A 144,179-nucleotide genomic window follows, 5' to 3' on the forward strand; every position below is an offset into this window, starting at 1 on the left:
AGAATTAATTAAGAATGTCACACAAAATCGGGAATTTTTCCCGAGGCATGAGCATATAAATCGAGGCCTAAGAGCCCCAAGCAAGCTCTCGGCCAGCTGGGTTGCTCACACAACCCACATGAGGCTGTCGAGGCTGCTGGGCGCCTCGAGTGGTGTGTGCGTGCGAGGTGTGCGCATGGGCAGCAGGCTGTGCGTGCGTGTGTGCGAGGGAGGTATGCGGCTGCTGCTCGCTGCCAGCTGCATGGTGCGCCAGCCAGCAACAAGCAGCAGCAGCATGGTGTTATGCGCTGTGCGTGCTACTATGCTTGGCTGGCCATGGCTGGTGCGAGCAGGAGCTCGTGCGTGGCTTGGTACGGCAGTGGTGTGCGAGGGATGTGCTGCGAGCTTGCAGCATGGTGCGCATAGCTAGAAAGCTTGTGCGGCCTCGTGGCTTGTGTTCTTGCACGCCCCGTAGAAGAGTCGACGCGTATGCGGTATTCTAAGCTATGGGTGTGACGCTTAGCATGAGTCACGGCTATGCGCAACTCCCCTTAATTAGCGCATATACCCCGGTTTTAAGGCAATGTTATTTTGCATTTTAGTCATTTATTTATTTTAATTAATCTTGTGTATTTTAATTAAAATTTTGGAGGCTAGGCCTCGGTTTTGAGCGGCGTTGGCAAAATTTAATTTTGGCAAATTTTGGGCTTATTTAATTGGATTAATTAAGTTGGATGCGGAATTTAGTGGGAGCTTCAAATGTTAATTGCGCTTATTTACATAATCGTTTAAAACAACTTTGACTAGTTTTAATTAGGCGTGTTAATTGGATTAACCACCTAGATTAGTTACTAGATATCGCGTGTTTATGCATTGTTACTTGTTTTATCGTTGTAAAATGCATGGGCCATTCACAAATAGTGAATGGATGAATGTAATATATGTTCTCTCACAGGTTTAATAAAATGACAACTAGTGGGGCCCGATTAGGATAGAAAATACGGACTGCGATTCGTGATGTATTTTTGTAAATCTAAATACGGTCTGCGTACCGTTGAGTATTTTTTGTACCTTAATATTTAGATTAGTCCTAATCGTAGATACTAGTAGTTGCATAATTTTGGTCAAGTCTTGAAGATGGAGGTTCTTGAAAGACAAAGCCATGAAGTTGCAAAAGAAGACCTTTTGAAGACTTGAAGAATTCAAGGGGTCATGCTAGTTGCCAAATATGCATCAAATGCTTATGCTTTACATATTTATCATCATTTATATGAATTATATGTTAGATGCATGTTTAGGATTTCGAATGTTGTGATGATTAATTAAGTTCACTTAAATCAACCAACATAGAAACTCTAGGTCCCTAAAATATTGAGTAAAATTGTCATTCCAAAACAACACTTATTGACCTATTGAGGGTAGTGATGGGCTACGCCAAAGCGAGGCATCACTACTACTCCCTAGACTCATAAGGCATACCGGGTATGCAAGTTGGTTTTGGTTATACTGAACGATATGAGTGATGGAGTCCTAACATGTCGTGGCAAAGTGAATAAATTGTTGAGAGAGCATTAGATGCGACGATTTATTCAACCAAGAGTGGCTTGGAGCCATTAGCAAAGCGTTGCTTACCTTGGGAGATTGAGTGCTAAGACAAGCCAAAGCATGCTTAGTCATTTTTTGTTTCCTTGGATCTTGGAATCGACTTATTTTCACAAAAAATAGGGACAATTTTATGTGTAAATAAGACGTTAAATAAGTTTGAAATATGCATGAATTAAATTCAATCTTATTTAAGTATTATGAATGGTTTTTCATTAAAATTCTTTCAATTGTAGAATCATGTCAACTATCAACAACAATTTAATAATCCCAGATCTTCCCGAGAAGTTACCATTTAGCTTGAATTTGGTGAACTTCAAGGAATGGGAGAAAGAACTCCGTATGACCCTCCGCAATTGCTACCTAGAGCATATTTTGGACACACCCATCCCGAGTTTCTACTCAAAAGGGGTTATGAGCGATGAGGCTCATGAGGAGTGGAGTTATGATTGCAAGAGAGTCTCGCGACTCATGGCAAACTCTATTCCGGAATAGTGGAAGAAGAAATTCTCCAACTATATTCTGGATGTACTCCTCAAGGCTCTAGAAGATGTGGTCAATCTGAGGGTCACAAAGAGCGACAGGGGCAACTATGATGGACTTGTGGAGGAAGTGACTAGGTCACTGTCTAACATGAGGATCAAGCCACCGCAAGATGGTTGTCTCAGCAAAGAGAGGCAAGAAGTATGGGCTAGGGTCTATAGTGCAAGACTTAGACCTGGGATTCCGCTTCAAGCCCATGTGCAAAAGATGACAAGGTTATTTAACCATCTGGAACTAATTGGTAGGCCGGTGGAGGATGAGCAAGCGGCTCATATGCTTTTAAGCTCACTCCACTCGGGGTACATTGCAATTAAGATGCAACTTACCAACAATCGGGATAAACTATCCTACAAGGAAGTTGTCCAAGAGCTCCAGAAAACCTATTCTTGCAAAGTGGCTAAGGTTGCTCTAAGGCCCAAGAAAAAGGAGTTCAAGAACAAGGCTAAGATGCGCTGCTTCTATTGTAGTAAGCAAGGTCACTACAAAAAAGAATGTAGTGAGTATCTGGAAGATGAGGCAAGAGGAAAAGCAGCCTCAATCTCAGGTATCATCTTAACACTTGAATTCAAGCAATTTATAAGGTATTAGATACCGGAAAATTGACTCACTTTATGCTCCTGTTTCAGGAACAAAGTGAGCAGTGCTTTCTCAAGTGGACATGAGTACACAAGTGGAAGATGAAGATAATCTATCTAAAGAAAGCTTGTAAACTCATGTGTTTTGTCTAAATTCTAAAACTTGTTGAGTTTTATCTACCATACTTTGATCTCATGACGTTGGACGTCATTTTAACCTTGATCACAAGACTTTTGTTTCATGTCTTGTTCATATTTATGGAAATGACACTTTTTGTGTGTTTAGACAAAATCGTTTATTATGATACCAAAAAAGCTAAGACCATGGAGTCAAATCAAACTTACTTGTGGCATTGTCGTCTTGGCCACATTAACATCAAATGCATCAAGAAGCTTATACAAGAAGGCGTTCTTGACTCTTTTGATTTCGAATCTTTTGAGAATTGCGAAGGATGTTTATTAGGCAAGATGATTAAGCAGCCATTCTCCAAGTTGGGAGAAAGGGCCAGTGACTTATTAGGCCTAATACATACCGATGTATGTGGACCAATGAGCTCCGCCACAAGAAATGGACATCGATATTTCATCACCTTCATAGAAGATTATAGTAGATATGGCTATGTCTACCTCATGTCGCATAAATCTGAATCGTTTGACAAGTTCAAAGAATTTCAGAGTGAAGTGGAAAATCAGCTTGGCAAGAAAATCAAAGCCCTTCGATTGGATCGAGGTGGTGAATACTTGAGCCAAGAATTCGATGACCATCTGAAAGATCATGGCATACTTTCAGAACTGACACCGCCGGGAACTCCACAATGGAACGGAGTATTCGAACGGAGAAATCGAACCCTGTTAGACATGGTACGATCAACCATGGGTCTTAGTGATCTTCCTATCTCTTTCTGGGGACACGCACTTTTAACTGCGGCACTAACACTGAACCGTGCTCCATCGAAAGCTGTTGAAAAGACTCCATACGAGTTATGGACAAAGAAACCTCCTAGGTTGTCTTTTCTAAAGATATGGGGATGCGAAGCATATGTCAAGAAATTGGTTTCTGACAAAGTTCATCCCAAATCTGATAAGGTTTACTTTGTGGGCTACCCAAAAGAAACCAAAGGGTATTACTTCTACAACAAATCGGAGAACAAAGTGTTTGTTGCTCGCGATGGTGTCTTTTTGGAGAAGGAACACCTTTCCAAAATGACAAGTGGGAGGAAAATCGAACTTGACGAAGTTCGTGAGGATGAGCAACAAAATCAGAATGACAGTCAAAGTGCTCAAACAGCATCTGTTGACAAAAGTCAAAATATGCAAAGTCGAACCGACAATGCAAATGCTCAGTCCATTACCCTACGTAGGTCTCAAAGGCCGAGATCTCAACCTGATAGATATCTTGGTTTAGTATTAACCGAGAATCCGGCAACCTACAAGCAAACGATGGCAAGCACCGATTCTACTAAATGGCAAGAGGCCATGAGATCTGAAATGGATTCCATGTTTGAAAATCAAGTCTGGGACTTGGTTGACTTACCCGAAGGTTACACACCTATCGAATGTAAGTGGATTTTCAAGTTCAAAACCGACAAAGATGGGAATGTATTCATTTACAAAGCTAGATTGGTAGCAAAAGGTTATAGACAAGTTCATGGTATTGATTACGATGAAACCTTTTCTCCAGTCGCAATGCTTAAATCCGTTCGGATCCTCCTAGCGATTGCTGCATATTACAACTATGAAATATGGTAGATGGACGTCAAAACCGCCTTCCTAAATGGTATTTTGGAAGAAACTGTGTATATGACACAACCTGAAGGTTTTGTCGACCAAAACAACGCTGGAAAGGTATGCAAGCTTAAGAAGTCCATTTATGGATTAAAGCAAGCAATCAGAAGTTGGAATCTGCGATTCGATGAAGCCATCAGTAAGTTTAGTTTTATCAAGAATCCAGATGAATCTTGTGTTTACAAGAAGGTCAGTGGGACTGACATCGCCTTCCTAGTTTTATATGTCGATGACATATTTCTCATTGGGAACAGTATTCCGTTACTAGAGTCAATAAAGGCTTGGCTCGGAAATTTTTTTTCAATGAAAGACTTGGGAGAGGCTCAGTACATACTAGGCATCAAGATCTATAAGGATAGATCGAAAAGGATGATAGGATTGAGTCAAAGTACTTATATTGATAAGGTACTAACTCAATTCGGCATGGAAGGAGCCAAGAGAGGCCACCTACCCATGTCGCATGGCATAACCCTAAGCAAGAATCAGTGTCCAAAGACACCTGATGAGCGAGAAAGGATGAATTAGATTCCATATGCTTCGCTTATTGGATCGATCATGTATGCCATGATATGTACTAGGCCAGATGTATCGTATGCCTTGAGCGCTACGAGCCGATACCAATCAGACCCAGGAGAGGCGCATTGGACTGCGGCCAAGAATATCCTTAAGTACCTGAAAAGGAACAAGGATAAATTCCTGGTCTATGGTGGCATAGATGAATTAGTTGTTGAGGGTTATACCAACGCAAGCTTCCAGACAGACAGAGACGAATTCAAGTCCCAGTCCGGGTATATATTCTGTCTCAATGGAGGAGCGTTTAGTTGGAAGAGTGCTAAGCAAAGCACAACTGCAGATTCTACAATTGAAGCCGAATACTTGGCAGCATCTGAGGCAGCTAAGGAGGCAGTTTGGATTCGTAAGTTCATTGGTGAACTTGGTGTTGTACCCTCCATTGAGGGACCAATATACCTCTATTGTGACAACAATAGAGCTATTGCTCAGGTTAGAGAGCCAAGAGAACATCAGAAGGTCAAACATGTCAAGCGGCGGTTTCACATGATTCGAGAATGGAAATCAGAAGGTGAAATCAGAATTTGTAAAGTTGGAACGAATGACAATTTAGCCGATCCACTGACTAAACCTTTGCCTCAAGTGAAGCACATTAAGCACGTTGAGGCAATGGGAATCAGGCACATTGGAGATTGGCTTTGATTTCCTTATTTTAGTGTTTTAATTAATTTTGGACAATTTTAATGTAAAGCACTATGATGAACCATTCAGTTTTGGAGTAATTAAATTTTTCATGCGATTTAAATCACTCCATTGGCTATTTAATTGTGGTTTAGAATAATATAATGAGTCCATTCAATTCTTGGAATATTCAAAATAGGGTATCAAGACCAGTCTTGGTAAGGAAACACCTATTAAGTGAAGATTGAATATTATAACCGAAAATTATCCCTAATCGAGGTCATTTAAATGATGGACGATTAATGACCATTTGAGATTAGTGTGTAGTTTGATTTATAGCACCATTTCTTGTGCTATAAGGACATGATCGTCATAAATCATTTGCACAGGTATTGGTTTAGAACCATACTGGATTGACCTATGAGAATACTTTAAGAGATTAAAAACGTCATGAGTATACTTCTCATTATTGCTATCGGAACCTTTTTCCTCGACCATGAGTATTGTGAGCTTTCTTGTTTGAGTACTAGTCCGCTTTGATGATTGTCAAACGTCTGCCGTAATAGGGGATTATAACGGCATCACTCGGGCGGCTAGGTCCTCTCAGTAAGAGAAGCTACATTACAAGACTGGAAATGTCCTCCTATTAAATATAGGGAAAGATGTCTTTGTTGTTTACAAGGCCTCTCGTAGAGCGAGACTATAAAATGCATGGCCGTGCTCGGATGGATTTTAGAAATCATCTGTTTATTGACAGTCGGACTCGGAATTGAGAAACACTTCTGGACGTAATAAGGATGACAAATTAATCTTACCTTATAGTTCATGAAGAGGCATTAAGCGACATAGGAAAAGGGCTATACACTAAAAGCACACTTGTCCGGAAGGACAAGTGGGAGATTGAAAGGAATAGTGTCCTTCGAACAAGTGTATTATTCCGATAGAGGGTTCGAAATTATTAGAAAGCTAGTTTTTCAGTGAGGTCAAGTGATCGGAATGCCTGGGTGGAGGCCGCTTCCGATCAGTAATATTAATGCATAATTAATATTACAGCTTAATCTTGACTGAACCCTTCGGGTCACACCCAAGCAACTAATGAGCCGAAGCGACGAATTAATTAGGAATTAATTAATAAGTCGACCGAGTAATTAATATTTAGACATCGGAAATTCGAGCTTGGAGCGTCGAAACCGAGCGTCGGAAGTCGAGTCGAAAATAGTAAAAGACGAGACGTGAAAATAATAATAAATCAACAAAGACCGAAATACCCCCAGCATCGGAATGCCCCGAGCAAACCGGGTGCTAGGGGCATATGGCCTAGCATGGTGGCTAGCATGCGCACCAATGTTAGGATCGCATGCTGGGCGCTGCCTTGTGCGTGCATTGGCTAGCAGCCATGCCGCAACAGCTATCACGCTAGGCGCGCCAGCCTGCAGCAGCTAGCAGCAGCATGGCTGGGCCATTGCGTGCTGCCTAGCAAGCTGGGCTTCGGCCTAGCAGCCCGCAAGCAATGCGTGGCTTGCTAGGCCGTGGCAGCTGGTAGCCCGCACCAATGTGCGAGGCATGCTGGCAGGCAGCAGCTAGCAGCCTGCACATTGTGCGTGGCGTGCTGGCAGCTAGCCTCGGCCAAGCAGCCCGCACTTGGTGCGTGGGCCTGTTGAGCCGTAGCACATGGAAGCCCACCTTGGGTGCCTTGGTGCCCAAGTGTGGGTGCCACATGGCGCAAAATAAATGGGAGTTGGGGCATTGAGGTGGCCGGTTTTAGGAGAGGGAGTGGGGAGCAAGTTTGGTCCCCCCTCTTCCAAATGGTCCTCACCTAACCTCTCATATGAGCTTGCCACTTGTTGATTTATTACTAGTTTGATTATTAATTTTATTTTAGCTTTAAAATAAAATGGGAAAAATCAAATTCTCACACATTGATGGGAGAGCTTTTCACACTCATGATTTTCCCTATAAATACCCAAGTTGGGGTATTGGAAAAATCACTTGAGTAAGAGTTGAAAAAGGCATCACTAGTAGTGAAAACCTTTGAACTCAAGAGTTGAAAAAGGCATCACCTTTGTGAAAACCTTTGAACTCAATTACTCGGGTTTCGGTCGGGCCTTGCTAACTCCAAGGCATTGGACTTAGTCGGTGTTCGAGTTGTGGGCGGACTTCCGTTAGAGGTCGTCGTATTTTCGAGGCTAGCTTTCGAAGTAAGAGCCCCTCGAGGTCGGGCGAAACACGCGTCAAAGGTATAATTATTATCTTAATCTTGTCATTAAGTTAATTATATTTATGGTTTTATTTATTGAGAGTGCGGTCTTGGTTTTGGGTTTGTTTCCGCTGTGAGTCGGACTCACCAAACCCCAACAATTAATCACAAAAATAGTAAAATTGGAATAGAATTATACATACAAACTATATATTCGATTCTCCCATCAACCCCATTATTAGTAATCAAGAACACAAAGATTTTCCTCAAAAAAAAAGAAACACATAATTATATTGAAAATTTTAGACAAAATTTAAATATCAAAATAAATTTATTAAAAATATAAAAAATAAAAGGGAAGGAAAATTACAACTAACCTTGAAAAAAATCAGAGAGATTGGAGTGAAAAAGGATTAATCTGATCATAATGACAAATTGGGGGGGGGGGGGGAAAGCAAATTGACAATCTATTTTTTGTTCAAAATATGAGGAAGAAGGAAAAACTAAAGGTCAAATAAAAAATAAAAAATAAAAAATAAAAACTGAATGACATGAAAATAATGATGGACAATCAAAGGAAAAAGAAATTAAAGATAAAAAGTAAAAAAGAAAAAAAAAACAAAGTAACGTTTCAGTTACACCAAAAAAAAAAAGGTGAAATGGGGACATGTGGCAAATTGTTTGTAATCGTTTCTGTTATTAAATATTAGTATTGATTAGCAAAAAAAAAAAAAAAAAAATAACGTAAGTGTCTCGTTTTGCGTAATAAAAATATATCGATTTATGGACAACTTTTTTTTGCGGTAAAAACGAGGTATTTACGTTAATTTTTTTGCCAATTTCAAGCTCATTTTGGATCCTTAAGAACTAAAATGACAGCTAAAACCTTAACTGAACATTTTATGACACGCAAACCGATGAAAAAATTAAATTAGGTTGCAATTTTCAATTTATAACAACTTTTGGGTTACAATTTGCATTTTTATTTAAATAGTTGCAATTTGCAAAACTAAATTTAAAATGGCTGAAATTTGCAAATTTTCTTAAAAATAATACTCCCTCCGTGTTTTTTTAAGTGTTACAGTTTGACTGGCACATAGTTTTAGACAATTTAATTGACTTAAATAAAATAAGAGGTAAGTGGGGTAGTTGGAGTATTAAAAATTGTAAAAGAAAGATAGTGTGGTTAATAGTTTATTGAAAAGTAATGAATGTGAGACGAAAGATAAAATAAAAAAAAATAGTAGTGGGTTTGGGTGTGTGCAAATTCTCAAATGAACCTGGTTCACACTAATTTATTGTGGACTACTAACATTAGAGACTATATGATTGTTTTATTAATAAAAAAAAAGGTCACTATATTAAAATAAAAGTTATTATGTTGAAATAAAAGTTAGTGTGACATTATAAAAGTTATAGGTTAATTTTTATAATGAAATTTTTAATATAATGGTTAATATGAATAATAAAGATCACTATGTTAAAATTAGTTCACTATTTAACATAATGTTGTACTTTAAGTTCATAATAACATTAAGGGTCACACAAGTTTTAAAAAATGTTACTATATTAAAAATAAGGTTACTGTAATAAAATTAAGGGTCACTATGTTAAATATAATGTCAGTTACGTGTGTATAAACCTTAGATCCACAATAATATTATTGTGGACCAGGCCCACGCAAGATTCTGGACCATCAGAGGAGAGAAATATAATGTTTTATTGTAGCTTTTTGCCAAAAAAATAAGTATAACACTTATTAAAACATGACTAAATTTAATAAGTGTAACGCTTATTAAAACCCGGAGGGAATATTCATAGTAGAGTAATTAGAAAATGCACCATACAAAAATCATATTTTGAGAGCAAATTATAAATACAGGTACTCTGCACTTCTGTAGTCTGGTTATGGTAATTGGTAAACACTCTCCAGACAAAGTGAAAGAAAAGGCAAAGACTTTTTTTTAATCATAGTATTAAAATTATAATATTAAAATAAAATTAAGCTTTAACTTTAATTTCCTTGCTTCGAGTTTCACGGCCAACAACAACATACAGGAAATAAAGAAAGAAGAGCTTAAGCTTTTGTTGGTTTCTGATTAATGGAGGGTCCTTAGTTTCTCTCTTTCTCTCTCCTCTCCAAACACTTTCATCTCTTCTAACTTTACTGTTTACTCAATTTTCTCCGCATACACTATTTTGCAACAACAAATCTAACTAGTCCAATACTCTTTTCTTCCAGTAAGTGTTTATTATTTATTTATTTATTTTTTTTTTTATGGGGTGACTTTCTTTGTTTTTGTTGAGATCTGGTGTTACCAAACACCAAAATATTGTTCTAGTTGTTTTTTTTATAGTGTTAATATTTTGTGTTTTACTTGTATTTTGATTTTTTTTTTTTTGAAAGATACTTGTATTTTTATTTAAATGAACTACATTTACGGGTTTGAAATTGTCTTTTTGTGAGACCAAATTGCATTTTTTGCTCTTCACTTTACTTTTAATGACTTCAAAAGGTGTTAAATTAGTCAAATTTTATTTACCCAACTTCTAAAATTTCATTTTTTTTTTTGGTTGAATTTCAAGGTCTTTTAGCTTTTGAGTTGAAATACCCGCATGCAGTAGTTATTTATTTATTTTTTGCAAGAAATTTTTTGTTTGAAAATCTTGTTAGAATTTAATTGCACTAACTTTAGAGATGAGTTTTTCAATTTTATTTCTGTAAAGGTTTTTTTTTTTTCACCTTGTTATTGTGTGTGTGTGTGGTAACTGACCCGTAAAACGGGTGGTAATTTGGTATTTTCAGATTTGTTAAATATTACTTGCTATTCTATTTAATTTTTGAGAATTTAGAGTAGTCGTACTATTTTGCTGGTTGGTTTAGAAGAACTTATTGCATGAAATTTGTACAATTATTGCTGAAATTTTTTTTTTTAAAAAAAATGGAGATAGTACTCCGTATTACGAGTAGATTATAAGGTGAAAGTTAAATTATAGAGTTTGATTTGATAATTTATTGTGGATTTGTGCAGGTTTTTGGAGTTAGATCAGTTGGGGTAAGAAAAAGGTAGGTGATATAAGAGGAACATTTAAATCTGATGTCTCCCCCATTGATGGGTGTTGAGGGGGGAGGGCAAAGCAATGATCATACATTGGCATTGGTGCCTTCTCCGACGAGTGTCGAATCAGGACTGAAAGAGCATAACTATTTCGGGTTGTCGGACTGTTCCTCTGTCGACAGCTCCAATGTATCGAGTTTGTCTGACGATAACAAGGACAGCCTCAACTTTAAGGCTACTGAGCTAAGGCTTGGACTTCCCGGCTCTCAGTCACCGGATAGAGACTCCAGTATCTGCCTTTCGAGTGTCGACGAAAAGCCGTTGTTTCCTTTGACTCCTTTCATGGATGGGATCTCCTCATCTTCGCAAAAGTCTGCTGTGTCTGGCAGTAAAAGAGGCTTTTCTGATACTCAAGCTAATTGGACATTTAAGTCACAAGGCCATGATTCTGATGCTCCTAAACCTAAGCTTCCGACTAATGATGTCATGAATACACAAGCCCCTGCCCCTTCTAAGAGTGCAGCCCCTCCCAAGGCTGTGGGGGAACTGCCGCGTTCTAGCAGTGGTAATACTGCACCTGCTCCTAAGTAAGTGGTGGAGGTCTTGGATTTGCAAGTTTATGGATCTAGGAGTGATTACTCAATGCTTACTTAAAGCTCTTGTTGCATCATTGACAGGGCACAGGTTGTTGGTTGGCCTCCTATTAGATCATTCCGAAAAAATACGTTGGCCACCACTTCTAAGAACACTGATCCGCTTTTTGTCAAGGTTAGCATGGATGGTGCTCCCTATTTAAGGAAGGTTGATCTCAGAACTTATACCACTTATCAACAACTTTCCTCTGGCCTTGAGAACATGTTTAGCTGCTTCACACTAGGTTAGTATCTGTTACTTGTAACTATGAGTTTTATACCTTTGCTACCACAATTTAAAATTGCCTGTGAATTAGATTGTTTACAACATTCATTGTTTCGTTATTATAAAGAAGATTTGTCGGATTTCAAATGTTTTCAGGTCAATGTGGATCAAACATGACAGAAACTAAATTGAGGGATCTCCTGCATGGATCAGAATATGTTCTCACCTACGAGGACAAGGATGGTGACTGGATGCTTGTTGGAGATGTCCCATGGGAGTAAGTTTCTTTATTTGAATTGTCCCTATATACACTAATCATAACGGCATCCCAGCCATCTAAACTGAATGATTTGCTGCTAGATGAGAAGAATGTAACTTGATGATTATACTAGGGACTCAAATATTCACTGAATGGATTATATATTTACAACTTCAAACTGCTTATATAATTATTAATTAAGACCAAGTTTCAGAATTTCTGATGTTTGGTTGTAGACTTATCATTTGTTATACTCGAGTCTTGAATTTTTGTTGCTATTCCCGTGTTTGATGTGTATTGGTTACTGTAAATGGATTTGTTGATGTAGATATGTGGGCATGGTATAAGATACAATGAAAATCTGTAAAAATCCTGGCGTGTTTATGAATGATACCCAACCAGTTTGACGCTTGTGAAGCTTGAGTTACATTTAGAGTTTGAATCCTGCTTAATCAAGTGAATCTCGAGGTCTAGCTTTAACACTCAATGGGTACAGCAATTGCAGATCTGTGCCGAGTCCCTTCTGTAACATGTGACACTGTACTAGAATTTATTGATCTGATTACATGTTAAATGCATACCCCCAGAATCTGCATTCAAGATAGGTTTTTGATATGGAGTTTTATTTTTTTTTGACAAAGAGTTGCATGTTTCATAACCAATCGAATGACTATAATGTCTAGTATTACATCAAGGTGGCTGCATTATGACTTATGAGGCTTGTTTGGATGGAGAGCCCAAATAAAATACATAATTATTCCTCGTCCTTTCATTTGCTTTTGGGGCATAGGAGGAGTTTCATCTTACCCTGTAGGATAATATTTGAATGCTTTCCTGCTATGTTGCTTAGGAACTTCATAAAGATTGTGTTTGGCTGTTTCTAAATCATATCATTTGAGAAATCGAAAACATCCCTTCTAGCTTATTGACGTACATAAGTTTTTTTTCCCTTTTTGTTGGACATCTAGCTCTCAAATTTCTACACTCTAAGTTACCATCTTTGTCAGTCGTGTGTGTTATGTACGCCTTTTATCATATTGCTAATATTGGTACCCTTTTTCTAGTCATTCCCTTAACATCATGATTTCCTATGTTTTTATAATTTGCCTTTATGCGTTTCAATCACATATCATAGATTTTTACCAATTTCAATCTCAGGGTAACATGGCCTCCATATGACAGGAGACCTTCCAGAGATACGTGACTAGTCAGGGATTTCATATTTTATACTATCCATTACCCGAATAACTTGAATTGCTATTAAAAGGATCATGTCCTTTCTTTTTTCCATGTTTTAAGGAGGATGATCAGGTTACATGCATGCATGTTTTCTATGTCACTTCTTTCACCAACTATCCTTTTGGGGATACATTTCAAATATGCACTGGTTGAGGTGGAGGGGCTTTAATGGTAGCGCAGGTTTCTAACCATTATGAGGAAGAGAGTGAATGAATGTTGAGTATAATTGAACCTGCTAGCTGCATCTCTGCTCAAAGTTGATTGCCTAGACCATATTTAGGTTGTATATAATTGTTAAATAAGCTTCCTTACGGCCCACTCTATAGAGTTAACAGTAAGGTGAATACATACATTCATAGTCATTCTCAAGCATGTAAATAAAATATGCATGTAAATAAAATATGCATGTACATACGGATGTGAGACTGGAAGGTAGTGGAAACTAATTGAACTGTTTATTGGCAGAGGACAGGCGACATCTTGGTGGCAAGCTCTAATTCATTTCTGTTTTCGTTGGAGATAATGTGGAGAACAATGAATTTACTTTTGTATTTCCACTTTGTTGTCTATTATATACTCCCTTTGTCCCAAAGTAATCTATGCATTTTTCTTATTTGTAATATCTCAAATTAAAACTTTACACTATCTTTTAAAGTGAGATTTAACAGTGTAAATATCGTATCGTACTTGTACTATTGTTCTCCACCGCGTCAACCCTTTTTCACTTTCCATCCAAACATTTCTCTTACCTTTTTTTCCTCTATCTAATTTTCTCTTTATTAAACTACTTGTATTCTCTTAATTACTCGGCCAAACCAACATATGAAGATGTCTTGGGAGACAATAATGCATTTCCTGTCATGTCTGCACTCAATGCAGTGTGCATTTTACGTGGTCCTCAAATTTATATATCTTTAAAACTTCTGTTGAGTTTATATGTTCATGAAGTAACCTGAATTCATGTTCTTTTGTGACTTGTGCTGCTGTGATTTCCATTGCTTTAGTCGATTACGGTGCTATGTCTGTGCTAACTGATGTAAAAAAGTTCTTCTCATCAACATTAAGTGTTTTGAGCTTTTATTTTTATAGAAACTGTGCACACCTTACTGTTACTTGTTCTATTTGCAGAATGTTCACTGAAACTTGCAAGAGGTTGAAGATTATGAAGGGTTCCGATGCAATTGGATTAGGTGCGTATGTTCTGTCATAATCAGTACGAATTTACAATGTCAGAAAAGTTTGTCATATATCCTAAAGTAATAATGGTTTATAATTGGAATTTTAACATCCCCACCCTTAAGTGATGGGGAGGAAATAAAATTACACGTCTATTACATTATTTTTTTTGACACCAACACGTCTATAACATTTAGATTGTTCTTGTAAATTTATGTCAGGTTTATAATTATGAATGGTTGAGAGTGACAAAAATAATTTTAAGTGAATTAGTATTTAGATTAGGCCCTGTTAATTTCACCTTATTTTTATTTAACTGAAATTATTTTTACTGAATTGAAATTATTTTCATTAAATAAAAATTAATTTTACTAAACTTTTATTATTTTTACTGATTTCCTTTTGTATTTCTTCTATACAATTACGAATTTTTACAAATTTTTATTGAATTGAAATTATTTTTACTAAATGGAACTTATTTTTACTAAATTGAACTTAGTTTTACTGAATATTACTCTCAATCGAACATACCAAAAGCCCATTCTTAATAGTAGTTTTGTATTCAACCGCTTACGGTGAATAATGTATGTTCACTAAGGTATTGCTCTCTTTACCTAGCTTATTAGACGTGAACTTGGGTTATCTAAACTTATTAGTGATGAACTTATATTATCTAATCTTGTAAGTCATAAATCTATCTTGTATGAACTTATTAGCCATAAACTTATCTTATCTGAACTCTTTAGTCCTAAACTTATTTTTTATGAACTTATTAAATGTGAAATGGATAAAAATAAGGTGGGGAGTGTAGAGCCTTGTAATTAGTACTCCCTTGTTTATTTGAACTTATTACGCCCTAATTTATATTATTTGATGTTTTGAACTGATATGAACCTATTAGACCTACTATAAGGTGAGGGATAGAGCTTGAAATGTAAAGTTGTCCGCCTTGCAAGTAATTGTGCCACGGCCATTGCCATGGCCATGGGAATGTTGCTCTTATGTCTACAACTTACTGAAAATTAAGTTCCATTGCTCATTTGTGAATAATTACTGGTACCTACGTTTTTAACAAAATGATGTTTGTGCTGGGATGGGGAAAGAAAATTAAGGAAAAATTGGGGTCTTCATGGTAAGTTGGCAATACATCAGAAAAGGTTTCTGTACCATTGTTGATTATGTTGCAGTTTATAGATGTCCTAGTTGTGTGTTACGTGGACAGTTGGACTATTCATTTCTTTTTAAGTATCTAACGTACATCAATAGTTGATCACTTGATCCTTGGTTTTGACATAGCTCACTAATTGTTCTTCTTAAACATGTTTGAGGTTGATACCTTTATCCTGAGATGTGTTCAACACTTGTAGTCAAGTTTGAGTTATCTGGTGTGTAAGTGCTAAGTGGGAACGGGAACTAGGCAATTTCAGATTCTGGTGCATATAAGAAAAAAGGATAAGACATTTGTATCTCATTGGTTCTCCAATGATACGAGTTTCACATGCTTGTCTTGTGTAATTTTCAGCTCCAAGGGCCATGGAGAAATCTAAGGTACGGAACTAATGACACAGCAGCAGATGCCTCCCTGGAAATATTTCAATGTCGAATTTCAACATAGATGATAATGGCAGCCGGCTGGTTATTTCATTCAGAATAGCGTCTATGTGGTTTGTACTTTCGTGCATCAAGTGCATGGTATCTAATCATATTATCTTAGTGTTTCTGTTTAAAAGCTTATGGTCTACCTTTGAACTTGTGTTAAACTTCGTCAAGACAGCCTGGTCATTCTGTTTTCAAGCTGAGTGTATGTTAAGAGGGACCTTTAGTTGATTGTGTGTTTGACATATTTACCATATTGGGTCTGCAATTATTACACGTATTGTCAATTGTGATTATGAAATTGTTTAGTAGTGCATTCTTATCAAACTTTTCCGATAGATCTACAATCAGGCGTGGTAGTATAAACTGCATGTGTTCTATCTCTAGTTCACTGCACCTTCCTTTTGCATGTTTTGCCTTGTGCATCAATATCTGTTTGGTCTTGGGAATGTATGAAGTCAAGGAAATGCCCCATTTCGTAGGTGGTAATATATGATGGTAGTGACAATGGCTTTACATCTAGTAGTTGAATGCGATGTGCATTTCTAATATGAACTGATAGTTGTGGACTTGTGGTAGTACTTTATAAACTTATCCTGCTATTGTAGTACATAAGTACATTAGGTGGTTGCGGTGTCATGATGGAATTGGTAATACTAGTGGTATTTCATCGAATGATTTTAGGGGCTTGTGATGGTCAAGATTAGCAAAATTTTGCGGATTCTTAGTGATCCCAGTGAGCCCGTGGTTTTAGAATAGCTATGCCTTGCATCATATGTTAGGAAATAAGGGTGTAATTGTGTTTGATTAATGCGGAACAAATCAATGAAAAATAAGAACGAGAAAAACAATAAAAAAGATAAACAAAGAATACAAGGATTTACATGGTTCGGCCAAATTAGACCTACATCCACGGGTGGGGGAGTCGAGAGCTTCTTCACTATAATGGAGAAAGAATGAGAGAATAATACAAGGAGTCCTAAATCTAATGGCTCAAAAGGTATATTCTAATTGATCAACTAAAGGGTCTTTTTATAACACAAGGAAACCCTAACAAAAATCCTAAATTGTTCCTCAAGTATACTCAAATATCTGTCATAGAAAAGATATAATTTTAGTAAATTATCCCAAAAATAATTAAGCTGAAATCGGACCCAAAAATTGAAACTTCGACTAGCCACGGGCGTGCCTCTTTTAGCCACGGGCGTGCCTTGTCGTGTATTTCGTCGGCATATTTCCAGCAGCATCAGTTCTTCATAAAACGGGCATAACTTTCTCGTTTCTTATCGGAATTGGGCATATGACCTATCGTTGGAAAACTCTTGAACCAAGATATCACTTTCAACTTGACTCACCTCAAAATCACTTGTAGTTTGAGAGATATCTGTGTTCGAAGTCAGTCCAACTAGATTTCGGGTCACAATTTAACATCATATGTGGCTGACAATAGTTAATAATTAATACAAATATGTCTTTGTACGGGCTAATCCAAAGTAAAGTTGTCAAATAGAGCCTTTAATTTTTTTGGGTAGGTAAGATGGAGGGCCCTACTAGGCTGGAACTCCTCACGGATCAACCCAACCCAGGTTAGCGAGGCTAGACAATTTGGGAGAGTGGGGGGAAGGTAAGGGAATCTCATCCCCAAATTTTTACTTGTGGAGATTGAACCTCTGAAGGTGTTTTCCTTTCCACTAAACCAACCTAGTTTGGTTTTCAAATAGAGCAATTGATGTACTTAAGTAAACTTGGTTTTCCTAATACTGTAGACTAGGGGTGATTATTGGATATGATAATCCGGTGGATATAGCTAGAGTTAGGGTCGATATAAAAGGACTTTTATTGGACAAAACATGGATTTTTCTTTGTTATGGCGAGTGGAATAATTTTGTCTCTTTTCTTCTTGCTCGTTTACAACTAAAATGGACTATATGTAATCCATTTCATCTTTTCATATTCAACCTACTAAAAAAACGTCTTGAATTTATCTTATCTTTTGGCGCTAAACTAATTATACTTAAAGCTTATAGAATTTGAACTATGAGCCTCAAACCTATATTATTTGAACTTATCAAAATTTTCTTGAGATGAAATAAGTGAAAATAACGTGTGGAGGGCCGAACTACGTTGAGGTGGTTTGAATCTCTTAGCAAGGATTATGCTATGCTCTCTAAAGTCGGGTACACTCATTGAATGATTCCAACTTTTGGGAAAAATTTAAGCTAAATGATTCCATGATCTTAAATTCTTAATCCAAAAGGATGATGTTTACAACCATATTGATTTAACCACTAAAAAGATACAAGTGCTATATGTTGACATACAACATCCATTCATGGATACATCATGATTAGAAAATACAAATTTAAAATCTCTATTTGGGCTCTGTCCCATTTAGTTTGGGAAAACTTTCTGCTATATGTCTATCTATATCATGTATACATAGAAATTAGTTTTTTAAAGGGGCTAGCCCCGAAAAAAAAAAAACACACACACACACAAACTAAGCAAAAATTAAGGGGTACAAAACGTGACAAAGCTACACCAACAATGTCATCATGTAAGATACGTCCTAAGACTATAGGAGGAAATTGAATCAACTCAATCTTGTTGTTTGGATGACACCTTGGTTTGCAAGCCAATTCGCGGCACGATTTGCTTCGTGATACACATTAGATTTCCACTTGCCAATTATTCTCCTCGATCAGCTGCTTGCATCTCTTGATGATGTGATAGCCTTGACTTCTTGGAAAACCTGTATTATTAACTAATTAATGAAAATTAACTAATGTTTTATAATTTGTGAAAAAAAATACGGAGTATAAGTATAATGTTTGTAAGACTACAAAGTTTCATTTATGAAAAAGGCTAGTATGACTTTTTTTTTGGAGGAAGGCTAGACACAATTAATGATAATTTATATAATAGTTCATGTTCAGAATTATTAGCCACCATATTTCTAGTTTCTTAGCTTTGGAGTAGTCTATTCTCCAAATTTATTCACTATAATAATATCTTTTGTCGATGTTTTTGCAAGGGTAAAATAATACTCCCTCTATGTTTTAAAAGTGTTACACTTTGACATTTTTTACTATTCACATAATGGTATTGACTTAATTATTTTACTAATTTAAATAAAACATATGTTATTGTTTAATATATTGTTGGATTCGTCATAATGTATACTTTCATAGTATCAACTTTTTAAAAAATTTTACTTATATATAATTAGATAAATTAATGGTCAAAGTAGTGTCTCGTCATGCGTGTTTGATCAAACCGTAACACTTAAAAAAACACGGAGGGAGTAAGAGCAACAAATGCCTATACACATTATGAAAGTGCATATTAGTGGTTTTTTTTTTAACATCATATATTTGTTGAAAGTAAGGCTCTCGCACTACTATACTAATGCTTATTATCTCATCAAAAGGTTATATTCTCTGAGATCCCTTGATATAATAGTTACAGAACTACTCCAACCGTTTTATGATATAATTCTTACTTTGCAAATTTAACGGGCATTATTAAAAGTATACGTAGTAGTATTTTTGAATTAGCAATTAATGTTGCACCAATATTGAGACAAATTTAGATAGAGAGGAAAAAAGTCAAACAGTCTGCAAACACAATCGAATCTACCTAGACAAATTTAACGGGCAAAGTATGATCTTCTTCTTCTCACATTACTAAGTTTAAGGGTTTGGTGTTTAGATCTTGGCAAGGGTACTCGGGAGAGGGTAATGAATTCATGGGCTAGTACATAGGGATAGTAATGGGTCCTAGACTTGACCCAAACCTGGTTAGATACTTGGACCTGATCCATTGTTTGGGATCTGAATCTAAAAAATATAGACCCCATGGATTTGGGTCCATGGCACATTGTAGCCCGTGGCTAGCCTACACACAATCGTGCCCCACATTAGAGCCTGTTTGCAGCCTCACGCGTCACGCCTCTGACTTGAGCTCAACCCAAGAGATGGGTTTTGTGCGTTGCCATGCGGCTCATTCCATACGGCTATGCGAGTTGTGTTGGTGATGCTCTTGGACTTGGCGCATCTAAGCCTAATACAAGTGCATTGATCTAAATGATTAAGGATTTTATACATAGAGGATGTATTGCTACTCCTATAAGGCTATAACCATACTAATATAGGGTGCTAAGATTAGAGGCTAAAATTAAAATCTACACTAAATTAAAGGCTAAGAGAAAGCTAGAGTAATTCTGTGTTTGATGCTTGTTCCATTATACTCCCTCCGATATTATTGCCTTTAAGTCAATCTGTACCACGCTTTTTTTAGAATATTTACAAATAAAGTCGAATATGAAAAAGGTCATATAAATAGGTCTTAAAAAACTAAGTGTTTGTTTGCCAATTCGCTTAAGGTGACCATACTGTCATTAATGTGGTATAATCATACAAGTTTGAGTAATGATTTTCTTTTTAAAAAAAAATAAATAAAACTCTAATTTGCGGCCGGGACTAACAAACTAACATATCTTTCCAACATAATTCTGCTTGCATGGTTATAATAAATTGCTACAATACTACTATTGGGATATATTTTAGGAATGATAATATTGTGAAAGATATCTTAGAATATATTGTGATTATCCTAGGTTATTTGGCTTTGCCCTCCAAGTATATATATATATATATATAGGGTCGGGATCCGGTGAGAACCACCCTTTATGTGAGAACCCACACCTTATGTGAGGACAAATCTAATCGCTGAGATTATAAGCCTGCCTAACAAACTAACCTTCAGCCTCTACTTTATCTCTCTCCTCTATTCTGTCTGCAAATCAAAGCTCATCAATGGCGATTCACTGAGTATGCTCTTCTTTCGGCAAATTTCAACAGTTTCTTTTTGCAAATTTCAACGGTTGCAATTTCATCCATCATTGAGGTTTGTTCGTACTTTTAATTTTGAATTGCATGTTAATCTGAATGTTAAAAATATTTTGATTTTACATCTTTGAAAATTTTGGAATTGCATGTTAATTTTCGAATTGAATTACATGTTAATTTTCGAATTACATTAATCGAATTGAATGTTTAATTGCATCAATTATTTGATTGAATTGAATCAATTATTTAGGTTTGATTAATTTGATAGAGATTTTAATAATATCAGATTAAACTTGATAGTGATTGTAATGACGTCATATTAAACTTATGATAAAAAAATGTTCTGAAATTTCCAATTGAATGCTCTTATTATGTTGTTAGTAGGTTTTTATTTTCAATTGAATGCTGTTATTATGTTCTTATTTTCAATCAAATTTAAAATGAGCAAATAAATTAAAATGAGCAAACCTAAATATGTATAATAGAACATTTAAAATGAGGTAACTACAATTAAAATGAGCAAACCTGAATATGTATAATAGAACATTTAAAATGAGGTAACTACAATTAATATGAGCAAATATTAATGACATTCATAAGTAATTCAAGGATCTATAAGTACTCAGTGTTTCGGGTAAAAACACTCAGTATACAGAATTGTGTATGTATGTGTGTGTGTGTGTGTGTGTGTGTGTGAGTGTGTGTGTGAGTGTGAGTGAGTGTAACAGTGTGTCTGTGTGTGAGTGTGAGTGTGAGTGAGTGTAAGAGTTTATGTATGTGGGCATTGAATTGCATGTTCATTTGGCAAATGAGCAAACCTATCCCCCCTGCCCCCTCCTCTTTCTGCTTGCAATTCTGATTTCAAAAACTGATTTCAGTTCTAATTATAGATTCTGAAATTATTGTGTGTGTGTGTGTATGTGTGTGTGTGTTTGTGTGTGTGTGTAAGTGTGTATCTATGTCTGTGTGTGTGTAAGTTTGTTTAAGAATCTGATTTCACTTCTAATTATTGAGAGTGTATGTGTGTGTGTGTGTGTGTGTGTGTGTGTGTGTGTTTAAGTGTGTTTAAGGAGGTGCATATTCACAAATGATGAGCAACAACGAACAAGTTGAGAGTCAATCAAGTACCATCACAAATGTGCCAACTACTCCTACAATAGTAGTTTCTCCTAAAGTAGCACCTTTGATCACACCTGGAGGAACAAAAGAATGACATCCAATATGCCCCAATGAGTTGAAACCAGCTATAGGGATGAAGTTTAATAATCTCGAAGAGGGCTTTGAATTTTATAAAGGATATGCATTTGCTTCTGGTTTCAATACAAGGAAGTCTACAACTAAAAGACAAAGAAGAAGCAAAGAATTGAAATATCAGTATATCTTGTGCAATAAGGAAGGATACAAAGAGAAAAGAAAGACTACTGTAGAAAAAGATTTAAATAACAAGGAAGGGGAAAAAAATGAAGAAAAAGCTTCAATCAAAAGGAAGAGACTCGTTACTCGTGTTGGGTGCAAGGCACATATTGTCCTAAAGCATTGTGATGATAACACATTCATAGTGACACAATTTCATGAGGGACATACTCATGCACTTTATACACCTAGCTGCAATCTATTCCAAAAAGAAGGAAGGAAAAAGAACATTTTACACAAAAAAAATAATTGTGAATAATTCTAAGGTAACACTTTCAAATTCTCTTATGTTTCATGAATTCTATGTATGTTCTAATAAAAGTTGTTTGCTCATTTGACAAATGAGCAAATAATTTTTTGCTCATTTGCCAAATGAGCAATGAATTCTTTCATGAATTCTCTTATGTTTCAAATTCTCTTATGTCTCATGAATTCTCTGTATGTTCTAATAAAAGCTGTTTGCTCATTTGACAAATGGGCAAATAATTTTTTTCTCATTTCACAAATGAGCATTGAATTGTTTGCTCATTTTAAAAATGAGCATTGAATTAATTGCTCACGTGACAAACTATTTTGTTCTTTAAATAGGTGAATATTGGTCCCGTTACAACTTTTCGAATGATGAAGGAAATTGTTGGAGGATATGAAAACATTGGTGCATCTAAGGAAGATTTCAAAAAATTTCATAGAGATTTAAAAGCATACATTCAAGGAAGCGATGCTCAAATGTTCGTGGATAACTTTACCAACAAAAAGCTAATGTGGAGCGCTTTTTTCTTTGATTTTGAGATGGATGAAGGTTATTGCCTTTGTAGAGCATTGTGGGCAGACCCCCTTTGTAAAAAGAGTTATGCTTTATTTGGTGATACGGTATCCTTTGATACCACATACCAAACCAATAGGTAATTCATTTATGTGTTATTACTAGCTATGGCTTAAATTAATGACTTTGTTTTAAATAAAATTAGTTTAATTGCTCATTACTTCTATGTGAAAATTGAATATCCCCATAAGTCTAATATTCTTTGATAAGAGTATGTATATGGGCATTGAATTGCATGTTCATTTGACAAATGAGCATTGAATTATTTGCTTATTTGACAAATGAGCATTGAATTGTTTGCTCATTTCACAAATGAGCATTGAGTTATTTTCTCATATGACAAATGAGCATTCAATTATTTGCACATTTGACAAAAGAGAAAAGAATTGTTTGCTTATTTCACAAATAAGCATTGAGTTATTTGCTCATTTGACAAATGAGCAATCGATTATTTGATAATTTTTCAAATGAGTATTAAATTATTTGCTCATTTAAACTTTATTTTGTATGTGTAAACAGGTACAACATGGTGTTTACTCCATTTACAGGGGTTGACCATCATAAGAATTGCATTAATTTTGCTGTTGGTTTCATAGCAAAGGAAGATATCGTGTCATTTGAATGGCTGTTCAGATCATTCCTCAAGGCAATGGGTGGGAATGAACCTAATTGTATGATCACAGATCAGGATCCAGCAATGAAAATTGATGTTAGAAGTGTGTTTAAGAAGACTGAACATCGGTTCTGTATGTGGCACATAATGAAAAAGTTTCCAGATAAGGTGGAGAAATCAATCATGCAAGAAGAAACTGGTTTCCTAAAAAAATTATGTGCTTGCGTTTGGCACCTTGAAATTGAACCCGCTGAGTTTGAAGAAAGGTGGAACAAGGTGATGATTGAATACCACTTGGAACAACATGAGTGGTTAGGTTATATGTACAAGATAAGAGACAAGTGGATTCCGGCCTATTTCAGAGATGTGTTCCTTGGAGGAATAATGCGTACAACATCAAGATCCGAAAGTGAAAACAACTTTTTCTGCTCCTTTATCAATCCTCATATGTCACTTGTTGAGTTTTACTTGAGATATGAAGCTGCAATTGATGCCTAGAGACACACTCAAGGTCAGAATGATAATGATTCAAAGCACAAATATCCTGAGTGCAAAACACCACTAGGGATAGAAAAGCATGCCTTACATTTATATACTAACTCTGTCTTTTATGAATTTCAATACGAGGTTGAAATTGCTTGTTTTTCTTGTGGTGTTGATGAATTGAAGAAAGAAAATGAATTGGAAGTTGCAACAGTAAGTGAAGGAAATCGGACTAGAACATTTTATGTTGTGTTTAATCCAACTAACTATGACACCACATGTTCTTGCAAGCTATTTTATAGGAAAGGAATTCCATGTAGACATATGATTTGGGTTTGGAAAGCAAAAAGGTTTGAAACCATTCCTGAGCAGTATATGCTACACAGGTGGACTACTATGGCATTAAAGAAACCAATTTTTGACTTGGGAGGAAACCTGTTGGAGCAATGTGCTAATATAATAGACAAGAAAAAATTGTTAAATGATTTATGGTCAGAGATACACACTTGTGTAAGTTTGGCAGAAGGCAAAGATGAAGATATTCAAGACCTTGTGATAAATCTTCAAGGAATAAGAAAGGATTTGGAAGCAAAGAGGATTGCAAGAAATAATGAAACAACAGCTGGAAGTGCAAAAAACAAAGAGCAAGACATTGAGCTATTGATTGGAGCTAGTGTGCCAACTGAAATAATTGTCAAACCTCCAAAAGTTTCAAAGAATAAAGGGACTGGAGTTCATGTATCAAATGAAGAGACTTCAAAAAAGAAAGCGACTGAGATTGATGTGTCAAATGTTGAAACAAGAGGTAGAAGTGCAAAAAGGCTTAAGGGAGAAAAAGAAAAGGCTGTAGAACAAAACCAAAAAAAGAAGAGATTATGTAGAGGTTGTGGTGAATTGAGTCATCATGATATTAGAAATTTTCCAAAAAAAGTGTAATGGTACTTTTATATACATATAAGATTTTGTTGAATTTTTATATTTAATAATATATTATTAATTTTGTACTAATCATAGTTTAATGCTTTGCAAATATTGTTGAATTGAAAATAGAACATATTCAAATGAGTGACTAAATATTTGTTCATTTCTCAAATGAGCAATAATTCCTTGCTCATTTATCAAATGAACAAATAGTTAACTACTCATTTTGTCAAATGAGCAAATAATTATTTGCTCATTTGGCAAGTGAGCAAATTAGCTATTATATGAACTTGGAACAATTGCACTCCTGTTTCATCTCCCAGTCCAAAATCAGCTCTATTCAGGTCAAATGAGCAAACATATCTTTTCTCAATCATCAAATGAGCAAGTAATTCCTTGCTCATTTAGCAAATAATCAAAAAGGTAAATGCTCATTTCTTAAATGAGCAAAAATAGTTGCTCATTTGTGAAATGAGCAAACATTTCTTTGAACATTTATCAAATGAGCAAGAATTCATTGATCTATCATTTAATGAGCATACATCTGTTTGCTCATTTAACAAATGAATGAATATTTCAAATGAACACTGGTTGTATATAACAAGGTATGTGAAGTAAAAACAAATAAAAGATCGAATTATAATTCAAATATAATCATCACTATAATAAAAAAAAGGGCAGGCTTCTGTTGGTAAAATCTGTTTATAAATGAGTTTTACATCATTCAAAGACTACTTAAAAGTAGATAAAATCTTAATTTACACAATTCCCTAAACAAAAAAAAAACAAATCATCACTACTAACTATTTAATTCCCTAACATTCAGCTTTCTTCAGTCTTTTGCTCTTTCTTCCTTGAACTTTTTCTTCTTCAGGCTCTTCTTTTTCAGCATTTTCTTCTTTGTTAGCAACATAAACTTTACTTTGCTTTTTCTTCTTCTGGGGAATTTCTTTAACAGATTGAATAGTGTTCACTTCACTTGTAATTATTCCCAGGGTGTACTTTTCACGAAGTTTAGCCAAGATTATCAGCTGCAAAACAAATAACATAATCAAACCCTATACAATTAAGAAGATTTCAATAACATAAGCAAACATTTATTTCAATTAACTTTTATAAGACAGTAACTGAAAGGATTAAGGGCTCAAACTAATTTCAATTAACCCACAACAATGAGCAATAGTGTATTTTTTTAGGCTTGCATTTTGAAAGTTCAGCAATGAAAAGGATGATTTCCTGTTTGCTTTGTATCGTTTATCATGCTTTATTGCAGGCCAAGCTAACCATTGGTAATATCCAGGAATTTTCATGTTTTCTCTACACAACAAATGGGCTCAGAGCAATTTGGTTTATGATCTAAGATGGAATAAATGCTCACTAAAAATGCTTTCTCTTGACCTTGCAGGTCCAACAGAAACTTAATGAGTCGGAGTACAAAGATTTTGTTGGTTATTTGAAGGCACTGAAGTCAAAAACTATGAAAATAGGTTCTGTTTTGCAATCTATTGCAAAACTGTTTTCTGGGCAAGAAAAACTTCTCCAGAAACTATAGTGCAAAGGAGTTCAAGTTTTTCTACAAAAGTGCATGCCCAAACCATTAATGTCACTAACAAACAACACCCTCGAGCAATAAAGCATCAAGTTTTCCATAATTCAGATGTAAATCATCATTCTTTGATGAGCCAAACCATATACAGTAGCAGAAATATGAACCCGTTAAGTATTTAAAATCAATCAAGTTGCGTAATTGCGTAGTAACCAGTAAAAGTAACACCACAAGTTGCAGTTGTAACTTGTAAGGCAATGGCCTAAGGTATTGCTAGATTAATGGACCATAGAGCTCAAAATTAAAGTAAATATTTAATAGGAATCCTTGCTCATTTATGAAATGAACAAGTAAATCCTTGCTCATTTGTCAAATGAGCAAACATTTCTTTGCTCATTTGATAAATGAGCAAGTAATTTCTTGCTCATTTAGCAAATAATCAAAAAGTTAATTGCTCATTTCTTAAATGAGCAAAGAATTAGTTGCTCATTTGTGAAATGAGCAAACATTTCTTTGTTCATTTATGAAATGAACAAGTAAGCAAATAGACCAAAACATCTTATTATTAATGAGACTAATCTGAAAGACTTACATTATTTTTCTTCAAACCAGGATCCCACTTTGCAAAACCCATGTATGTTTCCATGAGTCTCATCACCGCAACTCCACAATGCAAATGATTTTTATCCGAAGACTCCCATGAACCATTAATCACAGAAATTTCCATCCGCTTGATATCATTTGCCAAAATAGAACTCTGTACATTTCCTTCACATTGAATAAAGTTTGAAAAAGCAGTTCTCTGAAAATAAAAACATTAAATAAGCAAATATAATAAAATCTGATCATTCAAGTAAAAGAAACAAACATAATGTGAATAGAGATTAACTTTTAAACCATACCAAATGTTTTAAAAGCTGTTTATGATCTCCAGCATCTTCGTTATAATAAAAAAAACTCGATATTACCATTCAGTGTGGTAGTGTTAAAACATACCAAATAGTAATGATCTTCTTCATAAACTGGGAAGAAAAAAAGATGAATATCCTTGTGTGGTACAACTGATTTCATGTACAAATTCTCAGCAACCTCAAAAAAATCTTATTCCGATGGGCAACAGAATCTATCTCATAGTGAATAAGACAGTCCTACATGTTAAAGAAAAAAAAATTAATTACAACAAAAAAACAAAATAATTCAATAAAACAAAATAAATGAAAGAATTTGAACTTACGGTAGCACTAAGGTCAAAAAAGAAACGAGCAGGAGAATTTGGATCTCTAAACTGCTCATTATAATTCAGAATGCTGCACCAAGCATTAATGATCTCTTTATCAACTTTATTTTTATTATAAAGCTTCTCAAGATGTAATCTCAAAATTTCAAGACCATTCTCTCCATTAAATACTGGTTCACTGCATAAAAACAATAAAGAAAGTTAGTATGACTAAAACAAATGGAAGTTAATGTACAAGATAATAAATTCTATAGATAAAAAAAGTACTTACAAACGATTTTTATCATCAGCAAACATTGCTCTCAAGACACTCATCTGAACTGGTGATAATGGATTGTAAATTATCATAATGCGGGACTTAAAAGGTGATCTAAGAAGCACTGATGGCTGAGGTTTGCGTTTCTTTGGAATAGAACTCTTCTTTTCAGTATCACCTTTTCTCTTATGCACAATTACAGTTTCTTGAGCAACAGAAATGAGATCTTCAGGATTAGCATTCAGAGCATCACCAACAGCTTGAGAAGCATCAGCAACAGAAGCACCAACTTGTGCACTGACAGAAGCAACTACAGGTTCAGTAGGCGCATTGCTAGGGGGAGAATCAGTTTCTTGAGAAAAGACTCCTAAACTGAATGTAGGAGTTCCAGATCCTTTGGCAAGTGAACGTCCTGAAGCAGATTTGAAACTTGAATCTCCAAGTTTTTTGAACACATTTTTAGCAGCCCTATCTGAACATCCAACATCAGGAATACAACTTGCTATCTGAACACTTTCAGAAGCAATCTTAGTAACATCAATGGGTTCCAATTCATATGGATGAACAACCATTGCATTGATTGAAGATTCAGCATGTTTTTTGTTGCTTGAAATCTCAGAAAACCTATCCCAAGCTTCAATTACTGCCGGATCTTGACAATACTCTTCATCTTGGCTAAATGAAAGAGTATTATCTTCAGTTAAAGTTTTGGAGCTCATCTTATGCTCATCACAAATGCCCATGGCATCTTCCTTCAACTTTTGTATCTTCTTGTTGTTTGGAAAATACTTGATGGCAGCTTCATGTTTTTTACTGAAATCCATGTATGCCAAGACCAGGTTTGTAGATGCTGTTGCAAGCTCCATAAGGCATTTCTGTAAAAAAAAAAATACATAAATAAGATAAATATAAATGAGAAAAGTAAATATGAAATGAGCAAAGTGGATATGGAATGAGCAAAGTCATATAAAAATAAGCAAATTGAACTTTATATGAGCATTGAAGTTTTTGCTCATTTGACAAATGAGCAAAAAATTAAGAACTATAATGCTCCTGCTGACAAGAAATATCCACATATTTATCATAAATGAGTTTCACAAGATTGCAGTAACCAAAGACCAACATTTACATAAAATACTTTTTCTATATTCATGAGATGCATATGAGTAATGCAAGAGCACACATATGAACAAAGAATTAATATTGGTTTCCAGAAAACTCATATAAATACCTTCTTTGGATCTTGTTCACTTTCTTCATTTTTTGTACGAATTGGATCAGATTGTTCCTAAAATCAAACAAAAAAAAAAGAACAAGTTGAAAGCAAATATCCTAACAAATATAAACCAAGCTTACTTATAACACATAACCAATTGCATAATTTGCTCATCTGTCAAATGAGCAAAAATTATTTGCTCATTTCAAAAATGAGCAAGTAATTGCTTGCTCATTACACAAATGAGCAATAATTAGTTGGTCATTTCCAAAAAGAACAAAGAATATTACAATATATATGATTACTTTATTGGCAACTACTTGAGTTTCCACTTCAGAAGGAATGAATTTTTCCTAAATAAAAATTAAAAAAGTTAAAAATGTAGGATAAAAAGGAAAAGAATAAAACAGAAAATTATAGTTAAACACCATTTTAGGCTGTGTCATGCTAGAAGAACCAGCATCAAGCTTTTTAGCACGAATATTTCCAAGCCTCCCTTTAAAGAGTTCTAATTTCTCACGTGTTGATAACATAGCTGTTGTCCACCCTTTCAAGATTGGAATTTCACGTGCAGCTCGAACTTCCTCAAGTATAAATTGATCAACATATAATAACTACAAACAAGTAAGAAAAGAAAAATTAGTAAATTAAAAATCAACAAATAAGTAAGAAATACTACATTAAAAATAAACAAAAATTATAGTAATACCATAAGAAACAATAAAGACCCAGGAAAAGAACGAGTTGGACGTTCTTCCCAGAAAAGCTTGCCCTTCACGAGAGAATCAAGGATATACTTTGACCAATTCAAGTCCTTGATTTTATCAACATTAGAAAGAAATGTAAGAATATCATAATTAATATTCATGTTTTGTTTCCCTGACAAAAAAATGAGCAAAACAAAAGAGAAATGAGCAAATAGAAATTTAAATGAGCAAAATAAAATAGAAATGAGCAAACTAGAGCAAATTGAAAGTAAAATGAGCATAATAAAAATAAGAAGACTACCATCCATCAGTGTAGACACACAAAGAACTACAAAGTTCCGTTTGAACATAGCACCAGCTAACTTATGCTCCTTCAAAAACTCTTTAAGCTCCCCTATTTTGATAGAGAGTGAGTTGCTTTGAAATTGCTTTTTCCATTGTTGAATGACTTTTTTATTTTTGGAAAAATTATTTTTATCAATCTCTATGCCCCCTATTGGCAACCCAAGAACTTCATGCACATGGTCTTCAGTAATACGGAAAGAATCAGAATCAGGAATATTTAATGAGCACGTCTTAGCATCAAAATGCTGCACCAACCATAAACCCAACTGCAAAGGCAGTTGGGTCACCTTCAAAAACTCCATCGACCCAAATCCTATATCTCTAACTGCTTTCAACTGATTTTGTGAAAGTAAAACTGATTCCATAACTTGAACAATGGATGAGGGTGACATCGGACTATGCAATGTCCCATGAATGTGAGACTTCGAACCTTCCACTTCATTGCCTGATTTCAAACCTTGCAATTCATTGCTGGATTTCATCTCCACTACCTTAATCATCTGTTTTTCTTTCTTTAATGTGTCCTTTAAAACCATTTTTCCTTTGTCATTAGAAGATCCTGTCTTGAAACTCCTTCCTTTATATTGTGGCTGTGTAGAACCACCAATAACTCCTAATTGTGCTGGCCCTGCTACATCTTGGTCACCACCAACAACGGCTGCCCTTGCTGCATCTTCGTCACCACCAACAACTCCTAACTGTGATGCCCCTGCTTTATCTTGGTCACCACCAACTTTTAAATGTGCTGCCCCTGCTGCATCTTGGTCACCACCAATAACTCCTAACTGTCCTGCCCCTGCTGCATCTTGCTCACCAACATTAACAGCAGAATCTGTCTCAACAGATGTCCTGCTCAACAAAATAGATATCCTTGATGTCAAATGAGAAAATACTTAATCAAAATGAACAAAAACTTAAATGCTCATTTCTCAAATGAACAAATAGTTAATTGCTCATTTCTCAAATGAGCAAATAGTTAAATTTTCATTTGTCAAATGATCAAATACTTAAAGCTAAAATGAACAACAAAACATAAAATGAACAAGTTATTAACTACTTTCAAAGCTGTGAAGAAATTAGAGAACTTGTTTTTAAACTCAAATTCTTTCTCACTGATATCTACTTTAAGACCTGATGTGCAACATGATGAACTAACTTCTAGGCTTCTGATGTGAAAAGCCGAACAGTAAAATGCCTTCAAACTATCAGCTTCTTGGCTTCTGATGTGAAAAGCCGAACTAAGTACACAACGAAGTTGGTAGCTTTGTGGTGACGATAGTAATAACATTGCACAGGGAATTTTGATTGTGAGAATTTCTAAGACAAACAAAAGAGATGAGAGCCCTGTACTCCCATCTTAAACAGTTTTTTTCCTATTTGCTTTCACATACAAGTATTAACCTATGGCAGTTTTAGATGTATTGAAAATTACTTCCCAACATAATCTACAACTTTTTATTGCTTCTAAGTTGTGGAAATTTCGGAGGTACTCTTACAAATTAGACTCAATAATCTATTTTCCTGAAACAGTGTCGTAGCACCTTCTCCCAATACTCTCTTGAGCAAAAACTTCAAAGAATTCTTGTTCTAGTGGAAATTTCTCTTATATAAAATTGTTATTCTTTACAGTGGTACACTTTAAATTATTATGTTATAAACTAATGACCATGCCTTCTGGTAAACATCAATTAATAAACACACTATACACCAAATAAGAAGTATTTTGTCACACTTATCATGTTATAAACTAAGTGAATGTGCTCTTTTGAGAAATGTCTGCAAACACCAGCATTAACAACAATCAATTAACCAACATCTACAAACATCTTATCAAGAAAAGGAATCTTATATTATCTCTATATAAATGCGCCTTCAATGTATACACAATGTAAATAGATGATGTGATGCCATCACCATTAAAGCACACAGTAAACTGTCAATTAAAAAGCTAATATTTCATAAATGAACAACAAAACATAAAATGAACAAGTTATCAACTAATCTACAAGAACTCCCATACAAGTAATACAACTCATCAACTAATCTACAACAACAACAAAAATAATAATAACTCAAATAATAAAAATAAAATGAGCAGAAACACATACATTGTATTTTCTTGAGGAACATTTGCATTTGCAGAATCCATAGCAATTACTTCTAGGTTTCCAAAAAACACAAAGAAAATGTAAGATAATTAATCAAATGAAGCAAAATTAAAACTAAAATCAACTAATAATTACTCAAATAAAGCTATAATCAAACAAAAAATAAGATAAAACCAGAAAATAAAACATAATTGAGAACTAAAGTAAACCGAAAATCAAATTAAAATACCTAAAATCAAATTAAAATACCTAAAATCAAGCTAAAATCAACATAACAGCACAAATTATCAGTGATTTCTAAGTTTCCAAAAAAACGAAAAAACTGGACAATAACGAAAATAAGGCAAAATCAACTTGATAACTACTCAAAAAAACGAAAATAAAACTAAAATCAATGAAAAAAACAAAGTAAAACATTATCGACACAAATTGATAAACAATGTGAGCTGAAATCAGCGAAAATCAAACGAAAATCAAAACGAAAATCAACGATGAATGTAACTGAATGTGACCTAAAATTAATTGAAAAACACGAAAATGTAAACAATAAACTCACCTTGACAAAGAATTGATGAAGATTGAAGAAGCAGTGATGAAAAATCAGAGAGAATAGCAGAGAGAAAGAGAGTAGAAAACAGAGAAATTGAGTGAGGAGAGAGAAAATAGCGCGTGAAAGAGGAAGGAGGAGAGAGAAAAAACGCAGAAGTTTTGTTTGACCAAGATTTAATGGTGGCCGTTGGATGTAATTGATCCAACGGTTATAATGAGTCCTCACATATAATAGGGTTCTCACATAAGGGATGTGGTCTCATGTGATCCCATTTCTATATATATATATATATATATATATATATATATATATATATATATATATATATATATATATATATATATATATATATATATATATATATATATTTATTGTGTATGGCAGATGTTTATTAATGAGAATATACAGAGAATTATTCACTTATATTTGACATGGTATCAAGAGCCTGAGCTAAGTGAGATCCAAATTTTTCTTTTTTACTTCTACGTGATATTCATTATTCACGTATACTTTGCAATTAATTTTGTGACAATTTTTTTTTTTTTTTTGAGATTTATTAATCATGACTGGCGGTGATGGAGGCAAAACTAAGGTGGACTTGACATTCCACCTTGGTTCTAGTGATGCTCCGGGGAATATTATCACCCCTATTCAACTCCGTGGCGATAATTATGATGAATGGGCCAGAGAGGTGCGAACATCATAATACGGCTTTATTGATGACACTGTCAATAAGCCTACGGATCTTGAGAAGTTGGAAGATTGGGAGGCAGTGCACTCAATGTTGGTGTCTTGGTTATCAAACACTCTAGACTCGACAATTCGATCGACCCTTGGTGACTACGATGATGCGAAGTTGCTGTGGGACAATCTTCGAAGCCGTTTTTGTGTTGTTAGCGGGACTCGGGTTTGTCAATTGAAGACTGCTTTGGCTGATTGTAAGCAAGGCAAAACAGAACATATCTCTATCTATTTTGGCAGATTGTCAAAAATATGGGACGAAGTAACAACATATGTTTCTGTCCCCGTGTGCAAGTGCGGAAATTGGAAATTGGAAATTGTACCTGTAACATTGTTCATCAGGTTGAGAAATTGAGGGAGGATGATTACGTTCACCACTTTCTTATTGGCTTGGAATCCTCATATGCGGCTCTCAGGGCTCAACTTCTTGCCCAAGATCCCTTGCAAGCGGACAACCTGCTTCACAGTCCACGCAAGGGGCTACTCCAACTCCTTCTGACGGGGCAGCTCTTGCAGGGGTTACGAGTGCGCAAATTCAGCAACTTCTTGACCATTTAAGTTCTATCAAGCCCAAGCTTCACGGTAAGCATGAATTGGGTTGGATTATTGACTCCGGTGCATCAAACCATGTGACTTGTGACCTTTCTTTATTGACGAATGTGACAAGTGTGAGCCACTATCCGATGGGATTGCCGGATGGAAAATATGCTAATGCTTCCAAAATTGGATCAGTGACATTGCAAGGAGGCTTAATTATTCATAATGTTCTTTATGTGCCTCAACTAAGTTGTAATTTGATTTCGACAACTCAATTATGTGATGAATCAAATTGTGTGATGCAATTTACTAATAAATTGTGTGTTATACAGGACCTAACGACAAGGAAGGTGATTGGAGCGGGTGAACGAGTGGATGGACTTTATTATTTCCGAGGTGTTCCTACGGTGAAGACTTTGAAGATAGATGAGGATCGTTTGACAAAGTTGTGGCATCAACGGCTGGGGCATCCTTCAGGAAAAGTACTACAACAACTTCCGTTTGTGAGTCATAGAAGTAGTAATTTGAAATCTTGTGATGTATGCCATAGGGAAAAACAACATAGGAGTAGTTTTCCTTTGAGTCAAAATAAAGCTAATAGAATTTTTGAGCTTGTTCATTTAGACTTGTGGGGGCCTTACAAGACTCCGTCATCTTGTGGTGCTCACTATTTTTTAACTATCGTAGATGATTATTCTAGGGGTGTGTGGACTTATTTAATAAGCAATAAAACGGAAGTTGAATATATGTTCTACAATTTTGTTGCTATTGTGAAACGACAATTCTCACAAGATATTAAAGTGGTTCGTAGTGATAATGGTACGGAATTTAACTCCTTGAAGAAGTATTTTTTTTTTTTGACAATGGGATTATTTTTGAGACCTCGTGTGTTGGTACCCCTCAAAAAAATGGGTGGGTTGAGCGTAAACATCAACATATTTTGAATGTTGCTAGAGCCTTACGATTTCAAGCAAATTTACCTATTAAATTTTGGGGGGAATGTGTGCAAGGTGCTTGTCATTTGATTAATGGAACCCGTCTCGCTTGCTTGATTATAAGATTCCTTTTGACATTTTGTTTAACAAACCTCCTTCATGAGCATATTAGAATGTTTGGGTGTTTATGCTATGCTTACAATTTAAAGAGTAAGGGTGACAAGTTCGCAAGTCGAAGCCGTAAGTGTGTCTTTATAGGATACCCTTTCGAGAAAAAAGGTTGGAAAGTTTATGATTTGGAAACACGGGAAATATTTATTTCAAGGGATGTGATTTTTAATGAAAGTGAGTTTCCGTACCTTAATACTAGTGAACACAACAAATTAGTATCACAGAATGTGTCTTCTGAAGTTGGGTATGTGAGTGATGATGAGTAGTGTATGGAAGAAAGGTGTGTGGGGGACGATTATGTGCGTGTAGAAGGTGAAACGGGGGTAGCATAGAGTACCGCATGAGGGCCGCGGCAAAACCCCTCACGCCGCGACCAAGGCGCGGAGGAGACTGCCACCCACTCTGCTAGGCGCGCAGGGTCTTCTTCGGCAGACAATGAGGACAGCCATGATCTGGTGCCTGAGCAGTCCATGAGTGGTGCCAATTTAGCTCTTGAGGAAGAGCATGGACTGCAGCAAGAGAGTCGGGGTACCACAGCAGCCCACGACCAATTACTTGGTGATGACGCTTTGGGTAAAGGCATGAGAACAAAGTTTCCCTCGGTAAAGTTCCGTGATTTTGTGACACATACTATTCGAAATAAAAGTCCATCTACATCGCCTCAAAGTTCACCTGCGACATCACTTCCCTCGGGTATTGTTTACCCTATAACACATTTTATTGATTCTCACCGTTTTTCTATGAAGCATAGAAACTATATTGCTGCTATTACAGGAGGGAACGAACCCATAAGTTTCAAAGAAGCTATGAAACACGAGGGTTGGAGAAAGGCAATGGTAGATGAGATACAAGCACTCGAAGATCAAGGCACTTGGGTGTTAGAGAAATTACCTCTGGGGAAAAAGGCACTTGGAAGTAAGTGGGTATACAAAGAACAATATGATGAGCATGGAAATTTACAGAGCTTGAAGGCGAGGCTAGTTATCTTTGGTCATCATCAGATTGAAGGACTAGACTACAATGAGACGTTCGCTCCGGTGGAAAAAATGGTGACAGTTCGAACATTTCTTGCTATTACGGCGGTGAAAGATTGGGATGTTCATAATGCGTTTTTCCATGGAGATTTGGAAGAAGAGGTTTATATGAAAATTCCCCCTGGTTTTGAGAAAAATAATTCCGACAAAGTTTGCAGGATGAAGAAATCATTGTACGGCCTTAAACAAGCTCCAAGATGCTGGTTTGCAAAGCTAGCTACAACATTGAAAACTTATGGCTTTAAGTAGTCATATTATGATTATTCCTTATTTACTCTGACAAAGGGTAAAATACAGCTCAATGTGTTGGTATATGTTGATGATCTAATTATTGCAGGCAACGATAAATCTGCTATGCTTAATTTTTAATCATATCTGGGAAATTGCTTTAAGATAAAAGATCTTGGAGTATTGAAATAGTTTTTGGGGTTAGAGGTAGCCCGGAATGCACAGGGAATTTTTATTTGTCATAGGAAATATGCATTGGATATCATTACTGAGGCCGATTTACTAGATGCCAAACCTGTAGAGTTCCCTATGGAACAAAATCACAGGTTGGCTTTGGCACAAGATGAGTTTTTTCGTGATGTAGAGAAATATCGTCGGCTCATAGGTCGACTGATTTATTTATCTGTTACTAGACTAGATTTAGCATACTCTGTGCACATCTTATCACAGTTTCTGCAAAATCCCAGGATTGATCATTGGGAAGCAGCTCTGCGAGTTGTTAGATATTTAAAGAAGAGCCCGGGACAAGGAATCTTATTGAGATCCGACAGTGCTTTACAGTTAAAAGGATGGTGTGATTCAAATTGGGCAGATTGTCCCCTTTCCAGGCGATCTTTGAGTGGTTGGTTTGTGCTTCTTGGTTTGTCTCCTATGTCATGGAAGACCAAAAAATAACCTATTGTTTCTCTTTCCTCAGTAGAAGCAGAATATCGTTCGCTGGCTGCAGTGACTTGTGAATTAAAGTGGTTGAAACGAATTCTTCGCGACTTGGGTGTTACTCATGAGAATGGGATGAACCTTTATTGTGATAGCCAGTCAGTGTTATATGTAACACCCCTAAATCTCCCTCTACGGAAATACTAGTATAATACGTATAATTATACCATAGAGATAGACTTAGGCGTATTACCGCCGCGTGATTACGCAAGGATACTCAAACTTACTAAACAAAACCAATACTTTGCAGCGGAAACTTCAAAACTCTTCTTTATTTAATAATAGACTAAAAATAGTAACTATTGTCATGAGTACTCAAAAATAAACACAAGACCAACATTTCCTAATCTAGGTGAAACCATTCCCGGGACTCCATATGCTCAATTATTGACTTCATATGAAATAACACTGCTTACCATTATGGTAAACAGGGCGAACCAAAACAAATAAGAAATACGGGTTAGCAAAATATGCTAAGTACGGTAAGTGTAAGATAATTAAACTCAATTTATTTGCAAACATGCTTTTGAAATCAATTCCAATAGTTAATCCAATAATTCCAAACTCATGATTCAAAACTGATTCTTATTATTCCAATATCAATAATCAATAAAACCAATTCCAATTATTTGAAAACCAATTCCTCATATTAAAAACCAATTCCTCAATAATAAACCAATTAAACCAATTCATCTCCCAAGTGTGCACACCCCCCAAGCTAGTCTCCTTATGTTACAAGGCTATTCTTGAGGAAAGACCCGGTCATACAAAGTCCAAGGTCTTATCAATAAACCAAATCCGCATGGTGGGATTACTAACATGCTTTTAAAGCATTAATAATAATAATTCAATAAATCCTCTTTAAATCCAATAATTCCAAATTTTAATAATAATAATTCAAACTCCCTTTTTATTTAAATCTACATGCTTTCAAAATCAAACCTTTTAAACATGAATAATAATTTTAAAACATGATATGAAATCAATACTCTAATTTATTTATCAAAACCAATTTATTTAAACATACTTTTATTTCATAATCATAATTCAATTCAATTTAATTCGATCATCACAAGAAATCATTCAAACATGCTTATTCAAACCAATCTTTTTCAAGGTATCTAACCACCTAACGTACCTTGATCCTCGCTTAGCAAAAACACACAAAAGGAACCTCAAGATTCTTGATCGAACACACCCTACAAATAAATACAACCTTAATCAATATAAGGTTAACAAATAATCACAAATATTTAAATTAAAACCTCCCAACTATATGTACATGAACCTTTTAAATTAATTTTCATAAACATCATTAAAAATCTAATTTTATATAATTAAAATTACTCATAATAATTTTTATAAATCCCCCATAATAATAATAATAGTAATTGAATAAGAGAAGAGAAGAAGAAAAGATAAGAAATCAAGGAAAAGAGAAGAATTGGATTTTCGTTGGAAAGAATAGGCAAAACTTGCAGAGGCTATAACTCCTTCGATATAACTTTGAATTGGGTGATTCTTGAGCCTAACCTCAAGGATTTTTTGAGATGAACAATCTTTTGTGAAACAGCAATACCCCAAAAACTGACCAGAAGTGCCCGAAAATTGGCTTCAAAAATAAACGGGATGATTTGTGTAAAAAGAGGAGAAGAAAAGAAGAGAATTAGTGTGAGGTTTGATCATGAATTAAAGGGGTATTTATAAGCTAGCATGTGTATGAATTATGGTAGGAAAATGTAGGAAGAATTATGGTAAGTAGGGTTTAAGAAATTACTTGGAGAAGTGAGTAAAGATTTAAGAAAAGTTTTGATATTAAAGAGATTGTGTATAATTGAATACGGGAGGTATGTATGTCATGAAAAATATTAAGGAAATTGGAATTACTTGGGGAATAATTAAGAAGAATGAATGGGCAAGAAAATATGATGATTGGATACTAAAAAGATGGAGAATTAGAATTAAGGAAAATAGGAGATTTATGGAGATAATTAAATATATAATTTTACCAATTAAATTCCCCCAAAATATTTCATGAGGGCCGAAAATATGGAGCTTACCATAGCTCTAATTTTTGGATTCCTCTAGATATATTTAGGAATATTTTGCTCGGTTTTTAAGGAATAAAATAATTGTTTAAATAATATAGAATAATAACTAAATAATTAATTAATTAAATACCAATTATTCACCAATAAATAACCAAGAAAAATCAGATTTTCCATACATGGAAAATCCGAAAATCCTAGCTAGTTATTAGGTAATTTCGGCCATACTAATTAATTAATTAAAAAAAATTATTTTGCTTTAATTAAAATATCCGAAATATGTAAATAATCCGGTTTTTAAAATAGGATAAATGGATAATAAATCTTATCCAAAATAATAATTTGTTTTTAAAATACTTTTGGCGCCAAAATTCAAATATCATTTTGGCTCCAAGATTTAAATAGTAAGTTGAATTACTAAAATACCCTTTTTAGAAAATAATTAATTAATTAATTAGAAAAATACGTATAAAAATACGGGGTATTACATTAATATATAGCGCAAAATCCAGTGTTCCATGAGCGAACAAAATGAAACAAAACATATTGAAGCAGATCATCATTTTGTTCGAGATGCGATTACAGATGGGACGATAAAACCTTCGCATGTTTCTACGAAGGTCTAGTTGGCCGACATTTTTACTAAAGCTTTGGGAAAAGCTAAATTCGAGTTTCTTCTTCGCAAGTTGGGTGTCCGAGATCCATACTCTCCAACTTGAGGGGGGGATATTGGGATATATTTTAGGAATGATAATATTGTGAAAGATATCTTAGAATATATTGTGATTATCCTAGGTTATTTGGCTTTGCCCTCCAAGTATACCTATATATATATTGTGTATGGCCAATGTTCATTAATGAGAATATACAGAGAATTATTTACTTATATTTGACAACTACTGTATTAGTTTATGGTATACTCAATTTATCTTGATTTGCTTCATAAAACAAGTTCCAATAATAAGTTTAGAAAAGTTCACACAAAATAAGTTGACATACAACTGTAGATAAGCAGGCCCCGAACGAGTCACAATGATTGAATTTCTACGTGGGCGGATTTAGAATACCATGTACCTTCGTCCTGTATCCGATGTTTTATGTGCAGAAAACTGCCACATCTCCCTGTACTTCACTCCTCACAAACTGTACTACCAAAAACAAATTGCAATTGTCTGAAATGCAAACAATTTTGGCCTACGTAGGTGAGAATAATGAATAGACATTACTTTGTACCAAAGCTCGAGTATTGAATGCACAACAAAATCTATGCGCACAAAATTGCCACATCTAATACTTCATAGCCTGATAAAAAGCGTGTAGTTTCATCGACAGAGATCAATGAACTAAACTTCGTTATAACCCTGTATGTTAATGATAAATGATATTGGTCAAGATTACAGATGAAGACATCTACTTTATCACAATAAACTTGGGATAAATTTCCATGGTCCAACAAAATCCGATTCTCCATAAAGTAGTATAATTAAACAGATATAGCTAAGGAATGTTTGCTTGATCCTCCACGCGTTTGTTCTCTAATCACTCCCTTATACTAGATCTTCTGCTAAACTAGCACTTGAACTGAAATTAGTAACGACTGTAGGACTTGTCAAATTAGTGTCATTATCTTCGAGCACGACGTGTTGGACGACACATGTAAGGTTGGTGATTAATCAAGCTCAATAATCTGCCTTGGTGCCCTGGCAATTTAAAACTGCCAAATAGAGCGTAACTACTGTATTGGCCCGCTAATAATTGTGCAACAAAAAACTTAGTTATGCTCAAGTTTAAGCCTTACGTTAGCTAGCATATCCTTACAAGTTTATATCTCACCTACCAAATCAATTTTATAGTTTTAACAATGATAAACATTGATAATCATTGTTAGTTTGTGGCTTTGACCTCAATTATATGTTTTAAGGGCGGGATTGTGGTTATACGTTATTAGTGATAACATGTGTAGCTTTGAAAGGAAATGCCCATCGATCAATTACACCAATAAATAAATATACTACCTTCGATTTTTTTTAGTTGCAACTTTAGGGTATTATTTGAGAGAGATAAAATATTCCAAAGTTACAACTAATAAAACTCGGAGGTAGTAGTATATATAGAATTAAGTAGGTGACCCTCATAGTGTTTTGCTAAAATTCAACTACAACATGTGAATATTTATTTGAGTTGAGACGGTCTAACAATTTATTGTAAGGGTGATTTCATCTAATTCGCTTGAACGCATTTGAAAACTTGACAACCGTTGCGATCTCGAACAAATCTTTACCAACGAACTGACGATAGGGAAAAAGATGATTACCTTTTTTATAAACTCTAACACGCAAACAAACCCTAAATATAAACAAACAACTAAACTAACAAAAATTAACGACTCCACCATAGGGAGACACTCTACCACAGGGAGATGGACGAATACCTACACGAGTTTATTGAGACCTAAATTGCAAAACTAAAGAAAATTAAGGGAAAAAGGTTGAAAATAATCTAATTTTTTTCTGCTTAAACGGCCAAGATTTGGGAGAAACCCTAGAAAAGAGGAGGAGAGAAGAGGAGAGGAGAGGCATTTAACATTTTAGTTAAAATAGAATAATTTGAAATTAGCAATATCTGGCCTCCCCTCCAACCATACGGAACATTGCACGGGCCTATAAGAATTTTAGGTTAAATTATCCTTTTTTCCAATTTTTTTAAAAGGTAAGTTATAATTTTTTTAATTAAGTAAAAGTTTTCTCTGTTACTCCTACTCGTTAATCACACTCTTAAAGCCTTAAGTAACAAATCTTGAATTACGAGTATTACTTTTTAGCATGTTCGATTGAAAACTTAACCAAAAAAAAAATTGGACACAAACATTTGAACCTATTATCAAATATCAATATTTCCTCATAAAATGAATATGAATCATGTTATTAGAGTTATAGGGGACAAAATCATGGCGATAAACTTTAGTTTTTAAATACTTTTGGTAAAATAAATGGCTAAAATGGAAGCTACTTTTATAAAGGCAAAGGATAAATTAGAAACAATATGCCCGACCCTATCCTATGAATAATGGTGCTTCGTGAGGAAGGTGAATAATGGAGATTCATCTCACTTGATAATAAGCATTGTTGGCTAATAAATAAAGATCCATGCTTCTTAAAATTAAGGGTTGGATATTCATATTAATTAATAGATATTTTATGAAATTCATACCACATGATTGGCGACTTTAGCATTAATAGGCGTTGGTTGGTCGGATTCTAAGGATTTATTGATTTATTCATAAGACATGTGGCTCAATAATTACAAACACCTTAACCACTTGTTATTGGAGAAATCTTTCATTAATTAATTGATAAATTTTTGGTAAAAGACCTTAATGTCTTTAATTTCATTTGTCCCTCTTGTGCATTAAATTCTTCTAGTTATAATACGGAGAATAATACTCCGTATATTTTTTATAAGAAATAGTCTACTCACATACATGTAATGTTCTTTAAATTACTTTTACTCCCTCAGTCATTTTATTACAGTCCCATTTTTCTTTATTATGTGAGTAATAAATGTTAGAAACGGAACTCTAATAAAAGGACGGTGGGAGTATTATCTATGTGTCGATTTAATTTAATTTTTTTGGTGCAAAATACATGATTTTCCTTTCATTTATATTTAAAATTAAAATACTAGGGTAATTCTATACGTAGCGATCAGGATTAAAAATAAGCATTTAGTATCTTTCTTAATTTGATATAATTTAGTAATACACGACAAAATCACATACAAATCAGTGTAATTAATATTATATTTTTATTTGTTTTAATTTTATTTTATTTTTCATTTTTAGCTCCTTGATTATATGTACACTATGTTATATGTACTAAAATAGCATTTTCCATACAAATTATATGAGTATTAAAAATAATCATTAATGATTATTTTGTACAAAAATTAAGTGCTTTCTAAATTCAACAGAAAACCATGCTTTATCCAATGATTCTAAAATATGAAGGTATTTTGCGCAAGATGGTTCTCGAAATCTTCTTCAATTCATTGCTTTAAATCCAATGATTTTAGTGTCAATTTGGTGAAGTGACAAGCTAAGCTAGTCGAGTACCTCTAAAAAATAAAACTAGCTAGACCACTAAGTATGTAGATGGGCAAGTATGGTTTATTCTTGATAGATAAGTGATTATCCTGTATCATGAAGACGGGTCAAGCCAATGCAAGTTTGACACTCCATTTTATAGGCAACATTTTGTAGTCAGCTTGTTTCAAGTCTAATTCTTATTCTTGATATATGAGATATAATAATCCATTCACTTAGTCCAAAGATAATAGTTACATGACTGACATTACACATAATGATTTGTATTTGTACGTTTTTGTTATTTGACCTACTAAGGTTGAGTAATGGAAGATTCAACTATTATAAAAGAATGTTTGAGTAAATTAAGTCATATACTAATGTACGTATAATCGTGTTATTAATTGGATCCATGTGATTACTATTTCTGAATAGAGGAGAAGCTCCAATAATTTTGGCCAATTCATTGTTATCCTGACCTCCTATTATCCAAAGTTTAAAGTAAGATAAAAGTAAATTTTGCAAAATGTGGGCAATGCGTGTGATCATCCCCATGTGCTAATTTAGACAGTAGTGGTCAATTTAAAGAACACATCGATCACAATCCTTTAAGCATAAGGAAGAGATATAATAGGATTATTATTGTCAACTTAAGCTTAAATTTGACTTTATAGGTACTTTACTTTTCCATATGAGGATGTCTCGAAAATCCCATGTGTACAAGCAATCCACTTGATTTCAAAATTTATAAAATAATTAAGTTGTTGAAATTGCAATTATTAGGCAAGGCATCATTTACCATACATATATCATTCTATCAAGAAAAAATTAATGACCCCTCTAATTTTAATTAAGCCCTTTGCTTTGGGAGCGTAAGGCATATGCCTTGTGAGTTGTGTCTCCTCTTCTTCGAATTACTACATGATTGTTTAGTGGGAAAAGAAATTAATAAGACGGTCCAAATGAGTGATTACAAGCCAATCTTTGCATTAATTATATATTAATTAATAGTATCGGGATATACCCCAAATCGAAAGATTAATTAAAAATTGTATAAGTCGCATGATCCTATAGCTTAATTATTGATTGTTAACTAACTTCCTTAATCTTAAAGTCAAAAGATGGAAAAAGTCTTTGTTAGTCAAAATATTGCTATACTTTTTGTACCATCTATAGCCGTTGTATACTTGCATACGGTCTCCAATTTCCATTCCTTTTTTTTCGAATAATTGTTGTTACTGTATTTCATATTCATATTAATTATAATAATCCTTTTGTTAAAAAAAATATTATAATAATCGGTAAAGCTCTTAGAACGTAAAGTAAATAAACATTACAATGAAATAAAATTGAAAAAATTAAAGCATTAGTTTGTTATAATTTTTACTTATTGATAATTCAAGCACATTAAAATTAAGTTATGTTCAATAAATTAGGCAGTTCAATAAAGTTAAACTTTAATCAGTAAAAATTAATAATTTTAAAGAGCAACTATAATAGAGAATCAATAAAATAAATACAAGTAATCGGTGAAAATAAGTTACTTTTGATTTTTACCAAAACAAAACCCAATATTGTTGTTTACCACCCACTCTTTTAAAAAATTTAGCTTTTAGGTAATGAAAATTAGATTTCACTATCGGCCCATCGTGTAAATGTGTCACTGAAGTACTAGGTAAAAAAATTAAAAAAAATAATATAAAAACCTTTACACTAACCCAACCACCACCTGCACCACTACCAACACCTCTTGCTCCATCCCACCTCATCGTCGAAACCCCCCTTCTTGACCGCTGAAACACCTCCTCCCTTTCCCCTACTCCAAAACCGGCCCATCCCCTTTTCCCACGACCCGAGAATCACCCTACAATCACCCCATATTAAAAACAATTGTATTTAGTAAGTATAACACTTTTAAAAAAAACAGATAGAGTAAAATATACTTTGTACTATTGTATAGTAGTAAATATTTTAAACTGTTATCTAATACATTTGGGTGCTCTTTAGAAAAATCAAATTATAAAGGTAAAGACTAACAAACGTCTTAGGGGTGTTGAATAAAATAGAAAAGTAGAAATATTGAATTAAAAGGAAAATTAATTAGACTGATTGACGTGTGATTTTGACATACATTTCTAAATTAATGTCACTTTAGAAAATGTTTTAAATGTTTATCTAACGCTCCGAGGACGTTTGTTAGCAAGATTCAATTATAAATTAAATATTTGAAAAATTTATAAAAATCGGAGAAATTGATTACAAGTATAAATTAAATAGAGCTTTTTCTATGTGGTTGGTCACACCGTGTAGCCAACTAACACCCAAATAACCCCTGATCGAGTAACCCCTCGAGCAACCCATAACCGAACCCCTCAAATAACCCCTGAACGAATCTCTCAAGTAACATGTGTTCGAGTAACCCCTCAAGTAATATCTAACCGAGTAACCCCTAACCGAACCCCTCAAGTAACCCATGACTGAATAACCCCTGATCCCTGATCCGAACTCGGCCTTCAAGTAACCCCTAATTGAGTAACTCGAGTAACCACGCCCACATGGTGTAACTAGCTAGACATAAAAATTGGTAAGTCTTGTATGTGGCTAGCCACACGTGTGGCCACATTGGGTTATAAGAGAAATCTTTATTTATATGTATGAGTAACTTATTTTTTCATAAGAGTAAGGAGTAACCCCATGTTGTCCATAAAAGTAACAAAAATTTATTATAAAAGTGAACTCAAGTAATAATTTAGAAATAAGTAATCCTATTTGTTTATTCAAGTAACCCCTATTCTTTTGTTTTAAAACATGAAAAAATAATTCCATTTATTTAAGAGAGTAACCCTTTTTTCTCATTTTGATAACCTACATACGTGATACGTTAAGATAACTCCATTTGTTCATCACCGTAAGCCTCTATTACTTAATTAATTGTCTTATATGTGATTATATGAAATGGCTACACCGTGTGGCGCAGCCCACATACAGACTTTGCGATAAAAATGTGTAAATTAAATTTTAAGAAGACGGTTTGTCATTTCCATTAGCGTTTCCTGTTATACGGAGTATTTGCATAGGAGTAGGTTAGTAGGTGGTCGCTTTTTCTTCCATTTCCCTATAAAAATAAGAAAAATAAATCATTAAATGTTGATTATTTAGAAAGGAGGTGAAGTTAATTACATTATGTCAGAAATCAGTTACTGTTAAATGTATCATACGTCCATACTACCTTGATATGGACAAACTGCAAATTGTCAGTTGTGCAGTAATCATCAATTCTCTGTATATCGGTGGGATGGAAATACAGGAAAATACAAACTAAATATTTTAACAGTTCAATGAAGCTTTAATTGCCCAGATTTCATTATAACTATAACAATATCATCCAAATATAACTGTTACTTACGTACCTATGATATAATCTAAATCGAATACCATACCATAACGACACTTTGAGAGTTCGTAATTTCCTACTGAAGCAATTCAAATTTCTTGACTGGTTCATAGGGTACAATGCAAGTTATAATTTTAAACTAACAAGTCTAATTAAGTTAGAATTATAGTTTAATATACTCCAGTGTATAATGAAAATTCCAAAAAGGAGCAAAGGATACTTGAACAGGAGAAAGGTGACCAAGTATAAGGCGAAAGAACAGATCTCAACATGACGCTGTTTTATGCTGTAAAATCTCTTTTACCTCAATCCCTATACAACACCTCGTTGACTTGTTTCACTCTTCTTTCTCTCTTTTCCCATTTCTTTACTGTACTTTTTTTTTTTTTTTAACAGATTGATCTTCAGCTAGAGCTGTACATCGGTTCAAAACAGGATCGGATCTGATCTGGAACTGAATGGACCGAGACTTGAATCATTGATTTTTAAGGATCGGAGATCGGACCTGAATCAACAGGTTCGGTTCCAGGTCCTGTTCGGGTTTGGACCTGAATAGACCTAATTATAAATTTATTCCGTTTTTTGTATTAAATAAAAAGCCTGTCGGACCTGTTAAATTTTTTTAAAAAAAGCAACTTCACCGGTTTCAGGTTCGGGCGCGAAAAATCTGGATTTTACCCGAACCGGACCTGACCTGAAACTCGAAATCACGGTTTTTTAAGGATCAGGACCGGACCTGAATTCACCAGTGCTGTCCAAACAGCTCCGATTTAGGTCGGTTTTCAAGTTCAGGCGTGCACCCCTATCTTCAGTTGCCAGTGATCTCATCTCTTTTTCCTTTTCCACCTCACTATAAAAATTATCCATCCACATACTTTGTATACCTTCCGTTTCATAATAATTGCAATACTTTAACTTATATATATGTCAATGTATAACTTTGATCATTAATATTATCAAGAAATATAAAAACTTGATCTATTGAAAATATACATAGACTAATCTAAAAATATTTTATACGGTAATATATGTTTTTTATATATTGATAAAAAAATATAGTCAAAGTATGTACTCCGAATATAAATAATGCAAAAATCTAAGTGTTGCTCGAATGGACCTTGGCATATGAATAATGTAAAAGTAAAAGTTTTCTTATATAGACGGACAAGCCTTTTATTTTTTTTATTTGTATTAAGATAATTACTACTAAAACTACTACATAATTTATAAAACCAAGCCAAACCTGGCCAAGGAGGTATCCTCTTTTGTGTTTAAAGGAGTGATGAAACATTTTCCCTATGCACATATGCTAATGTAAAATTTTAACTGATAGTATTTTAATTATCATTAATTAAAAATTATAATAATTGAATATTTATAAACTATTCATTAAGACGATTCCAACATATATACACAAGAGTATATTTATTTTTATAAATAAATTATAACGTAAGTCAAAGTTAATTAGATGAGTACTTCAAAAAGTCAAAACGTTTTATTTATTTAACACGAAGGGGGTATTTTAGATCTCTTGCAATAGTTTCACTACACAATTATAAGTAACCTCAATTATTCCACTTCCGTTAGTTATTTTTTATTTTTTTATTTGCAACATTTAATTACCATAGAGGGAAGCTACACATTGCATGAAACAAGATTTTTTTTTCCCCTTTTTGGAGAGGTCATTTATCTTTATTTCTTTACTCATTGCATGCATGTCTATTTCTTTCTCTTTATTCAACTCTCACTAACAAATTTTGTCTACGAATACGTGGTGAAAAGTTGAAAACAAAAGTAACATTTGTAATCATATATTTATAATAATTATAAAAGATAATAATAAATAATCCCAAATTATTCGTTACAGAGTATTTGCTTTAAAAATATTGGGTACAAATTACAAGTTAGTGTTATATTTGCACATTTATCGAGGCATAACTTTAATCATCAACATCTTTAATTAGAGGTTAGTAAAAATTATGAAAAAATTAATTCATAAAAATAAACATTATGACAAATCTAACAACATATTATATGATCATATTAATATTTTATATATTGATAAAAAAAAACAATTAAGTCAATAATGACATACTCCCTCCGTCCCTTATGGACAATTTTCACGGAAATTAATAAATATAAATAAGAAGTAATAAAAGTATATTGGAAAGATAAATTTATATTAGATATGCAAAAAAATAAAGAGAGAAAGTAATAAAAGTACATGAAAAAACAAATTTTACAGGAAAAAGTTAAATTTACACAAATATTATTGCAAATTGGAGGAAATTTTGATAAATAATTAATATTAATGATTGTTGAAAAATATAAAGAGGATGAACATTTTGAGACTAAAATTTAGGAAAATAGAATTATGAATAAAGAAAGGAAAAAGTATGATTAATGAAAAATCCTAACTCTAACTAAAAAAAAAAAAAAAAAAAAACACGGAGGGAGTAAAAGTTGTACTCAAACTCTCAAAATACTTTGTATAAAAGTCAAACTATAGTCAAAACTCAAAATACTTAGTTATCCACTTCTTTATAACAAAAAGAAAAATAAAACACTTGAATTTACTAGTTACCGCTACAGAGTACAGTAATTTACCAAGTAACCCGTAAAATATAAGCATAAAACCTCCAGCTATGAGTTACTTTAATTTAATAAATCCACTCATCTCCTCCTCATAAGGTCTGAGCCTAAAGATACATCTCACTTCCCCCTCTTCTCTTCTTCTCTACCTAGCTCAACTCATCTTTTTCAAGCTTTTCAACATACAACCAAAACCAAATAAAACAACACACTAAAATTTTATTAATGATATACCCCAAAAGTTGATCCTCCTTAAACTTTTGTCATCTTTTACACCATACTAATCACAGAAAATATCAAAACTATTACGAATTGAATACTTACTTCCTATAACAACCCAACAATGGTTACCGGATGGCGAAGAGCCTTCTGCACTTCCATCCCCAAAGACCATGAATCCTCCGACAACAATAATAATGACATTAACAATACTCGAAGCCCCAAGTTGGGTTTCTCTAAGTTTACATTTTTCTCATCCTCTTCATCTCCGTCAACTCCTCGCCCACAAACACCTAAAACACCCACTACTCTCCGGTGTAAAACCGTGTTCGAAGAAACCTCTCCGAAGCTTCATTGCAAAACTAACACCCCTTCTTCCCCTCATTCTCCTTCTACTTTCTCTCTGCTCCTTAAAAACTCCCTCCGCATTTCCAAGATGACTCGATGCGGTGTTTGTCTTCATAATGTTAAAAGCGGACAGGGGACGGCTATCTTCACGGCGGAATGCTCGCATTCTTTCCATTTCCCATGTATTACTGCTTTGGCGATCAAGAATGGGAGCTCTGATCCTGCTGCTTTACTGTGCTGCCCTCTTTGCGGATCTCAGTGGAAGGAAGGTCCGTTTCTAGGAATGCCCCAGCCTGTTAAAAAATCAATTCCAAGCGAACTCCGTCTCTACGACGACGACGAGCCACTCGTAACACATGTTTCCTCAATCCAATTCAATCCCATACCCGAATCGGAGGAAGAAAATGAAGATTACAATAATACAGATGATGAGTTCCCGGGTTTTTTCTCCAACCCGGCAACTCCTCGGCCTCAAATTGCTGATAACAGTAGCAAAGGAGTAAAGGTCACAATCTCCCCCGAATCAGCGGTGATCGCCGTGGGACGGAGTTACGAGACTTACGCGGTGCTACTCACCGTGAAAGCTCCTCCGTTCCAGGCGAGGATTCGCCGTCCATCGGTCGATGTAGTGGTGGTGATTGACATCGGCGGTGAAATGAATGCCGGTAAATTACACGCTCTAAAAAGAGGAATGAGAGCAATGATTTCTTCCCTGTCTTCTAATGACCGCCTCTCAATGGTGGTATTTTCATCTACTTCAAAGCGGCTGCTTCCGCTTAGAAGGATGACTCCTTCAGGGAGGCGGTCAGCTAGGCGCATCATCGACGCCATTAACTTGGCCGCTGAAGGAGCGTGTCTTGACGACGCGCTCCGAAAGGCGGCCAAGGTAATACAAGATCGTAAGGAAAAGAATCATTTCGCTGCCATCGTATTAATGGATGGCCACAATGATGACCGGCCGATAATATCTTCGACCCGGTTTTCTGAAATTCCGGTTCATACTTTCAAGGTAAGAGAGGATTTTTCAGAGGAGAAGTTTGTTAAGTCTTTGAGTTTTTTCCTATGCGTCGTCGTTTTGGATGTACGGATTCAGTTGGGTTTAGGTTCGGGTTCAGCTGCGGCTGAAATAGTAGCGGTTTATTCGTGTACGGGTCGACCCGGATTGCTTAGCCGGGGTTCAGCGAAACTTGGGGATCTGTATAGTTCAGAGGAGAGAGAAATTCTTGTTGAGTTAAAAGTGCCGGCGAGTACAATTGGGTCCCACCACATGCTGTCCGTTAGATCGTATCACAAAGATCCGTCATCTTGTAAACAGGTGATCTACGGTGGAGAACAGTCCTTGAGCGTGCCACGTCCCCACACAATCCGATCATCGGAGCCGAAGATTCAACGGTTGAGATGTCTTTTTGTTATGACAAGGGCAGTTGCGGAAAGTAGGAGATTAGTAGCCGAGAGAAATGATTTAGTTGGAGCGGAAAGGCTTCTGGCATCGGCTCGTGCTGTGTTGAGTCAGCCGAGCTTGAAAACATCATCGGCAGAGGAGTATAGGAGGAGGGTGGAAGCCGAGCTGGCTGAAGTTAAGTGGAGACGACAAGCTCAACCGGATGAGAAGCGGCGTAGAGAGAAAGATGGAAGTGGTCGTGGTAGCGGTAGCGGTGGTGGATGTTGTGTAGTTGATGAAAAAGGGGAGCCACTTACGCCAACATCGGCTTGGAAAGCAGCTGAGCGCCTGGCTAAGGTGGCTATGATGAGGAAGAATTTGAACCGGGTTAGCGACTTGCACGGCTTCGAAGACGCTCGCTTCTGATTTTTACTTTTTTTTTTTTAATTAATTAATTTTATTTAATACTGTAGTAAGATGTTAAAAAAAAAAAAAAAAAAAAAAAAAAAAAAAAAAAAAAAAAAAGGAGGAGAGAGAAAAAAAATGTAATAAATGTAGAGAAAGACAAGGAGCACCGGACGGCTGGGGCCTTTTGGTGCATATGATTGATAAGAATTGGAGTATATGGATGGGCCCCACAAAATTATATTTTATTTTTGGCCTTTTCTTTGCATTATTTTTTCTTAGTGAAAAAGAAAAAAAAAAAAAAAAGTTGATACAAAGAATAAGTGGAAAAATAAAAGAGGGAGAGTGGAAGTGGATTTAGGCAAATTGTTCTTTTGGGATATTTAAAATTTGAGTCTGTTTTTTTGTTATTAAATTTAGATTAGAAAATGGATCTCATAATTAGGATTTGTAATCTATAAATGTATATTTATGCAGAATAGTGTCAAAACTTTTTTCTCAAAAAAAAAAAAAAAAAAAAAGAATAGTGTCAAACTTCTATTCCTAGTACTTCCATTTTATTGTTTTTATTAGCTTTCTTTGTTTGTTACCTATCAAATGGATTAAGATAATATAAAGGTGAGTAATTTTTTCGATCAAATTGATTAAGATAACACTCCATGTATCGTATAACGTAATCCGCCCTGTTGCACATTGATTAAGTAGCAAGAATAATATATTTATTAAGAAATACAAAATACAGTTTATTCTTATAATCATCTCTTGTAGACGCGTTGATCAAAATCGTTTTTATCAAACCTAAGGAAAGAAAAGGACTCAAGATTGATTAAGACAATTCAAGTTCATATTCAATTCTAATGCAAGCAGTTCATTAGTAAGAAGGGTACTCTGATCTGTCTTGACATTGACAAAGTAACATAATGGTCAATAAAAAGATGTGAAGTGGTTTTGGTTGCAGGAGTATGAATATAGTGGGAATGAAAGCATATGGCCAGAATTAACGTAAAGTTACTTGGAAGTGATTGCTAAGTGTGTGGAATAAATATAAGTGTGACTACTTTCTTTTTTTTTTTTTGTTGTTGTTGTAATCCTTCTTTTAACTAAGCAACGTTACTAGTACTTGTTGATTATAGAATAAACAATGGGGAAACACACCCCTCCTCCTCTCCATATGCTTTGAATCATTTTTGCTTTGTGTACCTTTTTTATATCTAAAATTATAAAGGACTACTTTTTATAAACAAACATAAACTTTTAATTTATACTCACTCTGTGGCTATCAGTCTATAGTCTATGGCTCTATCTAGAACTGTAGCTAGTTTCATAACTTCCACAAATTAATCAGTTTATACATAATCTGTAGGTTATAAGAGAGCTAGTAAAATGAACTTGATATTTTAAGGGAAAATTGCTATATGTTATGAGTACTTTGTATAATAAAATCCCTATGTTTATGCTATGAAGTACTCGTATTAAATATAGATTCACTATCATCTTAGATTTACTAATTCGATGCATAATGACTTTATTGTGAAAGTGGATAAGCTAGAAGCTGAAATGGATCTTGTTAGAGTTGTATCTTAATGATGTTAGCAGATTAGCTCCACATGCAAAACCCTTCATATACCTAATCTCCGAGGCAGGTCATTTCGCTTGTTTTTAACTAATCAACTAAAAAATTCAAAAATAATGGTTTAAAAAGTAAGGCACAACTCAACTATATGTCAAATGTGTTTGAATCTCATTTATAAAAGATCAGCACGAGTTCAATATGACTGTTATTGGCCAAGTTTAGGAGGACTCTGCACTTTGATGGGCTGCCGTGTGGGGGCTTATATGGCCTATATCCAACTCTAATTCTTTTTTTGACAAGGTATACAACTCTAATTCTTGTTCCCCATAATATGATATTTTGAATTTGTTAGTGTTAAGAAAATACAATAACCCTTAAATAATCAGATAATGCCAATAAGCCAGCTTTCAACTTCCATTGGCACATCCCACATGATAATATAAAGGTACAAGTCTTACTAACTATGCGTATCAATCATTGTTATGGCCCTCCATTCTGATGATAATGCTGTTGGTAGGGACGTAGGGTAGCCTTCTCCCTCCGCTAATCTTTTATTTTTATGTCCCTTTAATCTCATTTTAATCTCATCTTCCAAATTTTAACTTACATTATCTATTTCTTTCTTCGTTTTTAAGTGATACATTAATATTATACGGAGCCTACCTCTTTTTTTATCGCTCGAATTCACGTTTGACAATGTAATCTTAACTAGTTTTTAAGCTCTAATGTTACCTCGAGTCAACATATCATTACTTATTAAAATTGTACTTCGAAAGAATAATAACATCCAAAACTTCAAGGTGTAGTAGTGGTTAAGCTTTTACTGACTTCGAAGAATAATAACATCCAAACCTTCAAGGTGTAGTGCTCTTTCCGTTTTTAAATACTTGCTCCATTTCTCCATACGCGGAATTTTAGGAGAATTTAGAGAAAGTAATAAAATATGGAGGTATTGGGGTAAGGAAAAGAATAAAAAATTATAAAAAGCAAAAGTAGTTGAGAGAATTGGAGTATAGAGAATATGAAATTAATAAAATATGAGTTATGTTTGGTCCATTAGGTGAGAGAAATGAATTAAATATTGTAAAAGATTTCTAAACAAGGAAATAGAGCAAGTATTTTAAAACGGCCGAAAAAGGAAAGTGGAGCAAGTATTTAAAAACGAAGGGAGTAGTGGTTAAACTTTTACTGATAATCCCTAGTACGTAGAGGCGATGGTACATCCATTTTATTAAAAAAAAAAAGAAAAAAAAAACCGGAAAGAATATATTATAGAATTGTAATGAACATATAGTTAAATACAAGATACTAATGTTTGAAAAAAGTTGCAATTAGAGTACTGAAGTTTCAGAAGTTGCAATTAAGGTACTCAAACCTTGGTTGTAGGTAAAAATTCTGGTGGTGACCTACACCAACAGGATAATTAACTCATTTTTCTTGCTTTAAAAAAAATAAAATAAAAATAAATGCTAAGTTGTCGCCTTGAGTAAAAAAAAAAAAGTCATCATTTCCTATTGACAATGGCATAATTAATTAATAATAATAATTCAAAACCACCACTAGCCCCAGCCCCAGGCCAGCCACCTCCTGCACCACCATCGGCCCAAGCTGGCCGCTAGCACCGCCGTGCCCAAACTGCATCTCCCTTGTGCCTGTTGCTGCCCCTCCCCTACCTTCTTCAGTCACCTCTTAACCACCACAAACCTTTTTCGAAATCAAGGCATATAGGAAGGGGAAGGGGGTTGAATCAAGGCGTGGGAAGGGAAAAAATACACCATCGCAACCGCCGTAAAATTCTCCTTCATCCTGAACTTCCTACTTCCCCCACCACCACCATCCTACCCAGAATTTCTCGCTGGAAGAGGACTATTATACATATGATAACATGGAGAATTTACATGCCTCCGTCCCTAATTTACATGCCTATTTCTAACATTTATTACTCACATAATAAAGAGAAATAGACATGTAAATGAGAGACGGAGAGAGTATTTGTTTGTAATGTACATTTAACTATATATATATATATATATATATATATATATATATATATATATATATATATATATATATATATATATATATCAAGCAAAACTTGGTGGAGTTGGTGGGAGCCTGACCAACTACAAAATGCTTAGAAGTAGAGGGATTCCCTTACCTCCCCCTCTATTCTCAAACATCGACCTGCGAAGATGAGGTGGAGGTGCTGGTTCAGTAGGGTCTTTCATCTTACCTTAATTTTTTTTTTTATTATATCAGATAATTAGATTATATTATTAAATATATTGATATACTATTATAAATGTCCATGCTTACCGTGAAATGTTCTTTGTTCATTACATAATATTATCATTTTTTTTATTAATATTACGAATGTTCTTTAGATATACAAAAAGAACATATTTCCCTCTAGGTTTTCTCCTTGGGGAAAGTTTTTTTGGTTCGCTCTCGGGTTTCCCCTAGGAGGGTTTTATTAGCCTCCATTGCTAGATTTTTTTTTTGCTTTTTTTTGAAGGTTTTCCTTCACTCTTATCCTTTTTCTTTTATATCTCTTTTCTTCTGATCTCAATTGTAAATTTTTGTACGGGCTTCCACTGGTGTTTTTACCGGTGGTAAGCCCTAAAAAACTTTTTAATTGCTTTCAATAAATGGATCCTATCTTTATGGTGGTGTTTATTCAATTAGGCTTATTTCTTTTGTTTGTTCGTGTGCTAAAGATTGAAGATTTAGGGTTTCATCATCTCCGAAAATATCTAGAAGGCCATATGAGTTTTTTCACCCAAAAAACTACTCATCTGTGGATCTCAAGCCGAATTAGTGCTAACTCACAGATTGTATTGTTTTGGATGAACTTTTTTTTTATTAAGGCGATCGTTGATTGAATCTGCGATTTAATTAGTTCAGGGTGATTTATACTTGTGTTGGAATTTTAGATTTCCTAGGAATTGTTTGTAATTGCCGTTTGGCTATCTTTCATTAACGAAATCCTTTATTTCTTCTCGTAAAAATAAAAAATAAAAAAAAATAAACAAAAGAGATATTCTTTACAAAATATGTATATGCTCTTTAAAAAACAGTTATACGTTCTTTTCGCTATTAAAAGACATGATGTACAATGCTTGGTACATACACCTCTACCATAAAAGACAAACTTTTAAATAAATCGGATGTACAATATATATTGTACATCTATTATAAAGTTACCCTAAAATTAGAAAAATTACCCTAATATAAATAAAAATTACCCTAACATAAATAAAAGTTAAGAAGTATTTATGCTGTATTATTAAAAAGTTACCCAAAAATTGTAAAAGTGACCCCCGATGTACAGTAAATTACTGTACATCGAATGTATACAAAAGTTACTCACCATAAAAAGTTCATTTTACTGAAATAATCTGAGGTCATGAGATTAAATTTAGTAAAAAACATGCTATGCACCTAAACTTGTTTACCAAAGCTTTTCACATATAAGAGTAGATAATATAAGTTTTATTTAAGTATAAATTACAAAAAGTTGATGATTTGAAAGTATGTAAATTCCACATGACTCTATTTTATGTAACGTAAAAATCACACAAGATAATAAAATGAATATGTATGTGAATAATATGAATTCAAATGCTGCAATTTAAAAAAAAAAAAATGGAAGGAAGTAACTTATGTACCTAGAGTCATAGGTTGTGTCACTTTATGGAGGGAGTATAATCAAAACAATTAAAATACACATATAAAATAGGCAAATTGAATTTAATAATCTCTAACTTTTTTTTTTTTTTTAAATTCCCAAGTTTTGATTACTATATTATTGAATACAATAAGCTAAATCTTGTATGAGGCAGACTTACGTTAATTTTATATTATTGTAACACGGTCAATATAAGGGTAACTTTAACTTTTTTATGGTAACTTTAATCCATGTAATGGTAACTTTTAAATTTTAATGAACTTAATTGTATTTTAATGTATAATTTATAATAAATACATGCTATGAAGCTAACTTGACTGATCTAATAGATTTATAAATGTTTTATAAGAAATAAAATTTATATTAGGAAAATGATAACTTTTGTATGTAAAAGGGTAATTTAAAATACTTTTAGGGTAATTTGAACCCCTCTTCCAATAGCTATAACAATTTTAGGATACTGACTTTTATCATACCTAACAGGTTACCAAGCTTAATATAATAGGTCATTGAACACACGTGTCCTAATCTATTAGTAAAAAAAATAAATAAAAAGCTTAAGCACTAACTAGCCACTAGCCCACTGCCGATGGCCAAAACTCCACCCCTAAATTGACTTTTCCCCAGCCCCACCATCAGAAACTACCCCCTTTCGAAAACCACCTCCTACCCTTTCCCCCAACCTGAAAATAGCTATCCTCCCTTCCCTAACCCCTGAAAACCAACTCCTTCATTTTTTTCCATCTCGAATACCACAACTTCCCTTTTACCCCGCACAAAAATCGGCCCCCTTCTCTTTCCCCCTATTTCAAAAATCACCTGACCCCCTCCCTTCCATCCACCCCAAAATCGACCCCTCTCCCTTTTCCCCCACCTCGAAAACTAACTCCTTCCCCCTTTTCCCCTATCTCAAAAACATCTCCCCTCCCTTTCCCTTTCTTCCACCCTAAAAACCTCCTTAAAGCCTTCCCTCCACCCTTCAAAAATTCCAATCTCAGCCAACCAAAGTCACAAGATTGGGGAAGGAAATTTATATTTATCAATATCAGAAACCCGGGCTTCCTCTAGAAAACAACAAATATTTAAAAGCAATATACAAAAAAAAAATAGGAGAAATGATTTTAGCACACCAAAATTGATTAGTCCATTAACGTAAGAGTTATGTGAGAGCATAATTTTCAATGCAGGGGGCTACGGAGGTTATTGCTGGCAGCCGTAGGAGGGTTGCGTAGTAGCCTGCCTAGCACGTTTCCCACGAGGCTGGGCGCCATAACCAGGCTGCGAAAGGCCACAGTCGCGGGGAATTTGTGGTTAAGGCTGCCATACCCCACTAGTCCTTAGTTGGATGATATTTTAACAAAAGGTGCTTGGTCGTTAACAATTTAGTTATTTGTGACGCAAGTTAGCCATTTGTGGTTTGCTTGCTCCAACTTGAGGGGGAGTATTAGGAAAGATATATTTATATATAATTATCTTATTGTATTAGGGTTTGGTTGGGCCCTATATATCTTAGGTAACCTATATATACGCTTGTGCATAATAGATGAAGGCTAAGCTATTTACTCCCAATCATGCCTCTCTTCCCTAAACTTAACAGTTCTCACATATAGGGGTGTGCCTAAACCAATTATTGATGCGTTTAAATCAATTTCCAAAAAATTGAACGGACTTGGCTTATGGTCGAAAGTTGAATGACGTCGAGCACTCATTGGTAAAATCCTGCATAGCCACATAGTGTCTCGGTCTTCGAAGGGGCATGTCCGTACTGTAGATGATAACGAACATATCATATGGAATTTATGTGGAAATGACTAGAAAAGGACATGATTATTAATGGGACACCAAATATAAATGATGTGATAAGGAAATCAAATGAGAATGGAGTCCATACTTCAATTAATGTTATACCTAACTACAATTTGAAATACAGTGTCGTTTTCAAAGAGAAATCATTTCGGTCTTGAGTAAGACGACTAATTTCATTTTAATTCTCATACTATTTCACCAATTTTTATGATGGTTGCTGCCTATGGCGGATTTATGGACGAAAATCAGGTGTTTGTTGTTTCAAAAAATAAAATAAAATTAGGAGATAAAACTGAATAAATTTAAGTAAATAAATTATAAATTAAATCGGTTTAATTACATGTAACTTATCATATGAATATATGATTGTAATTTAATATTAACAATTTAGAAAATGTATTAATTGATATACAACTCATGATCGGCTACTCAGCTAAAATCATTAACCTTGCATTAAAGTCGAGCATTTCTCTTGCTAAGAATTTAGAATTAATGATTGAAATAATCACTACAAAATCCATACTTGATCACATCCATTTCGATTATGGGGATAGAGATAATCACTACAAAATCCATACTTGATCACATCCATTTCGATTATGAGGCTCTTTATATGTAAAGTATTTTCAGGGGTACCATGCGCATGGTACACCCACCTGTATCAATCAACGATTGCCTTCTTGCGTTAATTTTACAAAGGTCACAATAATTTCTTGTCTTTTATGAGTTTTGCAAGAATGAAGGGATTGCTTGACATGTCACATAGCATCCTAGGAAACAACACAGCAGTTCGAATGCATGCTCTCTATGATGGGCTAGTAAGAAGAAGAAAAAAACAATCATTAAACCGCCTCTAAGAAGCTAGAAGAAAGCCAACACTCACATTCAGCAAATGAATCATAATCACAATAACAAAATTATGTAGATGCTTAATTATATTTAAGCATTCATATTAGCATTTTGTATTGACGTATCCAATATACACAATGTATAAATTATTGGATGGAGTGACATCTTTCTAGAGAAAGAGAATGGTGAAGCGTGACACATATATAATTAATTAAAATTGTTTTTTAATACTCATCCTCAAGATTATTGGATGGAGTACGACGGACTATGGAGTATATGGAAAAATACTAGTTTCATAATCTTATTAATTTACTTTGCAACTCGTTCTCAAGACATGCAATTTTAGAGGGTGATTAGTGACGGTAATTAAACACTTTAATGAAATTTTGAACATGTGGAATAACGCGCTGAATGGTTTGATGTTTTGAGTTTAAATTATTTTAATTAATTCGTCCGTTTACATTATTTTATCTCTTTTTTTTTTTATTTTTTTTATAAAAATGCGAGTAAAGAAAGCATATAGGACTGGTTATGATGATTTCATAGTGGAGGTGGATGGGTCCTGGGATAAAAAGACCTCAAAAGCAGGGGTTGGATGGGCAGTGGTAGGGAATAACTCGGCTAACTTGATAAATGAAGGAGGTCTTAGTGGAGCAGCTTCATCGGCTCTACAGTGTGAAGCATGGGCATGCCTGGAAGCAATGAAATGGACAAGAACACAGGGGAAAAATGGTATTCTTTTGCTTTCTGACTCCATCTCCCTACTTAATAACTTACAGGATAGCATGTGTAAGGATGTTAAGATTACCTGTTTGGTTAGGGAGATTAAGGAAATAGGGGCAACATTCCGAAGATGTGCAGTCTTAAAGGTCCCGAGAGAACAGGTGAAGAGGGCAGACGGCATAGCTAGGAAATGTCGTCTTACCTTGTCTAGTTTATATTAGTTTTTAGTTCCTTTGCTTTTGTCAAAAAAAAAAAAAAAAAAAAAAAAAGAAGATTCACTATTTTGCCCTTGTGAGGCATTTTTCATGGTGAGGCATCAGGAGTTAGGACTTCCCCAAGAAGTTAGCACGTATAATTATAATACAAAAAAAAGTACTTAATTAGTTCTCATTTTTACAACTCTTTGATCACTTATATAATCGAAAGAATTTTGGGATCCCAAAGTATCTTACGATGATTATCTAGTAGTACTTATTGTGCTAATTAATTTCAATTAAATTTTAATTGTAAAACTAGTAATCCACTGCTCGAGAAAGAACCCATGCAAGGCAATTGACAAATTAAATTGAAGGCTTGATATGAGCATTGTTTTAGCAACACGCATAATAAAACTGTTGAACCCTTTAAGGAAGTAGACTTCTCTTCTTTTTTCTTTGTATTACAGTTCGAAAAAGTAATACAGTAATTTGAAGGTCTTTTAAGGTTGAAAATAGGCTTTTTGGATGGAACATTGTTGGTATTAGCAAAATATACATATGAATTTTTCTTACAAGTTTCTTCCTCGGTCTCATCTGTAACAAAAAGAATGACGTAGCTACTTGCAATATAATGTGTTTCATAGCTACTAGCTCACTAGTGTGTGTTATATTCACCAGATTTTCACTAATTTGAACTTATTTTAACTTATCATAACTTATCTGAACTTATTAAACCTTATTAAAACTTATTTTAGTTGTAATTTGTACTTGGGTAACCTTTATCAGAACTTATTAAACCTGAACTGAACTTATCAGAATTTAACCGAACTTATCTGAACTTATTATTCAATACTCATATACTACCCTCATTACTAAATACTTGCTACTTTGTCAATGTATATATTTGACCATAAATATATGCAAATTTGTATTACTAAATTTTTTAACAAAGTTTAATATTTAAACAACATGTTTTACAATTATATTTGTTATAAATATGTGTTATGAAAGTATGGTCAAATTTATTGTTGTATAAATATAAGGGGGAAATGTTAACTTGTTGCAGGTATTCGTAGCATAGCAAATACTCGGTAAATAAATTGAATAACGAATAGTTTTTTTTTTTTGTTAATTACAACTATCACCACATAGTCAATCATATAACTATAGGATCAAAATATTGTTTGACCATTAATATGTAACTATATTATGGAATCAAATTTCACATAAATCATTTTCCCTTGTAACTTCTACATAATACGGAGTATATTTTAAGGGGGTTTAATTTGCAAGTGGTAACTTGTAAGGAATGTGTTTTAAAAAAAAATTCTTAATACCATTTGTTTGATTTGATTGTGGAAGGAAGTGTTTTCTTTTATTTGATATATAAAACTATCGATGTGAGCCCCTCTACCTTACAAGTTTGAAGTATTTGTTTAGCCAATTCTAAACCCATAAATTATACCTTGATTCCGTGAACTAGACACCCCCTAATTATATACTTGTAATTCTTTATAATGTTAAATGGTTAATCCATCCAATAAGCGGGGTGGTTTAAAACAAGCTATACTTCACTTTCGGAGCCGTCAATGAAAAACTTTAGCTAAATTTGCGCATTTCTTTTTATCACAAGGGTAATGCTATTATTATTTTTTTAGGTGAATTGAGTTGAAGGGAGTTGTATTTCTCTAAAGTGCATTTTAATTTTGATGGTACTATTTGGTACCTTTATATTATTGTACTTGGAATCCCGAAAAAGAAGTGAACAAAAAGAAGAAATAAATCCCACTAACTTATTACCACCAAAATTAGCCATTAAAAGTTAAACCAATGCAAATGGCCCAGGAAAAAAGGGCATATTTATGTCTTAATCCTTTACCTTCTCAAAGTTCAATGCATATATTCTATTATTTGGATAAGGACACTCACTACATCTATCAAATCTTACTCTACCAATACATGTTTTCTGGTATTATTATTGCATTTTCTATAGTCTTTTAATTTTCCAAGGTCTTTTCACACTTTATATAATATAATCGGATACATAAGTGAGCTTAGTTGGTATTGGTAATAGAATAATTTGAATTTTTTCATGATATCAGCAAAGATTATTTTTGTGTTAAAAAATGATACAATCAATTGTCGTCACATCAGTTTATTGGGTTATTTGAGGTTTTTTTCAAATAAAGTTGGTTCACTATCGAGTTATTTTTCAATCTAACATTGTAGGCCTTTTTATCCGTCAAAGATGATATGGCTACAATATGGCCTGGTTTCTTTCAATTTTTTTTTTTTCAATCCGAACAGTCATGCAAGGATGAAGAAGACTTATAATTCGAGGAAAGATGCAAAATCGTTGAATTAAGATTATTTAGAATTTCATTTCAATACTAGTCGAAACTAACTAACCAATTTATTCACATAATCACATAAGATTTAATTCTATAGACCATGAAAGGAGAAAAACATAATAATTGCAAGATTTGTGGTTAATCATCATTCATAATATATCTTAAAAACGATAATAGGGAATGTGGTTTCTACACTGGCACCGATTTAATAGGTAGGGCCACTTGAAGATGATGGGTTTAATTTGAAATGGTACTTCCCAAACTTTGATCATCAGATGAGAAAGAGTTTGCGGTTTGGCATCTTTTCAGCTCTTATTTGTTCTTTTTTCACTGCTTTATAAATGTACGGAGTACTTTTTGTTTTCAATAATTACAATGCATAAACCAAGTCCAGTACTTTAATACAGAGTACTGGCCTATATTGGCTCTTTGCAATCAATGCAGCATTGATGCGTCAATAATGGGCCAAAAACCTCACTGTGGGATCGATTTGATTTGATGAGGCTTACAGTTTACCAAATACGCCTTCAATTTGAAACTAGTAACGCAACAATTAAGCCTTTCTTATTTAGTACTCCATACAAACCTACTCCATACTAGTAATGTAATAACCAAAGGAGGTTGTTTTTAAAAGACCAAATGAAATGCATCAGCAAGTTGCAACATTGCACTAGTAATGTGATAATTGAATCTGGATGATGGAAGAGTTTGTAGGATTCAGATATTCAATAAAGGCTTACCTTAGCATATTATGCGTTATAGCCAGGGTGAAATAACTTCAAATGCTAAAAAGTATCAATAAATGGCAGCAAAGTGCAGAATAAATTTTACATTGAAATGATGCAAAATTCTTATATACCATGATTCATGAATGATACCATCTTGTCACTTATCCACAATTTCAATGGGAAAGCTATCACTACAAAGAATGTGGAATATCATCTCCACGGTGAGTAGTTGTACACAGGTCAAAAGCATATCACCACAAAGAATATCAATAGTAAGAGTTCATCACTTGTTCAAATCATAAAACACTCTTCACCACAATCAATCGCTGTAGACAACTGCAGTGACGTAGAAATGCTCAATTTTCATGAAGGCGCTTTACGCTTCAGTAGTAGTCAGATCTGTTCAGTATACATTGGTTTTAATCCACAAAAATCTACTATGATTAGGGCAAAACAGTCTTAATCAGCATAAATTTACACATGTAAGGTGTATTTTTTTAAAATTTTTTTTTTTAATAAAAAAAAAGTAAACCAACTTGTACCAATAGTACCTTGTCCACAGGCACGTTTTGGTTAAACTCCTTCACTTATCAGATGCAAGTTGCAAGTCTATATATGTGCTTAATTAGATGAGAATTTGCAGGAATGGATCTGTGAAAAAATCCTCAAATTAGATGAGAATTTGCAGGAATGGATCTGTGAAAAAATAATTATCACAACACGTGAGCCATAATAAAATGAGTCTTTATCTCTTAAATTTTCTGGAAAGAAATTATCTTTACAAACAGAAGCTTTGTCGATCAACAAACTTTCATGAATAGCTTTACACCACAGTTCAAATTATGGCAGACAATGAATGATGATGGGAAGAATATGTGTGTTCAAATGGTGTCTTAGGAGCTCTCCAATCATGTCTCCAAACAGAGATATTGGAGAGCTAACTCTACTCCAATACGAGAGCATGAGAGCTCTCCAAGCAGAGCCCAGAGTCATATACCAATGTACGAAGTACATTATCAAAAGCAGTATATAGCTAATAACTAACAAATTTAAATTTCTTGGGAACAAAAACTCACTTGTGTTTCATTTTACAAAAGCCTTAAAGCCCTTCTGCATCATCTGTTTTCGTTGACAAACTGGAAATAATCCTCTTCCCCATAAAGTTTCCTGAAATGATTGATAAACATATAAATGTCACTTAACTTGCATTCCTCTCAAACAGAGAATACAATATCGACAATCGGAATAACAAAGAAAAGTAGTCTATTGAGACTTGGAACAGGTCTTAGTTCGGGAAGCCAAAAAAGGAAGAGACAAACTAGCAACATGGAATCAAGTCAGTTAAAAATGAAATAGCTGGTCATTTTAAATCTCATAATCCAGGAATATCTGAATGCATTGCAGATATTGACAAGAAATACATGTTGTTGAATACAACCTCCTCTAGTTCTATCAGGTCATATATGTTTTGTTGCTCAGTACACAGTCTAGTTTAAGATATATCACCAACAATGATGAGAAAAATATAGGCACGATTTTCATTTTAGCAAAAGCAGAACAGCAGCAGCTGTAAATATGATGAAAGCAGGATCATTTCACTGAGCATTTTTTGTGTAAATTTCTGAATGACTGCTACAATGATTTTTGCACCTTATATATGACAGCTTTACTTAACAACCCTAGTGACTTACCACTAGCAATCTTACAGCTCATACAATAACAGACAAAAGAAAGAAAGCTGCACAGCAGCACTAGGACACTAGCACACAAGCAAAAATACGGAAATATTCCTACTCTCTATTTCATCACTCCCCCTCAAGCTGAGACTGAACTCCAAGCTTGTTCATTTGTTGATTCATTTGTTCTACTGAGAGAACCTTAGTAAACATGTCTGCAAGTTGTAGAGAGCTGTGTACGTAGGTAGGAGAAATGATCCCTTCACTTGACTTATCTCGAATGAAATGACAATCAATGTCAACATGCTTTGTTTTCTCATGATGTAGTGGATTTGCAGCAATGGCTAATGCATCACATAATATAGGTGTTGTGCCTAGCTTTGTCATTCCCAGATCCTTAAGTAGTTCCTAGAGCCACAATACCTCACACACTCTCAATGCCATTGATCTGTATTCTGCTTCCGCAGTGCTTCTTGCAACCACAGATTGTCTCTTTGATTTCCAAGCGACAGGAGATTTGCCAAGATGTAGATCTTCTGGTGCTTTGACACCCCGTCAGTCACTGTCACAATAGGCTTTGAGTTCAGCACTTCCTTTAGAGGCCAAGAGAATTTCTTGTTGAGTTGACTATCAAGTACCTAAGTATTCTTATAGCACACTGATAGTAAATGTCAGTTGGCTTGAGCATAAATTTGCTAAGCACATGAACAGTAAAATAGTGAGATAGATGAGTTTGCCAACTAGCTTCTGGTATGGTTCTAGGTTAACCATGACATTTCCACCTTGAGTTGTCAACTTTAGGTGTGGATCCATAGGAAGCTTGAAAGGTCTCATATTCATCATGTCATATTCTTCCACTATATCTATGATGTACTATCTCTAGGACATAAACATGCCTTGTTCACTTCTGTCTACTTCAATTCCAAGAAAATATCTCAATTCACCCATGTCTTTAATGTGAAACTGAGATGCAAGAAATAGTTTTTATTTGATTTCTTTCATGTCATTTCTAGCAACAATCAAGTTAGCAACATACACTTAAGATGACCGCCAAACTTCTTCAGAAACAAGGAGTAATCAGATTTTGAATGTAAGAACATATTGCTTTTCAGTGCTCCACTCAATTTTGCATGGGAGCTTGCTTGAGCCTTGAGCCCATATAGTGATTTCTTCGGTTTACACACTTTGTCAGTTTTGAAGTTAGTTTGCTCCCCCTCTCTTTAAACACTAACTCTGCTTCCAATTCCTGTATACCCTTGTGGGAGTTTCATGTACACATCTTCTTACAATTCACCATGCAAAAAAGCATTTTTAACATGCATTTGATGCACAACCTAACCTTCTAGAGCAGCAACAAGTAAGGACCTTACAATGGTCATTTTTGCCACAGGAGCAAAGGTTTGGTCATAGTCAACACCATACACTTGCTTGTTAGACTTGTCTCTCTCTTTCTCTCCATTAGGCTTGTATTTGGTTTTGTATAACCACTTACAACCTATTGCTTTATTTCCTTGAGAAAGTTAAGCTATTTCCCAAGTATTATTGTTTTCTGGCTTCCAATTCCTCATTCATTGCATCAACCCACTCTTGTTTCTTTACAGTTTGTTTAAAGGATTTAGGCTTGTCACTTCAAACATCAAAATAGAAAAGGAATTGCTGGATGGGACAGAAGCAATGGTTTTTATCTTTTCTGGACAGTCATAACAGAAAGATTGGATGTGATATTCCCTATCACATAGTCTTTGTGCCATTTGGGTGGCACATGTGGTCTAATACTTCTTCTCATTCCTTCTCCATTATAATTCTAATCATGGTCAGGTTGATCAATTTGATCAGAATGAGCAACATTTTCCTAAGTTTCATCAACAATTACTGTGCTTCGGCCCCCAAATGCATGAGTAAGTATGTCGTTTTTATTTAACCCTCCCCCCACCTTATTCCCTAAAAACACCTATATTATGGAAAACGAGGTTAGCGGTGCTTCTTACTTCCTCTGTTTTTTTATACTTACAACACACCTTTTATCACGCTTTTTCGAGGAGGTGATTAAACTAGTTAAACGAATGAATTAGGCTATGAAATTTAAATTGTAGCAACTTATCCCTTTCTTCTTATAGGTGGTAAAATTTTGTAAATTAATTTATTCGTTTACCTAGTCTAATATCTTCCTTAATATGCGTGCCGAAAGGGTGTGTTGCAACTAAATAAAAACGGAAAAAGTATATGCTAAAAAATGCTAAGTAGTGGATTGAGACAAGTCAAAGAGCGAAAGTGTTGGGGTGTGGGATGGTGAAAGGGGGCGTGTAGCATATGCACAAGACATGTGCACCCACGGACAAGGCATACAAACAACTAGTTTTGTCGTTTGAGGGTATGCCGTCGTTGCCTTAAGACATGATAATTAAGGATGAATGAGATGGTTATAAGCATTGCCCATGACTCCCTTTGGGAACCCATGGAAGTACTTGGATGCATAATCTTGCTGGGTAAAAAAATGATGTATGAAAGTCAAATTTGAAGGCAATAATACATGAAATCGGATCAATTTAGGAGGTGTCGGGACCACGTGTTAGAAATTCAAGGAATTGTTTGGGATGCATCCTGAGGTCATATGATGTTGTTTGGACCCATATACGACCATAAGTCGGCTACTAAAGGCCCAGTGGAGGCTTAAAGCCGATTCAAGTGGCGTGTACGGAAACGGGTAAATTGGATGCTTAAAAGCAAATTACATGGTTCCACCCACCCAATTGGACTTTCGGAGGGTATTAGGTTCTATAGGTAGCTTCTCGGCAATTTTTGTTTCCGGTTAAAAAGAATTGAAAATTGGCAAAATTAAAGGATATAATACACGTTTTTTGGCTAATTTCGGAGGTTTCGGGACCCGGTGTCGAAAAGTCTCGAGATACCAAGAGATACATCCTAGGGTTATCTAATGACGTTTCTAACCGTATATGATAATTACATGTTGTCATAAATGTCCGTGGTAGCCTCGAGTTTATGAAATTGGTGTAAGTTGTAAACGGGTAAATTGATAGTTTGAAGCCATATTGGATGGTTTTAGCCACCCAAATGGACTTCCGGGGTGTATTAGGGACCATTGGAAGTATCTCCGTAATTTTTTTTTTTCGGGTCTAAAAAAGTGAAAAATTGTCCAAAATTGAAGGTTATATAGTACACGATTTCAGGTCAGTTTTTGACATTTTTCCAAAAAATGAACTAAATGCATGGGGTGACTCATGGGGTCATATAAGGTGGTTTGAAACTATAACACACCTATAAAGATGTCTGTAAAGTACCAAGAATGAGTTATGTTTCTATTTTGAAATTCATGAAATATAATGATGTCATAAAAGTGTATTGAATTGATGGGACTTGACAATAATGATGTCATAAAAGTATATTGAAGTGATGTGACTTGACAATAATGATGTCATATAAATATAATGATGTCATATTATGTAAATATATTTATAATGATGTGATGTCGTAATATGATGGGACTTAACAACAATAATGTTTTAAGAGTACAATAATCTCATATAAGGAAAATGGTGTTTCTTATATGGCCTATATTTTGGAAAACAAGGTTAGCGGTGCTTCTTATATGCTAAAAAATGCTAAGTAGTGGATTGAGACAAGTCAAAAGCCAATGTGTTGGGGTGTGGGATGGTGCAAGGGGGGCATGTGGCATGTGCACAAGACATGCACCGAAGCAATAGGCATACAAACAACTAGTTTTGTCGCTTGAGGGTATGTCGTCGTTGACTTAAGACATGATGATTAAGAATGAATGAGATGGTTCTCGGCATTATCCATGACTCCCAAGTCTCTTTGGGAACCCATGGAAGTACTTGGATGCATAATCTTCCCAGGTGAAAAAATAACGTATGGAATCAAAATTTGAAGGCTATATAATACACGAAATCGAAGCAATTAAGATGGTGTCAAGACCCGGTGTCAGAAATTAACGGCATTATTTGGTATGCATCCCGAGGTCATATGATGTTGTTTGGACCCATATACGACCAAAAGTCGGTTACTAAAGGCCCCGTGGAAGCTTAAAGCCAATACAAGAGGCGTGTACGCAAACGGTTAAATTAAATGCTTAAAGGCAAATTGGATGGTTCCACCCACCTAATTGGATTCCCAGAGGGTATTAGGTCTATAGGTAGCTTCTCGGCAATTTTTGTTCCCGGGTAAAAAAAAGTCGAAAATTGGCAAAATTGAAGGCTATAATACACACTTTTTGGCTAATTTCAGAGGTTTCGGGATCTAGTATCGAAAAGTCTCGAAGTACCAGGAGATACGTCTCAGGGTCATATTATGTCGTTTAGAACCATATATGATCATTATATGATGTCATAAATGTCCGTGGTAGCCTCGAGTTTATGAAATCAGTGTAAGTTGTAAACGGGTAAATTGAGAGTTTGAAGGCATATTGGATGGTTTTACCCACCCAAATGGACTTCCGGGGTTGCTTAGGGTCAATGGGAAGCATCTCGGCAATTTTTGTTTGCGGGTCCAAAAAAGTGAAAAATTGTCCAAAATTGAAGGCTATAATACACGATTTCAAGTTAGTTTTTGACATTTATTCAAAAAATAAACTGAATGCGAGGGGTGCCTCCTTAGGTCATATAAGGTGGTTTTAAACCGTAACACACCTATAAAGATGTCTATAAAGTAACAAGAATGAGTTATATTTCTGTTTTGAAATTCATGAAATATAATAATGTCATAAAAGTGTATTGAATTGATGTGACTTGACAATAATAATGTTATATGAATATAATGATGTCATAAAAGTATATTGAAGTGATGTGACCCGACAATAATAAGGTCATATTATGTAATTATATTTATAATGATGTGATGTCATAATATGATGGAGCTTGACGATAGTGATGTCTTAAAGAGTATAATAATCTCATATGAGGAAAATGGTGTTTCTTATATGCCCTATATTTTGGAAAACGAGATTAGCGATGCTTTTTATATGCAAAAAAAATACTAAGTAGTGGATTGAGACAAGTCACAAAGCCAAATTGTTGGGGTGTGGGATAGTGCAAGGGGGCGTGTCGCCTGTGCACAAGACATGTGCACCCAAGGACAAGGCATACCAACAACTAGTTTTGTCATTTGAGGGTATGTCGTCCTTGCCTTAAGACATGATGATTAAAGATGAATGAGATGGTTCAGGGTATTATCCATGACTCCCAAGGCCCTTTGGGAACCCATGGAAGAACTCGCATGTACAATCTTGCCGAATGAAAAAATGATGTATGGAAGGCGATTTTAAAGGCTATAATACACGAAATCGGAGCAATTTAGGAGGTGTCGGGACCCGGTGCCAGAAAGTGAAAAATTGTCCAAAATTGAAATGAATGCGTAGGGTAACTCATAGGGTCATATAAGGTGGTTTAAAACCGTAACACACCTATGAAGATATCTGTGTAAAGTCCCAAGAATGAGATGTTTCTATTTTGAAATTCATGAAATATAATGATGTCATAAAAGTGTATTGAAATGATGTAACTTGACAATAATGATGTCATACGAATATATTGAAGTAATATGACTTGACAATAATGTCATATGAATCTCATGATGGCATATAAGTATAATGATGTCATATTATGTAATTATATTTATAATGATTTGATGTCATAATATGATAGGACTTGAAAATAGTGATGTCTTAAGAGTATAATAATCTCATATAAGGAAAATGGTGTTTCTGATATGCCCTATATTTTGGAAAAGGAGGTTAGCGATGCTTTTTATATGCTAAAAAATGCTAAGTAGTGGATTGAGACAAGTAAAAAAGCCTAAATGTTAGGGTGTGGGATGGTGCAAGGGGGCGTGTGGCATGTGCACAAGACATGTGCACCCAAGGACAAGGCATACAAACAACTAGTTTTGTCGTTTTAGGGTATGCCGTCGTTGCCTTAAGACATGATGATTAAAGATGAATGAGATGGTTCTGGTAGGGATGAAACAAACTCGGTTTAAAACTGAACCAAACCGAAAACCGAATCGAAAAACAAATATGGTTCGGTTTTTTTCGAAAGTGATTTGGTTTCGGTTTTGAAAAAAAAAAATATGGTTCGGTTTCGGTTTGAGAACGTGAAAAACCGAACCAAACCGAAATTTAGCCCCAAACTCAAAAAATACCCTAACCCAACATATTTTACCCTTAGTATATAAAGGAAAAAACCCTAATCCACCCTCTACTCTTCTCTGACTTTGCCCTCTTTTCTTCACCGCCCTCTCTCTCCTCTGCCCTCTCTCTCCTCTTCTCAGTCTCACTGTCTCTCATTTCGTCTTCATCTCTTCTTTCTTCCGCCCTTTCTCCACTTTCACTCTCATCTCCTCTTTTCCCCACCAGCTCGCATCACCATAGGCGAAGATTTCGAGATTTTTCGAACTCCATCCAGTGCATCAACTAAGGTTTTTCATTTTGAACACCATCAATTAAAGGGTTTTCATGTCAAATTCGACCATGAAAACTCTAGATCTAGACTTTTCATGGTCGAATTTGACCTTTAAAACCCAAAATTGACGTTTTTGGTGGAATATGAGGACGTGAGGTATGTTCTCTTTTTCTTTCGTTTAATTTGGTTTAAGTTTTGTTTTTCTACTTTATTTTTATGGTGGTTTGTGATTGAATTGTGGTGGTGGTAGGTAGTTTTGGCCTTTTGGGTCGATCTAGGGTTAGGGCTTAGGTGGAAGGGATGAAGGGTGGTGAATTAAGGTGGGTTGAGGGTTGTGGTGGGTGCGGAACTGCAGATCTAGGTTAGGGGTGTGGTTTTGTTTGGTTCGGTTTTGATTGGTGTGGTTTGGTTCGGTTTTTATTGCTAAATTTGATGTTTATGTTGCTTGATAGGAAAATTCGGTGCGGTTTGGTTTTTTTTTAGAAAACTGAAATTTAGGTGGTTTGGTTTGGTTCGGTTTCAAAGCTAAAGTGGTGCGGTGTGGTTTCCAAAATCAAGAAACCGAAATATGGTGGTTCGGTTTCGGTTTTGGCAAAAAACCGAACTTTCACCCCTAGGTTCTGGGCATTATCCACGAATCCCAAGGCCCTTTGGGAACCCATGGAAGTACTTGGATGCACAATCTTAGCGGGTGAAGAAATGATGTATGGAAGGCGATTTTGAAGGCTATAATACACGAAATCGGACCAATTTAGGAGGTGTCCGGACTCGGTGTCACAGAAATTCACGAAATTGTACGGGATGCATACCGAGGTCATATGATGTTGTTTGGACCCATATACGACCATAAGTCAGCTACCAAACGCCCCGTGGAAGCTTATAGCCAATACAAGAGGCGTGTATGGAAACGGTAAATTGGACGCCTAAAGGCAAATTGGACGGTTCCACCCACCCAATTGGACTCGCGTAGGGTATTAGGGTCTTTAGGTAGCTTCTCGGCAATTTTTTGTTTCCGAGTAAAAAAAAGTCGAAAATTGGCAAAATTGAAGGCTATATAATCCATGCTTTTTAGCTAATTTCAGAGGTTTAGGGACCCGGTGTCGAAAAGTCTCGAGATACCAGAAGATACATCACAAGGTCATTTATATGACATTTGTAACCGTATATGATCATCACATGTTGTCATAAATGTCCGTGGTAGCCTCGAGTTTATGAAATTGGTGTAAGTTGTAAACTGGTAAATTTACAGTTTGAAGGCATATTGGATGGTTTTACCCACCCAAATGGACTTCCGGGGTGTCTTAGGGTCCATGGGAAGCATCTTGGCAATTTTTGTTCATAGGTCTAAAAAAGTGAAAAATTGTCCAAAATTGAAGGGTATAATACACGATTTCGGGTCAATTTTTGACATTTTTTCAAAACACGAACTGAATGCGTGGGGTGACTCCTTGGGTCATATAAGGTTGCTTGAAACCATAACACACCTATAAAGATGTATATAAAGTAACAAGAATGAGTTATGTTTCTATTTTGAAATTCATGAAATATAATTATATCATAAAAGTGTATTAAAGTGATGTGACTTGACAATAATGATGTCATATGAATATAATGATGTCATAAAAGTATTTTGAAGTGATGTGACCTAACAATAATGATGTCATGTGAATCTAATGATGGCATATGAGTATAATGATGTCATATTATGTAATTATATTTATAATGATGTGATATCATAATATGATGGGACTTGACAATAGTGATGTCTTAAGAGTATAATAATCTCATATAAGGAAAATTGTGTTTCTTATATGCCTTATATTTGTGAAAACGAAGTTAGCAGTGATTTATATATGCTAAAAAATACTAAGTAGTGGATTAAGACAAGTCACAAAGCCAAATTATTAGGGTGGGGGATGGTGCAAGGGGGCGTATGGCATGTGCACAAGACATGTGCACCCAAGGACAAGGCATACCAACAACTAGTTTTGTCGTTTGAGGGTATGTCGTCCTTGCCTTAAGAAATGATGATTAAGGATGAATGAGATGGTTCAAGGCATTATCCATGACTCTAAAGGCCCTTTGGAAACCCATGGAAGTACTTGGATGTACAATCTTGTCGAATGAAAAAATGATGTATGAAAGACGATTTTGAAGGCTATAATACACAAAATCGGAGCAATTTAGGAGTTGTCGAGACCCGGTGTCAGAAATTCACGAAATTGTACGGGATACATATCGAGGTCCCATGATTTTGTTTGGACCCTTATACGACCATAAGTCGGCTACTAAAGGCCCTGTTGAAGCTTATAGCAAATACAAGAGGCGTGTACGGAAACGAGTAAATTGGACGCTTAAAGGCAAATTAGATGGTTTCACCCACCCAATTGGACTCCCGGAGGGTATTAGGGTCTTTAGGTAACTTCTTGGCAATTTTTTGTTTCCGAGTAAAAAAAAGTCGAAAATTGGTAAAATTGAAGACTATATTACACGCTTTTTAGTTAATTTCAGAGGTTTCGAGACCTGCTGTCGAAAAGTCTCGAGATACCAGGTTATACATCCCAGGGTCATATAATGACGTTTGTAACCGTATATGATAATTACATGTTGTCATAAATGTCTGTGGTAGCGTCGAGTTTATGAAATAGGTGTAAGTTGTAAACGGGTAAATTGACAGTTTGAAGGCATATTGGATGGATTTACCCACCCAAATAGACTTCCGGGGTGTATTACGGTCCATGGGAAGCATCTCGGCAATTTTTGTTTTCGAGTTTAAAAAAGTGAAAAATTGTCCAAAATTGAAGGCTATAATACACGATTTCAGGTCAGTTTTCATATTTTTTTCAAAAAATGAAATGAATGCGTGGGGTGACTCCTGGGGTCATATAAGGTGGTTTAAAACCGTAACACACCAATAAAGATATCTGTAAAGTCCCAAGAATGAGTTATGTTTCTATTTTGAAATTCATGAAATATAATGATGTCATAAAAGCGTATTGAAATGATGAGACTTGACAATAATGATGTCATACGAATATAATGATGTCATACGAATATATTGAAGTAATATGACTTAACAATAATGATGTCATATGAATCTAATCATGGCATATAAGTATAATGATGTCATAATATGCAATTATATTTACAATGATGTGATGTCATAATATGATGGGACCTAACAATAGTGATGTCTTAAGAGTATAATAATCTCATATAAGGAAAATGGTGTTTCTTATATGCCCTATATTTTTTAAAACGAGGTTAGCGGTGCTTCTCATGCTAAAAAATTCGAAGTAGTGGAGTGAGGGGCGATGCTCTCGGAAAACCGGGGTATAGCCGCCCTACTAATCCGCGTCAGTCTGCACCCCAAGTCTGCTTTTGGCCGTTCCACATCCGATCGGGGTGCATCGCCGGCCCCCATCCGCTTCCCTCCTTACAATTTCAAGCACTCTTTCACTCTCTTTTTAAAGTCCTTTTCATCTTTTTCTCGGGATACTTGTTCGCTATCGGTCTTTCGCCAGTATTTAGCCTTGGACGGAATTTACCGCCCACTTGGGGCAACATTCCTAAACAACCCGGCTCGACGACAGCACCTCGTGGTGTGACAGGGTCGGAGCACGACAAGGCTCTCACCCTCTCTGGTAGCCCCTCTCCAGGGGACTTAGGTCTGGTACGCCGCAGAAGACGCCTCCCCAGAACGTCGAAGCCGCCCAATTTTAAAGTTGGGTTGTTCCCGGTTCGCTTGCTGTTACTATGGGAATCATTGTAAGTTTCTTTTCCTTCGCTTATTGATATGCTTAAACTCTGTGGGTAGCCCTACGGGGTTGCAATGGTTTTTCCACCTCTAAGGGCAAACAAACTAAGGGTCCTGGGAGTCCTCAAGAGCTACATAGTGCGTGACTGCGATGCATCCTAGGTCAGGCCTTGTCTACCACCTATCGCCATGGCACTTCGTAACCGGGGGCTTCGTATTTAGGCCATCCACACCCGGTGAGGCATGGGAGGCCTCATTTCTCTCACTATCTTCTATCCCCCTATTATCAATGCAAATGCTAGTATTGTCTATAATTTCAGACTGAGTTTCACTATGGGGATGGAACAATTTGCGAGGACAAATGGATTCATGATTTTTACATCTTTACTCACAAAGATTTTGTTTTCAACCAAATTTAGCCTGTACCTTTCTGATTTAAAGGATACCCTAAGAACACACATGGTACACCTCTTAGGCTAAATTTGTCCACATTTCTACTTGGATTACTTGCCATAGCTAAACATCCAAATACTTTCATGTGACTATAAACCTTAGTTTTAAAAAGCGCGCCTCTGCACAGCCTCTTGCGTTTTAGCTAATGCAGGCGCAGGGTCCTACGAAAGGCGTGCGCCTTTGCATGAGGCTCAAGGCACACGCCTCATGGGCTTTATAGTGTTAGACGCTGAGATCAGTTTAAATTAAAACGCACGTGCTTTGAAAAGGTAATTTAATTTAATGAAAAGTAGAAAACTTAAAACAATCGAGGAGAGAGAAATTTCAAAAGATCCCCAAATTACAAACCCTAAATTAAGGAGAGAGAAGTCAAAGAAACCTCCTTGCAACCACCGATCCCCTCACAGCCACTGGCCGGTCATCCTTAAGTCCCTACAGCCAATGTTAATTGGACACGGCTAATATCGTGAATTGTCCCACACAACACTTCACGGACACAGACGCGGACATGGGACACGTGTCCGATCCTTCATTTGGGACACGTGTCCGATCCTTCATTGTGCACTCGGACACTTCAATTAAGATAGGAGAGGAAAAAAGAGAAGAAACATGAAAGAAAAACATATCTTGTTCGAAAACCACCATTAATATAAAGAAGATGGAGAGAAGAAGATTGCTATTTATTAGGAGAATTTACCGAGGACAGAATTATAATAAAAAATAAAAAAAAAATAGGGGTAGACATAATGAAAAATTTAAAGCTTTTGTAATACATAATTTATTTATATAAATTTAAGTGACGTATTAACGTGTCCCTGTACCCGTGTTCAAATATCGGACACAGTTCCCGTGTCCTAAAATTTTGGAACTTACCGGATTAGACACTTGGACATGAGTCTGTGTCCGACACTCGTTCCCGAGTCCATGTAACATAGCCTGCAGCCGCCGGTGAGAGGTATGTTTTCTTCGTTTTTTTTTTTTCTTTTTAACTCTTTCATTTGGTTATTTTTTTTTTCATCTATCATTATCTTCCTCTTTGTTTTATAAAAAAATTTGTTTTACATATATACATACATATATATAAAATCTGTCTTCCTCTCTAACTTATTTTAGACAATTTAAGTTACTTGATATGTGCTTAAAATTGATTATATGAAACTATTTTCAGCTTGTTAATATATATGGATAATACCTTCAAGCACTCAATCCACGAGATTGTCCGACCCTCTGGGAAGAAAATATGGAAAGCTAAATCCTAATAACAAGAATAATTGGCAATGTAACTTTTGTGCTAAAGTAACTAAGGGAGAGATTTATCGACTAAAACATCACTTAGTTGGAGGATTTAAAAATACAACTAAGTGCCTAGATTGTCACGAGCATGTAAGGGAAGGAATAAAATCTTTTATGCTTAAAAAGGCACAAGCTAAATCAACTACTCAAATGAATCCACAGTTTGATTATCTTAATGTTGTTGGTGATGAGGAAGAGGTCGAATAAATTGATTGTGAGATAATGAACACAAAGGGGGGTTCAAAGAGCGGTACTTCAGGTAAAAAAAAATAGCAACCCTCCTAAAAAACCAAGACACAAAGGCCCTACGGATATGTTTGTTACTTCTACTCCTAAGGATGTATTGCAAGAAAGAAAGGAGGATCAAGGAGTTTTTGGAGCTTGTTATAAACAATCAAGGGAGAAAGCTTGTATGGATCTTGCAAGGTGGTTCTTTGATGTCGGAATTCCATTTTATGCGGCTACTTATGATAGCTTCAAAATATTATTTGAATTAATTGGACAATATGAATCTGGTTTCAAGCCACCTAGTATGCAACTATGCATGAGCTAAGAGTTCCTCTTCTTAAGAAGGAAGTCCAAACTACTACTAAGCTAATGGAGGAGCATAAGAAAGAGTGGGCAGCTAAAGGATGCTCAATTTTATCCGATGGTTGGCATGATTTTGCTGCTCAAAAGAATATTATAAACTTTCTTGTTAACTCTCTAAGGGGATCCATGTTTCATAAAATTCATAGATGTTTCCGAAATTGTGAAAGATGCAACTTTGTTGTTTAAGTTGCATAATGACATGGTTGAGGAAATTGGAGAGCAAAATGTGATTCAAGTGGTTAAAGACAATGCATCTAATTATGTAGCTGAGGGTAAGAAATTTGATTCAACTCCTTTACTTTTTATATTTGATTTTTCATTCCTTAATCTTAAGAATAACTTCTATCTATTCTTTTGTTATGAAATATTTTAGGAAAATTACTTGAGGCCAAAAGAAAGCATCTTTATTAGACTCCATGTGCGGCACATTGTTTGGATTCTATGTTGGAGGATATTGGAAAAATTCCAAGAGTAAAGAATGCTTTAAAGAAGTGCATGCTCATGAATGGTAAAATATATAACCACATACCTCTTGTGAACATGATGAGGAGATTCACTAATCAAAGGAATTTACATAGGCCTGCCGTCACAAGATTTGCTACTTCATTCATTACACTTGCTCAATATCATAAACATAAGAATGATTTGAGGAAGATGGTCACTTCACAAGAATGAAATGATTCAAAGCGGTCAAAGCAAGCGATGGGAAAGAAAGTACAAAACTACATTATGCAAGACACCTTTTGGAGGAATGTCATGTATGCCCTTAAGTTGACGGGACCTCTCGTTAAAGTTCTTAAAATTGTTGATGGAGAAAAAAAGCCACCTATGGGCTACATATATGAAGCCATGGATAGGGCTAAGGAGGATATCCAAAAGAGTTTTGCATATAGAGAATTTAACGATGCTTTTAAGAGCATTGATGAAAGGTGGAATTGCCAACTTCATCGAGCTTTGCATGCACCCGGATATTACCTTAATCCGGCAATTTTCTATGATCAACCCGATAATGTTTGTTGTAAAGAAATTGAGACGGGGTTGTATAATTGTATTGGAAGGTTGGTTCCGAATGTGGAAACTCAAGATAAGATTATTGTATTGAGACGGGGTTGTATAATTGTATTGGAAGGTTGGTTCCGAATGTGGAAACTCAAGATAAGATTATTGTATTGAGACGGGGTTGTATAATTATATTGGAAGGTTGGTTCCGAATGGAGTTAGATGCATTCAAAAATGCTTCCGGACTCTTTGGCCATTTCATAGCTATTAGACAAAGAAAAACCAAAGCACCAGGTAAAAGCTATAACTTTAAAGCTTATACATATTTTTAACTTTGAAATATACTTGCAAACTAATTATATTTTTATTTTTGGAATAGCAGAATGGTGGTCAACTTATGGATCTTCAAGACCTAATCTCAAAAGTTTTGCCATGAAGGTACTTAGCCACACTTGTAGTCCTACCGGTTGTGAAAGAAATTGGGGAGTTTTTCAACATGTATGTACACTTTAAGTTTCACCCTTAATATTATAATGTTTATAGTTCATAACAACCTTTGACTTATAAAGTAAAAATTTATTTTTGTCATAACTCCATACCAAGAAAAGAAATCGTTTGTCACAAGCTCAATTAAATGACATGGTCTATGTCAAATATAATCGAGCTTTACAACACCGATATGAGAGACAAAACACCATTGACCCCATTCTTTTGGATAATATCGATGAAAGTAATGAGTGGCTACTTGGGAAAATGGATGAAAATTTGGAGGAAGAACTTGTGTTTGAAGGTGATGTCTTGAGTCTTGACATGGAGTGCGGTTAGTAAAGCCGCCGGGGCCAATGAGCCTTCCTATGCTACTAGAGGGGCATCAAGGGTAAGATACGATACTCCATCATCATCTAGAGGGAATAAAGGGAAGGCACTAATGGTGATTGATGATGATGATAGTAATGATGATGATGATGAGGAGTGGGAGGAGGACAATGGTGAAGATGCGGATTATTAAGATGTTAAAAAACTTTAATGTTGATTTAGAGACTCTTTAGTGCTTTGGAGACCATTCACTAAACTATGTTTGCTTTTCTTTCTATCTTTTAATTAAATTATGCTAATTATGTCTTACTTTTAAGTACTTGTATAATATTTTTGCGTCTTAATGAGTTAGCGATGATTATTGTCAAATTATGCTTCCCTTTATGCATTTATAATAGAAGTGGGATATGTTGCTTTAAGTACAATATTAGTCTAGAAATCATTTCGGAGGTTTTAGAGTCTTAAGGTGCGCCTCGCCTGCGAGAGCCTTACGCCTAGGCTCCATGGACCTTTTGCGCCTCGGTGCGCCTCGCACCTTTTAAAACTAAGCTGTAAACTGGTTTAGTATCACTAAGTACTCATAGAGACTCTTGTTGTTCAAGAGTGGTGTAGGAAGCCTTTGTATTATAGCTTTGTACACTGTCACCTAGTATTGCATGGGAATTCCAGCGTATTCTGAGTGCTCTTGCCATCTCCAAGATATTCTTGTGCTTCCTTTCTACTCCTCCATTTTGTTGTGGTGAACAATTCCCATTTTCCACAACAGCTTCTTACAACTCATTATCAAACTCCAATGCATTGTAGATCTTATGACTTTCACTTCCTTTCCATATTGAGCTTTGCTCATATGAACAAATTCCTCTATAGCACTAAATACTTGAGATTTTTCTTTGAACACTTTTACCCATGTAACTCTAGAGAAGTCATCTACAATTGTCAGAAAAGATTGTACCTTGTGCCACTCTAAATGCTCCCCCGGATATCTATGTGTATCACCTCAAATGCTTGTTTCACTATAGAGTTACTCAATATGTAGCGCAACTTTGTGAACTTGGCAGGAGGACATGTGTGTTGGCTTGTGTTGGCTAAAATGTACAAATGAATGGGATGGCCTATTTATAGGCATCCAAGCTCTACCCTAAGTTTCTAGAGAATTCCTAACCTCCTCAAATGGAGGGTTCTAGACTACTAAACTCCACTACTCTCTAGAATGTTCCCACCTACAAAGGAACATACATACAAGGAGGTTTCTACATCCTTCCCTAGCTAGAATGTCCAAGACCACCCTAGAACATTCTAGAACACACTACTCTTATGTACATACATAGAAGACCCTAGATACTTCTACTATGTACAAGATGACCCTTGAACTTAGCAAGAGGACATGTAAGACACACATCTTCACACTTTATCTCAACCTCATTCGGCTCTTCAGTTTTTCTGATCTTGGTCATGGAAGCATGACCTAATCCTGGGTGTGTACTAAGTTTGCTTACATTTCTTACAATCCTTAATTGTTGAGGTTGCATTTAATGCCACTTTCTCACAATGCTTTTTCATTTCAGCAAGGTTTTTTTATCACATTTTTTATGGACTCATTTATAAGGTAGTACAGACCATTCTTTCTCGGCCTGAAGTCCACTTTGCATGACTCATTCTCCACCAACTTCTGCACGGACAACACATACAAAACTTTTTGTAGTCTTACCCATTCTCTAGGCTCACACATCCCCTGTGAGTGATGTTGACAAATTAAGTTTTGCCTCACTTCTACATTTCTCAGCATTCCCAAGCACCTCAAAGTTGCCAGTCATATGATCCGAAGCTCCTGAATCAATGATCTAAGTTGTGCTTGCTGCGTTTGCATAATGACAGCTCACCATTCCTGCATATGTGAAGTAAAGATCATCTTCTTCTTCTTGTCTTGTTCCAGCAGACTTTCCTACACTAGGCCACATTTTTACTGGTTGCTTTAGCATTAAATGGCACAGTAGAAGAGCTACTGCTAGTACTTCTTGTTTCTGTTTGTATATTTGCAGCAGTACTGCCACCTCTTCCTACTCTACACCACCTCTATTATCCCTCAATTTAGAGTCTCTTTGAGCTTTTGGATGTCCACTTGGAAATCCCTTCAAATACCAGCATTTTTCAAGTGTGTGCATGAGACTTTTCCTGTCATAGCTTCACTACTTCCCTTGCTAAACATTGCTAAGGGTTCAGCTTCTTCTTTCACAGCTTTCAACACTGTTCTCTGATTGTCCTATTGATCAGTGTTACATGCTGAATCTACACTACGTAAAGGAGTTTGCATAAGAAAATGACTCCTTTGTTGACTGTGACTATCATCCAGTCCATTTAGAAACTGGAACAGCTTCTGCTGCTCATCCTGAATGCAGAGATTTCTGCATTAGTGGTTGTAATAGGAGGCAGACTAGTCATGCTTTCCAGCTCCTCCCACAGAATCTTCAACTCTGTGTAGTACTCAATCACACTTTTACCTAATTGCTTTGTCTCATATATTTCTTTGTTCAACTGATACTTCCTTGAACCATTTGCAATATCATATCTTTACTCAAGTTGTTTCCGAGAGCAGTTACTGATAAACATGATAGATTTTTATATATTGTTGCAAGTATCCCATGCTTCTAGTTTTACTCGATCATTCAAATCTCTTCCAACAATCCCAGTCACAAACCCATACCTTCTTTTGGATCCTAGACTGATTTCTATTGATCTTTTCCAGGATATGTAATTACTTGACCCTTCTAGTTTTTCTACGCTGGTTGCTTCCATCAGATGGGTGCAAGTATAAAGAACTAGTGGTCTCTATTACAGTTGACATATTTAAATCAGCAAGAATACAAGTGGTTTTAGTAATAAAGATATCACATTTATATGTTTCTCCTATAGATCTACAGTTTTAAATATTAAAGAACAAATCTTTAAACTTTACTATACGAATGCTGCTAATATACTGAAGCTCTGATACCATGATGAGAAACAGAAAGGCACGATTTTTATTTCAGCAAAAGCAGAACAGCAGCAGCAGTAAATATGATGAAAGCAGGATCTTTTCATTGAGCATTTTTTGTGTAATTTTCTAAATGACTGCTACAATGATTTTTGCACCTTATATATGACAGCCCTACTTAACAACCCTAGTGACTTACCACTAGCAATCTTACAGCTCATACAACAACAGACAAAAGAAAGAAAGCAGCACAGCAGCACTAGCAGACAAGCAACATAAAGGAAATATTCCTACTCTCTATTTCATCAAACAACATTCAAATTAAAAGATCATCAATAAAAAACAACCGTATCAGTCCACCAGGATCATATGATAGGGTTCCCAGTGATCACAATGCTTAACAATGGAATTTTAAATTTCTTCTTCTGGAAAGGGTGGTAAAGGTAAATTGAAATTTGAAAATTGAGCAAATAAGTATATGAATTAAGCTCAACAATAAGCCAAAGTCATAAACTTTACTTTCGAATTTCAGAGATGGATATGTAAAATCAAACTTACGCAAGATCCGCCAAGGTTTCTGATTTGATCACAGCCTTCCCTTCTGGAAGTTCAAGGCAAGAATGGTGCATTATCATTTCCTTCAAAGTGTGCTTAGTGCTTTTGACTTCATTATCCCACAAGATGCTCTAGTAACATGTGCAAGTTTATGTTAGTACATGACCTAAGTGAAAAGTGCAAAAAATTTGAAGTTTGATCTACTAAAAGCTAGTATGAATGTATACAGCAAGAATAAATCAAATTTGTGCTTAAACTGGGTCTCGTATGTAAGTTATGTTCAATCAAATAGACTTGAGAAAGTTTGAAGTGGTTTGTAACTTTTTTTGAACCCATATCTTAAAACTTAATAGTTCGAAGAGGTGAAGAAAGATGTCAAGAGGCTACATGCTAATGAGAAGTTGTCCCGCTTAATTTCTTTAAATTTTAGTTAAACAGACTAAAAGTTTCAAGTAAAGGTAGATGAGATTGGATTTGGAATTACAACAGTCAAATCTATCCCACCAAATTTAACTTTGATGATCCATCATTCCATCTTTAACAAAACCTAAGTTCGTTTTGCGTTAATTTTCACATTGACCTACATTAGGAGTATAACCAGACCTTACCAATTTGAATAATTGGAGTTGCAAAACAGGTTAAAAATTTGAACTTAATGCAACTATGTTCTATGTTTATATTTGCCATCTAGCTTTATAATGTTAAGTCAATAAAGACTAGACCCAGCGAATTTAGCTTCTTAAATATGTACCTTCCTGACATACTCTTTCTTCACCTCTTCCCATGGCAATTTTCCTTTAGGAGAGAAAACCGATGCATTCCAAAGAGCACCTCTTGCAACCATAATGGACGAGGCACCTACCATGTTAAGCATAACATTAGATAATAGACATAAAAACAAAATACTCCCTCCATTTCACAATGATCTTTTCATTTGGGGTCTTCACAGATTGATGATTGAAATAAGTAATTGCATGTTCTAAGATAAGCTACAAATACATATGAAAACTCTATAGAAGTAATGGTTAATTATCAACATTGAGCTGCACGACCATATCTGTTCTCTTTTCTCAAAATCTGACACCATCTAAATCAATTGTCAATTTTTTAGAAATCTATTTTTTATATTTGGGAGTTGAATGGCTAATCTTTACCTCATTTTCCAATTGCATTAAATATCACCTACTTTGTTAAATTCTAATCTAAATATTCCTACTATAAGGATCAGAAGTGTCTTGATTTTTGAACCTGTAGCATTTTTGATGTGCTGAATATCTTCATAATCAAAGACATCGCCATTTGCTATTACTGGAATTGATAATGCAGCAACCACATCAGCAATCTCATTCCACTTAGCACGATCCCTTGGTCTATCTGGAACTTTTCTGTAATATATTTGATAGATAGGGTAAAGAAGGGAAAAAAGAATTTTTAGGAAAATAACAGCTGAAATTGCCTATTAAATGTGTTAAGGCAATGATCACAAACATGCAAGCAAAAATGGAAGGCTGATCACAAGTGAAATAGTATAATATACTCGAATAGGAGGGGAAACAAAAAAGCAAAGGAGGTAAGCACAACCTTCCATGGACAGCAAGAGCAGAAACACCTGTTTTCTCAATCTGTCTGGCCAATTCCACAGTGTCATGAGATGTTTTCAAAAGTCGTATTTTACATGTTACGGGGGTATTTAGGTTCCTCTTCAATGTTGTCAGAATCTGAATTAAGGAAAGAAGCCAATCAAATTGTTGTATTATAGCCATAAATGATCAACAAAGACAAGGTGAGTGGGATAAGGGGAAAAAACATTTATTGATAAATTGAAATATAACACATAACATAGAGACAACTGAAAGACTTCTGATTTTTGAAGAGTGGCATACATCGTGAATAGTCTCTGGCTTTGATAGCAATGCAGCACCCATACCCCCACTAATAGAAAATGACCTGGGACAACCCATATTGATATCAACAGCAGCAACATCATTGCAACTGTGAAGAAGATCTATGTCAGTAAACCGCATGATCACAGCATAAGATTACTGATTACCCCCCACCCCTTCTCTCATTAAAATACATATAATCACCTCTGCAGCTTGATTAGAGCTATTGTAATTAAGATTAAGCAACAATTGTTTTTTGGTAATCAGCAATACTCAACTTGAGCAAAACGGAAATAAAAAGATGAAGGCGCCAAAATTATACGTGGGAACCTGAAAGACGGGAGTTAACCGACAAGATGCACTATGGAGTAATTGATAAAAAAATGGTGATTACAAGCATTAATCAACAAGCATGAATAGCTCGTGGTACTTATCACTTCCACCAAAGCATTTCAAAAGAACCACATGAATCTTCATGCTCCTGGCTCTTACAAGCAAAGTTATTTTCATCCTTTTTAAGATCCCATTTCGAAGAGGTCTATCGGCAATGGCCATCACCAAAACAGCATCACCGTTGCGTACTAATGTCCATATAAGCTTCCAACTTATACTCATGGCCGAAGCATTCTTGACTTGCCCTTCCGACTTCATGCACCTCGGACAATCAGACAAAATACCTACATCTCGACTAGTTTATAAAATTCCTCCAACAATCAGTTCATTAAACACAAGAATCACACATGACAAACCATTTCTTTGTTTTAATAAGCCAAGGGAAATTATGAAACCATTTCTTTGTTTTTATAACTTGTTGATTGCAATTATGTAGCTAGCACTATTTTTTTTCTTCTTTTTTTATGGAGGGGGGGGGGGGGGGGGGGGGGGGGAATAAATAACATTAGATTACAAGTTAACACTTTGTTCAAGATAAAATGGATACAAAGTACGGAAGGGATCAAGTTCCTATTGTTTGGATAAGAGATTGGGGAAGGAATGAGAAGGCGAGGGAGGGGTCCATTTGCTTTCCCTCTTATATAAACATCATTGCTCCAAAATTGAAGAGATTTAAAGGGAAAATGAACTCCACTTTCCCCCTCCCTTTCCTCCTATCACCTTCATTTCCCTTCTATTTTGCTATTCAAACAAAGTGTAAATATTTCAAAGTATCCAACAACTCCCATGACCAAGAATATTGGCTTGAAGCCTTAGATCAGATAAATTGAAGAACGAGATACTACATTTCTTAAGGAAGGACCTTAGACCACTTGAAAGTGCATAAAGAGAAAATATCAGGGCGTGTTATTGGTGCCTAACAGCTACTATATAATCATATAGCCAAGAATCTATTGTAGGAGCTTATAATTTAACAGCCTTAAGCATCGCACTACTCACTGAACAGATCCACATTCAACAGCTACATGTTTCTTCAAGAAGAGACTTAAAGTAATAAACACTGTGCATGTAACATTTTGTTACAGGAGATACAGCACATACAATGCCAAAGTCTCTACATCCTCTCTCTTTTACAAGAAAATACTAGCTCCGATGCAAAAGCAAAAAATAAATAAATAAAAGGAGGGGAATTGACTATCCAATAGTTCAGTTCATAGATTTCTTGCCAAGAGTGGATAGCCATATTTCTTTTATAAGAAATCCAAAAAGGAACATTTAAAACAGCCTCGTTATTTATCTTTCCCCTTTGAGAATTCATCAGCTATTCTTTTTGTCAAGTGACATGGTATTATATTTGAGACAAAAAACACTGGTGTGATACATACAAGTGATTGTGCATGGGAATTTCAAAGCAAGAGTAGTGCAAGATAAATCTAAATGTAAACTTAAGATACTTAAAACTACAATTTGCAAGTGCTCTAATTTAGGTTTACATCATCTAACAATACTATTGAAATTGGTAAAGAAACATACACAAGTTGGGCAGCCTTGAGAGCCCTAACAGCATCAGAAGTCCCCATCTGAAACACGACCCGGCTTTGCTCCTCCGGGCAGGTCCTAAATACCACATTTTGAGTCCCTTTCTCAACTACATCAACCGTACCCAAATAATCTGGCAACGATAACACATAAATCAATTCATGTAATAGTACCATAGAATTACAAATTCACACCCAAAAAGTAAAGAAATAGGAGTAAGAGTAAGAACCGTTAACGATACGATCGCACTTAACAAGCTTATGGTCGATAATTTCCTCCCCATAAGTGATATCGGCACCATATTCAGCAGCTAATAACCTCAGAGGCAGTGTACCCTGACAACATCCATGTAATTTCTTTCAACCCACCATTGAACACATGAAAAAATCTAATACCCAACTGATAAAAAAAAAAAAAAAACAAAACCCAATAATTGAAGTTGGAACTTATTATGGGGATAGAGTGAAAGAGAGAGAGACAGAGGAGACTCACAACTCGGACCATAGGAGCAAGAACAAGCTTGTTGTTGTAGTCCATTTTCGGCGGCCGAAAACGGGGCCGGGAAAGTGCAGAGTCGTTTAATCAACGATGGCCGACAAGTGATGGGCCTGACTTGGAGTTCTTGGTATTGAGGTTGTAGAATAGAATCTGTAACAGACCAAGCCCATTTGTAGGAATTTGATAAAATGTAGTCTTCGTTACATGTACAATCAAGGTCCTCTCCTCCTCTCTATCTTCTAGGGTTTCTCCAATAAAAGTGTACCCTTAATTTTCTTTAGTTTTGATATTTAATTTTCAATATTCTTTAGTTTTTCTATTTAATTTTCAATAAATCTATACGAGTAGTGTAGATATTCGTCCGTCTCCCTATGGTAGAGTTGTTAATTTTTGTTAGTTTTGTTGTTTGTTTTTGTTTAGGGTTTTTGTGTGTGTTAGGTTGTATTAAAAAGGTAATCATTTTTTGCCCTATTATCGTTTCGTCAGCAAAGAGTTGTCCGGAATTGCAACGATTATCAAATCTTCAAAGACGTTCAAGTGAATCAGATGAAAATTATCCTTACGGCTACAACAAATCGTTAGACCGTCTCTCCGAAAAGGCTGTATGTTCCAACGATGTGTGCAAGAAATGAACCACACTACAAGATCTATTCAACGATCGTAGCTTTGATGAAGGAAACCCTTATTTGATTCAAATTTATGTATTTGTTGATTTAGATTTCATTTGTAGATGTCGTATAACTTTTGATTAATTAATTGATTTGTTTCAAAAAAAAAAATGTACACTCAAGGTTAAAATTTAGTCAAAATAGACAATTAAATCAGACTAAACTTTAAAGCATTACTCCCTCCGTTTTTAAATACTTGTTTCATTTCTCTTGGGCACGTATAACGATACTAATTTTTGATCAATAATATCTTTAATTATCAATAGGTATAAATTCTAATAATTGAAAATTAATAATCTATTCAATGAGAGGATTCCAATAAGTACCCATAAGACTATATTTTAACTTATGTATAAAGTACAAACACTAGTCAAAGTAGGACAAATGAATAATGCAAAACGAAAAAAAATAAAAATAGAGCTAGTATTTAAAAACGGAGGAGTATAACCATAACATCTTATTTCATGCGAATAGAAAAGTCTTAGTCATTAGCAAGAGACATTTAAAAGAAGAATATGCTATGAGTATAAATTTAATCATAGCTTCTTCTTCTTTTCAAATGTATCTTCCTTTTACAGTTTCAGCTACAATGCCTACAAAACTTCATAAATTATTGGAAAAATTGATGTTACTAGTCTCAATTATGGGCATTAGTCCCAACTATTGATTTACTCATGGTAGTCCCAACTCTGAGTTGTACCGTCTTTCTCAAAACATTTCCTAGCTTATAATGAATGGGTATAATCGTTTAAAATTGTAATGTGTTGAATTTTTAGTGGTACGTTAAAAATTAACATGAAGATGGTGTAACAGGAGAGGATGGGTGTTTAGAGTGGTGGTGGATCAATTGTTTAAAATACGCCTAATGAAAATAAGACACATGGCTCCACTACCGGTCAAACCAGTTAAAAATATTGTAGAGAACGTTTTGAGGAGGACCTTCCTAAAGTTAGGACCGTCTTGAGTTAATCAATAGTTGGGACGGCTTGTGATGTCAATTTTAATTAAATTATTTTCCTCCTAAAGTTAGGACCGTCCTGAGTTAATCAATAGTTTGGACGGCTTATGGTGTCAATTTTTACTAAATTGTTATTTTCAAAACAACCAAGTATCACGCTACAATAAATGTGGACGAATTTCAAATTGTCTAGCAAATTTCTTTGTTGTAGCTTTAGTTTCTCAGACCTAGTTCCACTATTATAGGAACTTAGCACCTGCTCCATTTGCATTGACATTGTTTCATTTTCTTTGCTTCATCGTTTTACCATTTAAAATTACTCAATAAATTATAAAAAACACACAAAGAGAAATAAATCATAAATACCAACATAAATAAAATCACTACATTGCTAAAGCCAAGGAACTAGCCTAATATCTCATGAACTACCCTAATACCTTAAAATCACGACTATAATAGTGTAAAAAATGATGCTCATTAACTCACAATTAAGTTTCTCTACAGATTTTTTTTTTTTTTTTTTTTTGGTGGGGATGAAGTTATATTTAGCTTACGTAGTACATACAAATGTATTTGTTGATGGGGGAAATTATGATGATTACATATTTCATATATTCATCTACAGTAATCATAGTTTTATTAAGGAAAATTTGTTTGATCCAACATTATATGTATAGTATTTTTCAGATTTTGAAATCTATTGTATATGTCGTTATGACTTTCAATTCAGTTGATAACACTTAAGCAGCTAAACTTATACTCTCTGTGTTTCGTAATAATTGCAACACTTTGACGGGCACACATGTCAATACATAACTTTGACTATTAATATTTGTTAATTATTACATATTATTAAGAAATATAAAATGTTTATGAAATGAAAATATACATCACGACTAATCCAAAAATATATTATATAGCAACATATGTTTTTTATATATTGAAAATTAAAAAAAAAATACAAATAAGCATATAAATAGTGCAAAAGTTGAATTGTTACGTTCATTGTAAAACGGAGGCAGTTAATAGTAATTTATATTTTGGCCGTCCAACGTCCGCCAGTGATGTGAGGCGGCTAATCTACCGCCTATGGGCAACCAGGCACTGAGGCACTCATCTTTATTAGGCAGCACGACAATGTTTAATGGATTAATTAGCTTAAACAGCCTAGTAATGCGTTGATTAAGCTTTGACATGGACTATCTTTACGTTGCTTCCACGATGGTGTAAAAAAATTGCTGTCATATTCACACAAATAGGACAAAACCCAAAATTTATAACCTAAAAGTGTATAGACTAAGTTACACATAATACACACTAAGGTGCTGATTATATGGAAATCATTTACAAATCACAACTACCTCTACATAAAATGACGTGGATATGAGTCCTTATCTTGCGTTCAAATCAACCTTATCACAAAAATATTATATATGCAATCTTAAATGTTAAATTCATGGAATAAACTTATAAACTTAAAGGGCTAAATCAATTATTCTTTGAATAAACTTCATTATATTCGGTTTATGTTATCAAGAAGTACATTGCTTATCAAAATAACACGTGCTAACAGATGAAATTAATCATGTAAATGAAGGTATTATTTACTCCGTATTTCTATGTCAAAACTTTTGTGATTAGTGAGTTGTAATCCCTTCCTATGTTATTTGATTTTCAAATTGTTATTTTTTATACATTGTCAACAGCTGTGTTTAGGGTTGACTTTGTAACTCCTTACGTCAAGCTTGAGTGTTTATTTGCGATTGTTACCTAATGCCAAATTCCTTTTTGACTCGCCGTACAAGCAATTATTTAAGTTCATATAGTTCTCAATATCATTTTCCTAAGTTTGGTGAGATCAGAGTACGTGAAATTAAATCTAAGGTCACGTAGAAGATAGAGGTCATATGTGTCGAGCGGCTTGAGCCTGTGCGTTTTGGACATGGCTAGGTTAGACTTACGACCATACATGCCGTGCCGAAACAAGGCCTAGACGAAACGACCCAATGCCACATACTATTGTGTCGTGACCTATCAATTTCACTTACTACGTATAATAAGTGTGCTTTGTCATGTCAAACCATATCATTATGTCATACTTGTTGTGTCTATGTATCTTGTGCTCGAACATGGTTAGATTATGATAAATTGGTAGAAGTCCAGCCAATGGCCCAATAGTCCAATACCATAAGGTTTATTATTACCAACTAATTAAAATAATTGACATCTCTAATGTCTTAATTAGAATTTAGGAGTATGATTAAATTTAAGATTATGAAATAATTACCAACAATAATATTGCATTCAATATTTTTTATTTTGCAATTATGTCTCATATATGTGTTATAATGATGAAGATTAACAAATATTATATTCATTTTTTTTCCAAAAAAGTAAAATAGTATGTTTGTTGATCGAAAATTTACTATATCTAATCTTGTCAAAAAAAATAAAAAATAAAAAAATTACTATATCTAATCTAAGGCATGGGTCTCAAATCTAGCTTTTTTAAGGGAATTTTTAGCAACCATACAAGTCTGAAGATTTGTAGATTTTATCAATTGTTGTTGATGAGGTCCTTAAGTAAAGGTGTCAATTAGAGTGTCTGGGATGGGTTTAACATGTTCGGGTTAAGTATGGTCCATTTTGAATTTAAGTCATACTAAACTATTGTCTTCATATAAGTCGAAATTTAAATTTAATTGGTTGTTTTCAAATGTTGGGTTGAGTTAGTTTTTGACACTTCTATCCTTGAGGATATTATTGGTGAGTATTTAAAAGTAGTAGTATTGGGTGAAATGAGTTAATGATGTATATCTTCGTGTGTGAAAAGTGAATTGTTAAGTTCATTACCACCCACGAAAAAAAACAAAAAACTATTGCTTTTGTAAATATATTTAGTACAAGGATTACTTATATATATATATATATATATATATATATATATATATATATATATATTTTACATATAAATAAAAAGGTATAATACTTCCATGGTTTTCATTTAGGGTGTATTTGGTTGATATAAATTGTTTTTACTGGAAAACCAATTTTATCAATTTCTCTTATTTTTCCTTGTCGGGTTTGGGAAGGGGTGAAAAATATTATCCAGAATTCCAGATGATGGAAATTAAACTCTCAATGAAAGCTTCGTTTTCATTTTTTACTGTCTATGGTAAAAGAATATTGTGTGCGTTTGGCACTTTGGCCACACATTGTGATCGCTTGTAAAATAACAAAGTAAAAATTATTACACTATCCGAGTAACCCTATAATACTGATAGAGTGATTCTTATAATACTGACCGTCTATTACATTAATAAAGTGACTCCAATAATGGATGACCACACAATATGACTAACCACATGTAAAGATGGGTATCGTGCCGTGCCGGACCGTCACCGGCCATGCCTGGGTGGGGCTCGTGCCGGGCCGTGCCATGCTATGCCAAGTTTTGGCACACCCCAGCCCACGGCATGGCACGGCCCACGTGCCTGGCGGGCCGTGCCGTACCGGGCTGCGGGTCAACCCAAATTTTTTTTTTTAAATATATATGTATATTAAAAAAAAATCGATATATAATTTTTTTTAACAACTTAAGTTTATATAAATAATTTTATTAATTTATGTTTATGTTAATGTTAATATATTTTTTTTAAACAACCTTAATTTAATTAAGTTTATATAAATACTTTATGTTTAAGTTTATATAAATAATTTTATTAATTTAGCAAAAAACAATAATGCATATAATTAAAAAAAATTTACGAGTGCGATAAGCCGATAACACAAAAAATTGATGAATAACTTATTTTATTATATGCCGATAGTTGGTAGGATAAATCGATAATACAAAAAATTAATGATAATTAAAAATCGTACAATAATTGATGAGTCGTGTCGTGCCGGACCGTGCCTGGCCGTGTCACGTGTCGGGCTAGTGGGCCGTGCCGGCGTGCCAACCCACGGGCCAACCATCGTGCCACCCGTCGTGCTCGTGTCGATTTTCAATTTTTTTGTTCACGGCATGGCCCACAAGTGAGCCGCCGTGCCGGAATCGTTCCGGGCCCGTGCTGCCCACGTGCCGGCACTGCCCATGCCCATCTTTAACCACATGTGAAATTTTTGAATAAAAATGAAGGAGGTTTGTAACAAGATGTAGCTAATGATCTATTGATCGATCTTTTAAATTTGGTTAATTATCAACTTGTTTGCTAATTGATTTCTTATCTATGACGAATTGTGATTTCAACTTATAACATGACAAATTAATTTCGAATAAACGAGTAGAAGAGAAGTACAAGAGTTTCAAACTTTTCTACTCTGCTTTGTATAATTGTATAGTTTATTATTGAGTATATTCTTCTTAAACATATATTAAATTAGATGAAGCCCGTGCGACGCATGGTTTATTTGAATTTTTTAAAATATATATATATATATATATATATATGCTAAAATTTGTTATATATTTAGATATAATTCCTAATATCAAAAGATAATATTTTATATTTAATCAATTTAAAATGGAAAATCTCATTCGCCAATTTTGCTTACGTATCATTTAAATTATTTAATTCTAAAAAAAAAATAATAATCTCGTATTTAATTGGTTACCACTAAAATTTATTATCCTACATGGCGCGCTGAAAAAATTAAATCCTATGTGGCTCTCTAAAAACTTGGGAAAAAACTCCCCTTTATTAGCTTAAATATCTTAATATGTGATTTCTATGTTATGTATGGCCATGCCTAAGGGCATATCGGTCAAAGGTAGGGCATTTCCCATTTTTATAGGAACTTCTGTACCAGAAACAATGGTATCTCCAATTATAGCCCCTCTGTGATATAAAATATATCTCTTCTCGCCATCTCCATAGTGTATGAGACAAATGTATGCATTTCGATTAGGGTTGTATTCTATGGTTACGATTCTACCATATATGTCTTTTTCATTCCGTCGAAAATTGATTTTACGGTAAAACACTTTGAATTTTGAAATGAAATATTGAAACAAAAGGGATCCGCCACTATTAAAAATGAAGATTTTTTCGACCGTCGCAAACGGTCGCTGAAAATATTTGCGACTGTTGACAGTCGCAACATGGTGGTCGTTATTTACATGGTCGCAAAAAAACAAAATTACGACAGGTTAACGGTCACAGATTTTTTAGCGACCGTATTCATTATTTTCAACAACCGGTTGCAAAATGGTCGCAATTTTTATTCATTGCAACCGTTTTTCTAACCGGTCGCAAAATTTTCAAATTTGCGACTGCCTTGGGCGATCGCTAAAATTATAAAAATAAAAATAAAAATATATTGAATGCACCACACTGCCCAGCCCATGCCACTGCTACATCCCACCAGAAAGTTCCACCACAATCAGCCTCTCACCCTTAAAAACCTCTACCCACCACCACCCTAAAAAACCCACAAAATCTAACAACAAAAATAAAGAACAAAAACAACAAAAATCAAACAAAACCCACATTGCACAAAAATCAAAAACAAAAACGCACAAAATTAAACAACAAAAACCAAACAGTATCTCAACCAAGTATTAAACCAATTAAAAAGCATAAATCAAAAACAAAAAGAAACCAGAAAAGAAAAAAAATTAACAACAATCAAAAAGAAAAAAGACCGGAACAAAAATTAACAAAAAAATCAAACCTAGAAAAAAAATATAACAAAAAATCAAATAAAAAAGTAATCAGAGGAAAAAAATTAAACATGAATCAAAAAGAAAAAAGACCAGAAAAAAATAACAAAAAATCAAACCCAGAAAAAGAATTAACAAAAAAATCAAACCTAGAAAAAAAATATAACAAAAAATCAAATAAAAAAGTAATCAGAGGAAAAAAATTAAACATGAATCAAAAAGAAAAAAGACCAGAAAAAAATAACAAAAAATCAAACCCAGAAAAAGAATTAACAAAAAAATCAACAAAAAAAATCAAAAAAAAAAAAAAAAAAACCCAGGAAAAAAAAATCAACAAAAAATTAAAATGAAAATCGAACCCAAACTGAACAAAAATCAAACATCAAAAAATCATGCTTCGAACAAAAACCCAAACAAAAGTTGAATAAACAATCAAATCAAATTAGAACAAAAATACTTATAAGCACGAAAACGTACCTCAAACCCCGGATTGACTTCGAAATCACCTCGAATTTGGTTTAATAAGGCTAAATTCGGCCTTAAAAACCATTAACTTGTTACACAACCTACGCATAGAACCAAACAAGAGAAAGGAGAAGAGGAAAGAGAAAGGAGAAGTTCCCAAACTTGCCAACACAGAAGAAAGAGAAAGAGAAGGAGAAGAGGTGAAATTCGTTGAAAGAGAGGGAGAATAGAGGAGAAAGATGAGAAGCGTGAGAAGAGAGAGAAAGAGAAAAGAAAAGGAAAGGGAAAGCGTGAGAATACAGAGAAATGAAAGAGAGGAGAGAGAAAGGAAAGAAGAGTGAGAAAGAGCGGCTCTTCACTGAATTAGGGTTAGGGTGCACATCTTATATACCTTTATTTTTTGAATAAAAATAATAACACTTTTTCGACCGCTTTTAGCGGTTGCAATTAATTTAATTTTGAATTATTTTTCATATGTATTTTATTTAAAAAAATGTTTAAACACCTTTACGACCGTTTTATAGCCCAAAAACGGTCGCAAATCTACGACTGCTTTGAAAACGGTCGCAAAATTGCAACTGTGTAATAATTGGTTGCAGATTTTATATTTTGCGATCGTTTTTGTGACGGTCGTAAAAAAAACGGTCGCAATTTGCCTGAATTTTAGTAGTGCACTGTTCCCTATTATACTTATAAAACTTATCTAATTGAATTTTGATAAGAGTCCAATCCTGGAAATTTAAGAAAAATTCAATTAGATAAATTTCCTATCATCTATATCTCCTTTCGAAATATAAAAGTGGGAATTATTGAAATATCTTTTTTTATTGACATTATTATCTTTAAATACACTTTGCGAAGCGATCAATAAAACAAATGATAATGATACAGTTTTATTTCTCAACTAAACTAAATTAGTATTTCTAGAGTCCACTTCTTCCCCATGCTACAAGTGAAAGAGAAAATGTAAAGACTACCATTAAAGCAGCCCAAGCCAGACTTACAATATCCATGTGAATTATGTCCCCTATTTCTACGGTTTGTTTGAATTTTTTAAAATAATTTTTTTACATATATATTTATGTGCTAATATTTGTTATATACTTAGATAAAATTCCTGATATCAAAAGATAATATTTTTTATTTAATTAATTTAAACTGAAAAATCTCATTCGCCAATTTTGCTTACGTGTCATTTAAATTATTTAATTCTAAAAGAAATTAATAACCTCGTATTTAATTGGTTACCACTAAAATTTATTATCCTACGTGGCGCGCTGAAAAAATTAAATCCTACGTGGCTCTTTAAAAACTCGGAAAAAAACTCCCCTTTATATATATACTAGGAAATCTTATTCGCCAATTTTGCTTATGTGTCATTTAAATTATTTAATTCTAAAAGAAATTAATAATCTCTATTTAATTGGCTACCACTAAAATTTATTATCCTACATAGCGCGCTGAAAAAATTAAATCCTACGTGACTCTCTAAAAACTCGGTAAAAAACTCCCCTTTATATATATATATATATATATATTAGAATAGATGAAGCCCGTGCGATGCACTGTTTGTTTGAATTTTTTAAAATAATTTTTTAATATATATATTTATGTGCTAATATTTTTTATATACTTAGATAAAATTCCTGATATCAAAAGATAATATTTTATATTTAATTAATTTAAACTGAAAAATCTCATTCGCCAATTTTGCTTACGTGTCATTTAAATTATTTAATTCTATAAGAAATTCATAATCTCGTATTTAATTGGTTGCCACTAAAATTTATTATCCTACGTGGCGCGCTGAAAAATTTAAATCCTACGTGACTCTCTAAAAACTCGAGAAAAAACTCCCCTTTATATATATATATATATATATATATATATATATATATATATATATATATATATATATATATATATATATATAGATTAGATATGTAAAAATTATAAAGATCTCTTTCTCCATTAAAAAAGGGATCATCTTGATTTACTATAAATCTATGATCGACTGATCATATTAAATGCCCCAAAATCGACCAAGACAATGATGGCATATAAATATATGATCATAAAACATAATCTTCTATAAATATAACTAAAGTTATTACCGATGTCATTACTTTTCACATGTCAACCTCTTATAAAAAAATTTCCCACCAAAACTAATAATGATATCATTATTTTTTTTCAACACAAATAAAAATTTGAAAATGATAAATTAATTATACATTTTCCTAACAGATTTTATATTTAAATTGACTAATTGTGCAATTTCGATTGGAAAAATTAAAGGAATGTCAGAATATTTCATTTTTATTTCATTTTCTTATAAATATTATCTTTTTCTCCTACTCCGTATATTTTATACAGATTATATGAATTGAGGCTTTCACTCTTTATTAATTTCTCAATTTATTAGATGTTGATTAAATTATTTATACTACGTACATATTACACACAAATAAGCTAAATAATATTGTTAAAATTGTATTGCACCGAGCCTAATTCTAGTTAAGGTTTATAACGATCCAAAACCAAAAAATACTTTAAAACAACTCAAAGAGACAAAAAGTGACTTTAAAAGCGCGTTTATAATCTTAATTCTTAACTCCAATATTTAAATAATAGTAAAATCAAGATAAAGTAATAAAGCCTTAAAAATATGGACTTTTTCCACATTGTATCAATTCATAGAAGAGCTGGAGATCAAATCATGGATAAGATTTCAACCATAAGTTATTATCTAAACTAACCATAGTTAAATATTATCAAAGGGCCCACCTATTAATCTATTATGGCCCCACTAAACCCGGAAACGTTCACTATATAAAGAAGCCCTTGTGCTACTTCAACACTCATCCTTCTCATTTCTTCATATTTCTCCGTAAAATCTTCGTTTATATGCTACGGAGTACATTTTTTTTCTTTTTTCATTAATTTTCTCTTTTTTATTTTTTTTTATTACTCATCAACCATTTTCTGGTGTGTATTAATCAGCCTCTTAAAATTTTAGTTACTCAGAGGTACGTTATGTATAAATATATATCATTGTCAACATTAGTTGTTCAAATCAATAACATCTGTGTTATTAAAATTGTAGATAGTTATTTTGAGACGAAAGAAAGAGCTACAAGTGCATTATATTACAAATTATATCGACATTGTTTGTAAAATATTTTTTGGATGTTGTGTATTACACAGATATGGAAAACGGAAACGGAAACATGGAAATGCCCGGGAAGGGGCTAACGAAAATACAAACAAACGGAAGCGGGAAAAAGGGGAATGAAGTTTGCCACGATGATAGTTCATTACCGGTGAAGGCTCAAACCATTGACGAACTTCATTCCTTGCAGAAGAAAAAATCAGCGCCCACAACCCCAATAACCGGTTCCCCGTTTGGTGCCACTTTTGCCATGTCCGAAGAGGAACGCCAACGACAGCAACTCCAATCCATTAGGTATTTTTTTTTTTAATCATCAATTCTCGTGCTTTAAAATTAACGTCATTTGCATCGATCGCGTTAGATTAGATTGCCACTTTGCCACGTCATGCAAATGATTCTTTTACGCGAAAGTATATTTTTAGGGTGATCATGTTAATATCGATCCCATTAATTACTAAATATTGTTCTTATTTTGACTTTATTTTTTTTTTATTTTTATTTTTATGAGTTGATTATGGTCTGAAACTAGTTATAACGTTTGTATATACGTAACTTCATGGGTTGTGACTTGATTGTGAGTCTCGTGACATTGCACAAGTTTATATGATTGTAAGCCAAGTGCATGTTCCAATTACAATATATTACAAATAATAGTATTCGGTATTAATTGGGAAATTTATGAAAAAATCAAATCAATGCAATTAATATTTGGTTTGATTTGATTTAATATTTTCATTTTAAATATAACAATCTCCATTTTAAAAATATACAAATATTAAAATAGGCAAAAGCATCGTCAAAATTGTAAGATAAATGGTAACCCAAAAGGTAAATTGTTAAAGTCATCCCAAGCCAATGTATCCTTGTGTATACTACTCCTACTTAAATACAGTAAAAAATATCATTCCAATGTAAGAAAGTAATCATATTATCCCATAAATAATTTTGTTTGATTCTTAAATATCTTTTCCTAATTCACCCCAAAAAAACAAAAAACAAAAAAGTCATTTAAAATGGACATTGTATAATATGGACTGATTTTATTTCATACTTTGGATGGAAATTACACGGCAATTAGTTAGGTAGCATAGGAAGTCCCCAGATTACGTAAAAAAACAATTATAGTTGGCGAATTTGCCCCCAAGAATATTAAATAACAAAAATTTGAAGAATGTTTGCATTTTGTTATTAATTCCGTTACAAAGAGTACCGGGCTGAAAATTTATAATCTAAAATTTCAAGAAGCCGAAAGATAAAGGAAGCAATGGTGGCATTTACAAGGGCATTACATCATTGAATTTAAACGTTACCCCTTTATCTTTTGTAATGTACTGACTACTGAGTAATATATGACATTAACATATTTTGATTATTAATAAGTCCCGTATAATTTTATTGATCATGATAAAACATATCTAAAAAACATCATTAAAATGTCCTTTTATCGTGCCAAATGATACTCATAAATTGATAATCTTGTCTATATTAATTTTAACGGGTTATGTCATAGTAGGTTGAGAATTGAGATTCATCTAATAACTATGACGTTATAAGATATAACTCCGTGTCTCCTAAGTTTTAGTCCTAACTGCATAAACTTAGAGGTAAAAATCCCTTATCATCTACCGCTTACAAGTTGTTTAAACAATTAAAATTGGAAAAAAAAAAAAAAAAAAAAAAAACTCGTGACCAAGACAAAAGCATTCCAAATGGCTTATTGTGGGGCCATCCAAAATACGTGTCATTTACTAATTCAAAATGTGCTCCAATCAAAATTTTCCATATCATTTGCTATGTATGAGTTTCTTTTATTTATGATCATGTCCTATTCATATATAGTTATATACTTCTATAGTTCTATGAATAAGATTTGAAATATTGAATTTCCCATCCCTCGAAACACATCTCTCATCAACTCGACTAAAAACTTCTGTTAAAAAATCCGTTTTATATTATATAGAGTATTGAATACAGAGTAAAAATATATATGAGTATTATTGTAGAAGGTAAAACTACCTTCAACAATTTATCAAATGCATAGGAACCTTGATTTGTGCTTACTCAACACATAACCGCTAATTAATAGTTAACATTTCAAAATAAAAAGACGTAATTAAAAGATTACAATGGTTTTCTTTGGACTCATGGATGGCTCCTCAATTACAAACATGTTTTGAAAATTGCGAAATTCTTTGGAGTCATGGATGGCTCCTCATTTACAAACATGTTTTGAAAATTGCGAAATTACGGGCTAACATTGATGATGAGAAGCAATGTAGGAAGCGGAAGCAAGGGAAGGTCATCAAGGGTAAACCCAATACTCATAGATGAGAACCAAGCAAACACACCTTCTGAAAACTTCACCTCTTTTTTCTGTTGCCGAAACCCAACAACCTTGTTCCACATTGCCAAATAATAATCCAAAAAAACCCATAAGTTGCTTTGGCATCAACTGTTGCTATTGTGTACAAAAAGACACATTAAGCAACAATTCTAACCGTACCAAGTCCCAACCCATTTGGCGCAAATGGGTTTCGTGCTTTAACCATGACAGTCTTGAGGGTCACATTGTCCATGATCATGTACTGAGTGCTAGGGAGATTGAGGATTTGACAACATCATCCGCTCTACCCAAGGATTCTTTATGGTCAATAAGGTGTTTATTTCTTTTCTTGTTCATGTAGTTTGCTAAGCAACTTCAGCTCTTTTAAACGATAATGTTTAGCTGAAATAACAAACTTTTCCGATTTTCGCAATTCAACTAACAATTTTTCATTTCCTGTATAATTTAAAGCTATATTTGTTTGAAATTTCACAACTTTAATTATCTTTTACCTAATTTTATCAAGTAGTCATTTTTAGCAATTGTTACGCAAAGAGCTTAAATTCATAACCAATAATAATTTTAGTGACACGTGTCAAATTATTTTATTAATCGAATTGCTTGCGTTGTTTCTTTTAATTTATAGAGGCGATATTGGATATCATGAAATTTACAGACTTACTCTCTTACTCTCAATTAATTGTCAAATTTGACAAATTTTTCTTAGAACTTTTTGATCAAATGAGGCAATTAAAATAAAACCGAGGAAGTATCTATTATTACGAGTTATTATATTGGGAATTCATAAAGCCATGTCAATAGTTGACTTTTTCTTGTTGGATTGGTTTGGTCTGTGTTTTGAACGTGACTATTAGTGCGTCATTGGCGTCTTCGGCCAGAGAGACAGGGCCGAAGGTGGTAAGAGGAGACCCAGGAAAGGCTTTTAAGCATGTGCATCATCACCCGGTTGTTCCGACGATCAGCGTCAGTGACAGCGCTCTCAAATTTACTCATGTCCTCTACAACCTATCTCCGGCTGGTACCTACTTCTAACTCTCCATTTTATCTTTTATAATTCAAGAAATTCAAACTTATAATGCATAACTAGTTAATTGTACAATATTTATCAGCCTTTTTTGTTTAAACTTCCATATAGTGATTTATATGTAAGGCATGCATGATTTAAACACGTAACTTGTAGTTCCATTTGGAATTGGGTGAGATTTGTCTCAACGTACTAACATGTCACGGCTGAAAAACGTATGGACTATAGAGTACGAGTAATAATTAAGTCATACATCAATAATGTAACAAGTCGAACAAATCACTCAAATTGACAAATTTTTTGTTACAAGTACTTAGTGACTCATTAGATCAAATAATTGCATAATCGTGACTTTCTTAATTGACCAATGATAATTACAAGCATTGTCAAAGAATAGGAGTAATTGAATTGGGGTTGTTGGTGCAGAACTGTATGAGCAGGCGATCAAATATGAAAAGGGGTCGTTTATTACATCAAATGGTGCATTGGCAACATTATCAGGAGCAAAAACAGGGAGAGCTCCTAGAGACAAGCGTGTTGTAAAGGATGAGACTACTGAGGATGAGCTTTGGTGGGGCAAGTAAGACCATATCCGTTGTCTCATTCTCTTCTCTCGCTTTGTGTACTTCATTTAGCTAGTAATTTTATTACTAAATGAGTTGTTTTTGATCATACTTTGTGTGCAATCATAATGTTGCAGAGGTTCGCCTAACATTGAGATGGATGAACATACCTTCATGGTTAACCGAGAGAGGGCTGTTGATTATTTGAATTCTTTAGACAAGGTTATTTTTTTTTTCCATTTTTGCTATTTATTCCCTTAAATCATTTTGTCTTTGTATCTCTTTGGATGTTATTCCAGTAATTTGTCAAGTTAATTTAATGTTTTAAGAGATAATTATTTATGTTAATGTGAAGTCCTTGTTCAATTAGAGTGACATTTTGGTGAAAAACCTTATTACCTTTGCCTTTCTCCCACTAGTATAGTATAATGCTAACACACTCACAAACTGAGGATCAAATATGGTATTTTATTAACGTGGGACTCGAGTTAGGAAACTTTGTATCCATTCTTTAAACTCTTATAAGTTGTAATGACAATGAAGGTGACAAAATAATAGGAGGCAGTGTATAAAATAGTCCTAGAATAACATTATTGAGCGAGGGGGAGTTATGGAGTGTTAAAGGAAAACAAAATAGTGATGTAATAGGCAGGTTGAACTTTGAGTAAAATATGGGCAAGTGAGGGATGTGACGATATGAAGAAGTTTTATGTTTTGTCATATGTTAGCAGAGGTGCTTCCTCTTCTGAGTCCTATCCTTTACTTGGGAATATCACCTCTATTTTATCGTCTATGTTTTTGGCATCTTCATGTTATTTGGATATGTGGAGACTTTCCCATTCAATATAGTTCGTTGTTGTCTTCCTATACACACAAATCAGTCCCTTTTGCTCTCCAAAACTGAAATATGGCTGTATAACACTTTTGTGTTGTTATGGATTTGTCGTGTACGTGCCAGATGTATGCCAATAATGTGTGTGAGAGACAGGAGATTTGTTGTGTTGCACCCCCCCTTTGTCTGAATTTTATAGTCACATGAATTTAAGTTACGTATGGAGGGAGTTCATAAAGACGAGAGTAGAGGTGGTCGTCATGGGCTAGGCTGATATTTTTAAGAAGTGAACCATATTGTGTTAAAACAGGTTGGTCAGGCCTACTTCCAGGTTGGAAAATTTATGCCCAAACTGATGATATTGGGCCGGGTTGATGTGGGCTTTTCAGGCCAAAAGATACAAACTTTGGGAATTGGACATGACTTAAAAATTTGGCTGACAAAAATTTACAAAATGTAATTTAGTGTTAAATGTCTAAAGTTCATAAGATTTCATGATGATCAAGCTAAGCTTACTGTGGGAACTCTTTGAAGTCTGAAGTTCTATTGCAAGAAGCATAAGAAGTTGATATACTAGAGATGAACGTTAGAATTCTTATTAAATGGCTGATAATCAATGTGAAAAATATATTTTAGGTATTCGTGAACGATCAATTTCTCAACTGGGATCCACAGAACAAAATAAAAGTCAGGATTGTATCTGCAAGAGCTTATCATTCTCTGTTCATGCACAACATGTAAGTATCTACTCTTAGATTCAGTTTTCTTTTACTTGCTTGTGCTCTCATTTATCTAAAGGCCTAATCTCCTAAATTGGCTTCTTATTCTAAGATGTATATACTGTATGATTTTAATTATATAAAAAAATGGTTTTAACAAAATGATGTATACACATGGATAAGAAAGCTGAAAATGGATGTATCTAGCTTTGTGTGTGTGTGTGTGTGCAAATTTAATAACTGGATGGGTGATAGGTGCATCCGACCTACATCCGAGGAACTAGAGGACTTTGGTACTCCAGACTTCACTATATACAATGCTGGAAAGTTCCCATGTAATCGTTACACACATTACATGACATCCTCGACTAGCATAGACCTTAATCTTGCTAGAAGAGAGATGGTCATCCTCGGCACTCAGTATGCTGGGGAGATGAAGAAAGGTCTTTTCAGTGTAATGCATTATCTCATGCCTAAGCGTCAAATTCTTTCTCTCCATTCTGGCTGCAATATGGGCAAAGATGGTGATGTAGCCCTCTTCTTTGGCTTATCAGGTATACTAGTATTCCCTGAATTTTGAATTGAAGGACAATTTAGATGTTGCGCTAGCTAGCTTGTCACATTGTCATATTTGCTATCTACCTTGCCACTACGCTCTTTGAATACAAGTATGATAGATAATTCCATGGCTTTTTTCTTTAGGTACTGGGAAAACTACTCTGTCAACCGATCATAATCGTTACTTGATTGGTGATGACGAGCACTGCTGGAGTGATGATGGTGTATCAAATATTGAAGGTGGTTGTTATGCTAAGTGTATTGATCTGTCAAGGGAAAAAGAGCCTGATATTTGGAATGCCATCAAATTTGGAACTGGTATATACTTTTCTTACCAAACTTTGTAAACTTAAATTCCAAATAATAATTACAATACTTGAATGATAAAACCTGAGGCTTCTGCTTTTCTAAATGGATCAGTGCTTGAGAACGTAGTATTCGATGAGCACACTCGTGAAGTGGATTACACAGACAAATCCGTCACAGGTTAGAAAACAGATTATATTGATTATCCTAATCATATATTTTGGCAGAACATCATTTGAGGCAAACCTTGTACTGTTTTGGTGTTTCAGAGAATACTAGAGCAGCCTACCCTATTGAGTTTATTCCAAATGCTAAGATACCGTGTGTTGGACCTCACCCGAAGAATGTCATACTTTTGGCTTGTGATGCTTTTGGTGTGCTCCCACCTGTGAGCAAGTTGAACCTTCCTCAAACCATGTACCATTTCATCAGTGGTTACACCGCTCTGGTAAGATCGATCAAAATTAGTCCGAACAAACAAACTCTAGTAATGAGTGTGAATTAGATGGCGTAATTGATTTGTAACTTGAAACTACAGGTGGCTGGCACGGTAGATGGAATTAAGGAGCCAACGGCAACATTCTCAGCGTGCTTTGGTGCAGCTTTCATAATGATGCATCCTACTAAGTATGCTGCGATGCTTGCTGAAAAGATGCAGAAGTACTGCGCTACAGGGTGGCTTGTCAACACTGGTTGGTCTGGTGGAAGGTATAAAGCAAAGATTTGTGTTGAGATTATGCAGTATAATCATAGTGTAGAATCATGTAGTTGATACACAAGATGATATTGTAATTTGTTTTTGCTTATGCAGGTATGGTGTGGGTAGTCGTATCAAGTTGCAATACACACGTAAGATAATCGATGCCATACACTCAGGGACCCTGCTGAATGCAAACTACAAAAAGACGCAAGTCTTTGGGCTTGAGATCCCCTCTGAAATAGAGGGAGTACCTTCAGAAATCCTTGATCCTATTAACGCTGTTAGTTACTTTTTTCTCTACTATATGACTTTCCACCTTGCTTTGCATAGTAAATTCTAAATAATTGTGATATTAAACTGCCCTTTTTCGTTCGTGTTGTAGTGGCCGGATAAGGATGCTTACAAGGAGACACTGTTAAAACTGGCTGGACTATTTAAGAACAACTTTGAGGTGTTCACAAACTACAAGATCGGCAAGGACAACAAGCTCACAGAGGAGATCGTTTCAGCCGGTCCTATCTTCTAATTAATTTGGTACTTGAAATGATCAAAAACCTTGTTCCTAAGGCTAAGGTGTTGAGACTATGTATGGCAATTCGGAATATGATTTTTGTCATTGCTAGAGAGAAGAGAATGTGATGGTGTAACATTGAAATGCATTTACAATTTACTAACTACAAATTCCATTATTCTATACACTATTATGAAGTGATATAGCAGTAATTGAACTAGTTTAGGCTGGTTCCTTCCAAAATAATCAATTTTCAATTTGTGTATACCAATTTTACCCTCTCTTTTCTCCTATACGAACCTCAAGAATAAAACAAAAAGTGCAGTTTCATAGTAAAATCTCGCTTTCTCAAAAAGTTCACTCCCAACTTTTTGTTAAGTAGCTTCTTAAAGTATTACACCTTTGTTCTTTTTTTATTCCTATTTGAATTCTCTTTGTGAGAGTAAGAAAAGTCAAACCACTCCTTTTCTTAAAATAATAATAATAATAATAATAATAATAATAAAGAGTAGTGTAAGATCTATCAAATATTCAAATACAGCAAATAAATGGACATAGACATTGCAGTAGTAAACAAAAACAATTAACTCAAACTTGATTATTCCATATTATTGAGTGGGTGATTAACTAACTCAATTGGTTAAAGACATGAGGGTGGTATTTAAGAGTCAGAATCAAATCTGATGTGGATCCCTCAATACTTACAAGGCTCGTGAATTTTTTTGAATAAGGGGGTATGGTGCGGGAGCAATCAATATGGCTGGGTTTTTCTTGAAGATTATTGGAATATTAAATTGTTGTGTGGCCACATATATTTATAACAATCAGCACCAAAAAAAAAATTGTTTATAACAATAATAATCACCATTAATATTGAAAAAATTGACAAAAATAATCCCAACTTTTGCTCGTTCGCTCAAAATAATCCTAACTTTGGATTATTTTTAAATAATTTGAACTTTGGGGGTCATTCGTTTTAAACGGTCCCAAGTGACCGGTAACCTGTTAAATAGGTAATTTTTTTTTGGTTTATGTGACACATGTCACCTTGTGATCGGTTGAAAGTTTTAAAAAAAAATTAAAAAAAAAACAACCAAAAACGCCAGGTCGCACGACAGAAGAACACCCAACATAAAGATGCACACTCCCCCATGTGAACCTCACCACCAACATGGAGTTTCGACAGCCACCGCCTACCGCCCAACCCAGGTTACCCCGCCCCTAACTGTCGCCGCGTCCAGGGCCCCCTCCCTCGTACCGGCGCCGTCCATTGCTGCCCTTCCCCTTACCCCCGAAACTACCAAAACGGTGAAACCCCCCATCGCAAAACCTCCTAACCTAAACCCAAAACCCCTAAAAAGACCCAGCCCATTGCAAATACACCACAGTCAACCCTCCCCCACCCCCGGAACCCAAACGAATAGGGTTTTGAGTGTGGGGGAGGGCCGATTGTGTGGCGTGGCTGGGTTTTTTTTTACAGGTTTTGTGGTGTTGATAATGGTGGCTTGGGGTGAGGGTTTGGTGATTTAGGAGTAGGGGAAGGAAGCACCGGCGCCGGTGCGAAGGATGGAGGGTTTGGGCGCGGTGGTGGTAGTGGCAGAAAGCGCCGGCGCCGGAATCGGGTTGGTGTGTGGTGGAAGGGAGGGTGGTCGTGGTTGGGATAGGTTTCTTAAATTCTTTTAATTATTTTTAGCTTTTTTTTTGTTATTTTAGTTTTGGGATATTATCAATGGTACACCCGTGGTATTGACTTTTATCAATGATACACCTGTGTTTTTATTATTTATCAACGGTACACCTGTCGTTTGGACTTTTCTCACTAATACACCTATTCTGTTTGAAAAGTTAAAAAACCGTTAAAAATTTTATTATTTTTTTTTAAATTTAAATTATTCTAAAATCTTTAAAAAAAAAAAAAATAACCCAGCCTCCCTCCCCACCCCATTGCCACCCCCTCCTCCCCGTCACCATCGGTCCCCCTCCCCCCCCGCCAGCGGCCGACGCCTAGAGGGTCGCCCGGCGCCGGCCACCCCACCTACGCCCCCCTTTCCCCCATTAAGGCAGCCTACCACCCTCCATTTCCCCCTTTTCGTTTCCCGACCCCAATCCCAAAACCACCCCTAACCACCGTTCTCCCGTCGAAAACGCCCCCTTCCTCTCCCCCCTCCCCCGGAAACCTCCCCTCACCTTTCCCCCTCCCTTAATTGACCCCCTATGGGTCCTAACCCTAAACCACCACCTTATTGAAACCCTAAAATCGCCGGCGAATTAAGGGAGGGTTAGGGCGTTAGAGTCCTTAAGGGGTCGATTAAGGGGGGGTTTCCGGGGGAGGGGCGGTTTCCGGGGGGAGGTGAAGAGGAGGGGGGCGGTTTCGAGGGGAGGACGGCGTTTAGGGGTGGTTTTGGGATGGGGTTCGGGAAACAAAAAGGGGGAAAAAGAGGGTGGTGGGTTGCCTTGGTGGGGGAAAGGGGGGTGTGGGTGGGGTCGTCGGCTCTGGGCGCTGGCCGCCGGCTGGGTGGGGGAGGAGGGACTGGTGGCGACGGGGAGCAGGGGTGGGGGACGGGTGGCAATAGGGTGGGGAGAGGGTGGCTGGTTTTTTTTTTTTTTTTTTTTTAAGTTTTTATAATAATTTTTTATTAATCTTAAATTATTATAAAAGCTTTTCCCTTAAAAAAAAATTTAACACTTTTTTAACGGAGTTAACGGAAGAGGTGTATGAGTGAGACAAAGTCGAAACCACAGGTGCATCTCTGATAATTATTAAAAACACGAGTGTATCATTGATAAAAGTCAAAACTACGGGTGTGAAGGAGTTATGTCTTCGTCGTGTGCAATTACTAGATATATAATTGGATCAAATTATGGAGATAATTAAGTCCGGACATTTGGGTCGTCGTTTTGCCATAGCTAGAGGTACTTACGATCTTTGGACTAGTAAAATAGGCCAAAGCCCAATTGGACGGATCCTATAAGGTCACACAAAGGGGCTAGATCGAGCATTAGAGGACGAGGCCCAACATGGGCCTCATCACTCTAGGTGGCCGACCATATGGGGCTATGAGAGGCTATTGGGCTTCGTGCCCTAGTCTAATTATAATGAGATTATAAATAGACTAGGTGCCTAGGTTTGCAGGTAAGGAATTAACTGATCATTTAGATCAAACCCTAATTAGCAAACACGAAACCAACCCCCTCTCATACTCCCTCTCTCACGGCTCTCTCCTCCTCCTAGGCGCGGTGGTGTCTCGTGGTGGTGGTGGTTCGTGCGGTGGTCGGTTGTCCGTAAAGGTGGTGATCGCGGTTTTCCTCAATCACTCGACCAATCTAGTATTGGTGGACGGCTCGTTCGAATCTCGTGGACTAAGTAGAGGAGCAACACTTGGGGCTCTATTCTCTCCCTGATTTGCCTGTCGAATAGCTTCGTGGAATTCACGCTTCAAAGGTATGATTATGTGTCTTGTGTGTTATGCATGCGATCCTTGGATTAGGTACTCTATTGAATATGATTCATATATGTTATTTCCGCTGCGTAGTACCTATAAACTCCTACAGTGGTATCAGTTAGCCTCTTGCATTAACGCGCTAGATCATAATAATACGATTATTTGATGTCCACGTTAATTTTATAATCAATTAAGAGGGAGAAATTAATTTAATTATGGTTCAATTATTATTTTTAATGTGATTAAACTTTTGGAATCGATTAAATATGATTTAATTATGCTCAAATAGCCATAAAGAGGACCGAATTATGCCCTAGTATTTTCGAAAATTTCGAAAACCCTAACCCTAAATTTCGAAAATTCCAAGCCCTAAAATATGATTTTTGTGCTTGACTTTGGTTTTATTCGATTTGTTTTATGTTTCATAATTTTAATTGTTTTGATTCATGCATAAAAATGTTTTATGTATGATCATAGATTTAATTTTAAATGTTAAAATTAAATTGGGATTAATTTTATGATGAACCCTATTTTAAAATTGAATATGATTTAATTTTAATCTTATGGACTAATTTAATTTAATTAGGATAAATGTTATTTTAATTAAATTAATAACACAAAAAAAAAAAATCTAATTTATTTAGGCCGGCAACCGCGGCTGGGTGGCGCAGCCACGGCGGCAGCCGACCAGGTGGCGTCCAAGAGGGAGGGGAAGGGAGGGCGGCGGTCTAGGGTGGCTGTGGGCAGCAGCGTGCAACCGTTGCACGGCTGCTGCCACGGCTGCAGCTCGGTGCTGCTGCTGCCTTGCGCGGCAGAGGCTGCTGCAAGGCAGCCAGCCACCGTGGCTAGCCTAAGGCTGGCCACACACGGTGGCCTGCAGCCCAGCAGAAGCAGCTCCACGCTGCTGCCCTTGCGGCAGTGGCTGCTGTCACGGCAGCCAGCCACCGTGGCTAGCTTCGGCTAGCCAAACACGGTGGCCGGCGTGGTGGTTGCGGTATTTTCAAAAAAAAAAAAAAATTCTGTTTTAAAAATTTATTTCAGGATAATTACGAATCATTTTGGGATAAAATCGTTTTTATTTTGGATAAGTTCAAATATTTTCAAAATATAATCTTTTTGTTTAAGGATAAAATCAAATATTCAAAAGTTGTTATATTTGATATTATCCATATTTAGTTTGTTATTTTGATAATTATCCTAAATTAAAGTGGTTAGTTAAGGATAAGATTGACTAGGATATTCTGAGCATATTCCAAAAGGATAATAATTGATTTAAATAATGTGATTATCCCATAATTAGATTAGGATGTAATTGATTTTAAAATTATTTGATTGGCTAGTAATTAGGATAGAATCTCCTAAGTTAGTTAGGATAATCATGGAAGATTAAATATGATTTATCTTTCTAGATTAAAATATGATTTGATTCTATCTCATGACTAAATTAAATATATGATATTTTATGAACCGTCATGAATAATATATAATATTATCTAATTATGATTAAAATATAAGATATTTTAGGAAATGCGTTGTCTTTATTATGATCATTCGATGTTATAGTTTAGACAAGCATGTTGAGTGATTTATTATATGGCACTTTTCTAATATATGATATTATGTTGCTATATATAGAATAGTGTGGCCCATAGATTCTTAAATACGATCTGCGCATCGTGATGTATTTTTGTAATCTAAATACGGTCTGCGTACCGTTGAGTATTTTTATAACTTTTATTTAATGTAAATAGAATAGTTATTTAAATGGTGTTAGCCCAAAAGAAGCCCATGAAGTGAAGGCCCAAAAGGAGCAAGGTGGATGAAGGTCCATGATGATTCAAGTGGGAGCATTTTCATTTCTAGTTTTCTTAGGACTAAGGGGCCATACTACGTCATATTTATTTTATTGCATTAGTAGATTATGCATGTTTAGGTTTATTTATGTTGCTTGATGATGCGCTAGAGTTCACTAAATAATCACAACATAATAAATCTAGATCCCAGTAATATTGAGGCAGCTTTTCCAATTAAAAACCCGATGAAACCTTTGACATTTGTGATGGGTCATGCCAAAGCTGGGCATCATAATTTTCATTGGGGAGTGGGGGTAGGACAAATTCTACACTTTTAATTGGTTATTCTCAACAAGGTTACCTAAAGATAAAGTTTAGAACCTTGAAGCTAAGGGTAATAATTAAACATGTGATGGTTAATTATTCAACCAAGAGTTACAAGAGTTGTAATCAGTAAAGAGTTTACTCACCTTGAAAATGTAATGGTTGATGGCAGGGCCAAAGTCCGGTTAATTATTGCATGAATAAAGGGTCTTGGAGTCACTTAAAATTCAATTGGGGTCATTTAATTATTGAATAAAGTGTCTTAAAGTTACCAAATGAATGTGTTTTGTAGTACTTTAATTTATTAAACATAATTATTAAACTTTGCCTTATTTTGACATAGATGGGTAGTCGTAATAACAATGACAGCAACGTTTACAATTTGCGACCATTCCTTGAAAAGGATAGGTTGACAGGGGAAAACTTTTCCAACTGGGAAAGAATGCTAAGGCTTGTTCTGAAATCTGAAGGTAAGGAGGATATCATTGATACCCCATTACCAGGACCTCTGCCAGAAAATCCAACTGCGGCAGATATCAAGAAGCACAAGGAAGCTCATGATAGAGCTATGCCTATCACTTGCTTAATGATTGCTACCATGGAACCTAGTCTTCAAAAGCGTTTTGAGGACCTGGATGCCTATTCAATCATGGAAGAGCTCAAAGTTTTGTTTAAGAAACAAGCTAGAGTTGAAAGGTATGAGCTTCATCGTGAGATTATGGATTGTAGAATGGAGAAGGGTGCCACAGTTCATGATCATGTTTTCAAAATGATCGGCCTAATTCAAAGTATGGAGAAACTGGGGTACCCAATTAGTGATGATTTGGCAACAGACATCATTCTCCATTCACTTCCAGAAAGTTTCAACCAGTTTATCATGAACTTTAACATGACTGCGAATGCAAAGACTATGAGTCAATTGCATGCAATGCTGGTTAGTGCTGAGAAACAAATCCCTAAGGAACCTAAGAAGGAAGTTCTTATGATCCAAAAGGGAAAGGGGTTCAAGAAGAAGGGGCAAAAGGCTAATGCCAAGAGCAAGGGCAAGCAAGTTGCCAAGGTTCCTGAAAAGCCTAAGGCGAATCCAAAACCCAAAGTTGCAAGTGAGAGTGAATGCTTTTACTGCAAGAAGAAGGGGCATTGGAAACGCAATTGCCAGAAATACCTTGATTTCCTCAAGAAGAAGAATGGAGCATCAACCTCAGGTATTATGTTATAAACATTTTAACTTTCACTAAGGTATGTGATACCAAGTTGCAGTGCTTAACATTATGATGTTACGCAGGAACTACAAGCAAGTGAAGCTAGCATGGAGATGGAGCTTGAAGGTGCACTAGAAGTATTTGAGTGGCCAGAGATAGCTTCATAGTTTTAATTTCTGATTAGTTTATCATGACATTTAGAACTATTTCCAGTTTTTGATGAGACAATATTTCGGTTTTCTTGTTTTGAATACTGATCTGGTTTTACTTGGCTTGGACAAATGTTGATCCATGACCAAGGTAATAAATTGTTTTCATTTTGCTAGATATGAGTTAATTTTATTTATGACATTGATATACGTAGATCACAAAAGTAAATTTAGATGATTCAAAGCAAACATACTTATAACAAAGTATAGTTAGGTCACATAAACCATTTGCACATCCAAAGTTATGGATGGACTCTTACTCTTATATGATTATGAATCACTTGAGAATTAGAAGTCATGCTTGATAAAATGACCAAGTTACCTTTTAGTTGAAAGGGTAAAAGAGCTAAAATGACCTTTTGGAACACAAACACATGATGTGAGTGTACCATAAATTCAAAATTAGCAAGAGATTTAACTATTTCATTGCTTTTATTAACGATTTAAGTAAATATGTCGATGATTACTTAATAAAATAAAAGTTGGAATCATTGAAATGTTCAAAATTCCAAAATGAAATATAAAATCAAGTTTGAGATAAACAATTTAGCACCACAATATGATTGTTGTGATAAATATTTAACTCAAAACAAATGATCATCTAAAGGAATTGTTGAATTAGTTCACAATCCAGGAACATTACAATTAAAATGTATGTATAAAGTAGGAATCAAACTTTGCTTGCCATGGTTCGATCCAAAATTTAATGATTTACAAATATCGTTTTGAGGATATGCATTAGAACAACAACAATTGCGAATATACTAAACAGAAACTTCTCCAAAGCAGTAGAAAGACTGGAAATGTTCCACAGTAATCTTTTCTAAACAGGATTGAGGGAATATGAAATCTATGTAAAATGTTTACAAAGATGACATAATAAACCTTAAATCAGAGGTATTATTCCTACAATCGCGTAGAAACAAAATGTTTGTTGCTCGCGATAGTGTCTTTATAGAAAGAAATGTCTTCCTACAAAGCCAAGTGGGAGTAAAGTTAGATCTCGATGAGATTCGAGACGAGCAACAAAGGGATGTAGATAACACTACATTAGAGACGAATGCGCATGAAATCAGCTAATTTGATAAAACATGTGTTGAAGCAAGCTAATTCAACTAGCGAGACTTCTATCGTCCTACTAGAATGAAAGGCTTCAATGAGTTGAAGAGAATAATTCTATTGTCGCTCATACCTATCGTAGGTTACTTAGGATTAAAACAAACAGTTTGTTGGAATTCTAGTAAAAGGTGGATTCTAAAATTTTCCTATTGGAATAGTTGGAATCCATACCTACAAGCAAGCTTTGGACAAATGCCAACTCAGGAAGTGGCTTAAAGCCAAGAAATCCAGAATGGACTCCATGTCTGTAAAGATGTGCTAGTCCATGATAGTATTACAAATAGGGTTAAACCTATTAGTCATGTAAGCCTATTCGGATTATTTCTCGTTATGGAAATCAAAATCACCTTCATGAAATGTTCTTGATGGATGGGATGTATATGATACAACTTAAGTTTTTGAATTCCAGAAATTCCTAGAAAGTTTTTGCAAACTTCAGAAATTCATTTATGGATTGAAGTAAGCATTAGGGAGTTGGAATATTCATTAGGAAATCAAACAGTTTGATTGCCTTGGAAGAATGAGTTTAGTGGGAGCAATTGGTCTACTTAGTCTAGTATGTAGTTGACATACAGTTCATATGAAATGATATATATATCAATGCTTGAATAAGTCAAGCAATGGTTAGAAAGATTGTTTCTATATGGGAGACTTAGGAGATGTTGAGTACATATTGGGAATCAAAATCCACAAAGTGAATCTTGAAGGATGACTGGACCTAATCAAGAGACTTATGTTGATAAGGTTCTTGACGAGTTCAAGATGCAAAATTCTAAGAGAGGATCTTTTCCCATGTTTCATGGTTTTACACTCAGTAAAACTCAGTGCCCTAAAAGCTAGTTGAGTTGAGTTGTAAAGGCAGTGGACCTAATACTTTTGCAAAAGGGACCATTACATGTACCATGAAATGTACAAAGCAAATTATTACATATGACTTGTGCATGTGTAGCAAGTTTCAAGCAAATACAGAATAAGCATACGGAAAGTTACCAAGAACAAATCCTTGAGTACTTGAGAAGCACTAAAGGAATTTTTCCAGTTTATGGTGTTAAAGATAAACAAGTTGTCAAAGGTTTAACGAATGCAAGTTCTCTCCAAACAGGCAAGATGACTCTAGATTTTGATCTAGACGCACAATTTTTGTTAGTATGGAGAAGTACAGTGAGCTTGAAGAGTTCAAAGCAGAGCACTATTGCATGCTCAATGTCAGAATATGTGTATTAAGCTATAGTCGGATAGTTTTAGAGGAAGTTCGGATTAAAATGTAATATGACTAAAGGGTCACCTTTGCACAAGAACAAAGGAGCCAGGGTCACATCACAAATACAAACAAATGGATATAAGATATCGCCTCAGTTATGAGATCATTGACCGGCGGAAGGTCACGTTCTGCAAAGTTTTATTATGAGTGAGAAATCACTATCACTAAACCCCTTCCATAGACAAAGGTATGAAAGTCATATTAAAGTCTTGGATTGAAGCAAATTATGTAAATTTGAGTTGTGTATGTTTGTGAAAACATATTACATAAGAAAATACATCAATTTGCAGAATTATGTTTAAAACAGAAATTATTATTTCTCTTATTTAATTATGGTTTTGAAATTAAATAAAATGTCCAAAATAATTATGGATTGATGGGCTCATCAGGTTATCTATTTTAGAGACCTGATGTATGAAACCCCACAGGTGAACAAAATCCGTATATTATTTAAGTTCCTAGTTCGAAATCATTAAAGTGGACATAAATGATTCCAATAAATGGACTAGCATGTAAGATTGATTGGATAGCTCGGTTTCATGGGCTATAGGGGCATAGTGATGCTCGATCAATCACTTGGATATGCATGAATGATGCATGATTGAACTATTGACCTACTTTGAAGTTCAAGTATAGAGCTTCCGTATATATTAGTGGATTCCTTTGACATGAGTGGAACATTGATTTCATTCAATGGATGTTATAACTGTGGTACATTCAAACGTCTACCCGTAACTGGAGATTATAAAGGATGTTTCCCGGTTATTTCAGAAGTTGAGTGGGAGGCTTGTTGCCACAAGATTGGATAGAGTCTACCCATTAAATTAGGAAATGTGTCATGGCCGCTTGAAGAGGGAGAATTCAGAAAATACGTGGCCGCGTTCAAATGCATTACACAGTAATCATTTGGTTTTGTAATTCTAACTCAGATTTCAAGAAACGATTTGTAGATTAATATGATCTCGACATGTGATGCAATCATATTATCAAATCGACATATACATTGACTTAAGGAATTTGAACATTGCACCCTTGTCTCAGACAAGTGGGAGATTGAAGGAGTTATATCTTCGTCGTGTGCAATTACTAGATATATAATTGGATCAAATTATGGAGATAATTAAGTCCGGACATTTCGGTCGTCGTTTTGCCATAGCTAGAGGTATGTACTTACGATCTTTGGACTAGTAAAATAGGCCAAAGCCCAATTGGACGGATCCTATAAGGTCACACAAAGGGGCTAGATCGAGCATTAGAGGACGAGGCCCAACATGGGCCTCATCACTCTAGGTGGCCGACCATATGGGGCTATGAGAGGCTATTGGGCTTCGTGCCCTAGTCTAATTATAATGAGATTATAAATAGACTAGGTGCCTAGGTTTGCAGGTAAGGAATTAACTGATCATTTAGATCAAACCCTAATTAGCAAACACGAAACCAACCCCCTCTCATACTCCCTCTCTCACGGCTCTCTCCTCCTCCTAGGCGCGGTGGTGTCTCGTGGTGGTGGTGGTTCGTGCGGTGGTCGGTTGTCCGTAAAGGTGGTGATCGCGGTTTTCCTCAATCACTCGACCAATCTAGTATTGGTGGACGGCTCGTTCGAATCTCGTGGACTAAGTAGAGGAGCAACACTTGGGGCTCTATTCTCTCCCTGATTTGCCTGTCGAATAGCTTCGTGGAATTCACGCTTCAAAGGTATGATTATGTGTCTTGTGTGTTATGCATGCGATCCTTGGATTAGGTACTCTATTGAATATGATTCATATATGTTATTTCCGCTGCGTAGTACCTATAAACTCCTACAGGGTGTACTATTGATAATTTCCCTTTAGTTTTTCTTTTTCATTCTTTTTTTAAATTTTAACTAATCACGTGGTGACAAGTGTCCCGTAACCTATTATTACGGGTTTGGTGACTGGTTGGGACTGTTTAAAGCGAATAACCCTCAAAGTTCGGATTATTTAAAAATAATCCAAAGTTGGGATTATTTTGAGCGAACGGGAAAAAGTTGGGATTATTTTTGTCAATTTTTCCTAGTTAATATGGGTAACCCTTAATTTATCTAGTAACCCCAATTATTATACAAGTATCATTATTAATTAAAAAATTAAGTAGCCTGACCTCATCTAATTTGTTCATTCGAATAATTCCTCTTCTTTTATTTTGATTATTATTAAAATAATAACTTCATTTGTTTAAAAGGGTAACCCCATTTTTCCATTGTGGTAACGTAACCTTATTTGATCATAACCATAACCCTCATTATTACTTATATATGAAGTGACTTCGCCACACATAAGAATTTGTTTACTTTTTATTATGATATTTCCCTATTGGTTTTTACTTTTCACTTAAAAGAGTTTTCCCCCTATTTCTAGGCTTTATAAGAGTTTTGGTTATTAGAATATATATATTTATTTGTTTAATTTAGTTAAAATATGATAGAAATAATTGTTGGTCACAAATATTATGATTTGGAGATAAGTTAGAATTAAGATTCTTAATTTTCAATTAAATTTTATGATTATGATTATTAGTTTTGTATCTTATCTTTGTACGTTTTTTCAACCAATGAATATGGGTGCATATCAATAAAGTTTTTTGGTGTGTGTTTAATTTTGGGAATCAACCTTCAGAGCGTTGCTTGTTTGATTATTAATAAAAATTATCACTTGTTGTGACTTGTGATCATATTCTAGTTACGATTAGGAAGAGACCATCTATTCTCGCAAGGATTACAATACTATCCCTTGCTTCGAATTTATATATAAATTCTCTGGTGTTCGTTAAAATTCAAAGCTCCAATGTTAATATATCTTGTGAGTGAGTGTTAAGGAATCTACATCAATATATATATATATATATATATATATATATATATATATATATATATATATATATATATATAGAAAGAGTGGGGTTTTGGACTTTTAGGGGGACAACATTAGTGCCTCACCCTTCACATATATAATAGAAATTGTGTAAAACTTAGGTCCTATTCTTTTGGACTTCTCTGTAGATCTTATCAGTTCATTTCAGCAACTGTCAGTTCAGTTCAGCAAATTTCAATTCAGTTCAGTTTGGCGACTTTCAATCCAATTCAACAAATTTCAGTTCAGTTTAGTTCATTTGATCAATCTAGTTTAGTTGTTGTTGTTATTATTATTATTATTATTATTATTATTATTATTATTATTATTATTATTATTATTATTATTATTATTATTATTATAATAATAATAATAATAATTAGTATTGCATTATTCTTACATTAATAATTTTATTATCAACTGTTTCTATTGTTCAAATTGAATCATTAGCATATTATAATATGGAATATATTTTAATAAAGTATACCATATTAAAGAGTGAGTTACAAATTGATGAGTACTAAATCAGAATCTAATAGAAGCACATATTTAAAGTAGAAGATAATTTAACATGAGTTCAATATCTTGTTTCGCTAACCATGGACTTCTATACCATCATCATCTTCATTATCACTTTTTGATCGATTCGCCATTCAAATTTTTGGTGCTATATCATCTTGTTTTAAACTTGCTAGTTGTCCTTCAACAGATCAAAATAAAATAAACCTTCTTTTACGTGATTTTTTTTGTTTCATTATTATTAATTTATTATTATCATTATCACGATAAATATTTAATTATCATTATTATTAAAATTATTAAATTATTAATAATAAATAATAAGTAATAATTATTATATTTATTATTATTATTATTATTATTATTATTATTATTATTATTATTATTATTATGAAATATAATATTTAATTTCAATTCACTTAAGTGAGTTTTGGTTTAGTTAAGGAAATTTCAATTTAGTTTAATTCAGCAAATTTCAGTTCTGTTTTGTAAATTTCAGTTCAACAAATTTCAGTCTAAAAGAACAAGGCCTTATTAATAATAGAAGAAATATCGTTTGGAAAATTATTAACAATCTAGCATCTATATAAAATACAAAATATTTGATAAAAGAAATTAAGTTTTCTTAAATTTTTTATTCTCTATTTATTTTCTTAAACCTTAATGATCATGATGGATGTATATCATAACTTTAAGAATTAGGTGAAACTTCATACCAATGAATTTCATGGATCCTTTAGAAATATCTTTTTAATTATTCAATTAGTCATTTATGATAGAAGTTTAAAGAGGGCACTTATTAGTTAGGGTGCATCCAATTATTGTTAGTTACATGTATTTTAAAAATCTCATAAAAGACTAGTACAATATATGTATAGGCATTATAGATAGATGTTTCCAAACAAATTTCTCATTCTTAAAAAGTCAAAAAAGAGATTCATTTTCCACCCACTCCCTCATCGATTTGTACTTAATATACTCCTCTTTTTTTCGAAATAAATGCTTTCATTTAACTTATATACTATTCATATAAATTATTTTGACCAATATTTAAATTTATTTTAACATATCAGATTAAACATAATCATGATGAGATACTTGCTAGTTTCGTCTTGGTGTATGTTTACCAATATTTATTTTTTATCATTTGTATCCGTTGATAATTAAAGATATTATTAGTCAATGTTATACGTTGATAAAATGTTTATTTTGAGATGGAAAAATTAATTAGATATATTTATAGTGTTTTTTTTTTTTTTTTTTTTTTTTTTTTTTTTTTTGAGGAAATTTATAGTTAAATTTATACACATACAAATGTGATAAAAAAAAAATGTGTCAATTAAATTTGGAACAATGAAAGTATACTGTAGATTGTGTGAAAGCCAAGAGTCTAGATTCGGTGAGGGTGGAAGTAAACCAGACAGGTATGCATTATATAGGTAAATATATTAATAAATAAAGAGACAGGTGTGCGTTATATAATTTATGTTATTGGTACAATACAATATTTACGAATCGCGAAGATGCCGCTAGTTTTCTGTGTGGAATCAATCTCACTGTCTAGAAAATCAGTCCAGTACAGGTATTGATCGATGAGCCTTAGGTTATAATTTATTATGAAAATAATTATTAGTATATTCTATCTTATTCACATCATCACATGAATAATGCTGGTCGGTATTGAAATCATTCAAAACCAAGATGATTAACTAATTCTTCATCTAACACCTAATTAATCATGACAACATTTATTACCAAGTGCAAATATGTATCATGCATAATGTATATTGTATATTTAGCCGGTTAGTCCAACTTAGGTTAAGATGAAGGGATTGTTAACCAGCCATTTACTGTATTTTTGTTCATCTTATTATAAAATATTACTGTATTTAGAAAAAAAAAAAGTAAAAAAAAGTCTGGATAACTTAATACTTTGTATAAGTTCAAGAAAAATTCAATTATGTTATATAGAATGCATTTATCATTTATTACAAATAATGGAGATTGAAAGAACATACCGTAATTTTTTTTATGGATCTTGCTAACAAACGCCCCGGGGCGTTGAATAAGTATTTAAAATATTACCTAAAGTGGTATTAATTTGGAAAAGCATGACAAAATTATGCGTCGATCGGTGTAATTAACGTTAAATTTTAATTTATTCCTTCTACTTTTAGCTAACTTATCCAACTTCCCCGGAGCAATCGTTAGCTTTTGCTTATTTTTTTTTTATTTTTTTTAATATAATAATGCTCTCAATTTCAGAAAAATATAATATAAAGTTTTTGGTTTTATTTCAACATAAATGAAGACATAAGTACGTATACAGTACTATACTTTTTGTATTTTTAATTATTATTATATATGAGCAAAAATAATGAATATTCAACTGAATTTATGGCAAAATTAAGATGATAATGTTTTATTTTACATGTTTAGTAATAAGAAAAAATTATAACTATGAAGAACTTGATGAAGTTCGACATTGTAAAAAATACCTATACTTTTGTGTTATACGAGTATACTAAGGGTATATATATAACTAGCTAAGATAAAAGGTGACAAAAGGAGTATTTTAGTGAAGTATACTCCTTCTGTCCCTATTTCTATTTGACTTTTTATGATTTACATAACAAGTTTTAAACTATATAAATTTCAATTTCTATACACGTAACAAAAACTTTTGTATACATGTGATGTATAGTAATACTACTGTACATCGAGGTAACTTTTGTTGAATTTAGGGTAACTTTTATCCATAAATCTTAAATAATTTTTATTTATATCAGAATAACTTATATATACTGGGTTACTTATATAGATTATAGGGTAACTTTTGATCATTTTAAGGTAACTTTGAAACGGATGTATAATATTTTATTATAAATCTGATTTTTTTTTTTAAATGTCTATCTACACGTAAATATTATAAAAACTAGTTACGGAGTAATAAAATTCCACATGACTACACTATCTCTAATAGATTAATGACAATTTATGATTAAAAAATATCAAAGTTTAACCCAATATTAAAAAAAAATCTTGCTAATGAGCGTCCCGGGACATTAAATAACTAATGAATATATTGCTTAAAATACTATATAAGTTAGGAATGTATGACAAAATCACGCTTTGCTTGGTGTAATTATTTTTATTTTTGTTTAATTATTTTTATTTTTATTTCTCTTATCTAATTCTCTAAGAGAGCTCGTTAGTTTTTTGCCTATTAACAATAGGACAAAAAAATAAGGGATCGAGGAGTAGGTAGTAATTGCTTCATTCATAGTCAACACGTGAAAAGAATATTGATCGGAGATTTCTTGAGAAGCCCCCCTTTTGATATCGTCAAATCTCTATAACCCATTATTGTTCAATCAATAATAATAATTAAAAAAAAAAAAAAAAAAAAAAGGGGTCGATATTTCCTACTCGTAGTAAGTGTGATCCCGTATCGCTTTATTTGCTAATAAAAAAATGGAAGAAATAAACACATGAAATTGGAAACTTCCCTCTATATAAATAACGAAACTCTAAAGACTGAAAGCTCAACAGCACTACTTTACAATCTCTCAAATTCTTCGTTCTCTTTAATTTGTCAAGCTTGAATTGGTTACAACAAGTAACAATGTCGTCGACCATGACTATGGATGCGTGGTTAGCCGAGTTGGTAAGGACTCTAATCACTACTCCGTATGTCATTTATTTATTATATACTTCTACTAGTTACTTTGCGTGTTGCTATTTCACTTTCGTCTAGCATAATTTGAATTTTTGTCTTGCTTACTATCATGCGAAGTCATTTTCATATCTTCAATAAATATTTAAGTGGTACATACAAGATTGTAATTATGTATTTGATTTTGTCAAAAAAAAACTATGTATTTGATGTTTTTTTTATAATGAATGTTATATTTTGTATTTCATATTCTGTATATAATTTTCAACTTTTAACTCCTTATCAACTGTTTGTAATATTTTCTTAATTAAAATAATAGCGCTTCAGGATAGTTTATTAATAAGATCCAAATAATGGTTCTAAAATTTATTGAAAAGATGGTGGAATCAGCGCATTTAATCCTCATTATTTCCCAATGCACCATCATGGAGTGATATTCCGTAAGATGCATTAAATTTTATTTGAAATATGTGAGCATTTCAATGATGTACTCTATCAGCTTATAGAAGTTAGAGCTAGTATTAAATGACATAGTAACGATATACATACGTGCCCATTTTGGCATCATCACCACTGTAAATTACTCCGCACTTGCCTACTTGGAGTAATATATACTGTAATACAATAATTAAGAAATGGGTTATGCAAATTGTAATACAATAATTAAGAAATGGGTTATGCAAATTGTAATACAATAATTAATACAATAATTAAGAAATGGGTTATGCAAATTGTAATACAATAATTAAGAAATGGGTTATGCAAATTGTAATACAATAATTAAGAAATGGGTTATGCAAATTGTAATACAATAATTAAGAAATGGGTTATGCAAATTGTAATTGATTGCATTAATTATTTGATCGATGTAGGAAATGGAAATGGATACAATTCCTAGTTTAATCAACAGCCATTGTGACCAAAGTGGAACAATGGAAGCAGAAGCTTTCGACGAGCAGCTCGCAGCTACGCTTGCCGACAATTTCCCTTATTCTCTGTACGACACCAGCGAAGCTACCTCTCCTCAAGGAGATTTTGAGTGTAACAATGTCATCGAGCAATTTATATCAACTCCTCCTATTTCCGAAACTAGTGAAAACCACACCGATGACAATAACAATAACAAAAATAATCATGTTATTTCACAAGAGATGAGCCAACCACCCAAAACTAAGGAAGAGACGAAGAAGAAGCAATCAGTGAGTAGTGGTGGTGCAAAGAGGAAACGACAGCCAAGTCAAGTGCAAGATCACATCATCGCTGAGAGGAAACGTCGTGAATTACTTAGCCAGTTGTTCATTTCACTCTCTGCGATTGTTCCCGGCCTCAAGAAGGTGCACAACTTTCCTATCTTATTATATTATATATTGTGATTTTTAAGATTTCATGAAACCACAAATATGATCCAAGAGATCTAAACTATTTGCTGTTTGCTGTAATAATTACTATACAGATAGACAAAACATCGGTGTTAGGAGAGGCAATCAAACATATGAAGGAGCTTCAAGAGAAAGTAAAGGTACTTGAAAGTGTCATTGCAAAGCGTACAATGGAGTCCGTCGTAGTTGTCAAAAAATCAAAATTGATGGTCGACGAAGGAACTAGTGATGATAATGTTTCCTCGTCGACTACTGTGGATGACTATTGTAGAAACGATGATGGTGATAGCAGTAGCGATTTACTTCCGGAAGTTGAAGTTAAGATACTGGGGAAGTCCCTTCTCTTAAGAGTTTACTGTGGACAACAAAAGGATATTTTGGTAAAATTATTCGCAGAGATAGACAAGCATCATTTGAGCATTACTAATTTTAGTGTCATACCATTTGAGAACCTAGCCCAAGACATCACCATTGTTGCACAGGTAAGTCATGATTCCTCCCTTCCACGTCCTAACATATATCCTTTCATTTTACTTTGAAATTCACTACTTCTGTTTCATAATGTTCTTAACATTTACATTTATTTGCACATCAATTATGAAAAATAAGAGATTGTGTGGCTAATGTAAAAGCAACAGATCATTAATTATTTGTAAGATGTGAGAGGGTGATACCATAATATAGTAGTAAAAGAGGTTTCAAAAAAGGAATAAAGTAAAAGTGTTAAGAACTATCATTATGGAGTATAAAACAGGCTAAAATGGAAATGTTTCAAAACATTCCAGAACAGAATAAAACGGATTGTGTGAGGAATATGATGAAATGAAACAGGATTAATTACAGTACTAGTTATTGTATTTACTTCTGTTGAACTTGAGAAAGTGTTTTGAAATACAACTAACAAATATTCTCTTACATTTAATTTTGCAGATGGAAAGGGGCTTCAACAAGAATGTAAAAGATTTTGTTAGAACTCTACACAACGCCCTTCATTTAGCTAGCTGCCAACGCTTTGATTTTAACCAAAATGAATATTCCTCATAGTTCACTTTGTACGTGTTCTTTGCATTTTCAATCCAGATTAAAGTTAGGGAATGATTTTTGGTTTTTCTTTCCTTTTATCATATTAGCTTTAGTGAGGAATAATAGGAACCTTATGCAGGATAACATGCGACTGCATACAATAAGTTATATGAAACATACATTTCCATTTTTGGCAAGTCTATATGTTAAATTATATGATCATTTTTAATTTTATCAGTTTATTCATGAAAACCAGCGGCCTAGTTAATAACCTACTATAATTTGCCGTGATTCCTAAATACATCCCTCCATTATTTTTATCCCTTTTTCCTGTTATTACGTATTGTCTAGCCAAGTATCTAGCTAGGTTAAATTACTAGGATTGTGAGTGCATATCACAACTTCACAAGCTATGAAGTAGAAAGTGAGAAGAATAATTATATCTGAGAATGAGTTAAATATCTTAAAATGAGACCAACATTTACAATGAGAGGCGAAAATACCCTAGAACAACTAACAACTGATCAATGAAAACCCAAAATCAAAGAGCACAACAAGAGCCCTTCAATTACAGGTTTGAATAATACGTTTCTCATGTAAAACGTGTTTATAATTTTTTATTAATATTTAATTATTTATACTGTATTTAGTTTCAAAATATTGTATTAGCAAATGTATCAAATTTGACTATATTAATTATCATAGAATAAAGGTAGTAGCATTATGTTATTTTTACTGTATGCAGCTTCCACAAATATAGAGGACTCTTACGTACTCATTTAGTCATTTATACGTACACCAATCTAAATTTATATTATAAATTAATTATGGAGTACTACTTTAAAATATTCAAAAGTTACACATAATGTGTAACAGAAGTAGTATGTATATTGTATATACGAGTAAATATTAGTATGATACTTGTATTATATTATAACATCAAAGGGTGAACTTTCATCAGGGCCATTCGGGGTCTGCTGGTTCCAGTAAATTATTGTAATTTATTAGTTTATAAGCTTAAATATCCTATATTTACTTACAAAACATTGGGATGTAGTAATTAGTTTTGAGCGAGAGGTAAAAGAATCAAATCCTGGCCCTCTAAAATTTTCGACCAAGATTCGCCTAACGGTAAGACTATAATCTTTCGTTGATCAACATCATATGGGGACTAATTTTTTGGACATTGATCCAAGATTGAATCCACGCAATAACTAGCAGATGTAGCGGCAATTCTTTTCCTTTTTTTTTTACAGACAAAATTATAGCCACAAAGTATTGTGTAGAACAGACTCACGTGAGTCCATTTATATAACTGGAAAAAAAAATTTGAAGAAAAAAAATCTTAATTATCATAAATTAGATAATAGTCAGATATTAGATTATAAATATTAGAAATCAGATTATAAGTGTCAGAAATTAGATAATAATGATCAGATATTAGCTTTTACTTATCAGATATTAGATTATAAATATCATATATTAGATTATAAGTATCAGAAATTAGATAATAATGGTCAGATATTAAAAAATACTTATCAGGTATTAGATTATAATTGACATATATTAGGTCTTAATCGTCAGAAATTAGCTTATAAATATCAGATATATCAAATATCATCTTTCGTCGTTGTTGTCTCTATTCTGTTGAATTTCCCGAGAGAAATGCATTATAGCGAGAATGAAGGAATTGTAGGGAAGACCATGGTCGTCACCGGCGGTTTAGGCTTCGTCGGCGCAACTTTCTGTCTTGAACTTCTCCGACGAGGTGCTCACCATGTTCGATCTCTTGATCACATCCGCTCAACTTCTAGCTCCGTGGTTTAACACATTTGTACAAGCTTTTCCCATTGTATATGGTAAAACACATTTGAAGTTAATGTGTTCAGCTTCTTGCAAGTTATAGTTAAAAATCTTCATCTCTAATTTTAAAGCTTGTATGATATACAGAAGCTTTCTGTTGTCTTATCCTTCTCCTTTTACATTTGTTGAGGAGTTGAGGTGAAAATCGAATTGTCGAAGGCAAGGATTCTACTGTCACTGCAGGGTCGTCGACGCCGGGGCATGGGTTGGGGAGGGTTGCCGGCACCGGGGAATAGGAGGGAGAAGGTCGCCGGCCGCCGACAGGGGCTGGGCTGGGCAGTGACAGTGGGTAGGGGATGAAAGTATGCATTATAAACCAAACTCATGTGAAACGAACTCACACAAAAACTTCTCAATTATAGCAGCATTTCAGCGATATATTATTTATATAACAAGGGATACAGAGTAAGGTCTTGTTTAGCTCACCTTATTTTTACTTATTTCAAAAAAAATAAGTTCAGATCAGATCATCGATTTACGTGTAGTTTTTTATCGCTAAATATTTTTAATTTCGTAATGAAAAAATTATGAAAATCACATATTAATAGAATACACATTATTACGAATCTAACAAGACCCCACTTGATAAATTTTTTCCGTTAGATAATCGTATATTTAAGGTCAAAGTTTGGTCAAATCTGACATTCAGATCAGACTATATCTGATCAGATCAGACCAGACCAGATCAGATCAGACCAGACCAGATCAGATAAGTTCAGATAAGCAAATATAAGGCGAATTAAATAGGGCCTAACACATACCTAATGCATTATTATTATCATTAATTAATTTATGGAAAATTTGTGAGAAAAAACTTTTATTTAAAGCAACTTTTTTGTTTTAAAAAACTTTTTAAAAATTTCTTGTCAAAATAAAACTTGATTTTAAATTTTTTTGAAGACAATCAAAGACTACTTTTCGACATTGATTACACTATTTTAGGCGTTGACAAACCCCATGTGCCCTGAACATGTTATATTATTTTTTCCTGTTCCCACCCCATTTTTTCTAATTACCCTCTAACTCACTGAATTAAATAATAATTAAATTGATTTATAATTAAAAGAAAAAAAACAAAAACCATCACTAAACAGCCCCCTCCTTCCCCCTCCCCATCCCACCCTCCACCCAGATCTCCCCACCCCCGACGAGCTACGTCCACCATACTGTTTTACTTGCAACATGCTCACATTTTACGAAATGGAGGGAAGTATAATGCAAGTATATATTGTATCCTTTCAAATTAAAAAATAAATAAATAAAAATGTAGCATATAGTATTAGGTTGATAGTACTCTATTCTGTCCAAATTTAACGTATTGGTTGCAGCCTTTCTAGTGAGCCGAGCACAATCATGTAAAAATAATACACCCTCCTTTGACGTAGTGTCAGCCCAAAAAATTAAATTTCCCACAAGGATTGACATAAAGAAACCCAATTCAACACTTAGCCCAGAGCAGATTTAATGATGTATCTCAAAATGGATTTGACATGTCTTCATAGCAATAAGGGTACGTTCATATTTAGTGAAATGAGCTAAACTGAATTGAATTGATTGGAGCTAAACAGAATTGAATTGAACCGAACTGAACTGAATTGAGCCGAAATGAATATTTTATGAGAGAAGGTAATTAGGAGCTGAACTGATTGGAGCTGAACTGAATTGAACTGAAATGAACAGGCCCTAAGTCTTACCACGCCCTATAAAATAAATATTTAACACTTGTAAAAAAAAAATGAACATTTAGTTTAAAGAAAAAGGAAAAATACATTTTAATAATCCCAACTATTACCAATTTACTTCTAATAATCTCAACTAAGATTTATTTTTTAATAATCCTAATTATACCCTGAGTTTGTCTCCAATAGACCCAAAAACCGGTTACCTGCTGAAAGGGTAAATTTTTTTGTTTTTTAAATGCCACATGTTAGCACATGATTGGCCAAATTTTTAAAAAAATTTTAAAAAATAGAATCAACCGTGAACCCTCCACCACCGGTCAACCCACATCCTACCCTCCACCACCGGCCAACCCGCAGCCAACCGGAAAACAGCCGGCCACCTTCCTAATCCCCCCGAAAATGGCTGGCAGCCCTCCTAACCCCCAAAAAATCTTAGTCGACCCACCCCAACTCCTTTAACCACTCTCCTCCCTAGTCGCACCTGATGGGTTGGGGTTGGTCGTTTAGAGTTTTTTTTTTTAAAAAAAAAAATTAGACCAATCATGTGCTAATACGTGTATTGGTTACCTATTACAACAAGTCATTGACTTGGTGTTGATCGGCTGAGTCTATTGGAGGCAAACTCAGGGCATAGTTAGAATTATTTAAAATAAACCTTAGTTGGGATTATTAGAAGTAAATCGACAATAGTTGGGATTATTAAAGTGTATTTTTCCTAGAAAAAAAAATATGTACACGAACATTCTGTAATAAAAAATGAACACGTTAAAAAAAAAATGAACATTAAGTACATTAAAAATGAATACTTAAAAAATAACATTTAGTAATAACAAGTGAACACGTCAAAAAAAATATATACGAACATTTAATATATTAAAATGAACATTTATTAGACAATCATAGAATAGTTGGACTATACTGAATAAAATGAACATTTCATAATGAACATATAGTATTAAGAAAATAAACACGTAAAAAAAGTGAACACGTCAAAATATTATGAACATTTTGTATATTAAAAATAAACATGTTATTAAAATATGTTCGTTATTTATGTACTATATATTCAGTTTTAGTGTGCTAAACAAAAGATTATTAGTGTACATTCAAATGAATCAATCCAAGCAATTAGGTTATTCAGTTTAAGAGATTATTATTTAGCCTAAACTAAGATTGAATCAAACCAAGAAAACTAATCAATTAGAAATCTATAAAAAATTATAATAAAGTAGAAAAAGAGATTACTAAGGGTTTGTTCACATTTACTGAACCGAGGTGAACTGAATTGATTAGCGTTGAACTGAACTGAATTGAACTTAATAGAGCTGAAATGAATATTTTATGAGAGAAGAAAATTAGGAGCTGAATTGAGTTGAACTGAACTGAATTGGAATTAAGCTGAAGTGAACAGACCCTAAGAGCTGCGCTTCAATTAGAAATCCAATTAAACTCTTTCGGCACTTTTCATGGCCTCTACTCCTACCCTAAGTTTGGAAATGCAAATCATGCAACTTACTCGCTGCTTGTAATACTACTTTCGTCTAATCTACTGTCACGCAATCATGTATTCCTGTTTCAATAGTGTCCAAATTTTACTATAATGCTACTAATTTGATCTTCTTCACTAACAATAATTCCGATCCAACGATCAGCCTAAGAAATTAAATAGATGATGAGTTATTTGTTCATCAACATTGCCAACAACAAATAGATTAAGTGGTTGTTCCTTTCAATCCATTTTTATATTTGTTCATCGTTTTCTTTTACTTGCAACAAAGGGGTATTAGTTATGAGACGTAATAAATTCCTTTGTTGCAACTAAAAAGATACGAAGATAGTACATAAAAACCATAGCAATAACTTATTCTATAGATCTAAAGTCTAAAGTTTTTGCAAAACTGTATATTCATACACAAAATTGAAGGATTTATGTTTTCGTCAGGTGAAATTACGAGATATATAAATGGATCGATATTATGGAGATAATAAGTTCATTATTTTTGGTCGTCATTATCTGTTGCTAAACATGATTAATGATCTTTGGGCTAGTTAAATAGTCCAAAGTCCAATAGAATGGATCCTATAAGATCACACAAAATAATTATTAATGCCTAGACCATAGTGTAGGTAAATATACCTACACCCTCTCCTCCCCACCACCATCACCACCAATTTACCTTCTTCCCAAATAAATACATATTATATGTATATCACTATTGTTATCTTCTAAAAAGTTTCATTTTATGATTTCTCTCTCCAAAAACCATCATCCTTATTTTTTCTCTAAAAAATTTCATAATATCCATTTTCTCTATTCAAAAACCTTCATCCTTAATTTTCTCTCTCTAAAAACCTTCATATTTTTCATCTTAGAATTTAATCATCATCTGTTCATGTCACTTCTTATGGGAGCTTAATTGTTGACGCAAATCATTGATGAGGTACTAATTTGTCTCTCCTTTTTTCATTTCGTTGATTTGATATAATTGTTAACTATTGATTTGATTACTCTAATTTTTTCCCCTAAATTGATTGTCAAATCTTAGAAAATAATTAATATATTGATTGAATTATATCAATATTTGATGTACTCTTGTGTTGAATTAGTTTATGGTGTGTTATTGTATTATAGAATTATTAGACATAAATAATTAAAAACAGAGTGTTGTTGTCCTAATTTTCTAGATAGTTGGATTTATTTCGTCAGATTATTGAGATGTAAATTTAATTTAGTGTGAAAAATAATTGTTGAAGAATGTTCACTTTCGTTATGATAGATGTTCATTAACGAATTAGTAAATGATCATTCGCATATTAATATACGAGCATTAAATTTCTGATATATGTTCATATTATTGACATCTCCATCAAAATTTTTCTTTGAAATTAAAGATTTTGAGTAAGAATTTGTGACTTCTTATACATTTTTGTGGAAGTAAGTGAGTCTTATAATTGAAGTTGAATTATGTTATTATTTTATATTCTCTAATTTTGTGTTAAGGCGTTATTTTATATTATTAATTGTTGGCCTGAAATTTTAAAAATTGTGTACAATTTGTTCTAATTCTTATGACTAATAATGAAAATTTCTTTTTTATATCATTCATTCTCATATTGATAAATGCTCATTATGACATATATATATATATATATATATATATATATATATATATATATATATATATATATATATATATATATATATATATATATATATATATGTTCATTCACATATTAATTAGTGATCATTTGATTGAATCTTTATAAATGTTTAATTGGATTGTTTTATGAATACACTCATACTGAAAAATAGTCACTTAGATTTAAATTCACGTTTATTTCATTCTCTTATTTAGAAATGCTCATGAGTCTCATTTGGATATTGATACTACATGCATGAAAATTGTTTATTAATAGATGTTTATTCAAATATTAATACATAAATTGTTCATCCTTGCTTGGATATATGTATATTCACATATTTATATAATGCTCATATGTAAAAATCATAAGGAATAATGAAATTATTTGCCACTGAAATATAGAGTATAATTGTTCTAATTTTCGTAATTAGTTGAGCTTTCGTAGAATTATTGAAATTTGAATTAGTTTATAATGAAAATAATTTTTGGATAAAGGTTCATTTTCATTTTGATAGATGTTCATTATAATATTAGTATATGATCATTCGCATTCTTACCTTAGATAAGATCAACTAGGGTCCAGTCTTGGAAGAACACTACCCTAATTTGTTTATAATAATTCAGATATTAATGAATGTATAACGGGATTTAAACAATTGTTCATTTAGATTTAAATACGTACATGTTCATTCTCATATTGAAAATAGTCACATAAACTATAATAATACATGTTCAACTTCATATTAAATTAATATATACATACATTTTAACTCTAATATTGACAAATGTTTATTCGAATATTGATACATAGATGTTCATTTGGATATGTGTATATTCACACATTTATTAATGTATGTTCATTCACATATCATAAAATGTTCAAAAATCATCACATGTTGTTCATTCATCGTAGAAAATGTATTATTAATTTATTACTTTACAGTGTGTTCATTTTGAATTCATTATTGTTATTCATTCGTAAATGTTCAATTTTGAATCCTTACACGTATTTTTGTTTGGAATGTGTTCATGGTTGTTATTATTTTTTTTTAAAGCGTGATATCTTATTGTACAGGATAATCAAGCAAGGAAGTTGAAGGTGGCAAATATATTGTGCTCATCGGATTATATTTTTTATGAAAAACACACAAATTTCATATGATTAAAGGTGCGAAAAGGAGGATATATCTATGTAGACACTTTATTATACCAAATGTAACAATTAATAATGTTCATTTAACAAGACACATGTGTACATTTAGGATTGAATGGTTCACTTTCAAGTTTATGAAGCAATTACATGAAATAGAATAGAAATGTGTTATTATTGTAATTAAATTAAATTTATTTTATATTAGAGATTATTTTTGTACAACATTTTATTTAAATAAAAAGAATTCTTAGATGTATATATTTGCATACAACTTATTATATTAATTACACAGTTAAACATAGCTATTGAAATGAATATTTAAGGATACAAAAAAGAACATATGTTGAAACATAAAAAAAAAAAATTTAAAAAAAATGAACATTTGATGATGTAATACTTCTTATAATAAAAATGATTTGAGTGCAGTAATCCTTATAAATAAACTTTCTCTTAGGTTTATCTATAATAAATTCTAAAAATACAATTTAGAAAATATACGAATTAATTAGAATAAAAAAAACTCCTTGCTAAAAAATGAACATTTAATAATACAAAAATGAACATTTACCAATACAGAAATGAACATGTTATAAAAATTTACAAAAATTCATAAATGAAAAGGGAAGGGCGGGACACGCGCAGAGGATGTGGGGGGGGGGGTGTAGGTAGTATTCCCTACCCCGGGGTGTAGGTAAAAATTTGTACACACAAAAGAGGTGATGGATTGAACAAAAGAAAGAAGCTCATTCTTGGGCCTCATGGAATGGCCAGCTATATGGGATTGAAGAGAGATTAGTACGGGTTTGGTTTGAACTTTAATTATACATATGATGTATAAATAGAGGCCTTGCCTAGAGTTGACATATAACACAATTAGAAGTCAATTGAGAACTAACAAGCTAACAACCAAACCCTAAAGCCTCACGCACTCACTCTCTCCTCTTCCCTCACGTCCACACACGCCGGTGGTGCACAGTGGTGGTCGTGGTTGTTCGTGGCTCGGTTTTCTCCTCCCCTCTCCGAAGAAGGTGGTTCGAAGTGTTCGTACCCGACTATCTAATAATAATGGAGGTTCAATCCTATCCCGTGGACTAAGTAGAGGAGCAACACTTGGGGCTCTTATTCTCCTAATTGTTCGCGGTCAATCGCTTGTGGAAATCACGCATCAAAGGTATGTACTATATGATTCTTTATGTATTATGCTTGTAGATCCTGTTTAGGTGCGAACGAATATGATTCATAAAATTCCGCATCATAGTACCTAAAACCCTACAAAACATCATAGGAACAACTCTGATAAGTAAATATTGAAATATAAAAAATGTAAGAGTTGACCACTACGTAAACTCTAATATACTTTGTGTATTTAGTATGGTCATTTTTTTTAAGGAAAGATGAAGGACTCTACTGAACTGGCACTTCTCATAGGTTAAGTTTATCTAGTTCCGCAAGTTAACACTTAAGAGTAGAGAGGAGAGATAAGGGAATCCGTTCAAAAATGAAAGCAAAATAAAATGCATCAAAAATAAAACTAAAAGAAAAGAAAAGAAAATTGCCCTTGCGTTGCACGGGGTGACAAGAAGAGCCACGTGAGAGTGCACGAGGTAGGATTACATGCTAAAACAAACTTGGCATTCTGATCAGTTTTACTCATTCAGTACACCAAAAAGTTTCATAATTTTTAGCGAACTTCTAAATCTTTAAATAATCTAGCGTTGCATACTTGCATTTCTATCTCTAAGTACATAAGTAACTGTGTAACGCTATGTTAAGTAATTTTTTTTTAAAATTAATTATAAATAAGTTTTAATTTTGGAACTTTTTGGTTCGAATCTAAGGTTTAAAAATTTATTTATAAGGTTTAAAAATTTATTTATAAGGTTTAAAAAGTGTTATATCTTATTTTGTGTTAAGAAAAAAGAATCTAAGGCCTTATTCTGCAGCATCATTTGAGGTAATAGTTAGTAAGTCAAAACAATATTTGGAAAAAAAGAATCTAAGGCCTTATTCATTTGTTTGGTATCGTCATGATATTTATTTTTTAAAAAAATATATATGATAAATGTCATATAATGAATAAAAAAATTAGTCAAACTTATTTAAATCATGATAATTTTTAAAACTGACAATTGAAGGATGGGAATACTTTTTTTCTTATTTCTTATTCTTTGGTTTTTTATTTTTAAAAATCTGAAAAGTGAAAACAAAAAAGGATGCCAAACAATCCCTAAGTGTGTGCGAATCACTTAGGAATATATATTTCGAAAATTGTATTATTTTCAAAAAATAGAATTTTAATAGCTATTTTAGATAGCATATAAATATTGGTGAATGTAAAAAAAAAAAAAAAAAAAAAAAAAAAAAAAAAAAAAGATTGATAAAAAAAAAAGGTATAAAGTTGTACTTCGTAGCAAATATTGTAAAAGTCATAAAGTTAAAATAATACGAGTTATTTATAAAAGGTATTTACCAAAAACCAATGGCATATAAAAAATATACGGAGTAGTAAAAGTCATAAAGTTAAATAATAATACTTCATAAAATTTATAAAAATCAATGGCGGATCTCTAAATATTGGATTATTTCGTCTCTAAATAAAATTAATTATAGAAAAACTAAGTTAATCTTTTAGAAAGACATTAAAATAAAAAAAATGAGTCAAACACTGTAAAACAAATGGTCATTAATTATTATTTTTTTTTTTTTTTGAAGGAAATGGTCTTTATTAATTTATTACTCCTATATTCTACTTGATGAATTTTTGTATTCCCTCATTTCCAAAAATTTCATTCTGATAATTTACCAAAAAAAATGATACAATGTGAAAGTTCGTTGATCCTTTTTGTTTATAAAATAAGGGAGACTGCGATTGTAATAGTGTAAATTTTTTAATACAATCTTAACCAGCTCTATTAGTTTATTGCCTAACTTATTTTTTTTTACATGATTTCGAACAAAAACTTCGACTATTTTGAAATTGCCTAACTTATTTTTTTTTTTTTTACATGATTTCGAACAAAAACTTCGACTATTTTGAAATCTAATAATAATAATAAGTATTATTATTATTATTATTATTATTATTATTATTATTAATAAGAAGTTGATACTTCGAAGATACGACGAATCAAGTAAATATATATTTTTTTACCCATGAATTACTATACACAAATACGGAGTAATACTCAAATTGAGGTTTTGGATAACGTCAAAAGTAAACGTTTAAATATTCAAAAAAAAAAAAAAGTAAATATTTAAAGAATATTGAGAAGTGGTAATAGCTACTATATATGTTAAAAATTTGTTACTGTTTTTTGTATCTAATTATTTATTCATTAATTTTTTTATCACAAATTTGTATATGAGACTGATCACATTGTGTGACCAATCATTATGGGGGTTACTTCATTAGTGTTATAAGGTTATTACTCGGTCAATGTTACAGGGATATTTCGTCAATGTTATAGAGGTTACTCGGCCAGTATTATAGGAGTTATTCGGTTAGTATTACATAGGTTACTTAGTGTTATAGGGTTATTTTGTTATTTACAAGCGCTCACAAGGTGTGGCCAGCTGCAAATAAGACGAGCTGTTTTTTTAAACATAAAATAAAAAATAGCAAACCGGGAAAAATGAATTTCTTTATCTTGTTGTTGGTTTACTAAATAATCAATAATGCAATAGGTTAAACTATTGTTTTTTTGAGAAAGGTTTACTATTTTTTTTTACTAGAATTATTTATTTGACATAGTGATACTGAACAATTAAATAAGCTAAAAAAGATACTGTAAATAAAATTTTTTAAAAATAAAATAAAATGGAAAGCTACACCTACATACACCTATATAACTAGAACTGAGAATCTTGAATGAATCACATATTTTTCCAACTCTTCTCAAAAGCCTCTATTCATCCATATCCTTTTACCTTACGTATGTACAACTAATTTCCCCCTCTTTTCATTGAGATTTATTTTATGTTCTTGTTTAATTTGCTTCCGTTTTTAATATATTATTAGATTTTTAATTTGACTTAGCTTGCAGAAAACAGGAAGACCAGTTAATTATTTACTTGGAGATATAAATTAAAATGGAAGCATGCCAACGAGTAAGTTTTGTTTCATTTTGTTGGATACTTTAGATTTTTAGTTTCTAAGAAAGTTTTTCCAATATAGTTCCTTATTCTGCACTTTATAGTCATGTTAATAGTGTAAATTGAATCATCGACCGTATAATCAACCTCGAAAAGTATATTACTATTGATGATATTTTGCTCAACATATGTGAAATGGTTGATGTTTTCCAACTTCCATTTAATTAATTTTTTTTTACTTTAAAAAGCTTTCTGTTAATAACGTTGAACCAAAATACAAATAAATAAATAAATTGGGTATCCAGACTTTTCAAACATTCATTGATACTTAATTTTGTAGTACCACCATCACTTCTCTCATCTCTTTTCTCTATATATATCAGCAACAACATAAAACATAGGATGTTGATTGTCTCGTATTATGTGACTAAACATATTCCGTTTCTTGTTAGTTGCATTAGTTTGATATTTCACACACCAACACATTATTATATGTATACAATGTATTTTAAGATACATACTATGTATTGTATAAATTATAGAAGTCGATATTTGAAATATTAAGTAAATACTACTCGTACATTTTGAATTGCATTCCCCTCGAGGAGGACTTCCTAATTATTGTTTAATTTTCTTACCTTTTCAGAAGGGAGAAAAAAAAAAGTAATTAAAAATATACATTGAAATGAATTAACGAAATTAAATGTACATTGCTATAAAATTATTTTTTTTATACAAAAATTGCTAAGAAAAGTGTGTTAAATCAAAGTCCCTCGCATTTTATTTGATGTTAAATAACTAGAATGATATTTCAAGCGGGTTGATTTGGTCAGTTCGAAAGCTTCTGAGTTCTAATAGATCATAGTGTCTAAGGATTTTGAAACGCTCACTTTATTCTATTTTAAGCGTCAAAAATAAGATTATATGAGTTAATATGCAAATTATTCAAGAGAATACATTTATTACCTAACTGACCAAAACGATATTTCAACCATTAATAATACAGTTAATTTCATTCACCGCTATATTGTTGCGAGAAAGTCGTTATATTCTCATTATTTTGAAAATATATACAATGATTCTCAGTTCACGTAAGTAAAATCAAGTCTGATCACAATAATTTTAAAGTAGTTAGGAGTTCAATAAAGTAGGAGTACAATATTTTTTAATCCAAAGTTCTTAACACTTTTCATTCAAGTCCACATAAATCAAAATTACTTTTTTTTAATATACCATTTTTAGCAAATACGGAGTATCTATCTTTTAATATAGACGATCTTACTTGTCTTATATGTACACATTTTCACTCATTTTCTCTCTTAGGCCCTATTTGGGAGTTAGAGGTTAGCTAATTGAGTTAGCTGATTTGACTAGCTGATTGTGATAGCTGATTTGACTAACTGATTATATTAGTTGTTTGTGTAAAACTGTTTGGTAAGTAGCAATTAGCTGTTAGCGGTTTCAGAAATAAAATAACCAAAAAGCTATAAGCTCTTCCAAAAAGCACTTAATATGAGCTTTTTGAAAAAGAGCTTTTTCATCCCAAAACTCTCTTCCAAACCTCTAACTACCAAACACCCCAAATATCTTTTTGAGTTGGTCAAACCTCTCTTTCCTCTCAAACCTCTCTTTTTTCCTCAAACCTCTAACTCCCAAACACCCCCTTAATTTAATTCATATTATAATGGTCGTGTTTGGTGAATAGCTAAAAGCTGAAGCTGATTATGTTAGCTGATTTGATTAGCTGATTGTATAACTGATTTGACTAACTTATTTTATTAGCTGATTGTATAAAAGTGTTTGGTAAATAGCTGATAGCTTAAAGTTGATTGAGTATGTGAAATGACCAATAAGTTAATTGTGGGGTAGGTAGTATAGGTATGATTTTAAATTAAATGGGGGTATAAGTGTCATTTCACCATAAATTAATGAATGAGCTAATTAAAAAAGCTCCTAAAGAGCTTATTTTATGGAATAAGCTTTTCAAATAAGCTTCCCACTAAATACCTTGAATTAGCTTATTTAATAGTCAATAAGCTAATATTGGTCAAATAAGTTAATTTTGCTTAAATTAGCTGCTTACCAAACACAACCAATATGTTTTGTGTCCAATCTTTACTGGTTATAGCCAATTGGCCTAATACAAGCCTAATACTTATGTTATCATATGTTTTGTGTCCAATCTAAGCTATTGACATTGACCTCAATCGAACCCTAATAGGAAGTTCTATAGAGTATGTACTAGATCTTCTTCTGATTTTCTTAACTTTTTTTTTCCTTTTGTTTCATATATATACATAGTTTGTGATACGTAGTAAAGAAGATTATGAAAATGACACTGCCACCAGCGATGTTGGTGGTGCCAATCTTGATATTACACAACCAGAAATCGTGTTAAAGGTACTCGACAAGAAGATCCTCTTGAACGTGTATTGTGAGAAACGAAAAGGAATTTTGACGACGATCATTGAAGAGCTAGAGAAGTATGATTTGAGTGTTGTTACTTTTAGCATGATTCCTTTCGAGAATACGGCCATGGACATTACAATCGTAGCACAGGTAATCAATTATCAATCAAATATCTAATTATCTATTAGTGCAATAATTAGGACATGTACAATGTATTGTATAGGAAAAAATATCATGGATAATTGATTACTACTGTTTTCAGATGGATAATTGATTAGTACTCACTGTTTCCAGTGTGATAAAACCTAACATATATACATATAGACAAAACTTTACACTTTTGATTTTGATTTATATTTTGCAGATAGAAAATGGTTTCAACCAGAATTTGAATTGAAAGATTTTACTGAAACTCTTCGCTTGGCTCTGGTTGTGGTTAGCCCTGATGAACACCAAGGACCATAAATAACACGGTAAATGCAATGGAAGGTTGACCAACCATCTAAGATGTCCTTTATATACATCCAAACAATGTAACATAATGGTTGAGACTTGAAAGTGTTACAATATATATATATAATAAGTAACGTTTTAGTGGATGATATAAAAATTCGCATGTACTACATACATAAGCTCTTTTGTAACACTTATGAAAGTGTATGATGGAAAACTTTTAATTTACACGTCTATAGTCTTAAGTAACTTTTGAGTAATTATATTGTAGCACTTTTATATTCCTTGTCATTTCTTATGTAACACTACCTTCTTTTTTTTTTTTTTTTTTATTATTATTATTATTATCTATATATAACTAGTGGGGATGTGGTGTTTAAAATTAAATATGTTTGTTTGGCCGGGATAGCTGTTGATTAATCATGATAACACTATGGAAATTTTGCTGCATATAGAGCAAATGTTTTATTAGAAGCGTGATATGATATGCAGGACATGAGGAAACTAATTAATATGCTGCAAATGGCAAACCATGTGCTACAATATATATACAAAACAGTACACATTTAAAAATGCCTTTAGAAATTCATAGGAAATTTGGTAATGTTAAATGGAAGCGTTAGCTAGGCTCTGTTTTGTTCACCTGATTTTTTTCTATTTCAAATTTTATTAGTTTAGAGAAAATAAGTTACAATTATGGTTGATAAGGGGTAACTTAAGTTCAATCAACTAAAGTAAGTTTTACTAAATTTAGTTATGTTCTGATAAGAGAAGATAAATTCAAATAAGTAAAAAATCAGGTCAATGAAATAAAGGGGGTCCTAAGCCGTTGCTCAAGTTGTTTCTTCTTACAGCTGGCTCTGAAAACTATACCCTTAAGTTAATGTATATTTGTAACAATTAATTAATTTAGCTTATACACATATCACACATTAAATTTTATCACACTAAGGTATGAATTTGCTGGCCACGTAGACACACCACCCACTTGACAAGATAGCTACGTTGAACGGCACATGGCTCCATCTTGGAGATTTCTATAAATACCGTACCTAAGCAGATTTCAAATTTTAAGGTACGTTGTCTTATTCTAAAAAAACTTAAACCATCCTTTTTTATTCACATATTCCAATTTACTAACTTTAGCATCGAAGCGGTCATCCTCGATCAAACCTCGAGGACAGCTTATCTATGTTAATTATGCAAGCATCTAGTTAGGCGATAAACCATTATAGGCCAAGATATAAGTATTCGGAGCTCAAGATCCAGAAAGAAATTGGAAAATGGGTTATGATCATGTACGAGTATTAATGTTTGGTTCCGGCCATTAAATTAACGCATGTTTCTTTAAAATGAATGTTATCTCTCTAACGTGGAAGAAAATAAAATGACATGGGAACCAATGTAGGCTTATCTCAGCTTGCACCGTTGTCCATATTCCAGGCCCATTGTTTCCTGCGTGTTAACTTTGCCAAAATACCCTTATGTTTTTCACACAAGACTCTTTAGAGAAGGGTCTTCCCCATTACCTTTACTGGAAATGAATCACCACCATCGTCGCCGTTTCCACAATAATTATGACAACATACATATACTTGATTTGCAATGACACTTTCAAGTACCTTTACTTTCACTTCGTATGTTTGATCGCCTCTCCTAACACTGTTGGTTGTTTTATCTATCTGTATAACATTATCACAACATACATATACTTCATTTGTATTGCGCATCGGCTAATTAAACATTATCTTTAGTAAATTAGAATAGATCGAATTGAATGAGCACCTTTTTAAGGCCGGGAAGAATGGCAGAGAGTGAAATGAACTAACATTTATATGGCTGTCGTCGGCCATAATGTGATCTTGCACTTGCCTTGGCTGTCGTCGTTTCCTCTTCGCACCACCACTTGAAATACTCACTGCTTGCTTCATCGTCGTCTCTTTCTTATTTTTGGATGCTTGCCTCTTTTGATCAACATCATCGTTATCATTGTTTGGATCAATTTCACACCATCAATTTCTTATTTATTAATTCAATAATATATGTATTGTCCAAACTTCAACCATATACCTTACTATACTCAATACTTCAATTAAGTATCTTACATTACGATTATCAAACGTATTACGGAGTACTATTTTTTTTATTGGCAATTGTTCATCTCAAAGAAAAAGGGCAGTATCATTTATTACTGGCTCTAAATTCTACTACGTATAAGTTATGCAATTCCGAAATCGAGAATAAATTCCATACTGTGACTTTATCATTAAAATAATGCCGGTTTATGCTCTGACGTACAAATGTTCGGATAACCATTCATTATTGCAGGACTCCCTTCCTTTTTTTAGGCGCCCCATTTGGGATTTCAACACTATTCATTAAACATATTTTGACCAATGTTTATAAATTATACATCTGGAGGAAATATAGTTTTGTGGGTACCTGTTGAAATCATCTCAATGAGTAGATTATAAATATTTTTAGTCAATGATAATTAAAGATATTAATTATTACTCAAAGTTTTACATCGACATGCGTGACATGTCACTATGGGACACTTAAAAAAAGGGAAGGAATACTAGTAAAAGAAATGATACAAAATACAAGTAACCACCCCTTTTGATTTTTGGGTTATATACAAGAAGATTAAAAAGAATGTAAGTCGATCTTTTATGCGTTCAGCTATACGGTGTAGTCATATTTGTTTATTTATATGATTATATTATCTCATTTATTAATAATGCTCAATAACTACATTTTCTTCATCATAAGAGTAACTACAATTTATTATACTTTGAGTCCAAAAATTTATTTTGCTAGTAACATTAATTAATTTTCTAACTAAAAAAAATAGCCTCATCTATTCATTCAAATAAGAATTTTTGTTTAAGGATAACATAACATTTTGTAAGAACAATGTCATTTTTCCACTGAAGTAACTATATTAATCTTGGTCATTCTGTTTGATCATTGTTGTAACTTCCACTAATCAGTTAGTAATTGTAAAGATGTGTTACACTATAATCTAATGGTGTTGCTCCTTCGAATAAGATCACAAATTGCTTTTATCAAAAAAAAAAAAAAAAAAAAAAAAAAAAAAAGAATAAGAGCAAAATTTGTAATATCTAAAATATATATGGAGTTAAATATATATTCATATATTTCTTTGAAAAAAAAAACACATGTAATACTCTCTCCGTCCCCTTATTTAGATTCCTACTTCTAGCATTTATTACTCACATAATAGAGAGAATTAACAATCTAATTAAGGGACGAAAGGAGAAGATAATAAAAAGAAAATTTACACTTGATCCAAATTAGTTATTAGGTTATAATTTCAGATTATATTAAACAAAGCAACATGCAATGCGATTATTACAAGTAGTTAGTTATATACTAGGTTAAAATCCCGTGCAATGCATGATTATTAAATACTTTTGACAATAATGTTACAAAATATAAAGTATTTAAAAGATATTCAAAAATATTTAATGTGTATATATGGAATATGATTGTCAAAGTGAGATGAAAAAATCATAAAGTATAAATAAATAGTTTACCGATTTTGCAAAAAAAAAAAAAAAAGAAAAAAAAAAAGACGCAGGAAATTTGTTTACAAGGTAATGACAAGTGTCGTGGAAGGATTTGCTTTTAGTATAGGTTAATAGATAGATTGACATCCGAAGTAGAAAATTGAGTAGAGATTTGCGCTCTCTTACCAAATCTGCTAACCATGCTTCCATAGTTATAGTGGAAGTTGATGTTTCCACTTCGAGTGATAGAGCTCTTCAAATAGAGAAAGGAAAAACAAAGAAAGAGAAAATTGACAATTATAGTGTTTGTACGAGATTGAGACCTAAATCTTCGGAGTCCCTTAATTTATAAAGAGGGAAACTGCCAAATCATGTACGCTACTTTCTTCTTTTGTTTTGTTTTACTACCTCCATTACTTTTTAATTACAACAAAAGAATTTTTTATACGGCGATTTCACTAAATGTCATTGACCTTTTTGAAAATTTACTAAATGTCATCGAGTTTTCCAAAATTCACCAAATGTCATCCATTTTTTTAAAAATTCACCAAATGTTATTATACAACCTATTGTGTCCGTCCGGACTGACCAAATGTTTCGTCAGTCCAGTGGGTTTTTGCTTTATTCCAATGATCGCTCCCGTCGACAGCGTTGTTATTGGCGGTGGTATCGCGCACGGTGAGAAACTTGTTGATTATTGATTATATTTGTCTATGATTTATGCTTGAATTGGCTTGATAATTGCTTGAGATTCTCGGATATTTCGAGAAATGCCCAAAAAATCGATTTGGGGCTTTTTTGTGTGATGTATAATTGT

The 144,179-nt window shown here is 33.8% G+C and overlaps 7 protein-coding genes and 2 pseudogenes across 10 annotated transcripts; 8 read left to right on the forward strand and 1 right to left on the reverse strand.

Moving 5' to 3' along the window:
• The first annotated feature begins 9,904 nt into the window (after positions 1 to 9,904).
• Positions 9,905 to 16,373, forward strand: LOC145581453 (auxin-responsive protein IAA9-like). The gene is made up of 6 exons (XM_081638458.1): positions 9,905 to 10,113; positions 10,905 to 11,518; positions 11,609 to 11,808; positions 11,946 to 12,066; positions 14,416 to 14,477; positions 15,986 to 16,373. The coding sequence occupies exons 2-6, from the start codon at positions 10,971 to 10,973 to the stop codon at positions 16,021 to 16,023; spliced, it is 969 nt and encodes a 322-aa protein (XP_081494584.1). The 5' UTR covers positions 9,905 to 10,113; positions 10,905 to 10,970; the 3' UTR covers positions 16,024 to 16,373.
• Positions 16,374 to 33,689: 17,316 nt separating this feature from the next.
• LOC145583421 (uncharacterized) lies at positions 33,690 to 36,794 on the forward strand. The gene is made up of 5 exons (XM_081640662.1): positions 33,690 to 33,818; positions 33,864 to 34,193; positions 34,285 to 34,632; positions 34,738 to 34,908; positions 35,979 to 36,794. The coding sequence occupies exons 1-5, from the start codon at positions 33,690 to 33,692 to the stop codon at positions 36,792 to 36,794; spliced, it is 1,794 nt and encodes a 597-aa protein (XP_081496788.1).
• Positions 36,795 to 37,082: 288 nt separating this feature from the next.
• LOC145583422 (secreted RxLR effector protein 161-like) lies at positions 37,083 to 40,757 on the forward strand. Its single transcript, XM_081640663.1, has 3 exons — positions 37,083 to 37,413; positions 37,471 to 37,601; positions 40,644 to 40,757. Exons 1-3 carry the CDS (start codon positions 37,083 to 37,085, stop codon positions 40,755 to 40,757), a joined length of 576 nt encoding a protein of 191 aa, XP_081496789.1.
• An 8,931-nt stretch (positions 40,758 to 49,688) lies between these two features.
• Positions 49,689 to 52,451, forward strand: LOC145582613 (E3 ubiquitin-protein ligase WAVH1 pseudogene; annotated as a pseudogene).
• A 7,923-nt stretch (positions 52,452 to 60,374) lies between these two features.
• On the forward strand, positions 60,375 to 60,818 carry LOC145583423 (uncharacterized). Its single transcript, XM_081640665.1, has one exon. The coding sequence runs from the start codon at positions 60,375 to 60,377 to the stop codon at positions 60,816 to 60,818; it is 444 nt and encodes a 147-aa protein (XP_081496791.1).
• A 3,152-nt stretch (positions 60,819 to 63,970) lies between these two features.
• Positions 63,971 to 87,859, reverse strand: LOC145581454 (uncharacterized). 4 transcript variants are annotated; one of them, XR_014099627.1, is made up of 11 exons: positions 87,726 to 87,859; positions 87,463 to 87,568; positions 87,228 to 87,366; positions 85,302 to 85,410; positions 85,000 to 85,136; positions 84,667 to 84,803; positions 84,170 to 84,276; positions 83,422 to 83,549; positions 64,950 to 65,040; positions 64,425 to 64,524; positions 63,971 to 64,272 (listed from the first exon to the last, which is right to left on the reverse strand). XR_014099627.1 is itself a non-coding variant. In XM_081638459.1 (10 exons), the coding sequence occupies exons 1-9, from the start codon at positions 87,768 to 87,770 to the stop codon at positions 64,989 to 64,991; spliced, it is 960 nt and encodes a 319-aa protein (XP_081494585.1). In that variant the 5' UTR covers positions 87,771 to 87,859; the 3' UTR covers positions 63,971 to 64,209; positions 64,950 to 64,988. The 4 variants fall into 4 exon arrangements, 2 of the variants coding, with proteins under 2 accessions (XP_081494585.1, XP_081494586.1); XR_014099628.1 differs by having other exon boundaries at positions 64,425 to 64,569; XM_081638459.1 differs by lacking the exon at positions 64,425 to 64,524 and having other exon boundaries at positions 63,971 to 64,209.
• Positions 78,618 to 80,085, forward strand: LOC145582605 (uncharacterized; annotated as a pseudogene).
• Positions 87,860 to 98,218: 10,359 nt separating the features above from the next.
• LOC145581456 (phosphoenolpyruvate carboxykinase (ATP) 1-like) lies at positions 98,219 to 106,384 on the forward strand. The gene is made up of 13 exons (XM_081638461.1): positions 98,219 to 98,516; positions 98,695 to 98,953; positions 101,858 to 102,021; positions 102,454 to 102,607; positions 102,728 to 102,812; positions 104,059 to 104,159; positions 104,397 to 104,695; positions 104,844 to 105,017; positions 105,120 to 105,185; positions 105,275 to 105,453; positions 105,544 to 105,713; positions 105,817 to 105,985; positions 106,088 to 106,384. The coding sequence occupies exons 2-13, from the start codon at positions 98,697 to 98,699 to the stop codon at positions 106,229 to 106,231; spliced, it is 1,962 nt and encodes a 653-aa protein (XP_081494587.1). The 5' UTR covers positions 98,219 to 98,516; positions 98,695 to 98,696; the 3' UTR covers positions 106,232 to 106,384.
• A 16,129-nt stretch (positions 106,385 to 122,513) lies between these two features.
• Positions 122,514 to 125,111, forward strand: LOC145581457 (transcription factor bHLH18-like). The gene is made up of 4 exons (XM_081638462.1): positions 122,514 to 122,623; positions 123,505 to 123,966; positions 124,086 to 124,493; positions 124,942 to 125,111. Exons 1-4 carry the CDS (start codon positions 122,582 to 122,584, stop codon positions 125,053 to 125,055), a joined length of 1,026 nt encoding a protein of 341 aa, XP_081494588.1. The 5' UTR covers positions 122,514 to 122,581; the 3' UTR covers positions 125,056 to 125,111.
• The last annotated feature ends 19,068 nt before the right edge of the window (positions 125,112 to 144,179 follow it).

Source organism: Chenopodium album, chromosome 15, assembly GCF_948465745.1.
Source record: "Chenopodium album chromosome 15, dcCheAlbu1.1, whole genome shotgun sequence".
Lineage (NCBI taxonomy): Eukaryota > Viridiplantae > Streptophyta > Magnoliopsida > Caryophyllales > Amaranthaceae > Chenopodium > Chenopodium album.

Bases quoted from the DNA above. Each gene is read 5' to 3' on its own strand.
- LOC145581457 (XM_081638462.1), top strand. From the start codon at position 122,582: ATGTCGTCGACCATGACTATGGATGCGTGGTTAGCCGAGTTG. The intron at 123,967-124,085 runs GTGCACAACTTT...ATTACTATACAG, and splicing joins TTGTTCCCGGCCTCAAGAAG to ATAGACAAAACATCGGTGTT. The intron at 124,494-124,941 runs GTAAGTCATGAT...TTAATTTTGCAG, and splicing joins ACATCACCATTGTTGCACAG to ATGGAAAGGGGCTTCAACAA.
- LOC145583423 (XM_081640665.1), top strand. From the start codon at position 60,375: ATGCGAGTAAAGAAAGCATATAGGACTGGTTATGATGATTTCATAGTG.
- LOC145583422 (XM_081640663.1), top strand. From the start codon at position 37,083: ATGGAACAAAATCACAGGTTGGCTTTGGCACAAGATGAGTTTTTTCGT. The intron at 37,414-37,470 runs GTTTGTCTCCTA...CTCTTTCCTCAG, and splicing joins TGGTTGGTTTGTGCTTCTTG to TAGAAGCAGAATATCGTTCG. The intron at 37,602-40,643 runs GTAACACCCCTA...TTTTATGTGCAG, and splicing joins ATAGCCAGTCAGTGTTATAT to AAAACTGCCACATCTCCCTG.
- LOC145581453 (XM_081638458.1), top strand. From the start codon at position 10,971: ATGTCTCCCCCATTGATGGGTGTTGAGGGGGGAGGGCAAAGCAATGAT. The intron at 11,519-11,608 runs GTAAGTGGTGGA...CATCATTGACAG, and splicing joins AATACTGCACCTGCTCCTAA to GGCACAGGTTGTTGGTTGGC. The intron at 11,809-11,945 runs GTTAGTATCTGT...AAATGTTTTCAG, and splicing joins GTTTAGCTGCTTCACACTAG to GTCAATGTGGATCAAACATG.
- LOC145583421 (XM_081640662.1), top strand. From the start codon at position 33,690: ATGACTGGCGGTGATGGAGGCAAAACTAAGGTGGACTTGACATTCCAC. The intron at 33,819-33,863 runs GTGCGAACATCA...ACTGTCAATAAG, and splicing joins ATGATGAATGGGCCAGAGAG to CCTACGGATCTTGAGAAGTT. The intron at 34,194-34,284 runs GTAACATTGTTC...TGCGGCTCTCAG, and splicing joins GGAAATTGGAAATTGTACCT to GGCTCAACTTCTTGCCCAAG.
- LOC145581454 (XM_081638459.1), bottom strand. From the start codon at position 87,770: ATGGACTACAACAACAAGCTTGTTCTTGCTCCTATGGTCCGAGTT. The intron at 87,367-87,462 runs GTTCTTACTCTT...TATCGTTGCCAG, and splicing joins GTGCGATCGTATCGTTAACG to ATTATTTGGGTACGGTTGAT. The intron at 84,277-84,666 runs GTTCAAAAATCA...TTAACATGGTAG, and splicing joins GCACATCAAAAATGCTACAG to GTGCCTCGTCCATTATGGTT.
- LOC145581456 (XM_081638461.1), top strand. From the start codon at position 98,697: ATGGAAAACGGAAACGGAAACATGGAAATGCCCGGGAAGGGGCTAACG. The intron at 98,954-101,857 runs GTATTTTTTTTT...CGTGACTATTAG, and splicing joins CAGCAACTCCAATCCATTAG to TGCGTCATTGGCGTCTTCGG. The intron at 102,608-102,727 runs GTAAGACCATAT...ATAATGTTGCAG, and splicing joins GATGAGCTTTGGTGGGGCAA to AGGTTCGCCTAACATTGAGA.